This window comes from Manihot esculenta, chromosome 11, assembly GCF_001659605.2.
Source record: "Manihot esculenta cultivar AM560-2 chromosome 11, M.esculenta_v8, whole genome shotgun sequence".
NCBI lineage: Eukaryota > Viridiplantae > Streptophyta > Magnoliopsida > Malpighiales > Euphorbiaceae > Manihot > Manihot esculenta.
Genome location: NC_035171.2, coordinates 30289857 through 30434035, shown reverse-complemented (window position 1 = coordinate 30434035; position 144179 = coordinate 30289857). Strand labels below are relative to the sequence as shown.

General features: G+C 30.3%; 13 protein-coding genes across 15 annotated transcripts; 9 read left to right on the top strand and 4 right to left on the bottom strand.

The window, feature by feature from the left end:
• The first annotated feature begins 37038 nt into the window (after positions 1–37038).
• On the top strand, positions 37039–40046 carry LOC110626825 (receptor-like kinase TMK4). The gene is made up of 2 exons (XM_021772944.2): positions 37039–39544; positions 39634–40046. Exons 1-2 carry the CDS (start codon positions 37375–37377, stop codon positions 39990–39992), a joined length of 2529 nt encoding a protein of 842 aa, XP_021628636.1. The 5' UTR covers positions 37039–37374; the 3' UTR covers positions 39993–40046.
• Positions 40047–42477: 2431 nt separating this feature from the next.
• LOC110626827 (mitogen-activated protein kinase homolog NTF6) lies at positions 42478–45388 on the top strand. Its single transcript, XM_021772946.2, has 6 exons — positions 42478–42729; positions 43242–43371; positions 43479–43616; positions 44160–44492; positions 44596–44779; positions 44866–45388. Exons 1-6 carry the CDS (start codon positions 42575–42577, stop codon positions 45039–45041), a joined length of 1116 nt encoding a protein of 371 aa, XP_021628638.1. The 5' UTR covers positions 42478–42574; the 3' UTR covers positions 45042–45388.
• A 1361-nt stretch (positions 45389–46749) lies between these two features.
• Positions 46750–51731, top strand: LOC110626826 (uncharacterized protein YKR070W). Its single transcript, XM_021772945.2, has 12 exons — positions 46750–47024; positions 47127–47230; positions 47332–47367; positions 47618–47691; positions 47795–47835; positions 48597–48668; positions 48774–48975; positions 49814–49909; positions 50002–50069; positions 50353–50560; positions 50654–50737; positions 51296–51731. The coding sequence occupies exons 1-12, from the start codon at positions 46906–46908 to the stop codon at positions 51350–51352; spliced, it is 1161 nt and encodes a 386-aa protein (XP_021628637.1). The 5' UTR covers positions 46750–46905; the 3' UTR covers positions 51353–51731.
• A 169-nt stretch (positions 51732–51900) lies between these two features.
• On the bottom strand, positions 51901–56341 carry LOC110627215 (enoyl-[acyl-carrier-protein] reductase, mitochondrial). Of its 2 annotated transcripts, none has more exons than XR_006352493.1 (10): positions 55986–56341; positions 55812–55909; positions 55570–55701; positions 55068–55211; positions 54885–54987; positions 53581–53680; positions 53334–53410; positions 53160–53238; positions 52351–52513; positions 51901–52247 (listed from the first exon to the last, which is right to left on the bottom strand). XR_006352493.1 is itself a non-coding variant. In XM_021773499.2 (10 exons), the coding sequence occupies exons 1-10, from the start codon at positions 56189–56191 to the stop codon at positions 52154–52156; spliced, it is 1152 nt and encodes a 383-aa protein (XP_021629191.1). In that variant the 5' UTR covers positions 56192–56338; the 3' UTR covers positions 51901–52153. The 2 variants fall into 2 exon arrangements, 1 of the variants encoding a protein (XP_021629191.1); XM_021773499.2 differs by having other exon boundaries at positions 52351–52469; positions 55986–56338.
• An 8513-nt stretch (positions 56342–64854) lies between these two features.
• On the top strand, positions 64855–68488 carry LOC110625889 (probable serine/threonine-protein kinase PBL5). Its single transcript, XM_021771578.2, has 5 exons — positions 64855–65118; positions 65801–66054; positions 66273–66462; positions 66563–66954; positions 67989–68488. The coding sequence occupies exons 1-5, from the start codon at positions 65022–65024 to the stop codon at positions 68295–68297; spliced, it is 1242 nt and encodes a 413-aa protein (XP_021627270.1). The 5' UTR covers positions 64855–65021; the 3' UTR covers positions 68298–68488.
• A 6262-nt stretch (positions 68489–74750) lies between these two features.
• LOC110626739 (phototropin-1) lies at positions 74751–84078 on the top strand. Of its 2 annotated transcripts, XM_021772801.2 has the most exons (24): positions 74751–75222; positions 75873–76581; positions 77175–77357; positions 77976–78067; positions 78824–79100; positions 79220–79454; positions 79547–79617; positions 79785–79891; positions 80115–80164; positions 80280–80384; positions 80479–80538; positions 80620–80709; positions 80807–80883; positions 81119–81203; positions 81428–81508; positions 81629–81732; positions 81913–81962; positions 82559–82665; positions 82779–82907; positions 83078–83129; positions 83245–83357; positions 83450–83590; positions 83665–83770; positions 83859–84078. In XM_021772801.2, the coding sequence occupies exons 2-23, from the start codon at positions 75875–75877 to the stop codon at positions 83764–83766; spliced, it is 3018 nt and encodes a 1005-aa protein (XP_021628493.1). In that variant the 5' UTR covers positions 74751–75222; positions 75873–75874; the 3' UTR covers positions 83767–83770; positions 83859–84078. The 2 variants fall into 2 exon arrangements, with proteins under 2 accessions (XP_021628493.1, XP_021628494.1); XM_021772802.2 differs by lacking the exon at positions 74751–75222 and having other exon boundaries at positions 75705–76581.
• Positions 84079–86367: 2289 nt separating this feature from the next.
• On the top strand, positions 86368–89479 carry LOC110627047 (BTB/POZ domain-containing protein At5g60050). The gene is made up of 2 exons (XM_021773269.2): positions 86368–87219; positions 88288–89479. The coding sequence occupies exons 1-2, from the start codon at positions 86638–86640 to the stop codon at positions 89239–89241; spliced, it is 1536 nt and encodes a 511-aa protein (XP_021628961.1). The 5' UTR covers positions 86368–86637; the 3' UTR covers positions 89242–89479.
• Positions 89480–90816: 1337 nt separating this feature from the next.
• On the bottom strand, positions 90817–92000 carry LOC110626055 (chitinase 2). The gene has a single exon (XM_021771791.2). It carries the CDS (start codon positions 91948–91950, stop codon positions 91045–91047), a length of 906 nt encoding a protein of 301 aa, XP_021627483.1. The 5' UTR covers positions 91951–92000; the 3' UTR covers positions 90817–91044.
• A 6349-nt stretch (positions 92001–98349) lies between these two features.
• LOC110626054 (laccase-17) lies at positions 98350–101180 on the bottom strand. Its single transcript, XM_021771790.2, has 6 exons — positions 100970–101180; positions 100737–100888; positions 100413–100657; positions 100105–100233; positions 99025–99999; positions 98350–98727 (listed from the first exon to the last, which is right to left on the bottom strand). The coding sequence occupies exons 1-6, from the start codon at positions 101075–101077 to the stop codon at positions 98597–98599; spliced, it is 1740 nt and encodes a 579-aa protein (XP_021627482.1). The 5' UTR covers positions 101078–101180; the 3' UTR covers positions 98350–98596.
• Positions 101181–104836: 3656 nt separating this feature from the next.
• Positions 104837–106279, top strand: LOC110626056 (embryo-specific protein ATS3A). The gene is made up of 2 exons (XM_021771792.2): positions 104837–104967; positions 105708–106279. Exons 1-2 carry the CDS (start codon positions 104872–104874, stop codon positions 106173–106175), a joined length of 564 nt encoding a protein of 187 aa, XP_021627484.1. The 5' UTR covers positions 104837–104871; the 3' UTR covers positions 106176–106279.
• Positions 106280–111489: 5210 nt separating this feature from the next.
• On the top strand, positions 111490–112444 carry LOC110625704 (WUSCHEL-related homeobox 3-like). The gene is made up of 2 exons (XM_043961506.1): positions 111490–111843; positions 112002–112444. The coding sequence occupies exons 1-2, from the start codon at positions 111532–111534 to the stop codon at positions 112245–112247; spliced, it is 558 nt and encodes a 185-aa protein (XP_043817441.1). The 5' UTR covers positions 111490–111531; the 3' UTR covers positions 112248–112444.
• A 9209-nt stretch (positions 112445–121653) lies between these two features.
• Positions 121654–127908, top strand: LOC110625536. The gene is made up of 3 exons (XM_043962022.1): positions 121654–122226; positions 122363–126673; positions 127579–127908. Exon 2 carries the CDS (start codon positions 122462–122464, stop codon positions 126659–126661), a length of 4200 nt encoding a protein of 1399 aa, XP_043817957.1. The 5' UTR covers positions 121654–122226; positions 122363–122461; the 3' UTR covers positions 126662–126673; positions 127579–127908.
• Positions 127909–129312: 1404 nt separating this feature from the next.
• Positions 129313–138118, bottom strand: LOC110627032 (kinesin-like protein KIN-5D). Its single transcript, XM_021773253.2, has 23 exons — positions 137836–138118; positions 137136–137352; positions 136801–136930; positions 136528–136683; positions 135945–136421; positions 135677–135774; positions 135419–135575; positions 135236–135305; positions 135044–135120; positions 134909–134962; positions 134740–134820; positions 134544–134655; positions 134119–134205; positions 133853–134028; positions 133616–133777; positions 133435–133542; positions 133188–133346; positions 133020–133103; positions 132703–132908; positions 130468–130569; positions 130284–130393; positions 130054–130205; positions 129313–129840 (listed from the first exon to the last, which is right to left on the bottom strand). Exons 2-23 carry the CDS (start codon positions 137306–137308, stop codon positions 129625–129627), a joined length of 3147 nt encoding a protein of 1048 aa, XP_021628945.1. The 5' UTR covers positions 137309–137352; positions 137836–138118; the 3' UTR covers positions 129313–129624.
• Positions 138119–144179: the final 6061 nt, after the last annotated feature.

Sequence of the window (144179 nt, the reverse complement as noted above, 5' to 3'; positions counted from 1 at the left end):
ACCTCAATGAAAAAAGGGGAGAAGGGAAAGGTTAAACCATACTCTCGTTGTTTGACAAAGAAGACCAAATTGCGGTCCCTCTGAGGGTCGATTAGACCAGAGGGAGGAAGATCGGGAAGGACGATCTTCTCATTCCTATAGGGAGTCCGGATATGGAAAAGAGGGGTATCCAGATACTCCCGATAAAAGAATTTTTTTAGGGTGGACGGAGTAATACTAGACTCTTAATTAATGACATCAGAAAGTTTCGGGCTATCCATGGTGAAGTGAAAAGTGTACCTTGAAAACGATGGGGGCAGAAGGACAGAGTAAGCGGAGCGCGCAGAGAACAGAGAAGAATAAGAGTTCTGTGAAGGCTAAGAAAATTCGAATTTTGAAACAGTAAAGAGAAGAAGAGACATTTTAAGAGGGACAGTCCTCGGACCACGCGGTCATAATGAGTTCTCGATATTTACCCCTCATCATTTATGTAATAACTGATGAGAAGATAAAGGAGCAATTGATGACCGCTGGGTTTCACCACCTCGATACGAGGCCGAGTCCATGATAACAACACTAGTACAAGGTTCACGAAGTCTCTTAAATGGGCCAGCCCAGACCATTCGGCCTTGAGATCGGGCCTCCCTTAGGCCTTAGTCTCTTCACCCCCAGCTCGGTCATGAGGCTTAGCAGGAGAGGGGATAACCGACCCATCCACCTAGTAGATCTATTTACACGCGTGCCATGGAAAAAATTAAATGGCCGTTTAGCATGGAGTAGACGTCTGATACTTTTATACGTACATATTCGTATGACAGAGACAGGAGGCCTAGTAACAGTAAGGCCGATAGACGTCACTAGCAAACAAAAGAAAAGCTAAAAAAATTTGATGGATATTCATGTAAGTTCAAATTTGATGTTCATGTAAATCCTATTTTAGCTGGATCTTATAGCATCAATAGATATTCATGTAAGTTCAAATTTGATGTGGGTTTTTTATCTAAAAAATATTGTTAAATTAATTTTTTTGAAATTCATTTCAAATTATATAGGAATTTCTTTTAGTAATAACAATTTTTTTGAAATTGAATTTTATTTTTTTAAAAAAAAAAAATTAATCACGTTGTCAATGGCTTCCAGACTCGAGGACTTTGTCAAATCTTGGTGGGCAAGGAACTAGATTTATCTGTCTGAAGCTATGCTCTATATAATAGTCTCCAATCTCTTTGCTTCACTAAGCAAATCATCACCTCTCCATTTCTCACTTTCTCTTTCGTCTTCATTGTCCTATCCACCCTTTTCCGAGAAAATGGATTCAACTGCATCTAATAAATCTACCATCACGTCCCACCAGATCATTCCCCCAAAGAGAGGACAAATCAAGATCAAGATCGTCAAGGGCATCATCAGATCTGCAGCTGCAATTGCTGGAAATGGCAAAAAGCACAAAGAAAATGGAGGTTTCCACATTTCAACCCCATCAACACCAGCAACTCCAACTGGGTATCAGTCAGATGTCTCTTTCGAGTCTTGATCTTGCTTTTGCTGTTCTTGTATAGTATTTACTAATTTGAAATTTTATAAATTTTGTACCCTAAGGTAGTATGATCTTTCTCTTTTTCTTCTTTTTCAACCTTCTATTGGCTTATAGAAGATGGTTTTTTTTTTTTTTTTTCTCTTCAGAAGTTGGATCTGTATTGCTGGTAAATAAAATGTACAGCAAACAATTTTAATTTTTGTAAATTTATATATATATATATATATATTTTTCCATTGAATTTGGATTGTGCTCCTGTTTATTTGAAGAAGGCGAAGGATCCTGTAATTCTCAAATGAGTTATGTTTCATCACAAAGTGATCCCAATATTTTTTTTCCCTTTTATTTTCTTGTCTTTCCAATAGAGAGAGTGAGAAAAACAAGGGAAGTGAACCAATTAACTTTTAATAAATTCCAGTTATTTGGTACTGTGATTTTATTCCTGGAGTCCTTGAGTCGCCGGTCTGCCTCTTAAAAAATGGAGATTCCATTCGGAAAAAAAAAAATAAGAAAAGAAAAGAAAAGAAAAGAAAGAAAGAAAATTCAACCCTCAAAAGAGTCAAGTGGGCTCTAGGCTTTTACCACTTTTATAGAATGAAGCTTTTAAGTGCTCTTCTTCTTCAACAGTCATGTTTATAATGGGGGAGAGAGACAGAAATGATCTGATTTATTACAGAAGGTCAAAAAGACTTAACAGAAAATTGACCGCAAAATGTTAAATTTAGCCTTAAATTAAATATAAAATTCTAGCAGGCATACGTATGCAATGAAATCATGATATTAATATGAAATTTTCACACAAATAAATCAATTTATATATCCTGATATGTGGTAGAATTTTTTTTTAAATTATATAAATAAAAAATATCAAATTTAATTTCTTTTATCTAATAATATTCTGAATTACTTATCAAAATTCAAAAATACGAGTTATACTCTATTTAATTTATTTAATTTTATTTAAACATAATTGACCTTTTAATTATAGTTTATAAGCTTTTTTTTAGTCTATCGATTCAGAAAATAATAATTTTAGGATATTTTTTATATTTATAATCTAAATTTTTAATTTTAAATTAAAAATAATAATTTTTAAATTTATTATAATTATAATAATTTTTTAAATTAATTTTAATCAGATTTAAACTAATTGTATATTAAATATCATTATTTTTATTATGTAGGTAACTTAATTAATTATAATTAAAACTTAATTAAGACTTAATTAACTTATACAATTTAGATAATTATTAAAACTATCATATATCATCATTAATGTCAAGGTATTATATTATATGATGTAAGTGATGCAATTATTTGGTTTCGTGTAGAACTTTTCATGTGACATTTAGTCAACACAGACGTCTGGGAAGCATTTGTATTTTAAAATTATTCCGTTAATTCAATAATTCTTTTATTATTATTTTCTTTCAAAAATAGGAGTCTTTTATTTGTTGAGACATGCTTTGTGGTATTTTCATTTTTTATTTTTTATTATAAAATAAAATAAAAAATTAGAGAAATAAAATTTAATATTTTTTAAATTTATTTAAATATATTTATCATTAGATTAAATCTGTGTGAATGCTGTAGCACTTTTATCATATATTTATATATTTTAAACTAATATAATTAACAAGGCGAAAAATCTTGAACTTTTTGAGATTTAAAAAAAGGAAAGTAATTGGTATTTTGGATCTCATAAAATTTTTTTCCTAAAAAAATTTTAACCGCTGATGTAATTATTAAATTTTATTTTTAGTGCATTTCATAACGCTATTTACAATAGTACTAATGTAATTTTTTTATATTTATTTAAAAAAATTATTACTTGCCACCATTTAAAAATGCGGCCGATATATTGATGAGTAGAGATTTCTCTACCAATTAATATTTTTTATATTTTTTAAAAGAAAAATTTTATCGCTTTTTTAAAAAAGCGCCACATTTTCGTAGCCTAACGGTATTAGAAGCGGCGCCAGGCTTAACTGCCTCCCTCTCAATTTTCCTCCAACTTTACTATTTTCTAACCCTTTCTTTTTCTCTAATCCTTTCCTTTCCCCTTTCATTCTCTCTTACTCTCAATATTTCATATTAAATTTTTTTAAATATGTTTTTTAGTTGAATTATATTTATTTTTCTACTCTCATTTTTTTTCTTATTATTCTCATAAATTTTTAGTTAATTTTAATTATTTATTTAAAAATAATTAATTTTTATATTAGCACGAATACAATTTTATATTATTTATTTTATTTTTATTGATATTTTATTGTCAAAATATTAACAGATAGCAATTATTTATATCATATCAAAAATATTAGAAAGTAAGTTTAAGCAATAATTATACTCTATTTAAATTATTATCATATATATCTTTGATGTTAATAGAATATTTAAATTATATTTATATCATTATTTATGTTGAGTAATTATAAAAAATATATAAATTCGTTAATTTATTTGAATGTATTAAATAAATTTTTTAAAATCAATTATATTATATTAAAAAATTAGACAAGTTCATGAATTTTTAAATTTAATATTTTTTTAGTTTAGTTATTTAAATTTTGAAATTAATTTATATTTCATTATTTTAAAAAAAAATTAATTTATTATTCCCACAAGACTAAATAGTGAATTAGTCTTCGAAAAAAAAAAACAATGAATTAGTCAAACTAAAATGCAATTACTGGTCGTCCATCTTCTTTACAGCTGCTGCTTGCATGATCTTTTGGATAAGATCGTAAGCCTATTCCTTTCAGTGTCGGTTGGAGACAGATGGCATTACAGCTACATTAATTTACAGCCATTTTGCAAATCTTACTTTTCTAATTTAATGATGATTCCTTATCCATTAATTATTTTCCCAATCTAAATTAAATATTCTTCATAAGATAGTGCTTTACTATCTGTTATAAATAATATTTTTCATATTTTAAAAAAAAAAATTAAATTGGTATATACAAAGACTTGGGGATGGTCAACATCCAATGAAATGGAACGTTGCTTTGGAAAATAAGAGCTCAAATGTGTTCAAATCCAATTTTTCTTCCTTGTTAATTGATGAGATTTCATAGGAAGAGATCAAAGATTCGGTCGCTTCCTTCTTTTTCTTCATTTCAATTTTTTATTTTTTTTGTTTTTTCCTTGTCAAACAATTTGCAATTAATTTATAATAGTGTGATGGTAAGATAAAAACGATGTATGCTTTACTTTTATTGTTAAGCATTAAGGTATTCTTTTCACTGTTTATTATAATTATTGTGCAAACTTATACTTTGTACTTTAGTTAATGTTTGTAATGTTTGTAATTTTATAAAACTAATACAAAATCTTTTAATATTTAAGATATTGAAAATTAAGGTGTGGGAATAATAATAATAATAATAATAATAATAATAATAATAATAATAATAAAACAGATTTACTATTTAGTATTTAAATATTATCATTATTAATAAATCAGTATCTATATTTTTAAAAACTTATTAAAATATTTTTATCTTTTATCTCAGTGAACAAAATAATTATTTTATCTATTTCTGTGATTAAAAATATAGTAAAACTTGAGATTACCATTCCTTTTTCTCCTCTTCTTTCTTTTTCTTTAAATTTTCCTACTCTTCTTCTTCGTTTTTTAATTTTTTTTAATTCTTTTTATTTTCCTTTTTTAGAAAAGAAAGAGAAGAAAGCGATTTTTCTTCTTTTTCGTTTTCATCATTTTTCTCTCCTTCTTTTTTTTCTTTTTTTTCATCATTATTTTTTTTCTTTTTCTTCTGTTTTGATGATGATGAAGAGAATAAAAAATTATTTCGTTGATGAGAAAAAATGATAAAAATATTTTAATATATCTGAAAAAATATAAAAATATTTTAATAGATCTAAAAAAAATAAAGATATTTTAATAAATTTCTAAAAATGTAAAAACTGAATTGTTAATAATGACAGTATCTAAAAACTAAATAAAAGATTTTATTTGAGAGCAAAATTGAGTTTTAAATTTTTTTTTTCATTCATCATCTATTTTTAACAGAAAAAATGAATGAATGACTATTTCATTGATGGGAAGAAAAAATAAAAATATTTTAATAAATTTTTAAAAATATAAAAATTAATTTATTAATAATTATAATATTCAGTAACTAAATATTACATCTCCATAATAATAATAATAATAATAATAATAATAATAATAATAATAATAATAATAATAATAATAATAGTAATAACGTCATCATCAAGTCAGTGTAAGATTAATAAATTTTGACAATTAGTTGACAAAATTAATTGTAAGCTTGCATGAAGTTTATATTTTTTTAAATTAAATCTTCACATTGTAGTTAGAAATTTCGAAATTTCGAATAACATAATGGAAAGGTTAAAATAACATTAAAATATAGCAGATGATAAAGATATAAAATATACATATTTTTAAAAAATATTTTGAGAGTCAAATATTGGTATCTTGCTATTTGTTTTGTTTTATTTAAATTTAGTAAAGAGGGCTTTTGAGTAAATTACACGTGTACTATGACAGAGAAAGAGAAGTTACAAGGATAGAAAAAGATTGGCCTTTTGCTTTTCGGCAGTCAAGTGGCAAAGGCTTGTATTTCTTTTTAACACGTGGCAGGCCTCCATTAACGGGTTCTACAATACAGCTTACTTGGACAGTATAGCTTATAAAAAGTTCATAATTTTTATTTTTACCTTTTGGGTTTGTATATGATTTATATCGAATTTAATTTATTAACTGAATTATAAATTAAATTAAAATGTTAAGTTAAAAAAGTTAAAAATAATTAAATTAAATTTTTTTATTAAAATTATAATACAAATATGCTTCATTAAAATAAAATTCAAATCGAATTCAATTTTGATATATTAATGTATTTATTTTTAAAATTTAAGTTAAGGTCTAGATTTTACCTATTCAAAATTCGATTGAGAATTCGATTCAATCGTACTGTTAGACCCTAATGCATGGAACACATCCCTCTAACCCCACACGGCCACCGCCAAACACCATCTAATTATGGTGCAATAACTCATCAGTTGACAAATGAGCACAAAATACTTTTTTTTTTTTTTAAATTAGGGCTATAAATATTTAAAAAACTAGAAGTGAAAGTATATAGCATATGAACTAAATTTTTTTTTTTTAATCAAAGCATGAACTGCTCTGTTGTTTGATCTCCTCACAACTCTAAAAGAAATCGAATCAAAAGTTATTATTAGTTGAAGAGGGTCCAAGAGTACTACAGCCGCTGGGGATGAGAATGGGCGGTGCTTGTAAGAGTTGTCAATTCTACCTTACCCATATGTTTCCTTAATTGACCCATTGATCTTTTAGTCATACATCAATACTATTCTATGCAGTTGGTATCCATTAATTAACATTAAAAAATAAATAAAAATGCTTCATTTTAACAATTTTCCATTTGAAAATATAAAAAAGTGCTTCACACATCATCCAATTTCAGCCAATCCACACCATTTACCTTAACTGTAATCCGCAAGTTGCCTTAAATTTAATTATAATTTTTTTAAAAAAAAAAAGCCGAAAAAAAACCCTCTATAAATGTGTGGTATTCACCTTCATTTTGTTACCATCCAAGTCCCAAACCCACCCCTTTGGGGGATAATTTTCCTTCATTTTCCTTCCTGTTTGCGAGATTCTCTTCAATTTTCCCTCTTTTACATATTCTCAATTTGTTTTAATTGTTTACTTTTCTGTTTGTTTCACAGCAGAGACTCTGCTTATGTACAGAGTAACCAAGCTCAATCCCCTGTTTCTTTTTTTTTTTTTTTAATACTTCACTCTCTCTCTCTTTCTCACTTGCACAATTTCTAATTTAATATTTTTTTTCTGTAATGATTCAATCAATTGGTTCCCTCTTTCTGTCAGTTTTCTTGTTTGATGCTCTGTTTTTATTTTTCAGATCATCCAGTTTGAGATGATATCGCCTGATTCTTCCACCTCGCAGAAGGAAAAGAAAAGAAATCTTCCTCCAAAGAGAGGACAGATCAAAGCTCAGATTTTTCAAAGCTTGACCAAATCTGTAATCTCTATGGTCTCCAAAGCAGGGGAAGCTCTGAAAATATACAGAGGAAATGGTGGAGATGGAGGAATTTCTTCTTCTACTGCTTCAACTCCATCACTCAGCATCAACAATTCTGATGCATAAATAATTCCTTATTACCATCACTCTTCAATTCTTCATCTCAGAAGCTAGGGATTCATTGTTTTTAACTCGGATCACAGCTTCTTTCTGTTTTATATCTCTCTGTTTTCCTGTGAATAGAAAGTTTTAATGGGAAATTCTTACGTAGATCCAGTCCACCCTGAATCCAAAAAACGTAAATGTGGATTTTTCTACATTTATATATTTTGAATTTATGTGGGCCGAGTCCAAGTAAGTTTTTTTTGGCTGGTGCTGCATAACTCTTATTTAGGCGAGTCATGGCAGCAGAATAAGCCTTGTATTTATGTTTGTTTATAGGGCAGTGTCTTTAGATAAGGGTTGTCTCTGTTCTTTTGTTGGGGGCAGCTTGAAAAAAAACAAAAAGATCATCTTCCATTATTGTCATTTTCCACAGTTTTTGGAGAGGAAATGATAAAATTGGTAGAGGGTAGTTGTAATATTGTGGCAGGTTTGGCTTTTGTATTTCTAGCTCTATCATGTCTAGTTGTCATGCTTATGTAAAATATAGTTTATCTTGATGCTGTGGATTCTGCCTCTTTGTTCTCTTGTGAATTGGACTATGCAAAATCCACTTATGTAATGAAAAATAAAGAGATGTTATTTTATTTCCCCTTTAGGAGTTGTTTGGCTAATGCATAATTAAAGCAAAAGTGGACGTTCCCTATCTTATGGCTCTTGACACCTTTTGAGGTGATGCATGCATGAATCCAATACTATTTTAAGAAAATTCGATTTCTTTTTACTATGTAGATGATATTTAAAATTTATTTAAGAGTAACGAAAATAAAGATAGAACTTAAAATCTTAAATTTGAATTAAATGTCTATTAATCGAGCGGACCAAGTATTTTAAGCAAGAAAAACCCAATTGTTGATGAAGCATTAGTTGAATTTTTATTGTGAATTGGGATCTACAATAGTGAAAACCAATTCAGTCTGAATTGAGGATGGGAGGATTTGATATTTGCCTTTTTGGCACTTTTTCCAAGAACAGGAGTGGGTCAGCAGTATTCGGTTCAAATCGAAAAAATCAATCGAATCGAACTGATTTAAAAATTTGGTTCGGTTTTTTATACATTTTAGTTCGGTTCGGTTTTTAATTTCAAAAATTTCGGTTATTTTAGTTCGATTCGATTTTGATCAGAAAAAACCAAACCGAACCGATTAATGATAATAATATGCTTTTTTAATAATATAGAGAAATTAAATCATATTAAAATTAAAATATTTTAATTAAATTTTAAAATATTAAAAATAAAGTGTAAAAAATAAAAAAATATTAAAAATCAAAATCGATCAAACCGAATCGAACCGAATCAGATCGGTTCGGTTCGATTCGATTTCTGATCAAAATCAGTTCAGTTCGATTTTTATAAACACTAAAATTTCAGTTTTTGATTTATTCGGTTTAGTTTGATTTTGAATCGAACCGACCGAATGTTGACCCGGAGAGACTTGGGTGCACTTTTCCCGAGTATCATGAGTTGATGTGTTGTTTTTTCTTTTAAAAAAAATTAATTTCAATATTACTATCACTTTTATTAATTTTGAATAAGACTTAATCGTATTTAAAAGATAGTTTAAAAAATATTTTTTATGTTTAAAATTATATCAAAATGTAGTATATTTATAAAAACTCAATATTTATAAAACACTTTTGATATTATATTAAATTTAAATTAGAATTAATTTATTAAAAAATTAATTTAAAAAATAAAAATATTTAAAATCTTATAAAAGATATATCATTCATATTTTAAATTGATATGAAACTTAACAATTTTAATACTGATATGAAATTTAAGGATTTTAATTATTTTTATTGTAATATAGGAAAACGGTTATTTTGTTGAATTTCCCACAAGTTGTTTGAGGTTTAAACTTGCTTATGGGCAACCTTAGAAGAAGATAGAAATCAATAAATTTATATTGGAAAAAAATTATAATAATATGTCTGCAGATTTAGTAAAACCTACAATTTAATACCAATAAAGTTAGATAATTTAACTTATTACTTTTTATTATATTTATGTAAAAATTAATTCATCCATCTGTATTTCTATTCAAATTATAATTAATTTAACAAAAAAAATTGAAATGCCTTTTTAAATATAAAATATATTTACTTTTTAAATATAACATTTAAATTAATAAAATATTTATTAATAAAAAAATTTTAAGTAATGAATTTTTTATTTTTTAAAATTAATGATATTTTGAATTTAAAAAAGAATAAGGACGAATTTATATAAATAATAAAAAGTAAAGGATTAAATTATTTAATTTTTAAATATATAAAAATTAAATAGTGATGTGATCGGAAAATAGAATTATACTGTAATTAGTTAGATCTATAAAAAAGAATGAGATGTGTGGCATACTATCCGACGTTTAAGTTAATATATTAGAAAATAGGGCAAATATTGTAAATTGTTATAAAAAAATAATATATTTTTGTATCTGTAATCATTTTTTTATATTGTAAAAAAATAAAAATAAAAATAATATTTTTTAATAATCCAATGATGATGTCATCGATTATTTGATAAGAGATATCGCCAACTAATAGATACGATTTAGGCATAATGAAATATACAGAACTGTGTCGGATAATAGTAATTTTGTGTCGAGACTCGTTTTATTCAAGGGAGAGCGAGTCCTGCTAATAAATTGAGTATTAATGTAACGACCCGGAAATCCGGACCGCGACCGGCGCTAGGATCCAGATCGGCTTAAGGCCGCCGGGACCCGTAGCAAGCCTAACATACATCCTGTACATCTGGTATAATCCCAAACATGAATAAACATTTCCATAAAACATTTAAAACTTTACCTTTAACCAGCTTGACCTGTGTATGCACTATGACTGAACTCATAGAACCCCTAGGGTCAGCATACTCTATGTCAAACTCGGTCCAATACATACATCAACATAAAAATAAAAACTCATGTACAAAGGGATTATCCAACTCGGGCCAAGCACCATACTACAACTCTGAACAAATCACATAATATCATCTTAGAAAAACAACTCTTTTACATCATTACATAAACTTACATTACATCATGTCCACTACTAATCTATTACATGAATCTGACCATAGACATAACCTGCTGATCTTCTGACTATCTCTGACCCTGCAAACCTGGGGTTAGGGGAGAGGGGTGAGCTATAAAGCCCAGTGAGCTGAAACCACACTAACAGAACAGTTCATTTACAAGTATGCCATCATGGAATGCATCACATCACAAACATATCACATCAAGGATGAACTTGTCACCATTAGCCCTCTACATATCAAAATATGTCCAACTATACCAGGGGCGATGAGGCCACACCTAGTATTCGCTTACATAACTCATATCATAATATGTCCAACTATGCCAGGGGCGATTAGGCCACACCTGGTCTTTCCTTACATATACATGATGCTAGGGGCGATTAGGCCACACCTGGGCTTTCTATATCATACCATGTCATCTCATATCATATTATCTCATCTCATACTGAGGGCTAAGGATCATCCAATATCCATCCACATCAACAACATATTATGCAATGCATCATATTCGTGGATTCTAATGCAAAACAACCTAATACATATCATGGCATTTTATGATGCATGGATCATGCTCTAAAATCATTTAATTTCTTAAATTTAAGCATTTGGTTTAGTTCCACTCACCTTTGACTAGCTCTGGACCGACTCTGAGACGGCTGACACTGCTAAACACCTCGGTTCCTCGGGTCTGATCCTACACAGGTGGACTCTAGTGAGGTGCCAAACACACCCTAAACAACTCATAAGCAACTCCCCAAAAACCCCTTAAAGCATCAAGGAAACATGCATACAGAACACTCATGGAAAGGCTGGACAGGGCACTTTCGGCGGCACTTTCGGCGGCCGAAGGTCCCTTCCAGAGACGAAAGTCATGCAAGTTCGGGGGCGCCTTCGGCGGCCGAACCCTTTCTCCAGAGACGAAAGTCATGCACTTTCGGCGGCCGAACATCACCTTCGGCGGCCGAAAGTCTGCTTTAGCTCTGAAACACAACTTTCGGGGGCAAGGTTTGGCGGCCAAACTATGCATCCATAGGCATGTTCGGCGGCCGAAACCACCTTCGGCGGCCGAACCTGAGTTCTTCCAGAACTCAGCCCTTATGCATACAAGCCTCCCAAACCCCCAAAACAAACATCCAACCTTTTAAAACATGCATAAACTTCTCAAAACCATACATAAACCCTTAGTTATGCATAAAGGAGCTTAACAACTAGATTTAAACTCCAAAAACAACATCCAAAGCATGCATAGATAGTTTATGATCCACATAGGCCAAAATCATCAAAACACCCCATAATCTCACTTGCTCTTTCCCAAACATGCATACACTCTCCCACATGCATAAACTAGCTCAAATCTTCCACATAACATCACATAAACACACATTGGGCACAAAACCCACATAAACCCTAACATGATATCTACCCATACCCAACAATCAAATATCATTAAACTAACTTAAAACTTCATTAAAACACTAGGAAGGCAAAGATCTACACTTACCTCTTGAAGATCGAGAGGTGGTGTGATCCCTAACTCGGAGGTGTGGAGGATCCAAGCTCCAAAAGCCTCCAAGCTCCAAAACTTCTATTTAAGCTTCAAAACTTCAAAACAAGGATAGATCTCCTGAAAAACTTGAGGGATGGGTAGAGAAAACAAGAAAACGACCAAAGGAGGACAAAGACTCACCTGAGCTCGAGAATGAGGAGAAAACTTGCCCATTTTCGATCTGAGGGCTCTTTATAGGTGGCCCGTTGAACCACCTTCGGCAGCCTAACGTGCCCCCTAAACTCATGCATGTTCGGCGGCCAAACTTGAGGTTCGGCGGCCGAACCTGGTTCATTCAAACAAGGCTTTCAGAGGCCAAAGGCACTCCCGAAACCTTTCCATGTTCGGCGGCCGAACTTGACTTTCGGCGGCCGAACCTGGCAAATGCCTCCTCGGTCTTTTCTTTTCAAAACTCAAATCTTTTTCATTTAAAATCATGAAATCAATAAAAATATTTTAGAAACACATTTTACCCCTCAAGAAGACTCTGGCATCATCAAAATCCCAAATTCCAACGGAGATTCCGCCGGGAGGTAGGGATTCCGATGCCGGAATCTAGCCGGGTATTACAATTAAGGTGTGCATTTTTTTTTTCTCATCATATGGACTAGTTTTGTATTCAGGTATCATAACTTCTTTTAGGAGACTCTTGTTCAACATAAAATCAAATAGTAGATTTTTCTAAAATAAAAGAACTATATTATAAGTTATATATTCACTTTGCAAATTCATTAGCCTTTGAAAATGTTCATTTTTATTATACAAAGATTTTTAAAATTTAGTTATAATCATGACTACAACTAAATATTTAGTCTTTTATGTGCAGTATGATTTCATTGATTTCAAATGGAGGGTAAATATTTTATTATTTAATTTTTATAGTATAAAAAATTTTATTGTTAAACTCTATTTGTTTGAAAAAATAATTTATATTTAAAAATATTTTTATAAAAAATATTTTTCATCAAAAATATCATCAAAAATATTTTCATAGAATATAACTTATTTTTCATTATTTAACTTTAATTTACAAAATAAAATATATTAACAAATTTATATATACAAGTTTTAATAAGATTTTTAATACGTGAAAAAATGACTTTTTATGTTAAAAAAATATTTTTCTTAAAATTGCTTGATGTTTCCTTTTAACTAAGAAAATATTTTTCATTAATGAAGAAAATGTTTTCCATTAACTAATTTTTTTTAGTGCTCCAAACATTAGAAAATGTGAAAAATATTTTGCTAAAAAATTTTTTCGTGAAATAAATAGAGTTTTAGTCTCTCAATTTTATAAAAATATAAACTAATTAGTTTCACCGATTAATAACATATAAATAACAGAATCTGTTAAAATCACACGACACGTATATACTGAATTCAGAAGGGTTCCACGAACCTCATCGTCAGTCCAACCGCGCAGTAAAAAACCCAATCTATGAGTTATAAATATCATAATAACACCCCTGACTCTATCAAAACTTGGAATGGATGGACAAACTTCTTCAAGGCTCAGTATTAGATGCAAACTCGACCAATTATAAGTGACAAAGGGGACCCATCTCAATAAAGATAGAGTGAACCGAGCACGATCTGATAAGATTAAGGTAGGATGTCAACCTCCTACGCACTGTTCGTCTCCTCAATATATCGTTAGAGTCATAAAATACGTGTGTGGCAAATAGACTGATATGACACACACGATAAATAGAGTATAGACTAGCCGACTCCACATTTATTATTTAACTGTCCATCATTAATAAGCCGCTTGACACACTTGCAAGAGGACATCTGTATCCAATCCGATGAGAAATGACACAAGGGGTATCAAAACGATCAAGGATATATATACCATTGATCTAACAAAAAAGAGGGACTCTCTCTCTCACACACGATCACACCTACTCTCAAACACATTCTCTTTCTTCTTTCTTTTTTCTTCAGAGCTTCCTTCCTCTCTTTATCTTCTCTATTTTTACTTATCTTTACATCTTTTTATGTTAAGACATCACTCTAAAAGTTTTATATTGACTCGAACATCGGAGGGTCTCCACCAGGAATCCCCAATAGATCCCTAACCATTTTTTTTCATATTTTGCATGCCCCTCCTTCAAGATCGAGCATAGAGGGGACCCGTATGAAATCACAAAGGTCATCATCAAACTAATCACAGTTCATTGATTCAGCCATCGAATCAAATCACAATTCAAGTATCTGGTTACTCCACTGTCTTAGTTTATCAACGATAAAGAATATTTTAAATTTTTTTTAATATTTAACGGCTACAATTAAAAAAAAAACTAATTAATAGAATTTTTAAAATTTAAAGATATTTTAAAATATTTTTTTAAAATTAAAAAATCAATGAATAAATTTTTCAAAATTACTAAATTGGCCAAATATATATTCAAATATCTTAATTTTATAAAAAAATTTGATGTAAACACTAAATTTTTAAAACGTCCTATTAGACACCTCAAATTCTCTAAAATACACCTAAACTACACCTAAAACATTCCATTAGACACTTGAATTTTATTAAAAAAATTTATATGCACTTAAACTCTTAAAACCTATGTCATTTTTTAATATTAATATTAATGCTGACTAGAATAATAAGTTTCACTTGATACCATTTTGAAAAAAAATAATATTATTCTAGACCCCTGACTAGAATAATAATAAGGCGGGAATCCATCAGGCCATTCGGGTGTTAGCCCCAATAAAAAGTCACAAGACCATTCAAGTGTCGATCCCACATAACAAGGTATCTCATACCAGGTCACAAGGTGTAAATTTGCTAGGCTATCCAGGCGTTAATCCCAATAAAGGGCTACAAGGCCATCCGGACGTTGTTCCCACATAGTACGACATCTCATGTCAGGCCATAAGGTAACTTTAGGCAGGCCAAAAATATAAACAAAGAAAGGCCATAAGGCAATCGTCAGGCATCGGGGCATTGGTCCCACTAAAATAAGACCATAAGTCGGGAATCCATAAGGCCAGAAGACCAGGTGTTAATTCCACTAAAATAAAATCATAAGTCGGGAATCTGTCAAGCTAGAAAATTCGGTATTGGACCCACTAATCAAAGCATCTCATGCCAGGCCATAAGGTAAGTTTTGCTAGGCCGACCAGCCGGATGTTAGCCTCCTTCATAAGAAGATTCTAAAACATTTCATGTTAGGCCTCAAGACAAGAATATGCCAGGCCAATCGACCAGATGTTAGCTATGCGTCACAAAATGTTTATAAGGCATTTGATGCCAGACCACAAGTCAGAAAAAAATGCTAGGCCGACCGACTGGGTCTTATCCCCGTTTCACAAGATGTTTCTTAGACATTTGATGCCAAGCACAAGGTTACGCCAGGCCGACCAACTAGATGTTAGTCCCAAAAAGTCTCTAAGGCATTTGACACTACTCTTATAATTACTCCCGAAAATCGAAAACTTTTTAAAGGAAGAAGGTCCATTGTAGGCGGGCAAGACTTTTTGATGAATGACGGGACAGATTTATTGTCCCTTGAAGCAACCCAAGAGGGGGGTGAATTGGGTTTATAAAAAAAATTTAAAAGTAAAAAACACAAATTAGAAAGGAATAAGAAAGGAAAAGAATAATCAACGCAAAAATTTATAGAGATTCAGCTATCTCAAGCCTACGTCCTCTCCTAAAGACTCTCATTGAGAGTTCAACTCCACTATCAAATTTTCTTTGGGTGAAGATTAAAACCCCTTAAAAGCAAAACCCTTACTCTTTATAATTCTCTTTGCTCTAAATCACACCCAGTATAATAAAATCGCTAAACAACCTTCACTCAATTTTAAATTTCAAACCAATTACAACTCAAGGTAAATTTTCAAGAAATTAATGCTATGGCTCAAGGTTTTGAGAGAGAGTGTGTGTGAAAAAAGCTTTAATCTTAATAATTGTATGCTTATATGGTTGTTGTAATATTTTCATATCAAAGACACATTATATTTATAGTTCTGTCATAAATATAGCCGTTGGGGATGCATCAAATGCAAATAGAGCTGTTTGTGTATAGTAATAACCGTTATGTCGTGCTCAGAAAAACTCAGGTTTAGCGGCCTAAGGTTAAAGTCCGACGGCCGAACCATTAAAGGTGAAGAATAATTTTCTTAAAAATAGACTTTCGGCGGCCGAATATTTTGGACTTTTGCCTCTGTCTCTTCTCCTTTGGAGGTTGAAAGTTTAATTTTAGGGGGTATATTGAAAACAGACTTTTTGCGGCCTAAAGTCCATGTTCGGCGGTCGAACATTTAGGACTTTTGTCTCTGTCCTTCACTTTCGGAAGCCGAACATTTGACTTTATGGGGCACGAAAATATTTCTTTAAATCTTTAAAAAATCATAACTTAGGTTATGAAATTCCATTTTTCAATCCGTTTGAATTTTTGCAACCTATATTTTTAGATATTTTATTTTTATAAAAAATAATTTCAAAATCACTCCTTTTGAAAAAATTTATTTTGGTCCCTCAAAGTCAATTACTTAAAACTTTGCCATGTTTATAAACTTTTAGGATTAAAAGAAAACTCGAGCCATCACAATTAATTAATTGAAATTGACAATCATAAAGAAAAAAAATTGCATTCTGATCCATTTCTTGTGGTATGCTTTCAAATTTGGCACTTTTCATTCTTGAAACTGAAGCGATTTCATTTATTTTAATAAGGGACCTACAAACTTAACACAAATACTTTTGAAGGTAATTAGTAGCACACCAATTATTTATTAGTCATCAAAACAAGGATTAGAACACTTAGATCCAACAGGACTGTTAAGCGAGCGAGTGAAGTCCGCAAGATAGTAAATGCCCAGAAACTCATTAGGGCTGGAAAAGGCCAAAGAGCTCGCAAGGGTTGGAAGATGTCCAGATGATCCCTAGGACTAGTTGGTGTTAGAGAAAGCTTGAAAACACATCAAGACATTACTATATCACTCAGATCAATTTTTGCCAAATAAGATATTGGACCTGACTGGTTGGCGGGGCAAGTAAGATGAAAGCAAGGACATTGCTGTAACGACCCGAAAATCGGACCGCTACCGGCGCTAGGATCCAAATCGGCTTAAGGCCGTCGGGACCCGTAGCAAGCCTAACATACATCCTGTGAACCTGTTTAATCCCATACATGATCAACAACATACATAAAAATTGAACTTTTCTTTTTCATTCATGAACCAAACTCAACCTGTGCATGCATTAACATAGACATTAACATTAACCCCACCTTGGAGTCCTCATCAATGCTCCAATGGGGTGACATAATCATGCATTAAGTTTGGTTAAACATAATCATCCATAAACATTTAAGATCATGTATCTAAAAAGGGATTTACAACATACTATGGTCAAGCACACTTCTAAACCTCAATATCATCATTACATTACATAACTCAACATTATATTACAATATCCATCATGTCCACTACGAGCTATTACATGACTAAGACTTTACTCTATCCGACCTCCTGCTCTATCCTGTACCTGCAAACCTGGGGGTTAAGGGAGAGGGGTGAGCTAACAAGCCCAGTGAGTAGAACCATAAAAACATGTTAACAAACATGCTCATATGAAATGCATCATAACTCAGACAATTCACATCAAGGGTTGGGTGAACTTGTCACCAAATAGTCCCAGCATCATTTCGTGCCAGGCTACGGCATGGGGTCCTGGTCTTCCTGTCATATCATACATTACTTACCATTGCCCCAGGGCCTCCTCTGGGCACCTGGTCTTCGAGTCCCATATCCGTGCCAGGCCGTAGAATGGGGTCCTGGTCTTTCATTTCCGTGCCAGGCCGTAGAATGGGGTCCTGGTCTTTCCTCAGGGACTAATTGGGTCATCCAACATTCACCCACATCAACAACAAAAATGCGATGCAACATATTCGTGAAATCTAATCAATCATCCTATTGCATAATCATGATGCATGAAACATGATAAAAACATTTAATTTCTCAATTTAAAAGATTAAGTTTAGTTCCACTCACCTCTGGCTGACTCTGACAAACACCGAAGCAGCTGAACTCACTGCTGGGGTCCTCGGTTCCTCGGGTCCGAACCTACACAGGTGGACTCAAATGAGGGGCCTAACATACATAAACATAACTCTAAAAACATCCCCCAAAAACCCCCTAAAACACCTTAAAATAATCAAGGAATTCATGCAAAGGAGGGCTGAACAGGGCACTTTCGGCGGCCGAAAGTCCCTCTAGAGCCGAAAGTCATGCACCTTCGGCGGTACTTTCGGCGGCCGAAGGTTCCCTCCATAGACGAAACTCATGCATGTTCGGCGGCACCTTCGGGACCGAAAGTCCCCTCCAGAGACGAAAGTCTACTTTCGGGGGCAGGCTTCGGCAGCCGAGAGTTGCCTCCACAGGCAGGTTCGGCGGCCGAAAGTCTCTTCGGCTGCCGAACCTGGTTTCTCCCAAAGGGCAGAAACCCGGCTCCAACATGCATAAATGCCTCCCAACTCACTCAATCATGCATTTTCCTATTCTACAACATGCATACTCAAGCATACAAGCTCCTAGGGGTTTCAAACTATCCTAAACCCCAACTACAACACATCAAACAACCCACATTGTTCATAAACATACATAAACCCATAAACATAACAATAACCTAATATGCATTTCTACCCCATAGATCTTCATAAAACTTGTTTAAAACATGCAAGAAAGGTTGGATCTAAGCTTACCTCTTGAAAATCGAGAGGAAAGACGATCCTAGCTTGGAGGTAGGGAGAAATCCACTCTTTGGTCTCCAAGCTTCCAAACTTGCTCTTTTGCTCAAAGATCTTCAAACCAAGTGAAAACTCATAAGAAAATCATGAAGATTCGAAGGAAGAAGCTCAAAATCGATGAGGGACGGCGGAGAACTCACCTTAGCCGAAAATGGGGAGAAAGCTCGCCCATTCGGATAAGGAGACCCTTTTATAGGTGGCTGACCAGGCCACTTTCGGGGGCCTAACGTGCCTCCGCATGCATGCCATGTTCGGCGGCCGAACATAAGGTTCGGCGGCCGAACCTGGACTTCCCTCACTTATGCTTTCGGGGGCCTAAAGCACTCCCAAAACGCATGCACGTTCAGCGGCCGAACTTGGGATTCGACGGCCGAACCTGGGTCTTCCTCCAAGGCTATTTTCATTTAAAAACTCAACTTCCTTTTTACTTAAAATCATAAAATACATCAAAACATTTTATAAAAACATGATTTTACCCTTCTAGAGGTTTCCAACATCCGAGATTCCAATTGCGCACTCAATCCGGACAAACAAGCCACATACTCCAGATCATGAAGATAATTGTCACATTCGAATCTAAAGAATGGAAGGCCAGCGAGGGACCTCTGATGTTACACAATAATCATCCAAAGTAGGTAATAAGCTGTCACCATAAGACAGGATTACATGACAAAAATTTGATAAACCAATACGGTGTCCCACCTATAGAAAGGAATGCCCGGACAACCATGGTACTCAGAACCGAGAGAAAATAAAATCTGAGTGCTTCAGGACTGGTCAGTCTCAAGTTGGTTCAGTTCGTTAGGGCTCGCCCTCTCAAGTGCAGAACAAGACTCCATAAGGAAATTACTGTTAACAGCTACAATACAACAGATCCCCTTTACACCTACGATTATGGGATTTCTAAGTAATAAGTTAATCAAGATCCCTTACCAATGAGTCAGTTACATCATTACAAGATTATCAATAAATGTTGTATTTATCCTCACATTCTCACAGTATAAAAAGAGAACGATCACAGAGGCAAATGTATGTTATTCTCGATTATCAATAAATGTTGTATTTATCCTCACATTCTCACAGTATAAAAAGAGAACGATCACAGAGGCAAATGTATGTTATTCTCTTACACTACTTAAGTTCTAAGAAATTCATTATATTTGTCATATTCTCCAGTATACTAACTTGAGGATTAGAGTGGCTGCCAATGGCACCCACCACCTCACGTTCTCTTTCTTGCAGGTCTAACCAATTACAGTACAACTTTATTTTTCGGCCGCATCAATCAATTTATTAAACTAAAACTAAATCATGTTCACATAAAATTGATCCATTAAAAGATAAAGTGTTTCTAAAGAGTATTTATTTCATTCATAAAAATTCAACTTTCAAATTTACTTAAGATAAAAAGGTAATAAATACTGCTAATTTCAACACTCATAGTGCAAATAGGGTAAGCAGTATTCAGTTTAAAATGAAATAATCAACTAAATCGAATTAATTTAAAATTTTTATTTGATTTTATATTCATTTCGGTTCAATTGATTTTAGTTTTTAAAAATTTCAGTTATTTCGGTTCGATTCGATTTTAATAAGAAAAAATTTGATAATTAGCAATACTACATCATTTTGATAATATAGGGATATAGGATCCTAATCAAAATTGAAATACTTTAATTGAATCTTATAACACTAAAAAATAAAGTGTAAAAAAAATAAAAAGTGTATTAAAAATCTGTAACGACCCGAAAATCGGACCGCTACCGGCGCTAGGATCCAGGTCGGCTTAAGGCCGCCGGAACCAGTAGCAAGCCTGACATAAAACCTGTAAACCTGTTTAATCCCATACATGATCGAGAATATACATAAAAATTAAAACTTTTATTTCATACACTAAACTCAACCTGTGCATGCACTGAACATAGTCATAATCATAGGCATTGACCCCTCTGTGGGATCTCAAACAGTGCCCCAATGGGCGATATAACATATGTTGAGTTGGTTTACATAAACATCATAAAACATCTAAGATCATGTGTAAAAAGGGATACCTTACACATTGGGTCAAGCACAATCTCTAATTCTCAATATCATTACATACATTACTATTCACAACTTTACATCATTTTACAATTTATCATGTCCACACTATCTATTACATAGACAAGACTTCAATACTCTTGCTGACCTCCTGGTCTACCCTGTACCTGCAAACCTGGGGGATTAGGGAGAGAGGTGAGCTACTAGAGCCCAGTGAGCAGAATAATAAAACATTTAAAACATATGATAACATGGAATGCATCACATCACAGCTAATCATATCAAGGATGAAGTTGTCACCAATAGTCCTCTACATAGTCCAACTGTGCCAGAACGTAGAATGGGTCCTGGTCTTTCTCTTACATGGCATAACATAACAGTCCAACTGTGCCAGAACGTAGAATGGGTCCTGGTCTTTCTCTTACATAGTGCCAGCGAACGTAGAATGGGTCCCACTGGTCTTACATTCCGTACCGTACATATCACATCGTCACATCATAGATCGAGGGCTACGGATCATCCAACATTCATCCACAACAACAACAGTAGAGTATGCAATGCAACATATTCGTGAATTCTAATGCAACAACCTAATATATCTCATGGTATTAATGATGCGTGAATCATGCTAAAATGTCCATTTATTTGCTTTAAAAACGTAATGAGTTATTCCACTCACCTCTGGATAGCTCTGACCAGACACTGGAGCAGCTGACTCACTGCTGGGGTCCTCGGTTCCTCGGGTCCGAACCTACACAGGTGGACTCAAATGAGGGACCAAACATACATGAACATAACTCTAAACTACTCCCCAAAAACCCCTTAAAACATCATGAAACAATCACAGAAAAACATGCAAAGGAAGGCTGGACAGGGCACTTTCGGCGGCAGGTTCGGCGGCCGAAAGTCCCTCCAGAGCCGAAAGTCAGGCGGGTTCGGCGGCACCTTCGGCGGCCGAAACTCCCAGACAGAGACGAAACTCATGCATGTTTGGCGGCACTTTCGGCGGCCGAAACTGCCCTCGAGAGACGAAAGTCCTCTTTCGGGGGCAGGCTTCGGCAGCCGAAAGGCTGGCCTCCCAGGTAGGTTCGGCGGCCGAAAGTCCTTCGGCTGCCGAACCTGGTTTCTGCCAAAGGGCAGAAACTTGGTTCCTCATGCACATTTGCCTCCCAAAACCATCCAAACATGCATTTCTCCTAATCTACAACATACATACTCAAACATACAAGTTCCTAGGGGCATCAAACTATCTTAAACCCCATCTACAACACATCAAACATCCACATTGTCCAAAAACATAACATAAACCCATAAACCTAACCATGAGCTAAACATGCATTCTACCCCATAGATCTACTTAAAACTTACTTAAAACATGCCATAAGCTCAAAATCGGCCCTTACCTCTTGAAGATCGAAAGGAGAACGACCCTAGCTCGGAAAATGGGAGAGAGAGAGTTTCTTGAACCTCCAAGCTCCAAAACTTGCTCAAATACTCAAAATCTTCAAAACAAGGGTAAAACTAATGAAAATCGAGAAAGATTTGAAGGAAAGAACTCAAAACCGGCGAGGGATGGCGGAGAGCTCACCTTGGCCGAAAATGGGGAGAAAAGCTCGCCCGTTTTCGGTTAAGGGACCCCTTTATAGGTGGCTGGCCAGGACACGTTCGGGAGCCGAAAGTGCCTCCGCATGCATGCCATGTTCGGCGGCCGAACCTGGTTTCCCTCACTTATACTTTCGGGGGCCTAAGGCACACCCGGAACGCATGCATGTTCGGCGGCCGAACCTGAGTTTTCCTCCAAGGTTGTTTTCATGCAAAAACTCATTTCCTTTTTACTTAAAACCATGAAATACATTAAAACATTTTATGAAAACATGTTTCTACCCTACTAGAGGCTTTCGACATCCGAGATTCCACCGGACGGTAGGAATTCCGATACCGGAGTCTAGCCAGATATTACAAAATCTAACTAATTGAATCAAATCAAACCAATTTGATTCAGATTGATTTTTTTTTAATTCAATCGATTTTTATAAATATTTAATTTTTAAATTTTAATTTATTTAATTCGGTATAATTTTAATTTGAACGGATAAAACCATAACGCTAGGTGCTAGAGTGGATATTTGGTTTAATGGAAAATGTGGATTAAAAGATTTTCATTAGTGAGGAGAAAGTCAATCCACGTGGTAGACCAATAGGAAGATTTAAAGAGTCGTGAAATTGTTTCTAATGTTCTTTGCAAACAACACCATCCCAATAAATGACTCTACCTTAACCAATTTGCGATCTAAGTTTCTATTGCATGCATCAATTACTTGAGCTTTAATAACTCTATGATGACCATTACCACAAATATTAATTCAATTTTTTTTTTATTGTACGAAATGTAAAATCAACCACATTCATGCATATACGAACACCTTTGAATTTGATGTGAACATAAATTTTCATACATATTTTTATTACAAGTAATTTATATATACAAGGCTTTCCTTTTCATTCTGCGCATGCTGAGTTGAAGTTACCTTTGATGTGAGTCATTGAATGATGTTATCTCCCTACGCGTTTAACAATTATGCTATTTTGGTTCCGTAATTAATTAAATTATGTAATTAATAAAATAAATATTATATTATATTATAAATAACTTAAAATAATTAATATTAATATTAATATAATTTTTATAATTATATTTATATAAATTTAATATATAATTAAATAAATTAAATTAATAAAATATAATATAATAATTAATTAAATAAAAATTAAATTTTAAACTTTCAATGCATTACCGCACTTTCATTTCAGCACTTAAAATTAGGAGTGAGTATTCAGTCGGTTCGGTACGATTCGATTCGATTCGGTTTGATCGGTTACGATTTTTAATAATTTTTTTATTTTTTATATTTTATTTTTAATATTTTAAAATTTAATTAAAATATTTTAATTTTAGTATGATTTAATTTCTCTATATTATTAAAAAAATATATTATTATCACTAATTGATTTGGTTTTTTCGGTTTTTTCTGGTCAAAATCGAATCGAACCAAAATAACTGAAATTTCTGAAATTAAAAACCAAACTGAACCGAAATGTATAAAAAACTGAACTAAATTTTCAAATCGATTCGATTCGATCAATTTTTCGATTTGAACCGAATACTGCTCACCCCTACTTGAAATGTGCCGTAATGTAATTTTTTAAAATGTGATAGACTCTATTTTCCTTTTAAAGTGCGCTCGAATAATTTTTACTCTAATTTCAGAAATAATTTTTTTTGGATCAGAGTTTTTTTTTTTTTTTAACATAAAAAATACAAAAAGCTATTGTATTTGGTAGAAAAATTTGAAATATAAGTTTTGAATTTTTGATAAACCATATGTTTTGTTTATTTGTTAAGAGTTTTAAATACTAATTAATTAAATGTTATTGGTGTAAATTTCAAAAATAATTTATTTTATTATAGATTCAAACAATTATTTAGCATAGTCTGCATTCATTTCAATCAAGTAATAAAATATGATTTTTTTTTATATTATTCTTAATTATTTTTAAACTGAATTAATTCATCACCTTGGACTATTGGCTTCGGCAATTGCATTTCTTCCGATTGGATTCCTTGATTTTTGTATGATTTTGATTCTATCTTAACTTGAGGTTCTCTGCTATTTTGAACCATTCAACTTTTCTATAAATTATTTATGGACCTCCACTGCAATCTCCACAAGGCATTTGAGTCTTCTTATAATAGGCTTCCATCTTTCTTTATTGTTTAGTTTATATAATATGAAAAATCTTATTAATTAATTTTTTAATTTTAAAAAAATATTAAAATATTTTTTAAATATTAAAAAATTTACTAATTAGTCATTCATTAATTCCTCATTTAATTATTTAGTATGAATGATTTTGTAAGAAAAAATTTGAATAAATTTTTTAAAAATTATTTATGATTTTATTTTTATATGTGATTGAAAATTTTTTAAATTAAAAAATTTAAAATTATTTTATTTCAAACAAAAATTTTATAATAAAAGAATTCAATTTAATTGAATTTTTATAAAATTCTTGATTTCAATTATTTTGATAAATATTTTATTATTTAATTTCTATTATATAAAAAAAATTCATTGTTAGATTCTATTTATTTAAAAATATAATTTATATTTAAAAATATTTTTATGAAAAACATTTTTTATTTTTCATAAAAATATTTTCATGAAACATAACTTATTTTTCATTATTTAACTTTAATTTATAAAATAAAATATATTAATAAATTTATATATACAAGACTTAATAGGATTTTTAATACGTGAAAAAAAATGACTTTTTATTTAAAAAATTATTTATTTTTAAAAAATTGCTTGATGTTTTTTTAACTACGAAAATATTTTACATTAATTAAAAAAATATTTTTCATTAACTAAATTTTTTTAGCGTACCAAACATCAAAAAATATAAAAAATATTTTTTTATAAAATAAATGAAACTTTAATCTCTTAATTTTATAAAAATATAAACTAAGTAATTTTACCGATTAATAAAATATAAATAATAAAATTCGTTATAAGATATGTGTATATTGAATTCAAAAGGGTTCCATGAACCTTAATGGCAGTTTGACTGCACAGCAAAAAACTCAATATCAGATGCAAATTTGACCAATCACAAGTGACAAGAAGTATAAAGAAACTCATATGAAATTTCAAAGATCTTCATCAAACTAATCACAGTTCATTGATTCGGCCATCAAATTAAACCATAGTTTACGTATCCGTATCTAATGGCTCCACTAGATTTCAATTCATCACCAATAAAGAATATTTTCACTTTTTTTTAATATTTAACTGTTTGATAAAAAAATTAATTAATAAAATTTTTAAAATTTAAAAAATATTTTAATATAATTTTTAAAATTAAAAAATCTATGAATAAATTTTTTAAAATTACTAAATTGGCCAAATACATATTCAAATATCTTAATTTTATAAAAAAGATGGTGTACACTCTAAATTTTTAAAACGTTTTATTAGACACCTCAAATTTTATAAAATACACCTAAACTACACCTAAAAGTTCTATCAGATACTTGATTTTATTGAAAAAATTTATATACATCTAAACTCTTAAGACCTAGATCATTCTTAATATTAATATTAATGCAGACTAAAATGATCAGTTCAACCTAATAACACTTTGAAAAAGTTTAGATATTTGATGGAATATTTTAAAAGTTCAGGACGAAATTAATTTTTTTTATAAAATTTAGATATTAAAATATGTATTAAGTCGTACTAAATTACTTTCTCCTCTGTCTAATGAATATTAATTTTCAAAAGAAATTAAAAAAAAAAAAAAAAAAAAAAAAAAAAACCTAAAAATTTACTTCGTCAAGTTGCAGACATCGCCTTCAAAAACAAAACAAAGTGAGACATTTGAGACTTGGTAGTCAGACTCAGGCACTCAGCGGCGTCATTATACCAACTGATTTCACTAGCCTCGGTTCCAGGCTCGGCATCTACAGTACCCAAACTTAGCCACCAAGCAACTCCTCTTTATATCTGAGCCTCACTCTTCCTCAAAAAGCACTCTTCTCTTCCTTTCTCCTCACAATTCGGCTCTCTCGACTCACCCTCTCACTCCTCTTGCTTGCTCCAGAGAGACTATTCTCTCTGTTTTGTGCTTCTGTTTCTTCTCTCCTTGTTTTCTGCTTCTGTTTATTCTCTCTCTGTTCTGCTTTCCTTTGTTTCTTCAACATTCTGATCACTAACATCTCCAAGAAAATGGAGCTTTCACCTCCCAAGTCCACCCCACATCACCGCCGCCGCAATTCACAGTCTCTCCCTCCCAGGAGAGGCCAGATAAAGGAGAAAATCTTCAAGGGTTTCATAAAATACTTAGCTTCTCTTGGTAAAAGACGTAGGCACGACAATGGAGGAGGAGCAGGTTTTACTACGTCTTGCTCTTCCACTCCGGCGGTGATTTCTAGTGGGTATAACTCAGATGTTCCGCCGGAGTGTTGATCTCTCCGTACTTCAATTGAATTGGGTATTGCTGGTGTATGATGTATAGCATATAGCTTTTATTATTTATTTATTTATTTTTCTTCTTTTTCTTCCAAATTTAGCCTAGTGCTTCAATTTGGATTCAGAAATAATTCTTTCATTAGATTTTCTCCCCTTTTCTGATCGATTATAGTAGATGGGATTGTATAGAAAATGGGTTAGCTAAACCCATTATATGAATTGAATATTGCTAATTGAGATTTGATTACTTGTAGTATAATAAATGAACTGCCAGTGCTTTTTTTCTTTTTCTGGGTATTTTCTCAGGAGTTCCTATACTTTCCAATTCTGTCTTAGAATTTATTAACGGCAATTGTTCATTTGCGGCAAATGGGTATGCTGTTTTGTGTTTAGATTTAACAGTTTCCCAACTTCTGTGGGTGTCGTTTGGTAAATGACATTTTCCATCTTCTTTAATTTGATTCTTTCAGTTTCCTCTACTTCTGATTCTGCAGATAATGATCCTTCAAACCAATTATTGCCTCCAGAAATCATGTGCCAGAGAGAGAGAGAGAGAGAGAGCGCAGAAAAGCAACAAAGAAAAACTTTTGATTTTTGAGAAATTAAATTGGACAAAACGAATATTTCAATTCTTCACGTTTTGGGTTGGGTCTAAGCTTTAAAGTGGCGTCCTGAGGCCAAAATTCTACGGGATTTTTTGGCGTCGGAGATGGCCCTCCAACGCTGCGCCAAATTCTACGGGATTTTGGCGTTCGCTACAGTGTCACGCCAAATATGGCGTGACACTGTAGCAGCGCTATTTTTTGTTTTTTTTTTTTTTTTTTTTTAATTTATAATATAATTTAAAATTTGTTTTTTTTTATTTTTTTAAATTATAATATAATTAAATTAATGTTTAATTAATGTATGTTTATAATTAATGTTTAAGTAATGTTTTTTTATAATTATTATTTAATTAATATATTTTTATAATTAATATTTTTATTTATTTATTTATTTATAAAATAATTAAATATTTAAATATTGGATGGAAATATAAAATATATAAATACTTAGAGTGAATATATAGAATTATATAAATTTTTTGAGTGATATATATAAATAAAATTAAAATAAAATAAATAATATAATATTAAAGAAAGAAGAATATAAATAAAATATTCTTTTTGGTGTTAAAATTGGTGCAAAAGGTTAGAGATAATATTACACCATTTTAGTGCTGTGCAAAAACATTTTGCACAGCATTTTAGCATAATTACAGAAAGACAGCCACAAGGCAATACAGAATTTTATTTTTATACAGAAAAGCCCCAAATCCCAACATGGTCTTATAGCTTTTTTTTATTTTTTTATTTTTTATTTTTTATTTATGTATTATAACGAAAATAATTATAAAATCACGCTAAATTTAAAAATATTTTTAACACCGAACAAAGCGCAGTTGGGTGTCAATATGTTGGATCCTTGACATGTTCGAGCGCTGAACATGTCCAAGCATGCATTGAGTGCATGCATGTCACCTATGCATTCCAAGCATGCATTGAGTGCATTCATCTCATCCATGCATGCAAGATGGATGAAATATTTTAGGATTTTAAATTATTATATTTTTTAAAAAAATATTAAATTTCATCTGTCTTATTAATTTTTTTAATTATTTTAAAATTATTAATTATTTTATTTTTAATATTATAATATTATATAAATTGATTAGTATTAATTTAATTTAATATTTTACTCTTATTAAATATTTTATAATATTTAACATGTTTAAAAGAAATATAATTAAAAAATTAATAAAATTTAATATTTTTTAAAAAATATAATAATTTAAAATCTTAAATTATTTTAATGATATGTAAGTATTGCATTCATGGATCACTTAATATATTCAGCATTCAAAGTGCTGAATATATCTAATTTTTGAGAGCACGTAGCAGTTTGATATTCAATTTGATATCCACACTATCGAACACACTTGTTCGGTAGTTATATTGCGAAAACACATTTGTTGGACAGTTCTATTGCGAAATAGATTTATTTAATTCATAAAATTTAAAAATATTTTTAAATTTTATATAATTTAATAATTATTTTAATTATAATGATCGAAAAAAAACTCCTTATAGTCCACAAAGCTCGTGCCGTTTCCCTTTTGTCAGAGCTTTTGTTTCTCCTCTTGCTAAAATATTACATTATCTATGATTTTTTTTTTTTAAAAATGTGTTTTGTTTTTTAAATAAAAAAATGTGTTTGTTGGCTGTGATTTAGTCAATTTTTTTGGTCAATTTATTCAGAGTGACCTTCCTTCTTTAAAATATACTAAAAATTCAAAATTTTTGAGGTGCAGCAGATGTAATCATTATGTGTCGTGCACAATCTTCTGAAGTGCCAGTATGCAAACTAGACTCCGTCAAATTTAATAATAATATTAATAATACCGTTTAATCTTTATATTATAAAAAATTAATTAATTAATTTTTTATTTTGAAAAATATATTAAAATATTTTTAATATTTTTAAAAAAATATATTAATTAATTTTTTCATTAATTTTATTTTTATATATTCTAAAAAATTTTAAAATATTTATAATATGAAAAAATTAATTAATTAAGTTTTTAAAATATTAAAGATATTTTATTTTTTTTAAACTGTAAAATAAAATAATAAATTTTTTATATTATAAAAATTAAATAATAATTTTAATTTTTTTATCAAATAATAATAATAATAATAAATTGCTTTAGTAGATTCTTTCTTGTCTTCTTCTATAATAATTATTTTCTGGACTTCCTAATTATTATTATTATTATTTTTTGCATCAGCCCTATGATATTCAGTTATCATACTAGTCTTGATTAATTTAGAGTTGAATAACTGACAAAGTCAAATGGCAAAACAGTCTCTGCAGGTTTTTTCTATCCATAAAATCCAAATTCAATAACTTACTTAAAAAATATTTAGCTCTTTTCACCACATTTTTGCTGAATATATCGATAAAAAAATTTATTTTTTTTAAATCAATTATTAAAATTTTAATATATCTTTTACGTTTATGTCCCTGTCTTTATTTTAGAAGTTTATTATTATATTAGATTTTAATAATTTATTGAAAAAATTAATCTCATTTAAATAATTTTTTTTAATAGTGATGATTTGTGATTCTGATTCCTCATTTTTCACATGTATTAATTTATTTATTATAAATGTGTGACCAAAATTGATAGTTATATGCTATTCCTTCTTTAGTATATATTCCATTGCTTATCATAACTTTTATGATCAAGCCCCTAATAGAAATAAAAAATTAATTATATGATTACATGGGAAATTATATTGTCCAAATGATAATATATTATACTTAAAAGAAGTGGTATATATATATTTTTTAAATATTCTATTTATCTCATAAATATAGCTCATTATCTTTGGGATCATCTATGATTTAGTTTGTATAGATTAGTAACCTATACATTAGTCCATATATTTTAGAAAATTAATTAATATTATTATTCATATAATTCAATATTTGCTCAAAGTGTATAGCGCACGTAGTAAAACTCTTATAAATTATAAATTTAATTTTTTAGTGTATAAATACGATCCATCGAATAAAAAATATATAAATTAATAAAAATTCATTTCAAAGAACTGGTTAAAACTTTCAAAACATTTTATTATCGTTGAAGAATATTATAAAATAAATTTATACTATATTTATTTTAAAATCTGTTAGTATTAGTGGAATTTTTTAAAAAAATTTTAATTAATTTTATTTTATTATAGTATAAAAACAAAATAAATATAAAATTTAAGATTTGCATTCTAATACTTACCGAGTACCGCTCAATTTATCTTTTCCTTTTGCATTAAATATATTAAGAAATATTGCTCTTAACGTACAATAATTTTTATTAAATATAAGTGAAAATGAAATTTAAAAATCATTTAAACCATAAAATAAAAAATATTTAATTAAAATAAAGAACTCGCAGAAATAAGATTTAGCTTTAGACTAAATGGTAACCAAAAGTGTGAAAGCAAGTTGTAGCTGCACAGACTTCATATAACGTCAACGACATCGGTCTCTGTCGTCTTCTTTCTTTTATTTTTTTTTTTTTAAAGATCCTATTCTGTGTTTAAATTCAATGCTTGGGTTTTAATCCTTCTAGAAAACAAATTCTCACTTTTTAAGTCTTTATTTTTTTGGGTAGACTTTTAAGTCTTTGTTTAATCATATATTAATTATGCCTTTGTCTTGCGTCCCACAAAATGGTATTAGTCCTAGCCGGAGGCTGGTTTGGGTCTGATTTTGTGTTGAAATTAGCGATTCCTAAGCATTCTGGTTCAAAATGGTTTCAGCTCAAATTGGTTTTAATTTGAAATGATTACTGTTCAAGTCAGTTTTGATTTGATTTTAATATTGATTCAATGTCGGTTTTTTTATTAAACTATAATAATATTAATATTTTATATATTAAAATATATAAATTATAAAATTTATAATATTTTATTTTTTCTATATTAAAAAAATAAAGAAATTAAATCTACCAACATAAATAAAAAAAATAAAAATTTTAAATTAAACCGATTTCAATTTTGATTCAACTAGTGAGAACCAAAATCAACCCCCTAATATCTTGTTCCGATTCAGTTTGGAAATCAAAACCAATTATAATCACAATCAATAATTAATTTTCCACGTGCACTTCAATCGGATTCTAGAAACTTGAATCATTCTACATTTTGATTATTTTTCTTTATCTGCAATATTTCCCAACTAACCGAAATTCATGCAGTCAGTATTTTTCTTTATCTGCAATAAAGACGATAGTGGTCTTGAGTTCCAAATTTAATCAGAATAAAAAACATTTATAGTGGAATATTATCAGATTATATTTATTAAATCGAATTAAAATAAAATTTTAATATAATATTAATTTATAATTGCGCAACATAAGTCTGTAGACACTTAAAAAATTCTCTATTTGAAAATGAAGAGATATTATGATTAGGATAATTCTTACTTATATAGATACTTTTATACAAAAATTAAATAAAATCCATATATTGTGAAGGGAGTTCAGATAAATTTGTTTATGGGCATTATATTCTTTAGATGTTTCCTTGGTTGGTGATGGGCCAAGAAATCTTTTGAAAACAATGGTGAAATCAAATTATTATGTGCATCTCGCCATCAAAGCCCAATTCTCTAATATAAGGTCTTCTGAAATCTCAGGGTTAGTTTGAAAATGGGCTTTTCTTGCTGTGGCTTTGATGTTTTTCGTGTCAAAGGCTTTGATTAGTTTGGATTGATTGGGCGGATTCATATAAAACTCTTTTATACGACCAAATTTAGCTTATATTTGTTTTTAACTAAAAAAATTAAAATCATGCATAATTTATAAAAATTCATTTAAATTCTTTTTTATAAATAAAATATTAATTTTCATTTTATATTTTTACACCCCAGTTAATGCCTAATATTCCCAGATATTGTTGATTTTATTATGAGTGTCTGCTTTGGATATAGTGAATAGCTAATAAATTGTCAAATAACTAAGTGATTAGTTTAGTAAACTCTAAAAAAAAAGGTATTAGTTATATAAGTAGCATATCAACAGTATTTTCTATCAGTTGATTGTAGAGTTTCTCATCTCCCTTTCAGTAACATTGGGTTTATCGGCTAGGTTCTTCCTAACTGTTTTTCTTCCCTGCATGTGCTACGGTGGGAGAGAGATTTAGATGGCTTGCATGGTTGAGATTAGAGATGAATCTCTTCCCTTTTCTCATTGGTATTTTTCTTCTGGAGGAAGTTCATGCGACCATAATGGTGGCAACAAAAGCCGATTGGAATTCCCTTTCCTTTTTGGTTGGTGTCATGTTTCCCTACCATTTTTATCTTGATTCAATTTCATGTTTGCCTCTTGCCTTAATCATCGTTTCTCCACCGGTTATAGATCTTCGGCCTTCATCGTGGTTGTTACATGCTTTTTGTTATTGTTCTGTGTTCTTCAGTATGTTAGGAAAGGCTACTAGCCATCGTTGAGGGAGCTAAGACCATATTTTAATGGATCATGGCAGAGGCGGCCAATCCACTAGGATGTGAAGAGCGGCGTTATTGGTCTTTAGGGTTTATGTGGGCCATTTTATTTTTCTCTTAAACCTCCTAATTTTTATTCCTTAGTCCAGTTATTAGTAGTCCTTGGCCCTTTATGGTTATAATTGCTTTTCATCTAATAAAACTTCTTATTTTCGGATTAAAAGAAAATTTGAATTTTGTTAAAACTATAGTTTATTTAGTAAACTTATAGTTTTTTTTTTAAAAAAAAAAATTATATATGATGTATAATAAATAGTTGTTTTTTGTGTTTTAAATAAAAACATAATTTAAAAAGTTTAACTTGAATAAGCTTGTAATTTTTTCCATTTATATTATAATTAATTACAGTTAGTTAATTAATAAAAATAATTGGCTCGAAAATTATGTAATACTAATGAAATAGAATTATACAATTTAAAAATTAGTTAACCTTCAATAAATGAGCTTATAATATTTAAAAATTAATTAATATTTAATACTTAATAATATTAATCATTATTTCACCTCTTTATTATCATTTCATAAGTCAATTATTATTATAAATTAAATAGTTAAAACTTTAAAATGCACATGTAAATCTATAAATAATCATCATAAACAAAGATAAATGAATTTGTTTTTTAAATTTTCCCTAGTTTTCATAAAAATCTTTTAGCCAAACAAAAACTTAAGAAAATTTCTCAGAAATATTTTAAAGAAATAAAATTTCTAAATTTACATGTAGAAAATACTATTGTAAAAAAACTCCGTATTCGGTTAAAACTGAAAAATTCTGAATAAATTAAATTAGTTTAAAAATTTGATTCAGTTTTTTATTTATTTTGATTTAATTTTTAATTTTAAAAATTTCAATTATTTCGATTCGATTTGATTTTGATAAAAAAAATTAAAAAAATTAAATCAAACCAATTAGTGATAATAATATATTATTTTTAATAATATAGAGAGATTAGATGATATTAAAGTTAAAATATTCTATTAAATTTTAAAATATTAAAACTAAAGTGTAAAACATACAAAATTTATTAAAAATTTAAATCGATCAAACCGAATCGAATCAGATCGGTTCGATTTGATTTTTATAAATACTAAAATTTTAATTTTTAATTTATTTAGTTTGATTTAATTTTGAATCGAACCGATCGAATGTTCACCCCTACGTTTTTTGCGAAAAAATTTTAAGAATATTTTTAGAGAAAAATATATTAATAGTAATCCTAAAAATGATTGTCATTAAATTTAGATTAACTGGCTGAATTGATAGATGAAATTTCAGATATTAAGATTTGTGATCTTATTTTAAGTAATATGATATGATTCAATTGATATAATTTTTTCAATCAACAAAAATTAAATTGTTTTATGAAAAAATGGAAAATTTATTATATTTTTAAAGAAAATAATTATGAAAATTACTGTCAGTTTATAAATAAGAATAAAATAATATATTTTTAATTTACCGTCACAAATTATTAATTAAATTAATTACAAAATTTAAATACAATTAGTATGATAACGATAATTTTATTACTTAAATTTAAATTAATTAAAAAATAAAATTTAAATTATAATGAAACTTTATTAACATTACAGTGTAGAGCGCAGAGATTTTGCATAGTGTCTATTATATATATATATATTAACTAGTCAGAAACCTGCACATTGGGTCAACTTTAATTATATAGTTATTAATTTTATTGATATAAAATAAAAAATAAAATTTTTTATTGAAAAGTATATATCACCTCTAATTTTTTCACAATGATAAAATTATAGTAAAAATAAAAAAATCTAAATTTTTCGGTCAAAGTATTTCACAAAATTATTAAACTTTTTAATGTATTATATTTTAAATTTTTGTATTTTTTAAAAATAAATTTAAAAATATAAAGGATATTTTTATATATTTTTATTTATATATTTCATTTTATCAAATTACACATATTTTTATAAAAAAGTTTAAAAATAAAAAAATACATATATATTCATCATAAAAATTAAAAAATAACAAAATTTAGAAAAAAAACAAAACAACATTTAATTTAAAAATTATTTTAAAATAATAAATATAAAATCTAACGATTTCAAAGATTTACATTTACTTAAAAAATCTAATTCAATGCAGAAATTTTTATTTTTTTTATAAATATATATGTTAGAAATTTTACATATTTGAATCTAAATATATTGAAAGATTTAAAAATAATAATTAAAAGATAGTATTCTTTCACAATATATAATTATTTTAATAGAGAAATTCAAAAGAATAGAGTATGATTAATACATACATAAATAGAAGAAGAAAATTTAGAAAAAATATTTCCAAAAATTTAAATAAAATAATAAAAATATAATAATAGTTATTATGAAAATAATACAAATAATAAAATTTGTATTATTTTATCATTTTATTTAATAAAATAATTTTGAATGTAATTTTTTTAATTTTTTTAACATTTATTTCAAATAATAATACAAATAAATTTCATTGTTAATCAAATCATCGCAATTCATATTGTATCTTTAATTTCTTACATCGTGCTACTTTATAAAAATCGTGCCTATTCATTAAAAATAATTTATAAAATAATTATTTTTCTATTTCAAAAAAAAACATAATTATATTTATAACTATATAATATCAAATTTTAATTAAAAAATATTTTATATATTAATTATTCATATAATTAAAAAATATTTTTAAATTTTAGTATTTTTAATTTAGTGTTGTCTTTGCTATACTGGTAATTTGAATGTTTTGTTTTATTTTCTTTCTTATAAATAAATGAACTTTTATTTTGATGAAAAAATATAGCACTTAAAAACTATATCAACCTAATATATATATATATATATATATGTTAAAATAAAATTAATAAATTAATATAAATCAATTTTATAAAAAATTCAAAAAATAAATTAAATAAATTTAAATTGTGTAAAAAAAATTAAAAGACAAATTAAACAAACATGAATTATATAAAAAAATTTAAAAAATAAATTAAATGAATTTAGACCGTGAAAACCTAAATTATATAAAAAAATTTAAAAGATAAATTAAAAAAATATAAATTGTATAAAAAATTTAAAAGCCAAATTAAATTAATTTAAATTGTAAAAAAATAAATTGTATAAAAATTTAAAAAATAAATTAAATAAATTTAAATTATGAAAATAATCACTTATCAATAACAAATACAAAATATAAAGGTGAATCAATAAAAATTAAAAATATTAAAATAATTTAAAAAATCAGAAAAAATATTATTTTATTATTCTCTCATTTTTCTCCAAAAACCTGTCTTATATATATATATATATAAGCAAAGCAAACAAAATATCTTCATAGATTTAAGAGTCATATCAATTTATTACATTAACTGAATTTTTTTTTTTTAAATTCAAAATTTTTTAATTAGAGAGATAATTTTAATATCTATAAATTGAAGTTTATTATTAATTTTTAAATATATTAATAGATTTAAAAAATAAAATAACAGTTACAGAGCTTATTAATAAAAAAGAAAGTGAGAGATTAATACTTTTTAACTTTTTCGACAATGATAATGAGCATCTTATTCCGCGTGTTTGACCCATAAACACCCACGTATAATTTTTTTTACTTATTTATTTATCATATTTTACCAATTTAACGTAACACGCCCGTTAAATCGCGTATCGTAACGAACACGTAAATATTAAAAATAAAAATTGACGAAATTATTATGTCTATACACAACAAAAGGAAAAAAGGGTTTGCATTGTCCAACATAAACATTATTTTGATAAGAATATGAAGGATTAATTATTTTTTAATTTTATTATTATATCTATACACAGCAAATATTTGTAAATCATCCTCGAGAAAATCGACCTTAAAAAAGCTGTAATTTTTTCAAAGCTCGGAGAGTCGTTGTCAAGAACAGCGCGTATGAAGATGCTTGTGCTGACGCAGAGACAGAGACAATAGCTCAAATCATATGTTCCCTGTCACTATCTCAAACCAAATTTCACCTGAATTATCGTAATGATGTACAGAGGATGTTTTCTCCAAAATTCATCTTCTATGCTTATTGAGTCTAGCCTCGAACAGCTGACATGCAGTTTATATACATGCTGTCCAATCTTCTATTGCCACAAGATACAATGGCCTGTAAAATCCTTCCTGCAACTGCAAGCATAAATATCTTCCTTTCATTCTTCCTCCTCCTCAATTCCGCCGCCGCAGCTGATGACTCTGCGACCATGCTAAAACTCGCTAAGGCCTTCCATCCAACTCCCTCGGACTGGTCAACCAAGAATTCCACCGGCTACTGCCGTTGGAGTGGCGTCCAATGCAACAACAACCGTGTCATCGCCATCTACCTTGATGAGAAAAATCTCTCCGGCAACCTTCCTTCCGAAATCTCCACTCTTACAAAACTGGAACACCTCTCTCTTCAGCGTAACAATCTCTCAGGCTCCCTCCCTTCTCTTGCCAATCTTACTTGGCTGAGAGTACTACTGATTAGAGATAACAAATTCACAAGTATCCCTCATGATTTCTTTGAAGGACTCATCAGATTGCAGACCTTTATAATGAGTTTCAATGCTAATCTTGCTCCTTGGTCTTTGTCGACTGCTCTATCTCAATGTGGACGGCTAGTATACTTCGACGCAAGATTCTGTAACATCATGGGCACTATACCAGATATATTTGCGTCTCTTCCAAGCTTGCAGAACCTTTTCTTGTCAGACAACAATTTGACGGGGAATCTACCTGAATCTTTAGCAAATTCAGGAATCCAGTTCTTGCGACTTGAAAATCAGGAAATGGGATTATCAGGTACAATCCATCTGTTATCTTCCATGACAAGAATCACGAAGGTGTGGCTTCAGAAGAATCAATTTACAGGACCTATTCCAGATCTCTCAAGATGCCAGAGTTTGGTTGAATTGCGTCTATCCAATAATCTTTTTACAGGGATAGTACCAGCTTCGTTGATTTTCCACACAAAACTAAGAGTAGTTTTGTTATCACAGAACAAATTGCAGGGTCCGGTCCCGGAGTTTCGAAGTGATCTGCGGGCTAATTATACTGGCAATAATTTTTGTGTGGAAGATGCTCAGGTTGATTGCGATCAACAGGTGACCACAATGCTGGAGATTGCAAGTTCTCTGGGATATCCATTGACATTTTCTGATTCCTGGAAAGGAAATAATGCTTGCAAGAATTGGTCATATATTACCTGCAATGATCTTGGCAGGATTGTTGAAGTGAATCTCGGAAAGCAGAATTTCACAGGAACAATATCTTCTTCCTTGGGAAATCTACCTGGATTAAAGAACTTGTACCTGAATGTTAACAATTTGATGGGTTCTATTCCAGAAAGCTTGACAAAGTTGACTCAACTTCAGATTCTTGATGTCTCTGGCAACAATTTAACTGGAAAAATCCCAGATTTTGCTGCTTCTGTGAAGTTGATCACTAGACCAGGCAATCCTCTGCTTGAAAGTAATGAAAACAAGGTGCCACCATCTTTGATTGCCGGTATTCTTATTAGCATCATCATTTTTATTGCTCTTGTGTTGTTTTTTATGTTTAAATTTAGAGTTACTTTTAGAAGACTCATAAGGTTTAGAAGGGCAAAAGTTCATGCCAAGTGGACAGTTCACAATGAGGCTGGCTATCTCACAAGTAACATAGGAAACGTTGTGATTCCAATTGAAGTTCTTCAACAGGTGACAGATAATTTCAATGAGAAAAATATATTGGGGATTGGAGGTTTTGGCATGGTTTATAAAGGGGAATTCCATGATGGGACCAAGATTGCTGTGAAGAGAATGGAAGCTACAGCAATGGTGACAAAGGGAATGAATGGGTTTCAAGCAGAAGTTGCTGTGCTTACTAAAGTAAGGCACAGGCATCTTGTTTCTCTTCTGGGTTACTGCATAAATGGCAACGAGGGATTTTTGGTATACGAGTACATGCCACAGGGGACTTTAGCCGAACATCTGTTCGACTGGCGTGCTCGAGGATACCCTTCTCTTACTTGGAAGCAGAGGGCTAACGTTGCACTCAATGTAGCACAAGGAGTTGAATATCTGCACAATTTAGCTCAACAGAGTTTTATTCATAGAGATCTGAAGCCTTCAAACATACTTCTTGGGGATGACATGAGAGCTAAGGTAGGAGACTTTGGTTTGGTTAGAAATGTGCCTGTTGGGAAATATTCCTTGGAGACAAGAGTGGCAGGAACATTTGGCTACCTTGCACCTGAGTATGCAGGTAAGCAAGGAATTCTATGGTTTTTTAATTTTCTTTTGTTAAATTACACTTTAATTTTCTTGCTTTTTGAATTCTGGCTGAACCTACAGCAACCGGAAGAGTGACAACAAAGGTGGACGTATATGCATTTGGAGTGATTTTGATGGAGATGATCACAGGGAGAAAAGCTTTAGACGACACAATGGAAGACAAAGGATGGATGTTTATGCATTTAGCAACACGGTTCCGGGAGGACCTCACCTGCAGGAAGAAAATCTTGAAAGCCATTGATGAAACTCTGAATCCTGACAAAGATACCTTGGCAAGCATTTACAAGGTGGCTGAACTTGCCGTGCAATGCACTTGTCCTGAACCAAGTCAAAGACCTGATATGGGTATTGTAGTCAACATCTTAGCACCTCTTGTACAAGAGTGGAAACATGTGGCTGCTACAGGCCAAAAAGATTAAAATAATGAATTAAATGATTAATTCTCAAAACCCTACAAAGTATAGCATTTACTTTGACAATTCCAATTCTTGTTAAATACAACTTGGAGAAGGATTCAAAAATTTGACGGTACCATTTGTTGGGATCCTTCGCTACTATTAATTATTTTAATAATAAATAATTATTTTGATAGTAATTAATAAAAATTAAAAAATAAAGAATTAATTTTTTATAATTTATTTTTTTATATTTTTTAAATATTATAAAAATATTAAATATTATTTTAAAAATTATTACCACAGCGGTGATATTATCCATTATCTTACCTATATAACCACAAAAAAAAAAACGGGAGATATATAATTTTTCAAAATTATATATTTGAGATTTTTTTATTTTATAAATTAACTTATAAACTCGATTGAATTTCTTAAGATGAAATATTGGAAACGAATTTCTTTATTAACGTGTCATATGCTTGAAATTTTTTAATTTTTTTTAACTTTGTTTAACCGGGAAAAACCAATAATTTTATTGGTGGGATGAATTATAATATATTAATTAATAAAATTAATAATTTTCTATTATATCCATTTAATTGCAATCAATTAATTTTTAATTTCAAATCATTATAAATATTTTATAAATCATTTTGAGTTAAAAATTTTTGAGGGGCTAATTAATTGAAAATTGAGATTTAATATATATATATTAAAAAAATTCAAAATACTTGGACAAGGCAATAAAAGCTTGAAAGAAAGCTAATAAAAAATTAAATTTAGTTACACCAATTAAAAAATTTCATAAATATATAACATTTCCATTTCAAAAAAATATATATATATATTTATAATATTTTTTAAATTTATTATGTCCTATCTTAAATACTCATCTTTAATTAATTTTTAGGTTAGTGAGGTCTAATTTAAATTTAAAATAATATAAGAATTTACTATTAATATTGAGCTTTCTGAAAATATGTCACACTCGAATACAGTATTAAATGTGAAAAAAATTTAAAATAATAATAATGTGTTGTTATAAGATTTTAGATGATTTTTTTGATTTAACTTTTAAAATAAATTAGTGAGTTAGATTGAATTTAAATTCAACTATTAGTTTTAATAATAATAATATTCAAATAATTTTTAAAATTATGAATAATTTGAGTTTGAATTTCAATTATATATATAAAAAAACATTTATTTCCACCACGAAATTCTAATATCACAAATTCCCAATTGCTTGGAACCGAATCCCAACAACCCCTCATTGTTACACAATTTCCAGGAGTTGAAACTTTCTTGTTGACCAATGGACAAATTTTCCGTTGAACAAGAATACCATGTTTGGTTGGGATGAAAAAAGGATACCATACTGTGGAGAAAGACAAAGTTGGATTTTTGAATATATATATATATTTTACGAGTTAAAATTACAATTCGATTCGAAATAATATTTTGAGAGGTTTATATTATAGAAAGTTGCTTTTACCTTTTAGATAATTCTATCATTCCTCCTTATTTTATATATTATATGTAATAATTTTTTTTTTTGAAATGGATATTATATATAATAATTATATAGACTATAAAGAGCTAATCTTATAGAACATAAAAATAAAATTTTTTGTTGAAAGTAAAATTAATTTAAAAATTAAAAGTTAAAATAATAATTTGAGAATAATATAAAAAATAAAAATTTTATATATGTATTTTTTTTGCAAATATATTAATAAATTAAATTAGTTTCAATCAATTAGACTTATTAATTCAATGAACCAATTTCTATGTAATTTTAACTAAAACCTAATTAGTTTCAATTAATTAAAATTATTATTTTTATCAAATCTAATTCCTATAGAGTTCCAATTCAATAAATACTTAATAATTTAACTAATTAAAATTATTAATTCAATAAATTAAACTTGTCTATAATTTCAACTCTATAAATCTTAACTATATAGATTAAATATTAATTTAATTTTTATCAAAACATTAATTTTTATTCTTTAAAATTAAGTTGAATATATAGATATAGCTTAAAGAAAACTCTTCACCTATAAATTAACCTGTATATTTATTTAGCCAATATTTTTAATTAATTGAATTTTTTTTTACAATATTAATTGGGAATTTGTAAAACAAGTATATTGTTGGATTTTTAAAAAAGAAAATCATAAGTAAAGAAAAAGAAATAGCTTTTTTTACCCATTTTAAATATTTTTTAATTATTATTTTGTCTGCACTTTCCTTCCAATCTTATTTCCTCTTTCTCCTCAATTTCGTACTTCAAAATTTTCCTTCAGATCAAACATGGTGCAAAGAATTTTCAGTCGGCACATTTTGGCTCTGCTTCCCACTGCCATTCAAATTTGAAAGTTTAAAAGAGAAAAATAATAATAATAAAATTCAAAAATAATCCAAAAGCAAGGATGGTGGATTCAACCAAGTGTGGCCCACATTTCCTTTCCTCGTAAAAGCATCAGTGTGTAATAAAAAAACCGCTCTTTGCTCTGTTTTTCTAACTTGCTGAGAATATACACACCTCCTTTTACGTCTTCTTCCCTGTTTCTTCAAACACAGAAAAAAGAGACAGAGCGATGGAGAATGAATCAATGGTGATTGAAGACAAAGGAATCACATCCTACGGTGGGAGATACTTGCAGTATAACATACTTGGTAGTCTTTTCGAGGTCTCCTCTAAGTATGTTCCTCCCATTCAACCAGTGGGTCGTGGTGCATACGGCATCGTTTGGTAATAAACCCTCTGCTTTAAACCTCATAAACCTGTTTTGGCAATCTGTTTAGAACTGGGTTTCCTGCATTTTATTTAATTTTTTTGAATTTGAAATGTTGATTCTTGCTATTTTGAAGCAAGTAAATCTTTTGTTTCTAGCAATTGTAATCTAAGATCGAAGCTTTGTAGGTAAGAGGAAGGGACCTCTAATTTGGCTGTAATACATTGGGTCTTTTATTTCCTGCCTTGCTTTTCTTTTTCTATGCTAATTGATAAACATTTCACTTTGATTCTTAAATGGGAAAATTAATTAGAGAAAAACTCATTGATTAGGGTCTTAGTTTTGAAAATATTGAGTGCTTGTGTAGTAGGTAGGAGTTTTGATGAGAGATGTGATATTTTGTTTATTTCCCCTGAATTTCTTGAAATTAAGATTTTCTGATGAATGGGATTATAATTTTTTTCTTTTTTGTGGATTTAATGTGTGATTGACTTGATGCTTATAAATCATTCACATTTCTGTAATGTAGCTGTGCCAGAAATGCTGAGACAAAAGAGGAGGTTGCTATTAAGAAGATTGGAAATGCATTTGACAACAGGATAGATGCTAAGAGAACACTTAGAGAGATCAAACTCCTTTGCCACATGGATCATGAGAATGTATTCTCTAACATTTTTAATCTTATGATTCCAAATATATAATCTTCTGAGCTCGTAATGTTGTGCATGATGAAGTACTGATGATTTGCTGCAATGGTATTCTCTAGATTATCAAAATCAAGGATATAATACCGCCTCCGGAAAGGGAGACGTTCAATGATGTGTATATTGTATATGAATTAATGGATACTGATCTTCATCAGATAATACGCTCTAGCCAAACTCTGACTGATGATCACTGTCAGGTATGGACAATTGAATCCATTTTCCTTCATGTATACTTGTTGTTTGATACTCTACCTAACTGAGCCTTATGACTGACTTTGTAGGTTTAAGAGTTTTAGAGATTGTATCACACATTTTTATCGTAATGGAACTTTATTTGTGTATTTCCCATGGACGTAGACCTTATTGTCGAACCACCTTAAATTTTCTGTATCTTTTCTCTTTCTTCTTTCTCTAATATTGCGAATTTTAAGTGCTTGTGTACTAGTATTGTGTGTTTGTTTCAATAATTTGCTTATTATGATTATGTGTATGTGTACTCATCAAAGACACTGTCATCAGAGCTGATAATTTCACTTGAAATGTGAAGTTGTAGACATATATGAATGCCATTGGCCATCAGGCAGCTCAGGGCAGATTTTGTATTTTAGCAAATGTTTCTGATTTGAAATGTAAAATTTAAAATGTGAAACTAAACAGATGCTGTGAAGTTTAGTTGATAGTAAGCTACAGGCTGCAAGTTAACAATGTTTAAAGCAGCATGTTTTCATGGCTTTTTGCAGTATTTCTTGTATCAATTGTTGAGGGGATTGAAGTACATACACTCTGCAAATGTTTTACACCGAGATTTGAAACCCAGCAATCTTCTTCTGAATGCAAATTGTGATCTTAAGATTTGTGACTTTGGGCTTGCAAGAACCACCTCGGAGACAGATTTCATGACTGAATATGTAGTAACTCGATGGTATCGAGCCCCAGAATTGCTGCTCAACTGTTCAGAATACACTGCAGCTATTGATATCTGGTCAGTTGGCTGCATTTTCATGGAAATTATTAGAAGGGAACCTCTTTTCCCTGGCAAAGACTATGTTCAGCAATTGGGACTCATAACCGAGGTACTAATTAATAAGTTCAACATTTTCTCTTGCTGGTTAAAATCAATGTAATATATGGGGAAAGGAACCTGATTGACAAGCTGCAAATTTACTTGACCTATAGTTGTTAGGTTCACCAGACGATTCGGATCTTGGATTCCTTCGAAGTGATAATGCTCGGAGATATGTCAAGCAGCTTCCACACTTCCCCAAGCAACCTTTTGCACAAAAGTTTCCAGATTTGTCAGCTGTAGCACTTGATCTTGCTGAGAAAATGCTAGTGTTCGATCCGTGCAAACGCATAACTGGTATGCTCTAACTCGACAAATAACTGTTTCATTTTTCTCATCCATTTTGCTGATGAGATGCATCACATTTTTGATGTTACATGAAGTTGAGGAAGCATTGAACCATCCATATTTATCAAGTCTTCATGAGATCAACGAGGAGCCCACTTGTCCGTCTCCTTTTATCTTCGATTTTGAGCAAATTTCGTTGAACGAAGACGACATAAAGGAGCTTATATTTGCAGAATCTTTGAACTTCAACCCAGATGTCATGCTTGAGTAATATATACATAAGCAGCATTTATTTATTCTTTTGAAAAGCTTGATTTCTTTTTGGAAAACTATCACTTTGTAGTATATGTGTGATGAAGTTCTCTGTAAGCATAGAAGCTAGGGAGATGGGTTCTTCCTTGCCATGTATGTGAGGGTGGAATTAGAGTTTGTTCATGGTTTTATTGAGGATTCTTGGATTCGGTGTATTTGAGAATCCAGCACCCAATAAGGTTGCTGTGCATCAACAAAGGCTACATATCTCCTAGCCTCTATATGTTTTTGGCTGTGGTTTGTATATTGAATATTAAATGAGATCAAACACTGAAGAAATATGAAAAGAAAGGAACTGTTCTTGAAGTTTTTTGGTTGATTAATTTCCTTGGTTTGATTGGATTCCAGAAGAAAAGCCAGAGTTGCTTGTTTCCCATTTGGAACTTTTGTTTAATGTTTGTGGGAAATAATAGCTAGTAAGCTACCCTATTTTCTTCCTATTGGAATTAAAAATTTTATGAGAATTTAATTGAATAATTTTTTTTATCATTTTTTATTTAAAAGGATAGAATTTAATATTTTTTTATTTTTTATTTTTTTTTAATTCTCTTGAAATTGAAAATTTCGCAAGAAATTTAATTCAATTTTTTTTTCTAATAATTTTTTTTTTGAAATGAAAGGATTTTTTTTTTACTTAAAAAATTTTCATTATAAAAAAAAATTTACATAATTTTATAAAAATTTATTATTTTATAAAATAAATCATGCTAAAATATTCACTTTAATTGATTTCTTTTCTAATATTCTTTTTGTCTCATAATTTTAGTTTATGTTATTTTACATATATTTAAAAAAATAATTTTTTCATTAACTTTTTAATTATATTTATTTTAAAAATATTAAATTTTATTAAATATCAAAAGATATTTTAAAAAATTTTTTAAAAATAAGATAAAATTAAATAGAATAATAATATTCAATAAATATATATTATATAATCTAAAAAATAAAAACAAACAATAATTTTGAAATAATAAAAAATAAAATATATAAAAAAATTATGAGAGAGTAATTTTTTATTTAGAAGGAAAGAAGTTTAAAAATATATATTTAAAAAAAAAGCAGAGATCTTACATGATTTTATGATAATTTATTTAAATTTTTTAATATTAAAAGTAAAATAAAAAAAAATAGAAATCATGAATTTATTTAAATTTTTTCTTATAAAATAAATGGTCGCAAATGAAGCCGAAACATTTGTTTTTGTAAAACAGCGAAATGCTAGTAGTGCAGACAATACCTAATTGCTAATAGGTATTTACAATCTCCATTATTTAGCATTAATTTATTAATCACTTAAATTGAAATTATTTTATACTAATTTATATAATAATTATAATAATTAAATATAAATTAATCATATCATTACAACTTATTAAAAAAATTAAATGTGATTTCACTTATTACTAATTATACTTTAAATTTCATTAATTGTGCTTAAATGACAAAATTACCTTTAATAAGATTCATAACTTTATAGTTGTATAAAAATTTAGAATATTATTGCAATCATTTTTAAATTTATTGTGTTTTATAAATTAGATATTAACTTTGCCTATTGTTTATTATTTTCTTTAATTTTAAAATTATACAAGTGTCACTTAATATCTTTACATTCGATATTTTTATTTATCCCATATAAGGATCGAATCTTCTATCACCCCCTTTATATAGACTGCCCATTGAAAAGAAAAAAAGAAAAAGAAAACTCATGCACACAATTGCAGCCGCAACAAAACATCCCCAAAAGCTTGCTGATACTCAAAGGCAGTGGCCACTGGTGGTGGTGGAGGAGATCAGCTAAGGAGGCCGGAGATCGGAGAATGAGATTCCCAGTCATAGCGAAGGCTTTGCTGAGCCGAAACAGAAATCAACTTTCACCACCGCTGCTGTTTTCCGTTCTTTCACGCTCCTTCTCGCACTTTCTCTCACAATCTCAGCTGTTCGTTTCTACCTCACATTTCCTCACTCTCTGTCTCTCTACGCTTACAATTCGGGGATTCGATCCTTTTTTTCTTTTCCTTTCTTTTCTTTTATGAAGCAGACCGTCGTTTGGCATTGCGTTTGATATAGATGGCGTCCTTCTTCGAGGCGAATCTCCCATCGGCGGCTCTCCTCAAGCTCTCAAACGATTATACGATCCCTCCGGTATGCTATCTTATGCATATCAATCTCTACAATTCTTGTCAGTTTTGCCATGTTAGTGGTTATTTTCATGTTTTTATGGTTCTCGTCAATTCTGTGAACAGGTGCTTTGAGGATTCCTTACATTTTCTTGACCAACGGTGAGCTTTCTGTTTTAGCTTGAATCGTCCTTTGTGGTCTCTCTTGTTATTCGAATTCAATGATGCTTTTGATTCGTTTATGACGTTTATTTAGTTTCTGTGGAGAATAAACCAATAGAGAGATTATAGATGTGAATACACATGCAAGCTTTAGAGGTCATATCAAAATTTGGATCTCTGAATCATGCATAGTCAATGTGTTGTTCAGTGAGCAACAATTAGGATCGGTTCTTAACTTCAATTTCAACAGGAGGTGGTTTTCCTGAATCTAAAAGAGCATTGGAGTTGAGCAAACTTCTCGGTGTGAATATTTCGCCATTGCAGGTGCTTCTATGAAGATGTTGTTTTCAGGTGTACCATTGTCCTTCCTTTCTTAGGCTTTGTAGGTGATGATGGAATACTACTTTTACTGTGACTTTTTTTATAGGTTGTACAGGGCCACACTCCTTTTAAGCAGCTGGTGCATAGGTAGGTATCTAAACTTATTAAAGTCACCTAGATATTGTGTCATCGAAGACTATAAATTTATTGTGATAAAGATTCTAAAAGTTTCAAGTGGAGTTATTAGTGTAATCAAGTTAATTAACATCACCAAATAAATGAATCGCATGAATTATGAATATCCAAATAATTTTTTCTTCATAAAAGGATATTTTCTACTTGTTGCTGTTTGCATTAGAGAAGAATTCTGGATTCTTTCTGGGACTAGCCATATGCCCCCAGGTTCATTGAATCTATGACTATGAATTACCTCCCCTTGGCCAAAACCTTGTATGCCTTTGTTTTAACTTGACCTGCACATCTAGGCCAATGTATTTGCTATTATGTTGTGCTTTTATGGCCACAATTGGGAAGTCAAATAAATTCCTACAGTTCACTCCTATTGAATAACCAAATTCTAGAAATCCTTTCTAATGCTAATAAATAATGTAGGTAAAGTGGGTTTTAGTCAGGAAATCAATGTGCATAATAAATGGCATGAGGAAAAGTTTATGCATTAGCCTGCTTGTGCCACAAGCATTGCATGGGAATATGTTCAAATGCTGTAATACATTCATGTGGATGGTAGTTACAATTACTGTGAAATGCTTTACATGCCAAACAAAGATGTAGAAGTTATAATCACTTGAATTCAAACGAGGGAAAAAACCCCTAAGAAGATTTATGTTTTAATTAGTTATATTTTCATTACTTTATCTCTTTGATTACATCAATTTGGCTTTATGTAGATTTGAGAATGAATTTGTTGTTGCTGTTGGAAAAGGAGAACCAGCTGCTGTGATGACAGAATATGGATTTAAGTATGCTTTTGGGCTCTCTGATTTTATTTTCATTGAAATCCATCACAAGTTGTTAAAAATTCTCCAATATGTCTGGATGCGTGTGCTTATTGATTTTCCATGCAGAAATGTTCTCTCAATTGATGAGTATGCATCTTATTTTGATGGCATTGACCCGCTTGTCCAATATAAGACATGGACAACTAAGCAAGCTGCTAAACAGAGTAGTACTTTAGAGCAGATGAGTACAAGAGACAGTATCCACTCACAGAGAGTAAAGGCAGCATTTATTGTCAGCGATTCTGTTGACTGGAGCAGAGACATTCAGGTTGCATTGAATCTGTGTCTTATCTGCTTGTTTCTGAATTTCCTTCAGGAAGATATAGGGAAGGTCCTTTTTTTTGGGATTGATGTTTGGTCAATGTATACAAGGTGCACTGATTTGTTTCATTCTGAACACTCTTTGTTTGACCGTTCCATCAGATGCCTGAATCAGATTTTTATTATAGACCACCATATTTATCAGCCTGTCATTTCACATGTATATTGGTCAATATTGGCCTATGTGGTGGATAAGGTTTTGTTGCATCAATCTTCTTGTTGAGTCATTCTGCTGAAAGTTTCAATGAAAATTTCACAACTATGAAAGCCATTACCACTATGTTTTGGCTGCAACATCTATGTCATGACACCTCAATGCTGCGAGCTCCCATAATTTAAAACCATGGCCTGAGTAAATCAATACCATTGCTTTGAGCTTATATAACTAGGTGCTCTAGAGACAAAGGGTCCAATGCTGGCTTATTTTCAGAAGAGAGTGAAGAAATTGTGTTGTTCTTGCTTGTCTATGTTCTAAAGATACAAAATTAGGGCCTACTTGTCTGGTTCTGTTGTGCTACTTCAGTGGCAAAGGTATCTTGAGTCCATTTTTCATTGGGCTGCTGTCATTTTCTATTACTGGAATTACCATGTGAAAGGCCTGATGTTGCTATTTCTCTATCATTTTCCACTAGCAATTTGAGCTATAATCATGTTAGAGTTACTGAAGTTGTATGCCATCTGCAGCTTGCTTTCTGGTTCTGTTAGAATGTCATAACATGATAGTCCCATTGTTGAATGGTTAAAGATGTAATGCTAAATTTATTGACTTTGGAAATTGGCATTAGGTTATGTGTGATATTTTAAGAACTGGAGGGCTTCCTGGAAGAGAGCTAGGACACCAACCAGACCTGTATTTTGCAAATGATGACCTTGCATACCAGGTTATTTGCCATTTTTTTTATCCATTTTATACCTCCTGTAGTTAAGTTTCTTTGGAATTGCTAGTATACTGATGAGGTGCCACTAAAGGTAGGCTACTTTTCCTTCAGAACGTCTTGGCATGGGAGCTTTCAGAATTGCATTAGGATCTGTCTTCAATAGGTAAGTCAAGATAAGATCTGTTTTGGAATTAAACAATTTCAGAAAGTCATTGCGCATGTAAACATTTCCAGGAAAACAAAAGTATGTTTGTCATGGCTGCCCTTTCAGCCTTTGTTTAATTGAGTCATGAATGAGAGCCGATCCCCACTGAATTTACTGCAGGCTATTTGACAGAGAAGCCTTATGTGTGGACAGGATGAATTGACATAGTATTTCAGTTTATATTGTACTATGTCTGAACTTTAGTATCAAGTGTCCTGATGACAACATTTTAAATATGCAGCATTCACCCTAATGCTCTGAAGTATACATCTTTTGGAAAGCCAAACCCACTTGTGTTCAAGAATGCTGAAACTGTGCTAAAGCAACTTGTTCCATCACTTCATCGGGGCACTAATCCTGTGGATCACTTGAATGATGGAACTCATCATTTCAATAAATTATATATGATAGGGGATAATCCTTCAGTTGATATTCGAGGTGCACAACAGGTTTGTCTCTATGAGACTGAGAATTTGATTCCAATTCTTCAACTTAGGTGATACTGATTGTAGTTTGCATACCTACTCCTTGTTGCGTCTCAGGCTGGACATCCCTGGTTTTCTATTTTGACAAGGACAGGAGTTTTCAAGGGAATAGAAAATCATACCGAGTTTCCAGCAGATCTGGTAGGCAATTGAGGAATTGATAAAATGAGTCCATGTCAAATTTAGTTCATTTCTACTTAAATGACACCTTGCAGAGATCTCTTAATTTTTATATTTGGTGTGAAGAGGGAGAGGGTTAGAGTTCTTTCCTTATTTTCTCCTTTTTTTTCATTTTTGTTTGAATTCCTCCTTCAAGGGATGGAGAGCAGGGATTTCAATTGAAACCCCAATTGTTTGCATTACAAGTTAGGCGCTAGGCCATTTTTAAGCAAGTAGCCAATTGCCAGCCTATGTTGGCTGTAGTTCCACTTGCATAACCATGCAGCTTCCAACCTCTCCAGTCGTAGGCTGGTGGGGAAATCAATCATTTTGAGTAGTTTTATTCTTTTACGGACTCGATTCACAAATAATAATGGTTAACACATGATCTGTTTTGGAAGTTAAGAGATTTAACTGTAAATCCTCAGCAGTGCTTGTGTCAGGCCGTGAAGCATAGACTGAAAAATGCACAAGAACATTTCAGATCATATATCTTTGTACCAAGTTTACTGAGTTATGGGCTGTTTGCTCCTTTTGCAGGTTGTTAACACCGTGGAAGACGCTGTGGAGTATATTCTGAGCAAGGAGTGTGCCTAAATTCATGGGCTTTCACATTCTTCTTTTACATGATGAACATGGCCATTCGTTTCCAAAGGAAAGGGTGATATTGGAGGGTAGAGAATATCGTAATGTCACCTGTTTGGAAAGAAGATGGTCCTTTCTTGCTAGGTTCAAGTTCAATTCATTGTTTACCTCATGCATCTATATTGATTTTTTATTGTCATTTATATGCGAATTGTATGCTGTATTTGCTAGTTGTCAGTGAAGCTAAACTCTAGCTCATTAGAATCCAGATGAAGTGAATGACTGCATGTGCTTCATTCTTTGGCTTTTTGCTTACATGAAAAACTGTTGCAGTGTATGAAACAAATTAGCGTTGTTATAATATTGAATGGTAAATACTTGCTTTCCCTAACTATTTGGAATTAACTTGTTGAACATTTAAACTAAACTGAAAATTTATTAAACACTTGAACTCATAATAATTATAATAATCGAGCATGAATTATAAATCTTAATCCATGACTTGTAAGAAAAAAAGTAAAGAATAATTCCATTTATTATCGGTTGTGCTATAAATTTGTTATTTATTCTTATTTTATTATTAATAATAAATTTATTAAACAGAGGAGATCGAGCTAGAGAACAAGGTTTACAGCTTTTTTTCTTTTCTTTTCTTTTTTTCCCAACTTTGAATATCTCTAGAGTAATTCTTCTTGAAAACTAAAATATTCTTAGTAATTACAACATTTTATTAGTTCCACACAGTGCAATGAAATGAATCCCCATGTATAAAGCAAAAGAGGATTCAGGCAACCTTCCTCGGCTCCTTGAGATTTAGAATTTTAAAACTTGTTTAGGTTGGCTTCCTAGTTTTCCAAGTGCCTTGTCCAAAGCTGTGTGAAAATTGTCAAAAGGAACCAGCTCCATCCTGCAAAGAGGGTCATCTCTTCTCAACAAACCAAATACCAAGATAATATATAGATATCAAACTAAACAATGCCAAGTGAATCTGCAAAACAAGGAAAACATACTCGTATTTCAAGTTCCCTTCTCGTGCTAGGGATAGAAGATAATCTATCATATTTCTGCACTCTTTTGCTTTATCTGAAGTCATCCATTTTTGCAACCAGAATCCTCTCAAGGATAGATCCTGCCAACAAACAAACGCATACGCGAAGCACAGAAGCAGTGACACTATATACAAACACCAGTGAATTTGGAAGGAATTACGATTCCAATTGGACATAATAACACTAATCTCTTCGTTATAAAACAACTAAGGCATAAAAAGCAGTCATTAACAAACCCACATAATCAATCCAACCTCTTCTGCAGGTAAAGAGAATTGATATCTTGTAATTTCAAGTGATTTCAGCTCCATGCATAACCATTCTCCAGAAATTATGCTAGTTGTAAAAGGGCATCAAGTAGAGGCCAAAATCAAGCAACGGAAAATTTCATATTCATTATGTCAGCTCCTTCTCCAATTTCTATCAAGTTTCACATTTCTCTCGTTTGAAATCAAAGATTTTACATGAATTAAATTCAATTCAATTCTTTTCTACCAAATTTCTTGTTTGGAATGAAAGAATTCATTTCTTTTCAACTTACAAAATTTGCATGATTCCATTAGAATTCATTTGAATTCATTTCTTGCGATACCAATCATACCAAACGGAGGGATTATAAATCACCAAACAAAACTCAATCTATAATTTAGTTATCGTTAACTTAACTTTTGACCACTTTATCAGGTGGTACTTATTTTGTTCGAGGGTTTGCATGGAACACAAGTATCTTAAATGGATGATGCAAGAATTTTGAGTGAGTTGATCTTTACCTTGAAAATGAATGATGATGTTGATACAGTTACAGGTTTCTTAGACATTCCACCATATGTCACCATTGTTCCACCCTGCCTGAATACAAGAACTTATTAGCATTCTGAGAGACGTTATGACTTCAGCTAAAAGAATTTTAAAATTCCTCAGATACTTATCACTGAATGCCACACCTTAAGAACTTGAGAACCAAAGAAGCAGAATTTCCACCAACACAGTTGAATCCCAAAGCAGGTTCTGGTATGCTAGTCTAGCATGCCAAAGAGATGAAAACCAGTAAACATATGGATATCAAAAAATTTAAGAACTAAAAAAAATGCTAGCAATGAATTTTAATAACACCAGGTGAAACAGAATAAACAACTCCTACTTTAGATATTAGGCATATTTCAAACATAAGGTGTCTATAGCTGATGATACCAGGAGACCTTTGACGTTCTTCACTTCCAGTTGGCTCTCAGTAAACACCTCATCAGCACCTAGTTTCTTTAGCATTTCCTTTGCTTCATCTGATCCAGGCCTAAACCAAGCATAAGGCATCAAGAGAAAGTGTCTAAAGCATGTTTTCAGAAAAAAAAAAAAAGTAATGATAATAAAGAGGTGGCTTCCATTTCTGCCAGCAGATTAAGCTCAACAAATAAGAACCTCCAGATACAGTACAAGACTGAAAAGAAAAACTTCCATGTTTTAGAAACATTCTGTATGCTTAATCATACAGAATCTCCCCATTGCAACATCTAAACATTTATGACAAATTTTAACACTTAATTATATGCTGATGCATAAATCACTCTGAAGATCTTTTCTTTTCACAATCAATTAGGAAAATTCCTTGTATCTATTAACTCTTTTAGCTGATTGTCAACGTTCCGATAGACAGTTGGAAATGTGGAAATGTGGTAAAGCGCAAGCAACTATGATCTTCCAGTTCCATCAACAACTTAACTTCCCAAAACGAAAAGAAGAAAATTTTTCTATGAGAGTCCACACTTGTGCAAGATGCGACCCTAAAAGTTAGTCTCATAACTTGTGAGGCCAATTAAGTAAACCCTACACTTAAAACATGTTTAAATTTCCAATATATATATATATATTTAATGAAATGATAAAGAGTCTTGAGGGTGATGAATAATTAGTTATATGTACAAAATTAATGTGGCAATGGCAGAGATGAGTATGCACAAGATAGAAATATGGAAATACAAGAATGGACTTGATGAGGAAAAAATGCGGTCAGGAGAAGGTGGAAGTTGATCAGCAAATGCAATAGTGCAAAAAAAATGAGCACATAAAAGTTATAGGTAGCAAGAGATCAAGGGGAAACCCTACGATGACATAAAGTAGTGCAAACTGAACTTAGTGGAATGCAACCACAGACTGATTGAACGGTGGGCTTACATCTTTCTGAAATGTAGTTCTAGACCACATGAAATAAAGAAAAACAATCCATATGGCAGACACTGATTAATTCAAAATTAAGGCCATAGGCAACTAATGCCTTTTACTACCCAAAGAATTAAAATTCACTGGGTTGATAACTCAATATGAAAACCAATACTGCTCATTTTAAGAGATCCAACTACATTTTTATTGTTCATCCCTTCAAGTAGAGAGTTTTAGGAAGACATGAATGTCGGCAAATTCTTAACCAGTGAAAGGTATTGAAATTTAAGTCAAATGCATGTTTGCTTATATATTGTTTAAATAAAAAATTCGAAAAGCACCTGTCCCTTAATATATTTATGCTATGAATGCCATGGAATTTTGCGATCTGGATTATGCACTGTCCTACAATACTTGTAGCCCCATTTTGCACAATAGAATCTCCTGCGAGGACACAGCGTTATCATAGAAATGATCAAGAAGAAGAAACACAGTCAAGTATTGGAATATAGATGTAGCAGTACCTGAACTAAGAGTAGTGAAGTCTTCAAGCATTCTTAAAGCAGTCAAAGGATTAACAGTGATTGTTGCTGCATATTCCATGGGTGACTCTTTATTGATTTTGTGCCAGACATTCTGATCTTGTACAATATAAGTCTGCCACGTTCCTACAAAACAAAAAAAGATTCACTATCATCCAATAAAATCAAGCCTAAAGAAAAAGCAAAAAAAAAAAGGAGAAGTGGGTTCTCATTCAAATTCCCGTCTGCAAATGCTGTTCAGTATTAGGTAAGAAATGTCAATAACCTGCAAAACTTAATCTTTTTGAAAGTTTGTCTGCATCAAGATAAAGACTTTGAAGCAACTTGAATTAATCATTATGAAAGTTATCCTCTAATGAGGTTAATTTCATTCAAGCACTAATGCTGTATAAAGAGAACTAACAAAAGAGCTGGGCTAACAAAAAAAACTCTAGAAACCAAAAAACATCACTGCAATAATCAAAGTAAGCAAAAGGACACGAACCAAAAGAGGGTGGAGAAGGAATGACCCAATCACCAGGCTCAAGACCCTTAACTGCAGAACCCACGGAATGCACCTCCCCTACGCCCTCATATCCTCCAACTGCAGGCACTGGAGGCCTCACAGGATACACTCCTATAACCAAAAACAACATTAACCCAATTAAATTCAAAGCAAAAGAACACAAAATCACTTCAAACCCATTACTAATTTTGCAAATTAAGCACAAGTTGAAGAAACTTGACCTTCAATTCGATTGATATCAGAAGGATTAATAGGAGCCGCCAGCATTTTAACGCACACATCGTTAGCTTTTACTTCGACTGGCGGTATCTCCACTACTCTGTACCAAAAACATTAACTTTATTGGAATACATAATAAGGGCATATGTTTGTATTCTTTCTGAGTGTGCTAGGACCTGGTGACAGAATCCGGGCAACCGTGCTGGTCATAGACTATGGCCTTGGACGGCGGCGATAAGAGAGCGGAGAATGCCCTGACGACTTGGGCTTGAGGACGAGGAACATGGACCCGCCTGAGATTGAAAAGAAGCGATGAGGACGCCCCAGGGAGAGCTGTCCTGGCTACTGACCTCATCGACGTGATCATCTTCACCGAAGTCATTTCTGTATTTGTCTCCCACGACTCTTTCCCTTTGGTAGATGCCCGTCGGACCAAAGGATGGCCTTCACTCTCGAGTCAAACGATCACTCCAAGTGACGTCGTTTTTGGAGGTATTACTATCTACTGCGGGCTTCGGACTATAACCAAAATCAATCAAATCTATGTTTGATCAAGAACAACACTTTTTACTAAGTCGGAATTCATAAAAAAACTTCTTCTGTTTTTCACGCAAATGGATTTGCATTAAAATAACCTCACCGCAATGGAGTCAAAGCCCATGTCAAGCTCAAAACTCAAGAACACAGGAGCCCAATCCTGAGAAACAACTCAACTAAAAACCACTCAGTCCAATCCAAAATGAATCAGCCCTAGCCCAAGCTGGACTGGGCCACGATTCGGTTCGGACCAAAACTACAATTATATCTAGAACCTTGAACTAGAGGGGCTAGTTATGAGCACCCTCCCTAAACTAAAATGAAAGGTTTGATTTGATTTTAATTTGAATTAAAATTTTTAAAATAAATTATTTTATTATTTAAGTTGAACAGCTTTTCGTAATTTTTCTTTTTAGATAAAATGCTATTTAATATCTTATCCTTAGTTTATTTAGAAATTAAAAAGTACTTTTATTTGAAAATTTCATGAATAAAAATATTATTCAAAGAAAAATCTTAGAAATTAAGCATATAATAGTTTAATGATATTATTGTAAAATTAAAAAATTAAATTGCAATTTTATGTTTAAAAAAAACAAAAATAAAAACAAAAAAAGCTTGATTCTGAATTTTAATTAAAAATTAGGGGCTTAAAATTAGAGAGATCGTAACTTCTTAAAATTTTAAAATAGCTTTTTTTTTTTTAAAAAAAAAAAAAGAAAACTTCATAAGGGCCATGGCCCTCTTGCATCTGCTATGGCTCCGCGGCTGAATAAGCAGCATCATAGGGCCACACGAATATTGTAATTTGTAAAAGCTAAAGAATTACTTGCCCTAAAGTATTAGGGACAAGAAGCAACCTTTTAGTCCGTTTGGTCATTTGACCTGGTGAGAGCTCGAAAACACATGCTTTGACGAATTCTAACATGATTGCAATATCCAAATTCGTCAAACATAATTGCAAAATAATATTCCATATATATATTTTTTATTAATAGCCGTTTTAAAAGTGTTCTTTTTTAATTTATAAATAAATGTGATTTATAATTTTAATTCTTCATTTCCTCGTCTACCCATTTAATAAATGGAGTATTAATAATATTAGAGTTGTCTTAAAGTTTGAAATTTAAATTTTAAAATGTTTCACTTCTCTCTATTTGATATGATTAATTTTATAATAAAAAAATTTAAAAAAATTCTTAAAATTTATGCATGATTTTTTATTTTTTTTAAAAAATAAAAATTTTACAAATTAAAAGAAAAATTCAATTATAAATTATTTATTTATTATTATTATTCTTTTTTTTTCCTCTTTCTACCCACTGATTTAAGTGCCAAATTGGAAAGGCTCTTTAGTTTCTTATTGTGTTGAATTCATCAACTCTCACAAAATCAGAGTCCTCACCTACCAAAAATCCATTTAAACTTAGCAAGTAGTCTTCCAAGCAAGCTTAATCGTCTAGTCTACGTAAACGTTATTCAAGGGTTCACCCATTGTTACGTTTGACTACAATTTGTTAATCTACTCATAGATCGATCTTTTAATCACAATATAATTAAATAAACATATAATTCGAAATCTAAACTAAATAAATTTTTCAATAAAAATTCAGACGAATCATATATATATATATGCATATATACATAAAATTTTTTGTATAATTCAAATAATAACAAACTTTAAAATATAAATTATAATTAAATACAATTCTTTATGATAATAATTCGCATTAAAAATACATTGTATTGAACTAAAATTTATATAAACTAAATAATAAATTAAAGTCAAATGTAACCAGAATCAAGAATAGAATTAAATTTGGTCTACTTTACTTCTTGCCAAGAACCGAACTGACCCATACGGTGAATAGTCGCCAATCACATGGTAGTCACCAATCACATTTAATTTCCCAATTGGCCTTGAATTTCACATACGTTGGTTTGGTAGTTTTCCTTTCAAAGGTCAGTAGAAGGTGCTTTGCTTGAGAACATCAACATAAAGGTCCAAAAGGTCAAAAAATGTACCCTTTTTGCTTTAAATTGTGGACTCTAGCTCCTGTTTTATCCAAAAACATAGCCCACCTTTGCTTAAAATTCAAAAAAAAAAAAAAAAAAAAAAAAAATCCTAACTTAGACTTAGTCCAGACTAAAATCATATTGTTCATTTAATAAATGCACATTCAATTCTTCATTCTTAATCTCTTTACAAAAAATTGAAAAAACAGGAGTGTAATTGCAATACACCACATGAAATAAGAATGTGATTAATAAACTTTAACTATTCTAATAAGAGAAATTTTTCAATACTATTGTTGTATGGATGTCAATTTTATTTTAGGCACCGATTCTTGTGAGTATTGCATATGTTCCACCATGATAATAGCATTATTTATATATTAAATAATTTTTCATTTGTTATACTGATAAAAGTCTAATTAGATTTCGTCAAAAATTTTAATAAATATTATTTAATTAAAATGATTTTAAAAAAATATAGGTTGAAAGATGAGTAGTCTTACTTAAATTTTTTAAAGATTAAAAAGTAAGTTCCTAATAGTTAAGATAAACTATTTATAATAAAAATAAAATTTTAATATGCAAAATTATAAAAATATCTAAAATATTCAAAAATAATAATTAAAATGTAAAATTGATCCCTTAAACGATGAAATTTTTATTAAACTTTGTGAGAGGCCTACAACGCTCGTCACACTTTTGAAAATCGTGCGTTTCGAACAATAAAAATTAAAATCGATCCAAAATTTACCATAAAATTTAAAATTAATTGCTCTATATCATAAACGATCTAATTTGACTCGGTCTCAACTCCGCTTTAGCCTTAGCATCATCAACATTTGGGTTACAATGATTTTAGGCAAAAGTATAAATTAAAAGACATTAAATAATGAACTTTGGACGTTTAGATATACAATATAAAATTTAACCACAACTTAGAAATTTAACCATAATATAAAATTGACGGATCCACAGGAGGGCCATGGTCTCTAAAATTTTTTAAGTTTAAGTAATTTTTCTTCAACTTTAAATAAATGATAGAAAAATTATTATTAAATCTCTAATTCTTTAAAAAATTTATTAATTTATTCTTATTTAAAAATTATGCCATTAATCTATATTAAATATTTATATTTTTAACTATACATATTATTTATTACCTATAAATTTAAATATCTATACTATTTTTTTATTAAAGTTTAAATAAATTCACTAATAATTTTTTAATAAATTAATAAATAATTTAATTTTATAAAATATAAAAATATTTCTATTCGTGTAATTTTAATATAAAGAAGAACTAAAAATTCAGAAACAACTTGATAGTTATTCTTTTATAGATAAAATCGCAAGGCTAAATATTATTTTTATAGCAATAAATTAGTTCATTTAATTCAAAAAAAAAACTATGAATTATGTTAGATTATTTAATATTTTTATAATCATTTAGATATATAAAAAAAATAAATCTAGAAAAAAATAAATTCAATAAGTTATGGGTTAGATTAACTTTTTTTTAAGAATAAATTATAAATATAGATAAAATTAAATAGTATTTATCAGATAATAGGTTAAACTATTAAAACTTAAAAAAAATTAAATGGGCAAATTCATTTAATTTGCAAAGTTTTTATCTATTTAATTTAACTCTCAACTTGAAAATTTTATTTTTAATATCTATATTAACAAAAGAAATTTTATTTTTAATGCCATGTTTTGGATGCAGACCTTCATGACGCAAAGAGCAGAAAAAAGTTTTATTATTTTTTATCTCTAAAATATGAAAAATTTAAAAAAAAATGTGTTTCTTCTTTTTTTAATCAGTAATTTGAAATAAAATATTTTTAAAATTTAAAAAGAGTGATTTGTTCTCTTTAATAAAATTATTTTATGGGAATTTATATTAATTAGTCTAATAAACTCACGCAAAATGAATTCAAATTAATTAGAAAAACAGACTTTTCAATGGGAATCCAAATTAAATGAATTAATTAGACAAATAGACTTTTCCAATTGGAATCCAAATTAAAGTTAAACCGTGAAAATTTCAACTGCCAACTCAAAGTCTCAAATAGTTGGATGTATTTGTAATGATCACCCAACTGAATAATTAATTTCCTAACCATTCATTGCTCCACTTTCACTATCATTTCCTACTAGCTTTCAAACACGTAGTGAACGTTAGGTTAGTTCCAATCAAATAGAATAAATTTAAAATTTAAATTTAAATATTTATGGTAATAAAAATGAGTTAAGTGAAAAATTAATTTAATTTGATTTAATTTCATCAGTTAAATTTTTTAATAAATTTCTTTTATATTTTATTTTAAGTATTATATAATTTAATTAAAGTATTTTAATTTTATTTAAAATATAATCTCTATATATTATAAAAATATATAGTATTAGTAAATAATCAATTCGATTCGATTTTTTTTTCTTTATCAAAACTAAACCGATTTGAAACAACTAATTCTTTTGATTAATTTATAAAATTATATCAAAATTTTAAATTAATTCAATTTAATTAATTATTTTAATTTAAACTAAATACTATTCACTCCTAATTTTATTCCATCCACCATTTAAAAATGTAAATAATAATAATACAATCAAAATTTAGCCTTCTTCCTATTTTGCCTTTTTAATTAATTTTGTGGTGGAAATTGATGTATGTATTTCAATAAATATATATATAAAAAAAATTACTTAGCATATAATTAATAAATATTTCTTTCTGTTTTTAAAATTAAATATTTTAATATTTAAAGTTTTTTTATCGTTTAAATTAAAAGTTATTACATTAAAATTATTGAGTAAAATATAAAATAACTATAAAGTACTTAAATAATTTTAAAAATTCTTAAAATACCATCGCCATTTCTTTTTAAATAGAAATTAGAGATTAGAGAGTAAAATTTGAGAACTCTAATATTTATTCAGATATATTTATTATCAGATTAAACCTGTGAATACACACCGTTATAATTATTTGCAAGATCATTTTTTTAAAAAAAATCATATTTTACTTTTTGATTATATTTAAACATATTATTTTATCAGGGATTAAAATGTTAAATTTTAAAATTAAATGATAAATTTATTACATATGTTAAAATAAGAGTAGATGCGTTGTTAATTTTCATTTTAACAATATATATATTTTTTAAATGATAGTTTGAATTTCAATTGAATTTTAATTGAAAAATAAACGTGTGATGCTTTTATTTACCTAATTGTCGTGTATACTTTTTCAAAATGAATATACTTTTTCAAAATGAATAAACATTTCTTGATAATGGATTCTTATGTAAAGAAATAAAATAAAATAAATGGGTCCAAATATTTAATAATATCATTGATAATTAATTAATTAATTAATTAATTTGTAGCCTTAGATTATTAGCCTTTTTGATTTTTTCCTAATGAATTCAAGCAAATGAGATCATTAGCCATTTTTCAACTGTGGCACAATCCAAAAGTCTACTACTAAAATCTCACATGATAAACACTAATTAAGTGTATCTTTCAATCATGACCTTGCTTAATTTCCAACACTAATCCAAGATTAATTAAGATTTAGGGCACCCACTTAGGACACGTGTCCTTTGATGTATCGATGCTTAATAGGCCTAAAAATCTTTGCTTATTAGCTTAATCTCATACGTGGGTTAGCAACTAACCATTCCTTTATCTAATATATCTTATACTTTTCAAGTCCTTTTGATAGTGATATTAATATCATTAATCTAATTTTTAATCCATAAATTATATCAAAATTAATAAATTTCCCCATAAAAAGCAAAAGATTCCCTCTGTTTATATTTAAAAATAATATATTATCACTCAACATTTTAAGTTTTATATAATAATATTATATTTAATTATTAATGCAACAGTTTAACAATCGTGTAAAATTTTTATAAAAAAATAATTTTTTACTGTGTATATAATATATTTTAATAAATAATTTATTTTATATTTAAAAAATTATAATTTCAACCGCTAATAAGTGAATCTGTCTTATAATGAAGGCAAATTCAATAAATTTTAAACAAGTATTATTGATTTATGAACGTAGTTTAAATATACATATTTTAAATTATACAAAATTTATATTATATTATTTAAATGGAGTCTTAATTTTTTTATCATTAAAAAAAGTATTGAAATAGCTCAAAAAATAAATTTCAACAACATTGGGATTAACCCAACAATAACAGATCTAACTCAAAGCTCAAAGATCCAAGGAGTCCAAATTCTGGAAAAAAAAAAAAAAAAGCAAAAACGGACCGCAGCAAACTAAGCCAATGATCACTCCATCCATCCTCCATTTCTGCCAGTGGTGAAGCCAGGAATTTTTTTTGGTAGAGCATCGGCTGCGCCGCTGCGGCACCATCGGCTGCGCCGCTGTGACACCTTTATTCCCTTCAAAATATTTTTCGGTCGCCGGTACGGCACGTGCCTCTTGTCGTATCTTCCCTCCGCCCCTGATTTCTGTGATCCCAATTTGAGCAGTAGCTATGCAATTAAAACTCTAAAAAATTTATTTATACAGCTATTAGACTATTATTTTTAATTTAATATAATGATAGAATTATTTTTTCATTACTTGAATATCGATTTTTCACCAATACGAACACCAACACCTCTAACGGTTTGAACACTAATAAAATTCTCAACACGACATAGCTCAATACGACAAGTACAAACAATTCAGACATTAACAGTAATGATAATAGAAAATGCTACAAACCACTCACCAACACAAACAATTAAGTCAAAAAGTAAAAACAAAAAAGTTTACACAAAAGTCATGACCAAACACCTCACCCAAAGGCCAAGAGCCTGAAGCTGTAAAAAGACCAAGCTCCAGTGTTGTGTTGTCGCTTCAACACAGAGCCTTACATCTAATGCAAAGATTAGTGAATTTAGCAACTGAATTTCCTTAGCAATTAATAATAAATTGAAAACCCATTGGTAAAATAAAAGAAAAATGGTTACAATTCCTCAGCAGTTTAGAATTGAATAATTAAAAATAAAAATATAAATAGATAGAATAATCATAAAAATTAAACTATTTCAACTCAAATTTAATTTATATCAGTAATACTCGCACCGTCTCAAATTCAACTATTAAAATTTAAATCTATTTAATTTCATATATTTTAATTAATAATTATTTTTTATTAATATTTTAATTTAAAAAATTTAATTTTATCATATTATAATTCACTCAAATCGAATATTTAAAAATATTTGACTAATAGCCATTTTTAATTAAAATTAATTCAAACTTAATATGATATTAAAATTTTATATTAATATTAATATTAATATTAAATCTCTTATAAATATTTTATATTTGGATGTTTATTTAGCATTTCACTTTATTTTATTACTAAATAAAAAAATACTATCAATTTTTTTTAATTTTAAATTTATTTTGTTATTTTTATTTTTAAAATTATTATTTCAAATTATTTATTATAAATACTCTTTCATTTTATTATTAATTATCAAAAAGAGAAACTACTTAAAAAACTTATGGAGAAGTTGATCGGTGAAATTTATGAAACTTATTTATCTAAAGTTGATATATTGAAATTTTATTTATTAAAATTTGATGTTTTTTTGCTAACGGAAAATCATGTCTAATTATTTTTTTAAATAGAGTAAATTAAAATGTAAATCAATCTATTATTTTGATAATATATGTTTTATTAAATTATATGGAAAAAATAAACATAAATTTATAAAATAATAATAATTATTATTATGTTTAACTGAAAATTTTACCCCTCCTAGCCCTTGGTGTGATTCTATTTACCAACACTATAAAAATAAAACCATAAACTACAATTGTAGAACACCGATTGAGGATAAAACGGTAAAATCGCTAATCCAATCGGTGATCAGCTGCATCGCGTCCCATGAAAACTTCGAAGCACTTGATTGCAGGAAGTGTAGATGATCAAGTTGATCACAGCATTCTATATGCCAATATGGGTCCCATATTGGCGGTGAGGTGAGCGAATCGAGGGTGGGTCCTTTTCCCTCCGCATACTTGTAGCTTTTTAAAAAAAAAAAAATTTAAAAAGCATTTGACTTTTCACTTGCTTTGAAAAACAGACGGTGATTAATGCGGCTGTCAGGTTCGTGTCTCACGGCCATGTAATTCTAAATGAAAATTTTCTATGTTTTATATAATTATTTTTGCTTCTAATAAAATGACAAAGATCTGTTGGTACACCGAATCACTCTCATACTACTAACCATGTGCCACGTCATCACTTCTTTACACAAATGGACAAAACAATGAGAACAACGTGAACTTATTTGACCAAACAATTTCTAATTATTACGTGTCAAATCAATATTCGTCCACGTAAATAGATGATATAACAATATTGCACTTCTTAACACTGGAACAAAGCCCAAAAAGGAATATAAAAATTAAAATACATATAAAACCCCTAAGGAAGCTAGTTCTTGCAGCTCTCTCTGTTTTCCACATTCTGTGCTTCTCCTCTCTCTGTGTCTGTAGATAGTCGAGAAAGAAAGGAAACAAAAGAAGAAAAGAGAGAGAATTTATGTTTGATTTTTGGGTTTTTGTTTGAAATTGATAAAAATAATCAAAATATAATAATAACAAGAAGATGGGGTGTTTTCGCTGCTCTGGACGATCAAGCAAACGATCAGAGAGAAGCAACAATAATAGCATTAAACGCAACGATCAAACACGAACCACTTCAGGTATCTATATAATATTTTATGATCATTATTTTCTTTAATGTTTTGTTTTTGAACTTTTGAAACGTAACCCCAGTTTTATGGGTTTTTTTTTTTTTTTTTGAATTCTGGTTTCTTCTTTCTTTTTCAGTGTGGGGCCCTTTTTCTTCATCTTTGATAGTGATCAAAGGGGACTGTTTAGGATGATTTCTTCTTCTTTTTTTTCCCCTGTTAATTTCAAGTGTTTTTGTATATCAATAGGAGATTGACAGCTGAATGATTAGGGAATGCTAAATTTTGACTCATGCTGAAATTGTTGAAATGATCAATGGCTTTCTCAATATTGTGTCTCTCATGAAGAGGCATTTCTCCTTCTGGTTTCTTCGTTTGGGGTTTATGTTGGCGGTGATGTTATTTTCATGGTCCTTTTATTATTATTATTATTATTATTATTTAAAATGTTTGGGAAAGTAAGTCCAACTCATAGTCCAAAACCCTCATTTGGGTGTTCAATATTTTGTCCTTAGCCTGTTCTTTGTTTGCTTTCAAATTTGATGGCCTTGGCTTTTTATAGCACCCTTATATATAAATCTCTATTTTTAAAAAAAAAAAAAATTGGCTTTTTCTCTCTATTTGCCTTGCATTGTGATTTTTTTTTGCATTTTTAACCATTTTTTTTCTGTTTGTGCTTTTCTTTGTTCTACAGGGTCATTGAAAGTAAAGCCATTTGCAAATGTAAAGGAAGAGGGTACTTCTAATGATGATCAATTATCTTTAGATGTAAAGAATTTAAATTTGGTAGATGAGGTTTCTAAGAATGTGAGAAATAATGGGAAACTCGCCCAGACCTTTACTTTTGAGGAACTTGCAGCCGCAACAGGCAATTTCCAGTCAGATTGTTTCTTGGGTGAAGGAGGTTTTGGCAAAGTTTACAAGGGGCATTTGGATAAAATCAATCAGGTCAGTGAAAGCAGCCCATTGATACCAAAAAATAAAAGGCCCTTGCTGTATGCCATGGGCAATAATCAACTCAATAGAGTAAATATGATACACTTTTGCGTGCCCTTTTATTCTACTCGTAACATATTTGCTGTAAAGTTCCTTTTACAGTGTCCACATTCATGATTTGCTTTTAATTTGTTGGTGAGACTTGAATTATGTTGTTTTATTCTATACAGGTTGTTGCTATTAAGCAACTTGATCGAAATGGCGTTCAAGGGACTAGGGAGTTTGTAATTGAAGTATTGACATTAAGTCTAGCAGATCATCCCAATCTTGTCAAGTTGATTGGATATTGTGCCGAGGGTGATCAGAGGCTATTGGTGTATGAGTACATGCCATTAGGATCCCTAGAAAACCATTTGCATGGTATGTAAGTCATTGTAACATCTCATCCTTGTGTTGATTGCTCATTTTCTTAACTTACCATTTTCTAATTTATTGTTGTTTAATAATTTTCCTTTTGCAGATCTTCCGCGTAATAGGCAACCACTTGATTGGAACACAAGAATGAAAATAGCTGCTGTTGCTGCTAAGGGTTTAGAGTACTTGCACGAAAAAATGAAGCCACCAGTTATATATCGTGATCTGAAATGCTCGAACATTTTGCTTGGTGAGGGCTATCATCCAAAGCTATCTGATTTTGGCCTGGCCAAAGTGGGACCCAGTGGGGATAAGACCCATGTTTCTACAAGGGTTATGGGCACATATGGATATTGTGCACCAGACTATGCAATGACAGGTCAATTGACGTTTAAATCAGATATTTATAGCTTTGGGGTGGTTCTTTTGGAGCTCATCACAGGCAGGAAAGCAATTGATCAAAAAAGGGATCATGGAGAGCAGAATCTGGTTGCTTGGGTAAGAGAAGTTCTGGCTCATTATTTATATTAGTCTATGGTTTTTGTTGTACTAGGTGAATTGTTTTCTGTGATTAACAGCATCAAACTAATACGGATTGGATTGTAGCCTACTGCATTCATTTTTATTATAGATGTTTTCTAATCAGTTATAACAGTCACAAAGATCAACCCTACAAGGATCTATGTTCGAGTCCATATGGATGTCCTGCCAGTAATGTGATAATATTTATGTGTGGTTGGTGGATTCAAAGTGGCCTTTTCTGATGACCACCAACTGTGTAGAAAGTAGCTGACTGGTTTTTATTGTTTTTCATTTTTGGTTGTTGTTCTGCGTTATATGAGTGATATCTTTTTCGAATTCAATTATTAACTTCTGAACCTGATCATTCTACAAGTAGATAATGCTGAGAACATCTTTAACATGTGCAAAAAAAAAAAGGATTTTTTACTTTGTATTAGTTTTGGATGAAATGTTTGTCTTGGGATGATACTTGAATTGTAAAGGGCATTCCTTTGCACTTGTTTTACTTCTATATTTTCTTCTCAAGGAAATAATTAATAGGTGAAAAGTCAGCTGAAATGAATGCCAGATTTCAAGATTTTCCTCCTTTTCTTGCTTTGACTTGCAGCAAAATTTTTAGCTGTTGCTGTTATTGCTCCTAACAAATTTGTCCGTTGAATCCTGCTTGCCATAATTGACATCAATGACATTTGTTTTGTTTCGGTAATCGGTTGCTTTAGCTTCATTTTTTCATGTTTATTCATTAATCTATAGTTTGACATGGAAAATAATATATTTTTTATTGAAAGCTTTGAAAAAGGTTATGGGCCAAAGTTAAACCAAGTGTAGATTTTCATGGAATTTGAGAAGATTGTTAATTCTCTTTTCCTGATAAATTATATCTTGTAACTGATATAGTCTCTGTTCTGCAAATATCTGATAAAGAACTGAAGTAGACAAGGAAAGAAATTATAATAATCTGAGAGTAGCATGATTGATGAGGCATATGAAATCAATTGGATTCTTTGCAGGCACGACCTATGTTCAAAGACCGGAGAAACTTTTCACGCATGGTCGACCCTTTACTTAAAGGTCAATATCCTGTGAGAGGATTGTACCAAGCTCTTGCGATTGCTGCAATGTGTGTTCAGGAGCAGCCTAATATGCGGCCGAATGTATCGGATGTGGTCATGGCTCTAAATTATCTGGCTAGCCAAAAATATGATCCCCAAATCGATCCAGTGCAAGGCTCTCATAAGACTCCATCTCGACACGGACCAAAGAAAGATAATGACAGAAGTGCAGGCAACGTTTCTCCAGAGTCAAATGGTGACAGCTAAAAATGAATGGTTGATAGCTCTTTGTAGTGTTTATATATAGCAGGTTGGGGTATCAGATTATCAAGGAGATACCTCTCATACAGGAAATTTCTGCCCCTTTTTTTTTCCCTTTTGGTGTAAATGTGAGCTGGGATTCTTGTATCTCTGTAGGATCCATTTCGTAATTTAATAGACTAGCCTTGAATTTTTTTTCCCCCTCTTTCTCAGAAGGCAGAGATTGTATGGTAATCTCATTGCAGAAGGCCATCGCTAATAAAACTAGCATTGCCAAGAGCTTTGTTTATTCGCCAGATAATGTGCAGCTTGATTACAGATTCGCGTAACAGGCGCAAGCGTATTGTCGTCGAAAGACAATGTTGTGAATGTCAGTTGGCACAAATTGATAGCAAAAAATTTTCCATCTTTTTGCCTGCTGTGTTCAACATTTTCCTTTGTTATTCACCATATTTAGCACAAACACCTTTCTAAATGGGAAGATTTTTTTACCAATTTTAGCATGAAAATGCATGCTCTTTAACATTCCATGTGATTGTGGTTATAGCCATTCATGGTCTGTTTTGGAATTGGACCAAAATTAGATTGGTTCAATTCAGAAAATCAAATTAAAATTGGTTTTTAATCGAACCAATATTGGATCAGAATTAGCAATTCAGTCTAATCTGATTACAAATCACAACTGGGTTCTTTCTTTCTTTTGAAAAAAGATTTGGCCATTAATAAATAAAATTGGAATCAAGTTGAAATTTAAGGGTTGATACAAACTTTGAACTGAAAACGGTTTTGGGCCCAGAATTGCCACAAACTCTTGTGAACAATTTTGGTTAATGATTATCTAAAAACTGAGTGATGATTGATGATGGAAAAGAAAAAGGAAACGAAAAACAATAATTTCTGAATTCTTCTAACAAACTAAAGCAATTATTCAAAAAAAAAAATCCTAAAATTGAAATTCATGTAATTTTTTAGAAAAGTTAAAATAAAAATATGTTAGAAAAAAATTGAATATTTTGATAATTTCTCCAATAATAATATATAAGAAAAGGGTATAATTGGCATATTGTTTGGTGTAGTCGAAATCAAAATGGGTAGAGATGTAGTTGGAGCGATTCAAGTTCTTTTTGGTATGTTGTTAATTTGTGGATTCAAGAACATGATGCTCCAATCACTATACCTTACCACAAAGGCTTCTTCTTTGTGTTTTGTCCCTATCAACTTTTTAAGCATTATCTATAACACGTAGATATCAAAATAAATAAATAATTTAAAGTTTTGACAATAAAAACTTAGCTTCTCCCAATCAAGTGGTAACCTAATTGAAAAAGTGAAGAAAATGAGTGAGTTTTCCATTATAATTTTGCTATCTATTCCTAAAAATCCATTAAATTATTTATAAATTTTTAGTTTCATTAGACATTTTAATCGATTTAATATTTATTTGTTAATAATTAGACACTATTTATTTATAAAAAATAACTTATAAATAAAAAATATTTTCTAATTAAATAATTTATTTTTTATTATTTAATTTTAACTAAAAAATAAAAAAATATTTATAAATTTATTATATAGTAGTATCAATAAAAGTTTAAAAAATGACTAGGGAGAACTCATTTTCCTTAAAAAATATTTAATTTTATCAGTGATCCGAAAAATATTTTTTATTGATAATTTTTTTGAATATACTAAACATTAAAAAATATAAAGAATATTTTTTTAAAAATAAATGTGATATAGAACAATTAGTCTTGATTTTAAGCAAATTTAAATTGGAACTAAATTTTACTGTCAACATCCGATAGAAATCTATAATAATTTTTCAAAATAAAATTTCGAAACGCACCAATTTTAAAAATATAATGAGTATTAGAGTTTTTTTTATTATAAATAACATTTTTTTAATTATTTGAGATATTTTTTAATTTTTTAAAAATTTTCTCAACATTTTAATCTATTTCTCAAAAATTTGATAGACAAATTAAGGGTTAATAATGCCATAATTTATGGATCATATAATTATTTATTTGAAACTTAATTGAGGGATATTATATTTACAACATAATTAAAATTTATAGATATATTTGGTAACTGAGGATCTAGAGAGAGGGTCTGAGATTAGAATACATGGTGTCTATGAAGTAATGAGGTGGCTTTGGAATGCTTGAAAGTGAGAGTTTGGGAGTTTTTAGACTTGTGAGTAAATGATATAAGGATGATGTGGTTAAGGTGGTTCTATGATGGTGGAGTTTTGAGATTGAAGGCAAAGTGAAAGTTGAGGTATATTAGACTGTATCTGCTCATATATTTCTTCCTCGTCGTACAAAGCACAATGATCATGTTACTATGTAATGTCATATCATTGTTCTTTAAGAATGTCCATGTTTGGCTTGGTTAATACTCAATTGATTGGTCGTCTGTCAAGGCCCTTCTATCCTATTGTCACACAATATAGATGATAACGAGGCATACACATTTAAGAATATGGTATAATATGATTCCAATTTGTTGATATGGAACAATCAGCCTAAAACTGTATAACAAATTTGAAACGGATTTAATTTTTATCGTTCATGTCCGATAAAAGACTTTTCAAAAAAAAAATTCAAAACGCATAACTTTCAAAGGTGTGACTAGAGTTGTAAACCTTATTACGAAATTTAATATGAAAATTTAATCGTTTAGGAGGTCAATTTTATATTTTAATTATTTTTTAATTACGCACGATTTTCAAAAATATTTTTATCACAAAATTCGATATAGAAATTTCATGGTTTAGGAGATTAATTTTATATTTTAATTATTTTTTTAAATATTTTAAATATTTCCATAATTTTATTTATTAAGATTTTATAATCTTTTTCAACTATTAAAATTTGCTTTTTTATTTTTAAAAAATTTTAATAAAACATTCAGTTTTTAATATATTTTTTTCTTATTTCAAATTAACCAAATAATAATGATTAAAATTCTAGATGCAGCTTAAATAATTCTTTATCATTTATTTGTGCGATCGGGTATTCTGGCTTCGGATCATAATAGCCCGATCCTACTGTACCCATATTCATTTACAAGAGGTCATTTTTAAATCTTAAGATATGTTCTATTTTATATATTATCAATATTGATGAGTTTTTAAAAAGTTAAATTACTTTCTTATTTTAATATAAAAAAATAAATTACTTTTTCTAATTCAATTAAATTATTTTTGAAAAATTTATTTCACATAAAATAACCTAAAAAAACGACGAGGAAAGGCCTCTTCTGATTGATGAATGACAGCCAGGTGAGGTCCAGCAAGAGGAGAGGAAGAGGGAGAGAGAAGGACCACCATGAGTAAGTAAAAGAGAAAGAGAGGAGAGGGGGTCTACCATGCAAATAAGACTCCGAGATGTGACCCATCATCAGCCCTATCTGATAAGATTATTTCCCTAAAAAGGCCTTTTCACGTGCCCTCTGGGACCTACCTTTCTATATCTTACCCCTTAATTATCTTTTTAGAGAAGAATTATTATTTAATTTTTATAATTTATTATAATTAACTATTTAGTTCTTATTTTTTTTAAAAATATAATAATATCGTTAACTATTTAATCTCTTCCTTTATTTATAAGAACTAAATAATTATTTATTTTGATATTACATAAATCAAATAGTTTGAAATTAAATAAACTAAATAATTATTTATTTTAATATTTATTTTGATACTCAGGTGCACATAAGAATTTTCTTATTAAGGAAGCACCTCTGATTTTAAGGTAATTTAATATTTTGTTTAAGTATAAATATAGAAATTAATTTTTTTATTTTTTTATAAAAATTGAAATGTAGTTTCATCCAATTAATTTTAAAACATTTTATTTTACACTTGAACTTCAATAATTTAATAAATTTAACAACATGGAATTAATAAATAAATTAACTCCTAACTTTTATTTAAAAAAAAATCTAATTTCACTTTCAAATTTTGTGATGTTCAATTAGTTCTATTTTTTATAACTTAATCCCCTAGAATAATAAAATTTTATAAGAATTTAATTTCCATTTATTTCTCTATAATCAATTCTTTTATTTGAAATTAAATTTATTTTTTTAATTAAAAAAATTAAATTATACATGATTTTTTATGAATTTATTTTTTAAAATGTGAAATAAAACATTTTATTTAAGATAAATTGAGATTAGACTTGAGAGGATAATACAAGAACCAAAGTATAGTTTCCTTCTTTGCCCTTTGAAATCTTCCACTTTTTAGAAGCAGGAAGCATTTATGAATCCGACCGAGAACTTTTTCTAATTCTATCCAAATAAATGAAAATTTTTCTTTTGGTATAATTAATTTAATTGAGTTTGAATTTGAGGTCTCCATATAATTCTCTCCAAATAAATGAAAAGTTTTTTTTTATATAATAAATTTTAATTCAATTTGCACTTAAGATTAGCATAGAAACCTAAGTTTTACCCTCTATGATTGTAATAATAATAATAATTTTTTTTTCTAATTAAAAAATTACTATAAAAATTAACCGATTAGTTTTACGATTTTGAAAATATATTAAAACATTTCTGACATTTTAAAAAATTTACTAATTAATTTTTTTAGTAATTTTGTCGTTAAGTATTTTATTATTTAGTTTCTATAGTTTTAAAAAACTTATTAATTGATCTCTTAAATTAAGAGATCTACTAATTAATTTTTTCGTATGCATTTTAGATTTTTTTATAATATTTAACGGTTAAAATTAATAGAGAGACTAATTATTATATTTTTTAAAATGTTAAAGATATTTTAATATATTATTTAAAATTAATAGATCAATTGATATATTTTTTTATATTATAGAGACTAAATAATAATTTTTCATAAATAAAAAATTTAGTTGAATATAATAAATTTTAGTTCAGATTAGAATTAAGATTAGGACATAAATCTAAAGCTTTTCCTTTATAATAGTGATAACAAACTTCTTCTAATTCTCTCCAAATAAATGAAACGTTTCTTAATTTTTATATAATAAATTTTAATTCGGTTAACTTGGAATCTAAATAGAAACCTAAAACTTTTCTCTTTGTAGTTTTAATAATAAACTTTTCCTAATTCTCTCCAAACAAATGAAACGTTTCTTCTAAAATAATGAATTTTAATTCGATTTGAAAATGGGATCTAGACAGAAATCTAAAGCTTCCCCCTTTGAAATTTTAATAATAAACTTTTTCTAATTCTCTTAAAATAAATGAAATTTAATTCCCCTTTATAGTTAATAATAATAAACAAACAGTTCATGAGTTCATGTCATGATGATAATAATAATTGGGCAACTCCCAATCCAGGACCACTCTCCCTGGCCACGTGTCCACTCCTAATTTGTATGTTTGTTTAAGAACGTATCCATTTAGGTTGCAATTTTTTTTATGTTGTAATGGAAAAAAAGTGGATAATTTCTCTCACTAGATTTTTAGAGGAAATATTTTTTTTAAGAAATTCATCTATTTTTCTTAAGCAATAACTTCTTCTAGCTGTAGTGGCAATGCTCATTATCTCTCTTAGCAAGTTAGGGTTACGCTACGAGTTTTGTGTTGTTTTTCTTATAGACGGTAGACTAATTTTCAAAATTGAAAATTTTTCCTTATTTGTTGTGGTTTGGGCTTTAAAGTTTTATCCAATGGATCTTGCCTTTAAAAAAAAAATTTGCATAAATAAATATAATATTTGAAAGGGCAAGTTATTTATAGTTAGTTAATTACGTAATTTTTCTTTTTTGTCTCTGAATTTTTTTTTTCTCTTAGTCTTGTTAAGCTGCTTTTAATCGACTTAAAGCAGGAAAAGGGCTTTAGAATTGTTTAGTTAAATGGTTACCATTTGGCATTTTCGGTTGGTGTTCACCGAGCAGTTAACTGTTATAATGAGCTACTAATGATTAAACGGTCAATTTCAAAAAAAAAAAGAAATGATTAAACGGTCAAAAAGACTGATATTCGAAATTCTTCTTTTAATTATAATTTTGGAATGCAAATCATTAACTTTAGAAAGCTTTATTTAAAAATTGTATTTACCACATATTCTACGTCAGCAATTAGGAGTCTAAAACATGAAATAGGTCCCCGACCACTCAAACTTTATGCAGTCTAAAAAAACTATATAGTTATTTCAAAAATTCATATAATTACTTCAACCTTTTATAATTAAAGTATTAAATTTTTTAAATATTTTATTATTAAAAAATAATATTATATTATATTAGGATTTATTTGATAATTAATAAAAATATGAAAGCTTAATTGGTGTAAAATTATAAATTGAACTTATTTAATCATTAAATAAGAATACAGTGAACTAATTAAACTTATATAAAAAAATTCTCCTAATATAAATAGGTTGGAAGTATAATGCTACGGCAAGGGATATGAAAAATAATGATGCTTGATGGGGAAAGATATGGTCCTTTCTATTAGTGTTTGTTTTATATGGGATCATCTCCCAGACTTTATGCCACTAGTGGAGACATAGAAACAGAAGCGGCATTGTCTGCCCAGACCACGGTCGGTAGAACCTGAAACCCTCAACGTGCAACTCATCACCTCTCCAATATCTGCTTTGCTTCTCACAATTCTGCTTCTATTTTTGTTGCCAACCCATCTCCAGAGCCCAGAGCTTCATCATGTCATCGAGACACAAGATTCTGCCATGTGAAGTTTACGTGTAGAGGCATGGAAGTTGGCTAAACTTATTTCCACAATCATTCTTCTTTTCTTCTGCTAGTCTTTCTTGCAATCAAAAGTACTTCTTGTTCCATATCTTCCTCGTCTCTTTCTGCTCTCTCTCTCTCTCTCCCAACTTCAAGCTTTGCATATAATATCTAGCCTTCAGGTTCAGCTTTTTGTCAGACAGTTTCCATATAAGCTTCCTGTTTCAGACCAGAAGATAACTGAGGTATGTATCTAAGTTTCTTGATTCTGATTAGCTTCCCTTCATTGAATTTTGTTTCTTTTTCTTCTTTTAATTAGATTCAACTCGGATTTGAACTCGTATTTTTCATAATCCAGTACTATTGATGTTAATCATGAAGTTTCATCTTTTTGAAATGTTTCTTAGAATTATTTGTTTATACTTTAATTTTTCTTTTCTAAATGTAATTTTTGTGGTTTTGAGTTTCCATGTTCTTGCAGAAATTGAAGCTTCTGTTTCTGTCATATTATGTTGTGTATTGTTATCACTCACTCTCATGGTCATGAGTCGGAAAGAGTTGTGTGTACAACTTTAATTAATTAGTGACCTACCTAACCATTTCAAATTCTTTTTTTTTTTTTATTTTTATATTTTTTTCATTTAAACTTTCACATGGACCAAACTACCCCTGAAATGATACATCAATTGACTTCTCTATGTTTCTTCCTCACCACATACTCAATATTCCAAAATATCATCCCCATTGTGTCCCAGTCCAGTTCATATCACTGCCCCATTGTTGTCCAAACTTATATGTTTTCTTCTGTCTAGCTAATCTGTTTATGTGGGTGTCTTCATATTCCATCGTTGAATTTATGCGCATTAAAGTGAAATCGGTACTACGGTGGTTGCAGATATGGAACCGACTAACAACTCATCCAACAAGCAGTCATCGCTGATACCTCCCTTGCCTAAAGACCCTCGTGGATCACTTGAAGTATTCAATCCCTCCTCTACCTATTCGAACCGACCCATTAACCCCGCATTTCGCTCCAACCCCACTTGGCAAAGTTGGGTTGAGCAGCAACCACATGACAACTCAAAATCTGATCAAACCAATTTATCTTCCAAGTCAGATCGAACCGAAGAAATCACCTCGTGGATGGCTCTCAAGGATTATACCCCACAAACTTCACTACCATTATTGTCGTCGCCATCAGAATCAACAACTACAACCACAAAGTTGTCTGGGGAAACGGGTCTGGCAGCCAAAAGGGCGGCTGAGTGGGGTTTAGTGTTGAAAACCGACACTGAAACGGGCAAACCACAAGGGGTTGGGGTTAGAACTTCCGGTGGAGATGAACCGACTAGTAACAAACCGGGTACATCTCGGAGAAATTCAAATAATTCAGTTAGAAGCTCAGGAGAGTTATCAGATGATGGAGGGAGAGATTCAAAAGGAATCCCTAGGATGTCTGAAGATATAAAAGATGCATTATCATCTTTCCAACAAACATTTGTGGTATCAGATGCTACAAAACCCGACTTGCCAATCATGTATGCAAGTGCTGGCTTCTTTAAAATGACTGGTTATACCTCCAAGGAAGTCGTTGGCAGGAACTGGTAATATTTTATAATAATTTAGTTCTTAAACTTAAATTTCAACACAAATATATTTAAGAAAATTTATTATTTAATTCTTATTTAAAATTTATTAATTAATTTTTCAATTTTAAAAAATTTTTAAAATTTTAAAAGTTTACTGATTAATTATTTTATTAAATTTAACGATTAAATATTTTTAATTCTTTAGTTATAAAAAATTTATTAATTAATCTCTTAATTTTATAAAAATTTATTAGTTGATTTCTCAATTTTATAAAAATATCTATTAATTAATCCATCTGTAGAGAATATTTCAGATTTTTCTGTATCATTTAACGATAAAATTAATGAAGGGACTAATTAGTAAATTTTTTAAAATTTTATAGATATTTTAATATATTTTTCAAAATTAAGAGACAAATTAATAAATTTCTCTGTATTACATATATTAAATTGCAATTTTTCTCATATTTTAATAAGATAGATGTAATAAATTATTATTTTTATTTGATCCAAAAAATAAAATGCAAATTACCCAATTTATGTGTATGTTTGTGTTATTACCATGATTCTTAACCATGGTAAAAATGATATCTATTTTGTGGTTGCAGTCGGTTTTTACAGGGAGCTGGGACAGACCCAGAAGATGTAGCCAAAATAAGGGAGACTTTACAGGAAGGGAAGAGTTACTGTGGGAGATTGCTGAATTATAAGAAAGATGGGACACCATTTTGGAATTTGCTTACTATTGCTCCTATCAAGGACGAATCTGGGAAAGTCCTCAAATATATTGGGTTAGTTTCTAATTTACTCAAAATATTATACCCTTGCACAAAATAAATTTATATGCAAGGACATGAAAGCATATACAAATACAAGATTACAACAATAAAATACTCATGAATCATGGTTAAGGCCATGTTCGCCAATACTAGCTGTTGTTAATAGAAGTTTGCTGATTTAGCAGTGAAAGCTGTTTAGACAGAATTAGTTTTTTATAATCTACTTCCTCAATTATTAAATACTATTAAATTGACTCTGTCAAAATGCTAAATACTATTTTCAGATTTGTTGCCGAACAAAGCCTAAGAATCTAATAATCTATGTGTTAGTGATCAGATGTATGTGTCCTAAAACAGACCACTTGAAAAAGCTGAAAACACAAAGAGATGCCCCATTGTCCTATATCAAACAAATAGTTCAACTTTTTTGCCAACTGGGTAACCCACATCCTTGTCACTTGCTAAACATTCAATGCCTTGATACTGATGGTCTGTGGACCTTCACTCCTTAACTTTTGCTATGAACAGGAGAAATTTTTACAATTAATTGTTGTTTGGAATTAGGATTATGTCACAGTAAGAATTCAATTTTTATCATTTGATTTATTTATTTGTCTGCTGATTTGGCAGAATGCAAGTAGAGGTTAGCAAGCACACTGAGGGGTCCAAGGATAAGACACTGCGTCCTAATGGATTGCCTGAATCTTTGATCCGATATGATGGTACTATGCATATCATACTTGTTTCTTTTTGATAATTATTGATGACCTGTGACTGTTTATTTCTCGTACTCATGTGCGACTTACAGTTAGATTGGTCTCAGTTAGCTTGGAGAGAAAACATTCCAAGATGTTCCATAGGTTGCATGAATATTCCTATTCAGTTTTCAGTAAGAAAAAGGTTTAAATCTGAGATCTCACAAAGTTAAAACCAATTCAGTATCATTGAGCTAAAGCGCATTAGTAAGAAGTTATCTTTCGTGCAGGCAGCTAAGAGTGCTGATATAATTTATGCATGATTGATAAATAATAATAGATTTAAACATATTTTGATCCAGAAAAGGTGGCACTGCCACTACAACAAATTGAGCTTTTTGGGCAAAATTTTGTCGGAAAAAAAAAATCGTCACCAGAATTTTGTCATTAAATATAAAAAATTACCACTAAAGTTTTTAGGTGGCAGTTTTTGTGGCAATCTCGTAGCGAATTTAAATTGTCATTAGTGATGAATTTTACAGCGGTTTTATCCCCACAAATGGATTAATTTCTTGTAGTGGCATCTATATTGATTTTAAGCTAGACTGAATTATCTGAACCAATCAACCAAACATGAATGGTACTCTCCCACAGTAGTTGATTTTGGGAATCTGTTTGATGGGGGAGAAGAAGTAAACAGTTTCAGAACATGATGATTATGTTAACATTTGTTAATGTTTCTTGGTTGTTGATCATACACCACGTTGTCTGTTGCTTGTGCAGCACGTCAAAAGGACATGGCTACAAGTTCTGTAACTGAACTTGTTCAAGCAATGAAGAGACCTCGTTCACTTAGTGAATCTACTAACCGTCCCTTGATGAGAAAATCTGAAGGTGCTGGAGAAGAGGAAAGAAAAGGAGCATTGGCAAGGCGAAACTCAGAGAATGTACCTCCTTCAATTAGACGGACTTCACTTGGGGGAACTCGAAGCTCTATGCAGCGTATCACTGAGTTGCCAGAGAAGAAACAAAGAAAATCTATCCGCCTCTCTTTCATGGGGTATAGCTTCTTCTTTTAACTATCTTCCATGTATATACAAGCTTGCATGCATTTTATATTCAATCATTGTACTTAAAATGTTTGTATAGGGCATGTATTAAAATGTCTTTGCTGTTTAGGCTCATGAGGAAGAGCACACAATCCAAAGATGAGAGCTTTGATGATGCAGTTCTTTTCGATGATGATGATGAGGAGGAGGAGGAGGAGATGAGTGATGATGATACAAGGCCTGATAGTGTTGATGACAAAGTAAGGAAGAAGGAAATGAGAAAGGGTATTGATCTAGCTACAACACTTGAACGTATAGAGAAAAACTTCGTCATTACTGATCCGAGGCTGCCTGATAATCCCATTGTAAGAACTCTAAACAGTCATCTAATCTTATTTGAAATTTATACATTGGAGGAATGACAATATATGACGTTTCTTATTATTTAAATATTCAGATATTTGCCTCTGATAGCTTCTTGGAGCTGACAGAGTACAGTCGCGAAGAAATCTTGGGAAGAAATTGCAGGTAATCTGCAGAGTTCATGCAACTATGATGGCTTTATTTATGCTCTCTAGTTGAAAAAAAAAGGTTCAGAAAATCTGGCATCAATATCCCTGCAAATGTTTAACACTCTTTAAATATCATTAAGATTTGGGGATGCAATTTGAAATATTTTTGATGATTGGATGTAGATTTTTGCAAGGGCCTGAAACTGATCCAGCTACTGTGAGGAAAATAAGAGAAGCAATTGATAACCAGACAGATGTTACTGTGCAGCTTATTAACTATACCAAGAGTGGTATGCTTGTCTATTGCTTATTCTGAATTTTCTATGGAATTTCATAGACATCCTAGTCAAATTTTAATAGACCATTAGATATACATCTCAGTTGCTCCTAACAGTTTGTAACTGTGTTCATTCTGAGCCTAATTCATGGGAGAATAACATTAAAAAAAAATTAATGGTATTTCTGGAAAATGGAAACTTATTCAGTTATCATCTCCTTTTGCACTTAATCCAGGCAAGAAATTCTGGAACCTGTTCCACCTGCAGCCTATGCGTGATCAAAAGGTACAATGCCTATTCAAATATCTCAGTTTGGTTATGTGACTCTGTCGTAGGCAGATGCTTATATTTTTCCATGAAAAGGAAAATTTTCTTATTGATTTTAGCATTTTGTGAACAGGGAGAAGTACAGTATTTTATTGGAGTACAACTAGATGGCAGCGAGCACGTTGAGCCTCGTACCAACCGTATTGCAGAGGACACAGCACAAGAGAGTGAAATACTGGTTAGCTTTTTTTGAAACTGAACTCCTCAATTATGGTTTAGATATAACATTCTAAGTAGTTTTGCTGAAGTGTTAAGTTGATGTCCACTATCAGGTGAAACAAACTGCAGAAAATGTTGATGATGCAGTGAGAGAACTTCCAGATGCCAATTTAGTAAGTGATGTCTGAATACAGTTAAATAGTTTGAGAAGGCTTTTTGTGATATCGTTCTAACAACTGTATTTCTATCTACAGAAACCAGAAGATTTGTGGGCAAATCATTCAAAGGTTGTTTTTCCAAAGCCTCATAGGAGGGATACCCCCTCTTGGAAAGCAATTCAAAAGGTATTAATCTTTCAGATGCTTCTTATGCTGAAAAGTTTGTTCTCCAATGGATATTTTGCTTGTTTCATCTGATGGGTTTATACATATAACCTTGCAGATCCTAGACAATGGAGAACAAGTAGGACTGAAACATTTTAGGCCAATAAAACCCTTGGGATCTGGTGACACTGGCAGGTTTGTCTTCCTTCTTTTTCCTGTATCCCTTTCCAATTTTGTGCATTTGAAAAAATCACAATCGAGGAATTTTTTAGATTTTTCTGTAGATACCATTCCGAATTTACGGAAAACATAAAATTGGTTTTTCTGAAATAGTGAACAATATAAAATAATTCTGAAAAGTTTTCAATAACCCTCCATTTCTTATTTTTACTGTCTCTTAGATATTCTTACTTTTGAATTGGCATGGCAGTGTGCATTTGGTAGAATTGAGTGGAAGTGGTCAGTTTTTCGCCATGAAAGCTATGGATAAGAATGTTATGCTCAACCGCAATAAGGTATAAGAATTAAGTTATCATAATTATTTAGAAACTGGTCTAAATAACTTTTGGATATATTTTCCACTCGACTCAAAATAATTAAACCAAATTATTTAATAGTTTTTGAGCTAAGATATATAAACCCTCAATTCTATTTTCCGACCGAATTCCGACAGTAAGGATGAGATACTTTCTGGATAATCCAAGTATAGAATTCACTTGATTTCTTTTCTTTGATGCAGGTGCATAGAGCTTGTGCAGAGAGAGAGATTCTTGACATGTTGGACCACCCTTTCCTTCCTGCATTATATGCTTCATTTCAGGTTAGTTAATGGGCATCAGCTTGGCTGATTAATCAAGAACCTGTAGTCTTTGCAATGTGAAGACAAGTTAGATGCTTTGCAATCCTGAAGTTACTCTCATGGACTTGAAATGTTTTTCAGACCAAAACACATATTTGCCTGATAACTGATTACTGCCCTGGTGGAGAGCTCTTCATGCTTCTGGAGAGACAGCCAACAAAAGTACTGAAGGAAGACGCTGTGAGGTAAAGCAAGTATATAATAACAAAATGTTATTAGTAGTTTCATTCTTTGGATTATGATACTGTTAAAGGATAAGTTATTTTCAAAAATATTTTTGGTCTCTATATGAGTGGTTTAGTTTCTCCTTTGACTCGTATGTCATAACCTTTCTACATCCCTGACATATATGTTGGATGATCCAGATTTTATGCTGCAGAGGTAGTTGTTGCATTGGAGTACCTTCACTGTCAAGGTAGAAATTGAGTTTACATTATCAATCTGTTCTTTGAGTAACTCCTGACTTATGTATTTCATTCTCTGACACCACTTAATGATTCAAATCCATACTCTTAACATCAACAGTCTAGTCAAGGAAATCTTTGCCATTTAATGCTTGATAGAATCCTCGATACTCCAACTGTTCATTTTGCCATGCCATACCTATATGATACTTCATAAGATATGTCATGAAATATGTGTCTGACATATATTTGTGCACTTGAACACCTTGAGTCTCTCAAGACGAAGAGCATTCTTTTCTCTCAAGACGAAGAGCATTCTTTTCTCTTAAGACGAAGAGCATGTATTTAGATAAAAATAATTATTTAGTTGTATTTTATCATCTATTTAAACTATAATTATTATTATATAACTTTATATTTTTCTTATTTTAATTTATTTTATATAACATAACATATCCAATCAAGGTCTAAATTTAGATTCATATCCTAATTTTTATTTAGAAAGTTGGTAAGTCAGACATAGAGATATGCATCTATTTCTAACACCTGTATCTGAGTCCAAGCAATTTATAAACACTAAGAGTTATTTCTGTTGTTTTTCTTGCAGGGATAATTTACAGGGATTTAAAACCTGAAAATGTTTTACTCCAGAGTAATGGTCATGTGTCCTTGACAGATTTTGATCTGTCATGCTTGACATCATGCAAACCTCAGGTATTGCATCTTTTCTTACCTCCATTTTCCTGTTGGAAACTTCTTTCCTCAACTTGGTTTTTGTATTAAGTCAATAATGATTCAAATGCAACAAATTTGTTCTGTACTTGCAGCTTTTGATTCCAACTATAAACGAAAAGAAAAAGCGCCATAAACGTCAACAGCATCAGCATCCAGTATTTATGGCTGAACCCATGAGAGCTTCAAATTCTTTTGTTGGCACTGAAGAGTATATAGCTCCGGTTCGTTTAACTTCAACCTGTCTATTCTTCAAAGAATCCTAAGTTCACATGTGTAGTGTTTTTTGAAAATATTCATATGTCAATCTTACCATTTTTCTATAGTCAAACGATGTGGGTTGCTTCATTAACTTTCATTCTGTGATGCTAAATTTACATTCTGTTCTTGTCAGGAAATTATAACTGGGGCAGGCCATACAAGTGCAGTGGACTGGTGGGCTCTTGGTAATCGCTTTTATCTTCTGATCTCTTCTGATATTGGCTTAGCGTCATTATGCATCAAACAAATCAATGTGAAGTTGGCAAAATTGCCTATGAGTTCTTATTCTTTTTCCTTCAGGTATCCTTCTATATGAGATGCTTTATGGATATACACCATTTAGGGGAAAGACAAGGCAAAAAACATTTGCTAATATTCTTCACAAAGATCTTAAATTCCCAGGAAACAAACATGTGAGATTCTCTCTTTCAATCTCCATTCACTCATGTTCATCAATAACTCAAAGTTAAAGTAATAAGCTAATGCATTATTTTGTCTGATGCAGGTTAGTCTCAATGCAAAACAGTTGATGTACAGGTTGTTGCACAGAGATCCCAAGAACAGATTAGGTTCGAACGAAGGAGCGAATGAGATTAAGAGGCATCCATTCTTCAAGGGTGTCAACTGGGCTTTAGTTCGCTGCCTGGTGAGAATGATACCATTTCTGCTTGTTTCCTTTGAATTTGCCTAGTTTCTGAAATTTGTTTATCATTGCAACAGAATCCTCCTGAGCTTGATGCTCCCTTTTTCGATACTGAAACGGAGAAGGAAGCTAAAGTTGTTGATCCTGACCTCCTTGATCTACAAACCAATGTTTTCTGAAGAGGTAAGGTTCTTTTGTTATTTTTACATGACAAAACTTCAATGTTTGGATTATGTTCTTAAATGTATAGGTTTCATGTTCTGTGATGCAGAATTTTTAAAATTTTAAGGATGTTAGATGCATTGCAATTGTGAGAAGACACTGATAGGCTCTGAGGATCATCAAAATTTTCTTATAAATGATGATTTGGTTGAGTTTCAGCATTGGAATGGAGGCAGGAAACTCAGATAATTTGCTTGTTTGTTGTAATGTTCTGTAATATGTGTTGGAACTTTTGGTATTGAATTAATTTATTAAATGTCTTTCATCTCTCTTTTTTTTTTTACTCTCACGTACATAATTCACCGTTTAAAATCAATAATTTTACAAGAATTCAATTTGATCGATTTTTTTTCCATCAATTCTCTTATTTAAAATGAGAAAATTCATTTTTTTTAAAAAAAATTACTAATTGATCTTTGTAATATAGAAAAACTTACTAGTTAATTTCTTAATTTGAAAATATAGTATACAAAAACTTATTAGTTAGTTTCTTAATTTAAAAATTACATTGAAATATCACTGAGATTTTAAAATATCTATTAATTATTACATCCATTAATTTTAACCTTTAAGTGTTAGAAGAAAAATCTAAAATACATTCAATGTAAAAAGACTAATTAGTAGACATATTTTATTAAATTAGAGGACCAACTAATAAGTTTTTTTATACTACGATGAATTAAATAGTAAAATATTTAAAGTTAAGACTAATAAAAGGACTCATTAGTAGAAATTTTAAAACTTTAAAGATATGTTAATATATTATTCAAAACCAAAAAATTAATTAACGAGTTTTTCTATACTATAAAGACTAAATAATAAATTTTTAACTTAAAAATTGTGCAAAATGAATAGGTACAAATGGTAAGCATATTGTTAATACTTTTGATGAAATTAAGACAGCAAACTATTAAATTTAAATTTTTAGTTGGAGTCAGTTGCAAAATAAATAAGTAAATAAGGACCATTAGAATAATTACTGCAATTCTATTGCATTTAATGCCATACCAAATTCTATTACTTACCCTGGCAGCAAGAAAAATATTTAAGAAAATGTACCAGAAACCTAATAAACTAGTCAAAATAACCCAAAGAGTGTTACAATATACCTACAAGAATTAATTCTGTGGCCCCAGAAGTTGCCCACATTATAATTAAAGTTTGCAGTTCTTGTGGGCAATTTCTGTGACTTAAATGCAAATTAATAGAAACTTGGGCATCTTATGGAAATGTAATAATAAGATAAAGGCTGGATCCTAATGATCCCTTTTTCTAGTGATCAATCCATTAAATATGCAAAACATATGCCAATATTAGGTCTAGCACACAACTTTGAGCAGCTGTGAGGAGGTCTTCTCCTCTCCAACTTGGATGAATGGCCGGTTTTAAGGTGAGTATTCGGTCGATTCGGTTTAAAATCGAAATGAATCGAATAAATTAAAAATTGAAATTTTGATATTTATAAAAATCGAACTGAATTGATCTTAATCAGAAATTAAATTAAATCGAATCGGTTTGATTCGATTCGAATTGAATTTTTAATAATTTTTTTTTTATTTTTTACACTTTATTTTTAGTATTTTAAAATTTAATTAAAATATTTTAATCTTAATATGATATAATCTCTCAATATTATTAAAAATAATATACTATTATCACTAATAGGTTCGATTTAATTTTTTTTAATTTTTTTATGATCAAAATCAAACTGAACCGAAATAAGTAAAATTTTTAAAATTAAAAATCAAACCGAACTGAAATGAATAAAATATCGAACTGAATTTTTAAATTAATTCGATTCGGTCAATTTTTTCAATTTAAACCGAATACTACTCACCCCTAAATCGACTCTTCTTAGGTTATGATTTGGTTCGATATTAGGCAACAATCTTTATTTTTTTCCTTTTTGAATTTGGCAGAGGCGGTGGCCTTATCCTCCAACGGTCCATAATCAAGTATACTAGTGTATTTTTTCTGATTCATATATGTAACACAGTGAGACAAAATAAAATAACCCACAAGAAAAAAGCTAGGGATAGTTCATTTATTTATTTATAATGAGAAAGAAGATAGATCCTTAGTGTTGGTTGGAGCAGCAGAAGCAAACATTGGGTGAGTCATATCCAAGGCAATTTGATGAGAATGGCACTCACTCACTTCCCATTCCCATCAGCTTCCCAATATGCCAATTCTGTCTAATCACTTGTTTCATTCATGCCCAACAAAATAATTCCCACACCAGCAGCCTCTATAGAATCTTGATGGGAGTATTAATTATTAGGGCAGATGTTGAGGAATATTATTTTTACAGTAAAGGAATTCAATTTCTTTATAAATGTTCTAATTTCAAAACAAAATTGTAGATATAAAATTAGTTTTACATTTGATTTTGAGGGATATTTGTTGGAGACAAAAATACAACAAATCAAAGATTAATAATTTATTTAGGGTTTGTTGGATCTGCTAATTTCCATTGATCATTAACAATATTCAATGGCTGAGAGTCACGTGACTGCACGTGCAATCTGGTGATAATAATGAACCGTTTTTTTAGGTTCATAAAGAAACACCATGATTGTCATCATTTGGCAGCACGCTGGTGCGCTATTATTCAACTACGGATCCAAAGTCCCTACCTTTCTGCTTTCTTTCTTGGGTTCTGCCGCTTCTTTTACCCAAAACATTTTCCCGGAAAACTCAACTTGCTCATTTTCCTGGGAAAAGCTTCTAGATAGTATAGAGTCCCTGAACTTGAAACCCATTTCACTAGGGTCTCTCTTTCTATACTCTTAAGGCCCCTGAATTAAATTGGATTGAATTGAATTGAAATGACAGCATCAAAAGAAGTTTCAGCCATGATAAAACAAGGGTTTATCTCAGACCCAACTCTTTCTTTTTCACCTTCAAGAACTTCCTCAACTGCAACATTTTCTAGGGTTTTAAACTCTCCTAACTCGAAAACCGTGCTCTCTCCACCCCACTTCAACTCCACTGAGTCCTCTAACCCGCCAACTCGCTCGGGTCACCACCCAACCCTCTTTCAAATGATGTCTGAGGAGCAAACCCTTGAACAGAACCGCCAAAGATCGCAATCAAAAATATCAAAAATAGTAAAAGAATTTGAAGATTTGAATAATTGTGGGTTGGGGTTGGGTGATGTGAGGCTTACCGTGATTGGCAGAGATGGGTATAGAGTTTCAGTTAATGCGCATAAAAGGGTTTTGATAGAGAAGAGTGGATTCTTCAGGGAGAAGTTAAGAGACAGAGAGAAGGGAGTCATGCATTCTGTGGAGATAAGCGAGTGTGATGATGTAGAGGTGTACCTTGAGACTCTGTTGTTGATGTATTTTGATGATCTGAAGAAGAGATTGATGGGTGAGGAGGTCTATAAGGTCTTGGCACTGCTTCAGGTATGGTAAATTACATGTCATCTATGTTTATGTACGGGTAGATGGTGATTTTTGGTTGCCATGTGTTGCTTTTGATCTCTAGAATTGGCTTTTTTATGCGTACCGTAAGGTATTGTTGCTTGCGCTAAAATGTTCTGTGTTCTTAGTTATAGTGGAAGGAAAATGAAGTTGGAATTTGATGATTTATGTTTTCTTGTTCTATAGGTTGTCCTTATGATGATTATACTGAGTTGTATTTATTGTTTTTATGTGTTGGGTTTAATGCATCATTATGTCCTTCATTTCCTCTGTACCTGTTTTTGGTTGCCAAGAATGTTGAGGAAAATAGGATAAAAGCCAGTTATTAAAAAAAAAAAAACTAACTATTTTCGCTGGAAGAGTGAAACAGTAAAACTAACTATTTCGGCTAGAAGAGTAAAAACAGTCTGCATTGAGTGATGAGAGAGAAACTGATTTGGGGACAGAGAGTTTTGTCTTTGGTTTCAGTGGTGGATAGAACTTGGATTTGATCACATTACTTAACATGAAGGACAGAAATCAAATAAAGCAAAAAATGTGTTTGATTTCTGTGGTTGTTGTTTCATGAAAAATTTGTTTTCTGGGTGCTACACTTCAGTGGTGGCAGACAGTGTGATTTTGTTGTCATGAGGAAATGTAAGTGGGTTTAGCTGCTAGAAGAATGTAGTTAAAGTGGACCTAAAATTTCAAAGCTTCTTGTTCAATTTCTTGTTTCGGACAACAAAAAATCCCAACTCAAAGACCCTGGTACTTTTGTTTGGTGGAGGACTGATAATGCTTTTTGGCTCATGAGCACAGAATCTGTCATTATTGGCAACTGAAGCAACATAAGAGGTGCAAATAATAATAACATTTTGTTTTATCTGGGATCTTTCTAAAAGCCAAGACAAAAGTAGTGGTGAAAATAAGATAAAATGTCATCTCTTCATTTTATCTTGGTCTTTCAAATGCTCTTATCATTTAAATATGAAACGATTGATTTTTCTTCTTTGTTTTTCATGCTAGTTTCTGCTGTTGTGAAGTTTTCATAATATCAGTGATTGGCTGTAGGTATCTGCAGCTATCATGTTTGATGCAGGGATTATGTCATGCTTAAAATATTTGGAAGCTGTTCCATGGTCCGAGGATGAAGAGGAAAAGGTCATCTTTCATCTCAGCCAACTTCAGCTTCATGACTCAGCAACTGAAGTACTCCAAAGAGTGTCATCTGAACTATCAACTTCTACTAGAGCTGATGACATCGTCCTGAAACTGCTGAATGGTGTTCTACAAGCCAAAGATGATAAGGCTCGTCGAGAGATGAAAACTGTAATTTCTAGGTTATTTAGAGAAGATCCATCAGATCATAATAATAGGCTTGATGTTTCTAAAGATACACTGTATTCTCTCTGTCATGGATGTCTTAGTTCGCTTGTCCTATGCTTATCTGAGGCTGCATGCATGGATGATACGCAGCATGATCGAGGAGGTTTAATGAGTGATATAGCTCGAGAAGCTGAAAATTTGCAGTGGATTGTTGATATTTTAATTGATAAAAAATCTGCAGATGAGTTTGTGAAGTTATGGGCAGAGCAAAAGGAGCTTGCAGTTCTCCATTCAAAGATTCCTACCATTTACCGACATGAAATCAGCAAGATTACTGCACAGTTGTGCATTGCCATTGGGAGAGGACAAATCTTGGTACCGAAAGAAACTCGGTTTTCTTTGTTGTCTACCTGGTTGGACGCTCTTTATGAAGACTTTGGATGGATAAGGAGGGCTTGCAAATCTGTTGATAGGAAACTAGTTGAAGATGGACTAGGGCGGACAATTCTTACCCTTCCATTACTACAACAACAGGCCATTTTGCTAAATTGGTTTGATAGATTCCTCAACAAGGGGGACGACTGCCCCAATATTCAGAGAGCATTTGAGGTTTGGTGGAGAAGAGCTTTCATCAGACAATACGCGGGTGAGCAGGATAGTTCCCAGTTACAAATAACAGTTTGTGATTATCCAAACTGAAGGTACTCAAAGTTATCTGAAGTCCACACCACTTGTACATATTTAGTAATATTCTTCTTCATTCAACTTATATCGAATACTTTCAGTCATCCCCATGACTATGATTTAATTCTTTGCAAATTTTTTGTCTTAGGTGTTGGAAGCATTGTAATGGGAAGGATCTAGGTATAGAAACATTGAGAAATAAAAGAATTTGTATGACGTCTATGCATGAATACTAGTGAATGTTGTCTCTGAATTCTTTGGATGTACAATAAGTCTTGCATTACTAATCTAACAAAAATTATATCATAGGAGCAGTTCTCTAGTCTGTCCAGTCCTTTTATAATGACATGGATTCTGCATAGAAACATAGGTATTATCAAGGTTGACTGGATGTTTAAATGTAAGAAAAGCTATATGTAAGCACAGTGATGAATGCTACATGATTTAGATTTTGCTAAAGGAGAAGGCCAGGAATGGGTCTGAGCCATTGATGATTAGTATCATGTTAAATACCATCTTGATCATGATTTTTTCAAATGCCAGCCTTTAACACACAAGAATCTTACTACCATGACTATGCCATTAACAAGAATAGGGGAACACAATTTTCATTTGATGGTAACCCTCGATTAGTGAAAACTGATGATTCATTTTGATTCATTTTTACGAAGTTAAAACCTCGCCAAATATTCAGGAGTTTCTTTATTTTTGGATATTTCATTTGTATACATCTTCTCTTTGTTTCTCGCTATAAACGGAGTTTGAAAACATCAAATTTGTTATGATTGATGATTGAGTTGTGAAAACTTTCCACAATCAATCCCAGATCCATCTATTTGAGGGAGGTCAAATTCCGCGCTCTTCCAATTGCTTAGAACGGCTCATTGAAGCCCTATTAGCTCTATATATTCAAGAACAAGGCTACCAAATGGTCAACTGCGAAACCCATCAGTGTCCAAAAATCGTATACTTGAACGATGGTGGCGATAATTACGGACTACTTTTTCAATGTTTGTCAAATGAAGAAGCTTAATAACCCTTGCAAGAAGTATATGCTTTACTAATAGGCGCATAGTTATAGTGGTTTGTTGGATTGATTTTACTCTCTACCTTCTCACGAGGGGATGGAAACAAGAGAGGTCAATTGGAGTGGAAGCCAAATAATGGAGCCAAAAATATGTGATTGATTCAAATAACGTTCATTTGTGCATTTTTGAGAGTTCCTTTTTTGGGGGGTTGAGTTGGGGAAGGGTAGCAAAAACCACCTCTGATCAGTTGTTAGTTAAGCTTTCTTTCACTTGTAATCTCTGAAATTTGAGTTAAAATCCCTGCTCCATACATCATGGAGAATTGCATGCCTTTGCTGTGCACACAGAATCCAATATGATATAGATGAAGAGGAACAAAACATAATTGAATACAAAGCAGATTATATAAATTTATACAGGGATTCATCAGATAAAGAAATGGCACCAACGTTCTGAGTGGACCTACGTTCGGCATTCTTTCTGTCAGGCTGCTTTGTGTGGGCTACCACTGTAATTTGCAATTTTGCAATTTTTAGTTTTTCATAAAAATTTATAGAATTAGACATCTTTTTTCTCATACATAGTATTGGATGTCAGGCATAATTGCTGTGCTATAACTAAGTACATTGTGTAAATAACTTTGAATTTTGCTTGATAGGTGTATTTTCCAAACTTCTCATAATGAAAATTTATTATGAATAAGAAAAATTCTATTCAACTATTAGCTCAATAGTTGAATTCCTTTTGTCAATACAAGAGCTCATGATTCAAATGTATTAAGAAACAAAGATCATTTTGAGTCGGCTAAAAAGCTCTGTGCCTGCAGTTCATAAGTAAACCCATCCTTCTTGGAGTCATCTGCAGACCATATAAAAATTCCATTAAGCTTGTTCATTCTTCTAAGATTACTGCAAGCTTCAAAGAATCCATTCTTAGGTGACAGACCTCCACTTTTATCTGTTCCAAAGCTCACCAACACTTTCCCACCTTCATAATTAGAGTTCTGAGTCTCAAAATATTTCAAGAACTGAGAAACATTTGTTCCCTTGGGATATGCATAGAACTGAAAGTTTACATAGTCTATCAAGTGTCCATATTTCTTCCACAAGGCCAAGTAATAAGGTTGAACAGAATCATCTTCATATGGTGCTATTGATGCAAATGATACTATTCTTTGTTGTTTCAGGTAGAAGAGAAGCTTCCCAATGCATTCTGCAAATGTATCAGGATCTGTCCTGAAGTGTTCGTAGTCGATATCAATACCATCCAAGTTATACTTGCTTGCTATATCTGATATTGAATGAATAGCATTGCTAACCCAGGAATTGATAGATTTTGGATCGAAGTAAACGTGCTGTTTGTTTATGGTGTCGCCTCCGAGACTCATAGCCACCTTGACATTTCCATGATGAGCTTTGAAGGAGGAAACAGCTGAAGGGGTAAGGTTTTCTGTGTCCCAATACACATTGAAGTATCCATTGGTTGGGGAAGGTTTGGAAGAAGAAGTGTAGTCAATGGCAAAAGACAGGATGTAGTGAACTTCGATATTCTGATTAACAGGTACATCTGAAAACGTGACACCCGTGTCCTCGGCTCCGATGTATTCCCTGAAGAGCCTGGAATTTGTTGGGGATGCTTGGAATGATGAAAATGAGATGAAAAGAACTATGAGGAGGACAGAAAATATTGCAGCCATGGTTGTGCAGAAATTGAGCAGAAAGCACCATTCCTGGAAAGGAATTTATAGAATGGATGAATATTACTTTGATGATTGATGTGTTTGCTTACCTAGTTGTTTGTATTTTTTAGAGGTATTTGATTCTTTGTTTTTGCAGTCCATTACAATATTTTATGCAGGTTTGATATTCTTGTTTCTAAAGAGCAGGTGGAGTGAAAGATATATTGCAACAAGTGTTTGCCAGTATGGATATTAAAATATTTTATATTACTATTATATAAAAAAAATTTAAAGTTTTTTTTATAAAATAATATATAAGGAGTAAAATATTTTCTTTTTCATATTTGGATTTTGAATTTAGAATTATTGGTTGATGAAAAATAGATCATAATATTTTATTTTATTTTTAAAAATTTAAAATAATATAAAAAACTATTGATTAGATATGTAATTTATTTCCATAAAACAAAGAAATAATTGTAGAATAATATCAATATTTGAATAACTTTGTTCAACTTCTACTCATGCAAGAGAGTTGAGTAGATCCCTGAGAGTTGAGCACAGCTATACATCTCATACTAAATGGTAAGAAAATAATAAAAAAAAAATTAAAATACTAGTTGATAATCTGAGATTCAGAAAATGAGATTTTACAATGGTTGAGTAAGTTTGGTCTGAGAGAAATGTGCTCCTCCCTTTTATTCTTTTTTTTGATCTGTCAGTAACGTATATCAACCTTCTCGTCATTGGGCCACCTGTCTCTGCTATGCTGATCCGTATGTACGGAAGAATCAGGTTTCTGCGCCATACTAAATACCCATTTAATTCTTCCTTTTAGCACACGTGTGAACCGAGTAGTTCGGGGCTGGGCCAGTGATCCTTATTTTGCTAAGCCTCCGGGCCGGTTTCGGAAAGAGAAGGCTCGGTCTTGAGCAAAGCTCGACCTCAAGGATGAATGAGCTGGACCTTCTCACTCGTGGGACTCCGCGGGTCCTGAGCCGACTCTGTCATTATGAGTTTGGCCTTTTGTCAGGGTAATGGAACCCAGCGGTCATCACGAGTCGTTTGAATATGAAGGAGATAGAATTATGTGAAAAATCATATGAAATTAAAATTATGCTAATGGGTTTTATATATAATAAATATATCAAGTTCACATATGTGAAAAGAAAAAGATTAAAATTATTACAAAGTGCGAATAAGTTTTATATATAGTTGGAATATGAAGGTTATATTTGTGTAGAAAGTGAAAGTTTATAATTACTATAATCATTAATATAACATATTATAATAATTTAAATTTAATAACTTGGTTGTTTAAAATTTATAACACTTGATTTAGAATATTAGAAATATTATTTTATTTTTTATTATACTTTAATTACTTATATATATATTTTTATAAATTATTTAAATGAAATAAAATTTTAATTTGATAATATTTTATACAATTAATTTTATTAATTCTTTACTTTTTTATACTTTTATTACAATTAATATTTTTATATTAATTTTAATTAATTATATATATTTATATTACATAATTATTCACATTAGAAAAATAAAAACATATAATATTTGTTATTTAGATTATATTATATATGATTTCAAAAAATTATCAAATTAATAAACAAATACTATTATGAGATAGTAAAAAAATTTTACATAATATTTTGTTTCAACTTTTATATATATATTGATGATGATTTATTTTATTATTTAAATATTTTTTATAGGATAATTACTTCATTTTTATAAATATATTTTCAATATTTTATTTATTATTAAAATAAAAAATATAAAAAAAATTTTAATAATAAAATTTTTATTATAATATTAATAATATATTATATTAAAAAGTAATAAGAAATCAAAATTTATTAAATATTGATTGTACTTATTATATCAAAAAGCCATACAATAAAAATAACAAATTATATTTAATATATAAATTAATTATTATTTTATATAAAAATAAAATTAAAAAATATAAAATAAAGAAATAATTATAGAAAAAAATCATTTGAATCAAATAATGCCAACATTTGAATGATTTTGTCCAACTTCTACATATTTATATAAGAGAATTGAGTTGATTCCTGAGATTTGCGCAGGTCTTGAGAGTTGCACAATTATATATCTCGTATTAAATGCTAAAAAAATAATAAAAAAATTCAAAATAAAAACCGTTAGAAAATAGAGGAAGTATAATAATTAATATAATAAATTACAATAGTTTAAATTTAATAATTTGATTATTCAAAATTTATAACATTAAAATTACTATTTCGCCTTTTATTATATTTTAATTATTTATGTTTATTTATTTTTTTATAAATTATTTAAATAGAATAAAATTTTAATTTGATAATATTTTATGTAATTAATTTTATTAATTATTTTATACTTTTATTACAATTAATATTTTTTTATCATAATTTTAATGAATTATATATATTTATATTATATAATTATTCACATTAAAAAAATAAAAAATATATAATATTTGTTATTTAGATTATATGATATATGATTTTAAAAAATTATCAAATTAATAAACAAACACTATTATGAGATAGTAACAATTTTTTTACATAATAAAACATATATATATATATATATATATATATATATATATATATATATATATATATATATATATATTGATGATGATTTTTTATATAAAAATATTTTTAATAATAAAATTTTTATTATAATATTAATAATATATTATATTAAAAAATAGTAAGAAATCAAAAGTTATTAACAATCAATATAATAAAGTGTATTTATTATATCAAAAAGTCCTACATAATTTTTATATTTAATATATAAATTAATTATTATTTTATATAAAAATAAAATTAAAAAATATAAAAAAATTTTAAATTTATACATGACATAATTATCTAAAATTAATTGTGCACTTAGCAATCTCACATATATATGATATATAAATAATAATAATAATAAAAATAATAAATTACATTTATTATGGATATATTAATTAATAATATAATTTAAAATATAAAAATAAAACATATTAAGTATCCACTTGATATAAATATATAAATTTAAAAGTCCACTTAACATATATATATATAATATAGACAATATTTTATTTTATTATTTAAAGATTTTTTATATGATAATTATCCAATATTTATAAATATAATTTTAACATTCTATTTATTATTAAAATAACAAATACAATAAATATTTTTAATAATAAAATATAATAAATTTTTTATTACAATATTAATAATATATTATATTAAAAAATATAGAAAATCAAAAAATAGTAATAATCAATATAATAAATTATACATTATATCAAAAAAGTTGAAAATTAAAACTCATACATTAATAGTGATAAAAATAATAAATTATATTTAATATAAATATTAATTATTATTTTATATAAAAATAAATTAAAAAATATAAAAAAATTTTAAATTTATATCGCGTGACATAATTATGTAAAGTTAATTTTACACTCGACAATCTATCATATATTTGTTATTATTCATATAAAATATAAAAAATATAGTATTAATTAATTAATAAAATAGAACATATATGTTAACTTTTTATTTTATTATAATTACTATATTATATTAAAGGGCATAAACAGTTTATTTATTATTAAAAATAAAAATATATATATATATATATATATATATATTAAAATTTTTATTTTTTAATTAATATATTATATTTAAAAAATGATAAGAAATTAAAAATTCACATACTAATAATAATAAAAAATTAAAAAAATTATATATAAATTATAATAATAAAATAATAAATTATATTTATTATAAATATATTAATTAGTAATATTTTTAAATATAAAAATAAAACATACAAATAAATGAATTTAAGAGTATCATTTAACATAACTACATAAATTTAAGTATATTACTTATTAAATTTTTTATAATTTATTTTAGACTCAATTATATATATATTTAATTAATGTAAACAAAGAATCTTTTCCTATGCATCCCTTTGTATTTTGGCTCCTAGCATACTCACCTACTTTGCAAATTTTTTATTCTGATCTTTTTATTTATTTTTAAAAAATTTACTATTTAATTCATGCATTAGAAATAAAATTATTAATTAATTTTTTTAATTTTAAAAATATATTAAATATTTTTGAGTATTTAAAAAATATATTTATTAATTTTTCTATCAATTTTAATTATTTAATATTTTACTAGTTAATTTTATAATATAAAAAAATTATTAATTAATGTATTAATTTTGTAAAAATATCTATTATTTACTTAAAATTTTAGATTTATTGACTTAAAAATTAATAATATTTAACAATTAAAAATTAAGAAGTAAAATAATTAATAAATTTTTTAAAATATTAAAATTATCTTAATGTATTTTTTTTTTAAATTAAGGGACCGAGGATTATGAGAGTAGAATATGAAATCTCTCAAATTTACTTAAATGTATTTTATCATTCTTTATTATTAATCTGAGTATATTTTAATATGTTTTTAAAATTAAATAATTAACTAATGAATTTTTTTTTTTTGTAAACTCTTGTATTTCTTTGGCTTTTCTTTTGCATACCAAGACTTGTATTTAACCGTTGAACCCTTTAGCATTTTCCAATGAACCAAACATAAAGATCCACCGTGACTTTAAAATCTATATTCCTGGAACGACGAGGGATAGTAAATATTGTCTGATGGATTTGACTTGATAGATTCCAAGTGGTTTGAATAATGCCAAGGAATAAAGACATAGTGGCCGGAGGAATATAAGAGGTACATAAAATCCAATCTCAATTGCGTCTGCAATAATTTGTACTTCCAAGTTTGAACAACATCATAAACTATATTGAATTCATCCTCAGCCTGCATTGCATCTTACAAGAGAAGTTCACATTGTAAGACAAAGAGACAAAAACACATGTAAGATGAAACCAAATACTGACACGTCAACCAGATCAACGAGTGTTTGTCTAATTTAGTAATTTACATATATATAAATGAAAAAAAAAAGATTTTCGATAATGTCTTCAAATCTTTAAATTATTTAAAGACTCAAGAGTATTATAAAAAAAATTTATTATTAATTAATTTATAAATTAATTATTTTAATTATTTAAGTAGTTGATAATTTTATTATTTAAAATTTAATTTTTAAAATAAATAATAATTATATTTTAAAAATTAATTTTAGTTAGTTAAGGAAATCTTAAAAGATATATAAAAATGTAATAAACTTATATTTTTTTAATTAAGGATATATATTAGATTATAATTTAATTATTTTAAATTAATTTAGAGTTTATTAAGAAAATCTAAAGTAAAAATCTAAATTAATTTGAATACTACTAAATTAATTTTAAAATAAAAATTATTAAAACAACATTTTTAAATATTAGATAAATATTAAAAATATTATTCAAATAATAAATTTATATTTTTAAGTATAAATTAAAATTAAAATTTTAATTTAATTAATGGATATTAAAAATATTAATGAAATAAAAAAATTAAAATAATAAGTGCATAAAATCACTAATTTTTTTAGTGAATTAATAATTTAAAAATGTTTTCACTTAATTATTTCTAATTCTTTTAATTTTTATAATTTATTTATTCTATACATTGGTTGGAGGAATTTTTTTTATTTGTTAAATTAATTTTAGAAATTAATAAATAAAATAATAAGATATATAAATTCATTAATATTTTAAAACTTTTAATTAAATAGATTATTCTTATTTGAATTTAATCATAAAAACAAATTTTTACAATTGAAATTTTATCTGATAAATTTTATAATTACTTCTATTATGATTGATAAAAAAATAAATTTACTATTATTTAATATTTTAATATAATATATTTTTTTATTTAAATGTAATTATAAATTATGATAAAATTTATCAATTATAATTTTTGTAAATTAATTTTGAAATTTGCTAAAAATGTAAAAGAAATACTTAAATTAATAAAAATATAACTAGATTAATTTTAAAATTAAGATTATTAAAATACCATGTCAAAATATTAGATAATTATTAAAATAATAAATTTATATTTTTAAGTAGAATTTAAAATAAGAAGTTAAATGTAATTAGTGAAAATTAATAATATTATGACTAAATTAAAAATAAATTTACTATTATTTAATATTTTAATTTAATTGAATTCTTATATAAATCTAATTGTAAAATATAATTAGATTTATTAATTGTAATTTTAAATCTAGATTAATCATAATTTTAGATTAAATTAACTAATATCAATTCTATCATTATCCTTATATATATTAATTTTTATTTTATTGTATATAAATATCCATAGAATTTGAGGAAACCTGGGTCATGATTTGATGAACTATTCATCTTTAAAAAAAAAAAAAGAAAAGAAAAAGAAAAAGGAAAAGAACAATCTAATATATTATTCAGATGTCTCACAATACATATTATGTTACAAAAATTGTCCATTTCTTTCGTCAACTCCACATGGGTAAATGGTAATGAAAATAGTTATTGAACAATAATTTGCTTCAAGGTAAAACAATGACAAAAGTGCCAAAGAATATAAAAACTGGGTTAAAAAAATAAAAACAGAAGGGGAAAATATCATGAGCAGTTAGAAGATAAAATTCATGGGTAGCTCAAATGTCAACACTTGGGAAGATCAGCTGGTGGAGGATGCAACTTCTGATTGGGAAGCTTTCCATCCAAAACAACCCAAGCCATTTTCAATCCCCAGCTTGTATGCACTTCCAGATGGCAATGCATGAACCATACTCCTGTTAACATCATTACTATCATTATCAACTTTGAACAAACAAATAAAAATCAGTTCAAATTTTGAGTTAGAACTTGTTTGGCAGGCCAGAAAGAAAAGCACCATTTTACATGCCGTTAGAAAAAAATAGTTGAGAAAAACTATTTTATTATTTTGGTGTCATTATAATTAAATTATGTCAAAAATAATTTAAAATTATTTTTTAATATTTTCTAAATAGTATTTCTTAAAGAAAGTGTTTGTCTGAACGGCGGTTCTAACAGCAATACCAAATAGGGGCTTAGTCATTTCTACCAACCTGGGTTATCAGCAAGGAACCTTATTGCAACCCACCCACCAGAGGGGACACCTACAGTGTTCCTCTCAACAGGATCAACAAGATTGAACTTTGCAGGGTCTTTATTCGGATCAAAATTCCCAAAACCTTGACCGACAACGAAGAAATTGAATCCATGCAAGTGAAGAGGGTGACTCTCAGCACCAAGAATGCTAGTGTCCTGCATGATTAGCTCCACACTAGTGTTAAAAGGAAGAACTACTAGCTTGGTGCCATTGCTGACCATGGTATTATTTGGTGGGTTACCAGTATAGTTAAAGGGTATTATTGGATTAACTGGAAAATCAGGAGTGTAAACACCTTTTGATTGGCCAAAAAAGTGTGATTGGAGTAAAGCTGTGGTTGGCATTGTAAAGGACATATTGTTAACTGTAGCAGAAAACATGGTTCCATTTGGACCCTGGCAGGTTTGGTTAGCTGGGCAAGGATTGGTTCCTAGGCCTACTGTGAAAAAAAATTGCCTGTCAACTTTTTGAGGCACATTGGCTGGGAATTGTGCACTTGCCAAGCTACGGAGTTTATTTGTGAAGTTGGTGGCATAGGCAGTGTCATTGAGAGGAGGCAGAGCTGGCTTATAGAGTGGAAGCTTTTTAATAGAAAGGCTTGAATGGATTGTTCTTGATGATGATGGTTCATATTCTAAAATGGCTGCCACAGTAGAATTGTCAAAAGTGCCTAGCCCAGTCACATAAGGTCTAGCAGTCATAAAAAATGTGGCATTAGGGAAATTGGGTTTGGTTTTAAGAAGAACATTAGTGGTTTGTCCTGGTGCAATCAGCAAAATCTCAGTTTCAAAAGGTTTAACATAAACAGCATCAACATCAACGACTATGAGTGTGTGGTTTGCTATACTGAAGAAGAGCTCGTCGTTGAGCGCAGCGTTGATCATTCGGAGCATGTATGTCTTGCCAGGCTTCACTTTTAGCTTAAATGTATCTGCAAATATTCAAGAGTAAACACATGAAAATAAACGTCGGGTCTAGACAAATATTTTCTAGGAAAAAAATATACATAGTCAAATGCGAAGAAAATGAAACATACCATTGGCAGAGCAATTGTATAATGGGCCTGGAAGCCCATTGATTGTGTAGGCCTCAGAAACATTTGGGCCTCCACCTGTTTGTAAGGCCTGCTTAATGATTGCTTCAGTGTCTGCATTAAACCACTCTCCTGCAAAAGCAAAGCAATTATTAATTTGCTCTATAAAATAATTTTTTTCCAATTGCTTTTTTCAATTATATTTAAAATAGTATTTTTTTTTTTTCTAAAAACCATTTTTCTGGCCTTCAAATTCAATACCAAACAGACTCTAAATTGAATTTGCAGTAGATTGATTGATTGATTGCTACCAAAAATGATGGGGACTTCCTTGTAAGGCTTAGCAAATGGGTAAGGGACACCAAGCTTTGGTAGAATTATAATAGGACCATAGACTGTAGATCTTAGCCAAGAAATATGAGCATGCCACCAAAGCGTGCCTCTTTGCCCAATTATTGTATAATTGTAAACATAGCTCTGCCCAGTTTGAATAGGGCATTGAGTTATATATGCTGGTCCATCAGCCCACCCACTTTGAAGCTGCCTAATTCCATGCCTGTTTCAATCAAACCATGCATAAAAAAACTTGCGAACTTGATAAAAATGGTTCATTTTAATAAAATCTAAGTGTTTACCAATGAAGAGAGATGTTGTTTTGGACATGGTTCACCACTTTTATGAGAAGTTGGTCACCTTCTCTAGCTACAATTCGAGGTCCAGGAAACTTCCCATTTACAGTTACCATTGTCTTGCTGTGGCACAAGCGAGTTACATTTTGCAACTTGATCTGCAAAAGATTTGAAGAATGAATTGAATATGGAGAAAAATATCAAGTTTGTCATTTTCTAATGAATAATTTAACACATACATCAAACTTGTAGTGCCTGGTAATGCAAAAGGCAGGCTGGAAAATGAGACAGAAAGTGATGAATGAGAAGAGAAAAGCTGGCTTTTTTGGAAGAAGAGAAGCACCCATTTTCTTTGTTTTTCAGAGAAAAGGATGCAGAGAGCAAGTGGGTGGTGGAAGAAAATGCTTGTTTGTGAGAGTGTATTGATCAATGGTCGTAATCTTTGTGTATATATAGAAGAGAGGGAAGGCGATTGGATTGTGAAAATTGGTGTGATTAGTTCAAACTGAAGAGCAAAGTAGCTTCATGGGAATTGGCCTTTTGGGATAATTTTTTAAATGGAAACTAGCAGTTGTTGGAACAACTCAAGAGTGAAGTCAAAGACAATTTCCTTTGACCTTCTTTCTTTCCAAGTCAAACTTTCATCTTCCTGGCCTACACAATTACTGTACATATATCCCTATTATTAAAAGGAAATCAGAATTTTTCACTATTTTACTATTTAATTTAAATTTTATAAAATTTATTAATTATTTAAATTTATAAATTTTGTTACAGTCATAACTAATTTTAAAATTTAAATAGAAAAAATATAATTTATTGATGTAACAAGATTATATGATTTATTTTATTATTTTTATTTATTTAGTATAACACCTCTTTATATAAAAAAAAATTAAAATTTTTTTACTCTTTTGTGAGTTAATTAAAAATTTTAAAAATTAATACAATTCAATTCAAAATTTTTAAATTTATCGATATTTACTTGAAATCTGAATAATGAAAATAAGATAGATGAAGTTGTGATGCAAACCCATTAACGTCAAAACTTGCAAAGATAGGCAGCTGAAAATTTTGTAAAATGGGAAGAGAAAGAGCTCAATGCAAGCATACATAGTCGGTAGAACTACATTCTCAGAATGGACAGTGTATGTATATTCAAAAATTCTAAATACAACAGCTTTAATTTCTTTATAAATAAGCCATATTTACAGCATGTATTTGCTTGGAAGAAAATTGCTTCAATTGGGGTTCCCTTACTGTTCATCCATATGTCCTTGTTTCTTCATCAGTAAAACTAAAAACAGTAAAATCACACATCTAACTCTAAAACGACTTCTTGATTGAAACCCTTTAGTACATTTATATTTTTGCTTTATCACCAAGCATTACAGTTATAAGAATTGCTGCTTAATTTTTTATTTTTTATTTAATACGAGCAATTCAATACTTATTTGGTATCTGGTACTCATTGGTTTAACTAATCCAAATTTACACCGAGTAAATTCACTAAAAAATAATAAAATATTTCCTTCTAAATTTTAAAAATATTTCATACGTAAATTCAAAAATAATTTTTATAATCTCATACGATCGATTGATTTAATTAGTACTTTTAAATCTTAGTTATAAGACAGCCATATGAGAGGGTGAAACCTCACTTTCACTATCATAGTACAAATATTTACTAACTTTTATTGATATCTTTGTGTGAATTATGAAGAATGCCTTTTTTATTTATTATTGGCCAATTTTTTGCTTAGCGTATTGTTTCAATCAAGAAAACTACCTAGCTAGATATGATACACAAATCCAAAAAAAAAAAAAAAGAAAAGAAAATACTCTCTCCTTATAACAATGATTTGAGCTCAAGATGAATTAGGATTTTGATCAATATTTGCCTAAATTAGTAATTTAGGTTTATAGCTTTTGATTTCCCTTCTACATATATATATATCTTTTTATTAATATCAATTCCCGACTGCAGAATATTTCCATTATCAAATTTTAAGTTTTTTCACAATCTCTTTTGGAGCTCCATAACAATAAATCATATATTCTGTTAAAGACAATTCCTGTTAAAAACAATTAGTCACATAAATCAATCATTTATCCTTTTGATTAATAAAAAATTATTATATTAAAATTTAAGTGAATTTGACTTTAATTTTAAATTGATCCACCATAAAATTGATTGATTGTTTATATATTTTGGATATAAATATTATATTTATTGAAAAAATAATTAATATTTATTCACTTAATTAAATTCATATAGATGGGTTCAAATTCATGAGTATTTTTAGATGTATAATTTTAAATTTAAAATATGCATGAGTTTAGGTATGATACAAGTCATCTAGTCCTAAAGTCATAATAAAATTTACCACATCTATGTAATACCAATAACTTTGCTAAGATTAACTATGGTTTAATTAATTAGTAATTAATATTTATTTTTTAAATTTGAAATTAGAGCCTTTAATGCGTATGAAGTTTTAAATTTTTCCAGCAATAAATTGTCATGGATAAAATAAATATTTATTATAAATATTTTATTTTTTAATAAATAATTTTATTTCAGTTTAATAAATTAAAATACCTGTTATTATTATTTTTTTAATTGATTTGCGTTTTGGGAAAGGCTGCATCTCGACAACAGTAGGCTATTAGCTACTTGTGAAAATTGCTTGCTACCCGAAAGCCTGCTCTTCAATTATATACGCTAATTACATTAGCCTTTGTTTAATTTTTCATGTGTAATTTATTTGAAGATTTATAATTTAATTTTATATCAAATTACTACCTTAATATATGAGTTTTGTTAACATGAAATCTAATTATTGTTATTATTTATAAATTATACGATATCATAAAAAACTATTTAAATATAAAATTATATCATATTTTGAATTCAATCACATATTTTAAAATAAAAAATTCATAAAAATATAAGATATTTTTTTTAAAATATATTTAGTATAAATTTGATATAATATAATAATGAATAATATGTAAAATTTAATTAAATATAAAAATAATTATAAAAGTGGACGCAAACAAACATATATATACAATAGTTTATTATGAGAATTTTAAAAAAATATTTTTAAAGTATAAAAAATAATATTTATTCAAAGAGACTAATAGTAGCAAAAAATATATAAATTAATAATGTAGTTATATGAGGAAGAGATATATAGAATAACAAAATATATATTTATATAGTTTATTATTATTTAATATTTTAAGAGTTTAAAATAAAAAAATGTAAATAAATATAAAAATTAAAAAAAAAATTATAATAATATCACTTATACTATCATTGATATAATATTTATAATTTGTTTCTATCAAAGAATATTTATATTATTACTTATTTCTTTTCAAAATTATTACTATTTATTGTAAAGTATTTATTATTTTATATTAAAAACATGTTTATATTTAATATACTAGATTTATTCCCATATATGCATCATTAACTTCTTTATTTCAAATTTAGAATTAAATTATAAATTATTATAATTTATAAAATATATTTTTTGTAATTATTGTACTATAATTTTAAATAGTAAATTATTTATAGAAAAGAATTAATATAATTATACATTTATAAAATATAACATTAATATAAATATTTTAATGATTTATAAATAAGTATATTATTAAATTTTTTTTTTATGAAACGGGAATCGGGAGAATAGAATTTGAGATCTCTCAGATTTATTCAGATATAATTACTACCAGACTAAATCTTGTTTATTAAATTTATTTATAAATTTTATAAATAAGTTAATAATATGTTGCTCATGAAGAATAATCATATATGTATATGTATGAAGATGGGTAATTCTCATAAAACAAAGATGAAATTATAAGATTTAATTGTAAAGATATGCTTTACCCAAACAATGAGAAGATCATCCTAAATAAAGCTATAAGAATGAGTAAAAGTTAAGGAATTCCTCACTAAAAAGTTGATATTCACACATATGAATGGGATCAAATGTACAAAACTTATTAAAGAATATATCCTTTTCAGCATGACAAAGGAAGGAATGACACATCTCCAGGGTTATAAATTCCATAGAGGAAACACTCATAGATACTTGAGCTGCTTCCATCTGTGTTTTGAGCTATGGGAATGGAGAGTTGCAGAGCTTTGTTCTTCACCTGTTGCATCTTTTTGCTTGCTTTACTACCAGGATGTGAAAGTCTCATTCCACAGAAGAAGGTAACGAACTTTTCCTTCTCTTTTTTTTTTTTTTTTTTTTTTGAAATTTTTTATAAGTAAATAATTAATATAATAAATTATATTTTAGTTCTTAAATTTTAACATAATTAATAAATTGATTATTATATTTTTAAAATCGAATATTTAAATAATTCTATAATCAGTTCATACAAATTCTAGTCATTCTCTCTGTTTCTTATTTTTCAGTTCTATCTTCTGCATCATTTTCCATCTATTAAAATTTACACTTTAATACTTTATTTTTCATTTGAAAGAAGACTTGAGTACTTTGTAATTTTTGTCCAAATTATTATATTCAATTAATTTTTAACACTCTAATCCTTTAATTTTTATTTATTAAAATATTTCAGTACTCCATAATTTTAAAACTTTCAAAAATGACTTTTTTATTTAATTTTTAAAAAAGACTTACAATTTCAGTGTTTTTTAAGTATTACCAAATAAACTTAAGTAAAGTTATAGAATTTTACAAATGGTATTTTAGAAAGAAAATGGTATTTTGAATTAACGTTTATCAAGGATGAAAAGACTGATTTTGAATGAAATGAATATAAAAATATTTAAGTATTTCGTTTTAAAAATATAAGAATCGATTATTAAATTACGTTAAAAGTTAGAGACTAAAATGTAATTTATTCTAATTAATAAATTAGATTTTTTATATATTCTATATTTGAAAATTAGTAATATTAAATATAGTTATGATCTTTGCAATGCAGGGAAATTGCAGCTATGCAATTACAATAGAAACAACATGTACAAAAGGTGCAGAAACCTCAAATCATGTTAGATTGAGATTTGGCGACACAAAATCTAATGATATTGTAGTGCATCACTTAAATAACAAGCACCTAAGAAAGTTGGATCCATTGGAGCCTGAGGTGCTCGACGATATGCCAAGAAGGCCATTCCAAGCTTGCATGGTAGACCAATTTCAAGTGACTGGGGAATGTGTGGACTCACCCATTTGCTACCTTTATCTAAAATTGGCTGGCACAGATGATTGGCGACCAGGTTTTGCTCAAGTTAGGGTTTTAGAGAAGCCTCATCTTAGCTCAGATTATTTCTATTTTCGTCGGTATTTGCCGAGGCATGTGTGGCATGGTTCTGATGTGTGTGACAAAGAGGTCACTCCTTTTGGGATCAAACATAAAAGGAAGGTCTTTGTTGATAAGCCAGCTAATTAATTAAATAAGTACATGGGTTTTTAAATAAAATTTCAAAAAATTATGTGGGTTTAATTAGTTTCAATTTGTTACTTGGTTTATTATGAGGAGTTTGTTTTTCACAATATGTGGGAATTATTTTGTAAATAGTGATTGCTTGTGTATTAATGAAATTTGGTAAAAATGAGATTAGTAGGGTAGAGTGATGATTATTTGGTTTAAATCGAAAAAATTAATTAAATTAAATTAATTTAGAAATTTTGTTTAATTTTTTATATATTATTTTTAATTTTATTTTATTTTTATTTTTTAAATTTTTTATTATTTCCATTCAATTCGATTTTGATGAAAAAAAAATGATAAATTCGAACCGAATTAATTTGTAAGTAGTGTTATATTATTTTTTATAATATAGGAAGATTAGATCTAACCAATGTTGAATACTTTAATTAAATTTTATAAAATTAAAAATAAGGTGTAAAAAATAAAAAATTTAAAAAAAATCTAATTGATCGAATCAAATCAAATCAAATATAATTAAATCAAACTGATTCAATTTAAATCAACTTCAAATTAAAATCGATTTAGTTTAACTTTTATATATATTAAAATATCACTTTATTCAGCTTAATTTAATTTTAAATCGAATTGATTCAATACATATCCTAATAAGACCCTCATCAGCTAATACTCGGTAAACTATTTAGTATTTCTATTAAATTAATCAATAATACTTTTTATGTTATTTAATTCGTATAATTTTAATTATATATTATTTTATTATTATTTTTTAATTTTAATTATTTAACAGAAAAATTAAATAGTTTAATTTTATATACTAATTTATTAAATATGCTATATATGTTATCTGCCCTCGTTTATATGTACTTATAATTTTTTTATATATTATATGAGAATTGAATATTAACATTAATAATTTAAATAAAATAAAATTAGTCACTTAATTGTTAGAAAAAAAATTTTCTATTAAAATTTTATAATTTTTTCGTTCCACATATATATGTTCTATATATATTATGGATAAATTATACTTTTATTACATTAAAACACTTAATAATTTAATAATTATATAAAAATCATATTATAATTGCTAATATACATAATATATTATAAATATAATTTAAAATGATAATTTTTTTATGAATTAAAAATTTTATATCTAAATAATATTTAAGTAATATATTTATAAATATTAATTTAAAATACATTTTTAATACGTAAAATTTAAACACCACGTTTCTAAGTTATTGCTTTATTAATATAATTAACAAAATTCCTCTTTCTAAGTCGTAAGTTTTTTTAATTTAATTATATTAAAGTTTTTACTTTTAATTTTTTAAGAAAAATATGAATATCTACTAATTATCTCAATAAAATTTTATAAAAAAAACTTAATAATTGATTTTAAGAATGATGAATTTCCAATTTTTTTTGGGTATCTTTCATAGATTTTACTTTTAATTATAATATAAGTTAAATTCAAGTAGGATTAAGTATTTTAAAACTTTGCAAACTCTAAAATAATTTAAATCATAAAAAATAATATAATATAAATAATAAAAATAGTGAATAGTATTTTATCAAATTTATTATTTTCGCTAAAATATATCTATATTTTTTAATTAATTTCAATAAATATCCACAGAAAGTCAGACTTGACTCTAACGACAGCTCAAAATATTGATTTGTTTTTGAGAGGTTAGTCCAAGACTCGTACTAACAGGCTTGACTGAATAGAACTTGAGCTTAATAAAAAAAGACCCAGTCAATCGATCAGCTAAATTTATTAAACAACATATTTCACATATTCGAAATCATACTAAAAATAGATGTCGAAATGAATTAAATAATCACCTGACAGTTAGAGAAAAAAACTTACGTTCTGTATGTATGATCATGCATAATAACAGTGCGAGCTACTATAGTGGTAATTACACTTGCATAAAACAACAAAAAAAAAAAAATACATAGAAAAAATAAAAATTAAACTTACACTATAATCTAATTTTATCCTCTTTTGAATATCAAATCATTAGTAAAAAAATATAAATTTATTGATTATTTTATATAATTTTAACATATTATTAATAAATTATTTTTCAATAAAATTTAAACAAAATATTCTCATTTTTATATACAAATTAAACTAATCCTACGTAATATTTTACTTTCACATCTTTAAAAAGTAGTAAAAAATCAATAATAATATTACCAAATCCAATTATAATGTTAAGAAATAGTAATCAGTTGATAATTAATTACACTACATTTTCTGTCGAATAATTTGTAAATTTAAGAAAAATGGTTATGTCTATTAATAATTAAAAAAATTAATAAATGGAATTAATTTTAAAAAAATAAAAAAAATTGGATAGAGAAATATTATTTGTAAAAAAGTAGAATTTGTAATTGTACGGCGGAAATAAATACCTTACTTGTAACGAGCTAAAATGGTACACAGCAGAAATGTGTTACTTTGGGAGACAGAAAGGCTTTTTGCATTATTGACGACAGCAAATAAAAAAAAAAAAATATTTTTATTTATTTATTTATCCATCTTGCTAATAATTAAAGTTCGATTTGTTCCATCACATTGAATTCTTTGAATTATCTTTTACAGTTGATTATAACTTTTCTTTTCTGAGATTATAAAAATCTTTTACTATTTACAGCCATACCCTTTTTTTAGGCCAACAAAATAATTAATTTACTATTAATTATTTTTTTTATTTTCATAAAAATAAAACTCAAATTTAAGATTTATCTATTTCCTTAGTCCCTATAGTTAGCTTATATTAAAATGTAGTAATTTCTTTTTATTATTTACTTATTAAAAAGAATTAAGCATTTATCTCAATTATTAATAAATAAATAAATAAAGCATATTAAAACGTGAAACTCCGATATTGAAGAGAGGCAGGTGGCTACAGAAATCTAAAGAAATAGGGATGGAGCATAGCATATAGCATATACAAAGATAGATGCTACAAAATCAGAATCGTACGAACAACGTTACACTTCGAGTAGTCAGCAATCATGTCCTTTTTTAATTTAATTTATTTTAATTTCTTTTATTCATATTTTAATTTAATAATAATATTTTTAGACGTGGACAGTAGTCAAGTCATTTCCACAAACAGTCTATAGCGTGCTCCCATTCTCTATTTCCTACCTCTGCGTACGTTGACTAGAGTCGCTCTTCACTCTTCATTTTCTATTTAATCCCTATACTTTATTATAATTAACAATTACGTCCGTATAATTTTAAAATTCAATGTTTTTTTTTTAATTCAGTATTTTTACTATTAAAAACTAGGCTACAATATTATGAGTGGTTTTTTATGTGGAGCAATGAGTTCTTAATTATATACCATTAATTAAGGGGAGGATTTTTTTTTCCGTGTAAAACCTGAAAATTATGGAAAATTTATTATTTAGTTTTTATATTATCAAAAAATTTATTAATTTTAAAAAATATATTAAAATATTTTTTAAAAAATTATTATTTAGTTTTTTTATTAAATAAAAAATGATGAACAGTATATATAGCTAATTGAGATTAAATTGATGAATCTATGAAAAATTGCAAATAAATAAATTGATCAAGTGTAGGAGTGCTGCAGGAAGTACCAAGGGAGGTGTCTACTCAAAATCCCAGGTACCCACCAATGATTCATGGATGACGAAAGCATATAAATATGGTTATAAAAAAGTATCAACTTTGATTAAGAAAATTGATTAATGTCTTTCTGCAGCAACTTTGATTTTACAAGAAAATTGTCTGTAATTTGGTACTGAAATGTGACTACACAGAGACAGTTATAGCTTAGGGAGTTTTTAAGAATGGTCCTTTGAGAGGAATCAATGAGTTGTAGTTGATTGTTACCATAACTATTTAAAAAAATTAATGAAATTATCTTTATATTCAAGAGATTTTTAATTTGAATTCTAATAAAAATTCTATTATTTGTAGTGTCTTCTTTAAATTTTAGAGATTTGGAGATAAAACTTCAATTAAAATTCTTTTAAAAAAATGTTTAAAAAAAAAGACACTGGCTAGTCTCTCTCTCGCCCTCTGTGTTTCTGTATGCATGGGACCTTTCATTCCAGGCCTCTGCACTGCACATGTAGATATAAATATAAAAACTTTCATCTTCATTAATTTCATCCTGTTTATTCATAGAGTTTCTCGAGATTACCAACTCCCACCAGCTAAATTGCTCTCTATTATTATCAGTTGACACTCCCTTAACTACAGTTTTATAAAACTTTTTTTTAAAGTCATTTAAGATATTATGGGTAAATGGATAAGGATGTAAAAATTAGTTACCCAATTCCACAAAGAGAGTTGGGGGGTGAATAGAGGAAATGCAGAAACAGGGGGATGGAACAATATGAATATTTTAGGAAGAGGATGGAGAGTGAAGGGGGGAGGAGTAAAGGGGGGAATGTTGACAAAACGGATGGCGAAGACTGGGCATTGCAGTGCATGCATTAATGGGGGCATGCAATTGCAAGTCTTTTGTGTACAGAGCCTCACGTTTTCCCCCAGAATCTTTAAATATTGGAAAATCTCAGACAGACAAGATAGAGATCTACCTATCTGAGTTGCCAAACCCTAGCTCCATCTACTTGCATAATTAATCATTCATGGCCGGAGATGAAACAGTTTTAGCTCTACTCTTTAACACTGATAATTCATGCAATTTCAAAATTAATTTTTTTAAAATTTAAATTCATTGCAAATTTAAACAGTTGTCCACTGCTATAACAGTTAAGTTAGTATTATAGAACAGGACCTTAATAATAAATATATTTAATTAAATTTTAAAATATCTTAACTTCAATACCTCAATTCTCTTAATTTTTTTAATAAAATCTGCATGAAGAATATATGTATATATATGTTTAAATTGTAAATAATGAGGTGATGATGAGATAATGATTCTAAGTACCCTTCAACCACCACCCCACTAGGCCACTACTATCACCATGCTCTTTCAGAACTCAGTTTCACCTCATTCACTAGCCTTTCATTCTATAGATTCTCTCTCTCTCTCTTTCTCTGCATGGACAGAAATCTACACTTGAATGCCTCTCTCAGGGAAACATCAGCATGACAAGCCTGCATGCACTGCACTTGCACTTTTTTCCTTATAATTAATTTTTAACCTTTCTTTTTTCCTCTCTCTATCTCTATCCCTTTTGTCCCTCGTTCTCTTCACTCTCAATATCTCTCTATTAAATTTCCAACTGTATCTTTCTCTCTGCCCCTCTATTATTTATTCTTCCTTTTTCAACTCTTCTATATATAAAACCAAGAGAGTTTGCAAGTGTGTTTGTGTAATAATATACAATGTCTCCTGCTGCTTCCTCAAGGTGGTGTCCAACACCAGAGCAGCTGATGATCTTGGAAGAGTTATATAGGAGTGGGATTAGAACTCCTAATGCTTCTCAAATTCAAAGAATCACTTCCCATCTCTCTTTATATGGCAAGATTGAAGGCAAGAATGTTTTCTACTGGTTTCAAAACCACAAAGCAAGAGATAGACAGAAACTTAGAAGAAAACTCCTTAAGCAGCTGCAACACAACCAGATTTATCTGCAGAATCAATCACCACCTTTTCATCCTCTTCCTTATCATCACTCTCCTGCTCTTCTTCCTCAGGTGAGGTTCTTCATCATTACTCGAATGTTTCTAGCCAGTGATGGACCTAAGGGGCTGGGGCTGGGGCTGGGGCTGTCCCTTCCTGAAATTTTGATGTTTACATGTAAATAGGTTTATGTTGCGTTGTCCTGTATCACTTATATATGTTATTGAAGCAGGGAGGAGTAGAAGGTGCAGCAGCACAAATGGTGATGAATCAGCCATGGAAGGTGGAGATCCCACAAGATGCCATGATGAGAATGTATGGTCAAGATTGGATGATGATGATGATGGAAGTGGGTCCTCCTTCCTCATGTAGCAGCAGCAACACAAGACCACTAGAAACACTTGAACTCTTCCCAATCACAGCAACAAATCTCAAAGAAGAGTGCAATATTAACAACACATCATCATCATCTAACTAAGCCAAAAAAACAAAAGAAAATCTCTATCACCACTGTAGCTAGCTAGGCACATTTATCAAGTTCTGAAAATATGTAAGCTGTTGAATGCATGTGAGATTATGCAGAAAGATCTCAATTGTCTAGTGAGTAAAATGTTACTTCTCCTTTGTCTGCAACTATATCTATACTAGTGCTGTGGTACCCTATTTATTTATTTTGTAATCAAGATCAGAATCTGCATTGGGTTTCAAAAGAATGTGTTGTTTTGTATTTGCTTTTTCAAAATTTTCAACTTGTCTTCATGTAACCTAAAGCTGCTCAGAGTGGGACACTGCTACTGCTATCACTTTGGACTATCAGAATTTTTTTTGGTCTTGGACCTTTCAGACAAGTCAAAGCTTTATTAAAACAGCTTTTTTTTTTTTTTTTAATAAATCAACTATTATTCCATCAGAGTTCAAATATACCAAATTTTTGGCGCAGGCCATTTCTTATTTAAATCAGATTCCCATAAAATTCTAATATAAATATATAAAATTTTATTTATACCCATTAATATAAATCAATTTTAAATAAATATTTTTCATATATATATGTTGTGGGTCCAAATTCTGCTAATTTTTTAAAGTAAAAAAGCAAAATGTAAAACTTCTCAACAAAGAAAAAATAAAATATGGATTTAAAATTTGTTCCACAATGAATTTGATATGAAACGCATCTTTTCCTGAGACCACAATAATAACAATAATAATAATAATGTATTATGAAAATGTTTTAAGTTAAAAAAATTCTTCTGTTCCAAATTAGAGAATTGCAAGGAGAGAAATCAATTCGGTTGAATTATTGGAAAATTTTTAATTGCAAATTTTATGGCAATAGGAAAATGCAGGAGATTGCTCCATTAATTGAGTTTTGGACAAAACTTCCCTAAACCCGGTTTATTACATATCCAACTCAAGTATAAACATGTGAATTTTATGTATTTTTTTATGGAAGGATCCACATGTTTATGTCTTAAGTTCATGATGGACTAAATTAAGCAAGATTAACCCTTCACCTTAAATATGATAATGGCTAAAGTATTTTGGGGATGCCCTACATTCATTAGATCCATTAAACCTAAAGCAATAAATCCCTAAGCCAAGGACAGTTAAATATCCTTCCTGTAAGATAAAGAAAGCCTAACAAAACAGTGCATTGAAACTTTAAATGAAATGGTGTATTGCAAGAATACGGTGTGCATCAGCTATAAATATGCAGCTCTCGTGTTTCCCCAAGAAGCAATTGAAAACAGTCATTGCAAAGGAAAATAACAAGAAGTTGAAGGCAGTTGCATTTGGTGGGAAGTTGTTAGCCTAGTTAGCAAAAAAAAATTAGTTAGTGAGCCTACGAGAAAAAAATTAAATAATTTGAATTAATCATTTTGGGTCAAATGGACCAGATTATTATATATAATCCTATTAAAGGCCAAGCCCTTCTGATCACACACATACATTATCAACAGACTATCCACACCTATTCTGTCATGGAAATCACCTTATGAAGTATTACATGGCCAACCACCTGATTTTATCAATCTCAGAACCTTTGAATGTTTAGCATATGCCACCAACGTAAGCCCTCATAAGACCAAATTAGATGCAAGGGCTTTCAATTGCATTTTCCTAGGCTTTGCTACTGGATTCAAGGCCTTTAAACTCTACAACCTGGATAACCATTCAATATGTATCTCAAGGGATGTCAAGTTCTATGAGGAAATCTTCCCTTGCAGACTTAGCACCTGCAAGGCAATCAATTATACGTACCACTGCCGATTTCTATGGATGATCCCTCAATCTCAAACACCTCACCCATACTGCCATTACGTAATTCATCCAATAATAATGATAATGCAACTCCTGTTCCAAACACAGTACCATCTACACTTCTGCCTGCCCAAGCACAAACAGATGTCCATGAGCAAGGTGTTTCTGATCAAGTTCTAAGGAAAAGCACAAGAACTCAACAAAAGCCAGCATCGTTACAAGATTTTGTGGCAAATATCCAAAATGATTCTCATCCTTTCAATTCACCCACTTTCTGTTTTGATCACACACATGTCATTTGTTGCATCTTTATTATCAGTCAAAGGACCTGTTTCTTATATTGAGCCCAGAATAAATCCACAATGGGTCAAAGCTATGCAACAAGAAATTGATGCTTTGGAGCCCACTCAAACATGGGAGCTTATCCCTCTCCCAATTCACAAAAGCCCAATTGCATCCAGGTGGGTCTATAGAATTAAATGCTGGTAGGATGGTTCAACTACAAGGTTTAAAGCCATGCTTGTTGCAAAGAGATTTAAACAGTTAGAGGGAGCTGATTACACAAATAGCTTTTCTCCAGTAGCAAAATTAGTTACTGTCAGATTTTTCTTGGCTATTGCAGCTGTCAAATCTTAGCCAATACACTAACTTGATATTAACAATGCTTATATTCATGGCTATATTGATGAAGAGCTCTACATCTAGGATACACTAAAGCACAGCCATGATAGGTTTGCAGGCTCAAAAATTTTATCTACAGACTGAAACAAGGAGGCAATGGAATAAAGAATTTACAACCCAGCTCATCAAGTTTGGATTTAAGTAGTCTCCACATGACAATTGCCTGTTTTTAAAAGGGCATAGTTCCAATTTCCAAGTTTTGATAGTCTATGTTGATGATATATTATTAACATGGACATGTGAAGATGACCTGATGCTCACTAAACAATTCCTTGATAATCAATTCACTATTAAAGACTTTGGTTATGCCAAATACTTCCTTGGCTTAGAAATCTCAAGGTTAAACAGTGGTATGCTTTTGAATTGATCAGTCCAAATTCAGACCACTTTATTATGATGTTATAGATATTAATTTACACTTTTTCTGCCTAATGTTGTGGTTTTGATCTTATTTTGCAGAAAATGGTGTAAAGAGGTAATTTGGAGAAATGCCTTAAAACTGACTAAAATGGAACAAAGGAGAGCAAGCATGCCAAGTTGCAATTGAAGAGGATATAAACAAGGAAAGTAATTTGAAATTTAAATTTCAAATCTCCAAGAGCATTCAAAATTTAAGATTCAACTAAACAAGGAAAGTGCCAAATAAGAAAAGTTACAAGCAAGGAAAGTGTAGAGCAGTTTGAAATTCAAATCTTCAAGAATTTCTTTCCTTATTGAAGAAGCCAAATCTCTAGAATATGCACATTCAAATTTGAAATTCAAATTCAGTTTGTTAAGGAAGCCAAAGAAGTGTCACATGCCACTTCAAATTTTGCACATTCAAAATTAAAAATTCAAAATTAAAAATTCAAAAGAGAGGCTCCACCTCATTAATGTGCAAGGGCAACTTGGGCAGCAAGGAGATCAACTTGGGCAGCAAGAAAGACCTAGGGCAGCACCTTAACTCCATAAATATCCCTCTTAAGAAGCCGACCATCTCTTCTACACGCCGTCCACACAATCTGTAATACCCGGCTAAACTCCGGTATCGGAATTCCTACCGTCCGGTGGAATCTCGGATGTCGAAAACCTCTAGAAAGGTAAAATCATGTTTTTATAAAATATTTTCATGTATTTTATGGTTTTAAGTAAGAAAGAAATTGAGTTTTGAATGAAAAAGACCATAGAGGGAAATCCAGGTTCGACCGTCGAACCTCATGTTCAGCCGCCGAACTTGCATAAGTTTTGGATTCGCCTTCGGCTTCCGAAGGTGGCCTGGCCAGCCACCTATAAAAGGCCCCATGGCCGAAAATGGGCGAGTTTTCTCCCCTATTTTTGGCCAACGGTGAGTCCATGCCCTCCCATGGTCGGTTTTGATGATTTTTCTCAAATCTTTCAAGTTTTAACAAGTTTTAACTTGGTTTTGAAAATTTTTGAAGCTAAGATCAAGTTTTGGAGCTTGGAGACCCAAGGAGTTAGATTTCTCCCATCTCCAAGTTAGGATCGTCTCTACTCTCGATTTTAAGAGGTAAGCTTAGATCCTACCTTCCTTGTATGTTTTAAACAAGTTTTGAGAGGTTATGGGATAGAAATGCATGTTTAGGTTAATGTTGAGTTTATGGATAATGTGTGTTGTATGAGTTGCTATATGTGTTTGTGTTGGGGTTTAGGTTAGTTTGAGACCCCTATATGCTTATTTGCTTGTGTATGCATGTTGTAGAATAGCTAAATGCATGTTTGAATGGTTTGGGAGGCAAAATGTGCATGAGGAGGCTGAGTTCTGTCCTTTGGAAGAACTCAGGTTCGGCAGCCGAAGGACTTTCGGCCGCCGAACCTGCCTGTGGAGGCAAGCTTTCGGCTGCCGAACTCTGCCCCCGAAAGTTGGACTTTTGGCTCTAGAAGGGAGTTTCGGCCGCCGAAGGTGCCGCCGAACATGCATGAGTTTCGGCTCTGGAACCACATTCGGCCGCCGAAGGTGCCGCCGAAAGTGGCTGAGTTTCGGCTCTAGAGGGACTTTCGGCCGCCGAACCTGCCGCCAAAAGTGCTCTGTTCAGCCTTCCTTTGCATGATTTCAGTGATTGTTTTAAGGTGTTTTAGGGAGTTTTTGGGGAGTAATTTAGAGTCATGTTCATGTATGTTTGGTTCCTCATTTGAGTCCACCTGTGTAGATTCGGACCCGAGGAACCGAGGACTCCAGCAGTGAGTCAGCTGCTACAGAGCAGATCAGAGTCAGTCAGAGGTGAGTAGAACTAAACTATGTTTTAAATAATGAAAGTTTTTAGCATGTTTCATGCATCATGAATGCCATGTTTATAGTAGGATGTATTGCATTAGAATTCACGAAGATGATGCATTGCATTCTTTGTTGTTGATGTGGATGGATGTTGGATGACCCATTAGCCCTCAATATGATATGTATGATTAATGAAAGTCCAAGGCTGCCCATGTCCACGTGTCCTGGCATTTACTATGATATGATGATTAATGAAAGTCCAGGGTTACCTATGTCCACGCGTCTTGGCATTGTGTGATTGATAAGCGGTTGTCGAAGCCGTCAAAAATAAACCTATTAAACGATCAACAAATAAATTTGCAGATAGTGGCAATAGGGTCGAACCACATGGAATTGACACTAAAGACCTTCCTAATAATGACCAAGGTAAAGTAAATAACAAGTAAATAAAAGAGGGGGGGTTTTGAGTTGATGGATTAACACTAAATAGTAAAAGAAAGCAGTAATTTAAAGATGAATAAATCAATAAGAGAAAGGCTTCTAGTTGAAGTATGAGTCTAATTCAGTTTGTTCAGAATTGATCATTGATTATTTGAAGACTCCTTTTTGATTTCAATAAATTAGTTTTGGTTGTGGAAGACGCTTCTCACAATCCAAATTCCTCCTTAGTTCTAGTTTGATTAGGAAACGTTCGCTAATCAAACACTAATCAACAAGTTGCCAAGGAACGTCCTTGGGGCATTGTAGCATCGAACAACTGTTGATTGCATTAAGACTTAGAGAAACCCAATTCTATCCTTGCCAACCGCGTGGTCAAGTTTAGATTATGCAACCTGATTGAATGTGTATTTGAACAATCCAAGCAATTACGGACCTAAACCATTCAAACAATATTACTCAAGCAATTTAAAAGCAATGGGCCCTTATTGATTCTAAAAGCAAAGTAATACTTGTAGAAAAGATCAGATTGCATAAATATTGAAACAAATAAGAGTTCAACAATGGAGTATTAAACCTCCCAATTCATAACAAATCTGAATATTCTCAACTTCAACTAGAAAATAAGGAGTTTAGCCACTCATAGTGGACTAAATACACAAAAAGATGAAAAGAAAAAGAAAAGAAAGAACAGCTGAAGAGTTTCTGGCGAGGGAGAAGGTGCTGAGTTCCTGATCAGAAGATGATTTTCTGGTTTGGAAGTCCTCCTTTTATAGCTGAAGAATTCTCTCATCTAGGGTTTTGAAATCCCTTTTTGATTTGGTGTTGGACTCCTCTTTTGATGTTGAATTTAATTGCAATTGGATTTCCTTGGATGAGAAGCTCTTTCGTGGCTCTTGGATTTGTGTTGGAAGTGATTGGATTGGATTTGGACTTCTGAAAATTCAGATTTCTGTTTGCTGCCAATTTTCCCGCTCTGCTGCAATTTTCCCGCTCTGCTGCAATTTTCTGCTGTCAAAGTGATTTGCCCGGTGCTTTGACCAGTTTCTTCAAGTGATTGGGCAAATCACTGACCAGATCGCTTCTCTGTGAGTCAGTCCTCTGTGTCTCTGCGAGTGATTTGACCAGTGATCTTCGAGTTTCTTGGGCAAATCACTGCCCATATCACTGCTATCTGTTGCCTCCGGGTTTCTGCCTTAGCTTGATCAGAGCAGTGATTGGAGCAGATTTTTGGGCAAATCACTGGGCAGATCACCTTTTTGTAAATTTTCTGCACTTTTTCTCCAATTTTCCAATTTCTTCCTTTTCTGTAAAAACAAGATAAAAACCATAAATTAAACTAAAAAATGTGTAAATAAGCAATAATAATTATGATAAAAATGTGGCTAAATTATGCTTGATCAGTGATGATTAAGAGGAAGTCCCGCGGAGCTCCGTCAAGGGCCGGGCACATTGGAATTAGAGGGTTATTGGTGACAAGTCCATCCGTGATGTGAATTGTATGTGTTGTGATGCATTACATGAAAGCATGACTTATGATAATGTTTTATGGTTCTGCTCACTGGGCTTTTTAGCTCACCCCATTCCCTTAACCCCCAGGTGTGCAGGTACGGGATAGACCAGGATGTCAGCAAGAGTAAAGTCATGTTTATGTAATAGTTAGATGTGGACATGAAAATGTTGTAATGTAAAGTGTTGAACAGTCATGTAATGTAATGATGATATTGAGGATTATAATTGTGCTTGACCCTAGTATGTATGATTAATCCCTTTTGTATACATGATCTATGTAACGTTTTATGTAAACCAAGCTTAATGTATGATATGTTACCCCATTGGAGCATTTGATGAAGGCTCCAGTGTGGGGTTTTATGTTTATGGTTATGTGCATGCACAGGTTAAGCTTGGTAAATGAAAGAAAAGTTTAAAGTTTTTATGTATATATTTGATCATGTATGGGATTTAACAGGTGTACAGGAGGTATGTTAGGCTTGCTACGGGTCCCGGCAGCCTTAAGCCGATCTGGATCCTAGCGCCGGTAGCGGTTCAATTTTCGGGTCGTTACACAATCGCCGCCTACTCTCTCCATCACAAGGCTTCGGCCTCCTTCTCTTCTTCTTCTTTTCTTTATTTTTTGGTTTTGTTTCAGCCATGAGTGGCTGAAACCTTTATTTCTAGTTGAAGATTGGTTGAAACTTTAGTTGTTTTATGGATTGGGAGATCTGAACATACATTTTTTAACTTTGGTTTATTCAATATTTGTGCAATTTCATGCTTGATTCCATTATTGCTTTGTTATTTTGATCAATGTGGCCAATTGATTCTTGATTGCAAGGTGATATATTGTTAGCTTGAATAGTTTTAAGTCCGTAATTGCTTGGATTGTTCAAACACAAGGACACTTGGTGTAAAAACTAAGGAAATTGCATGATTTAGCGATATCTCCATGCGTTTGGGTAGTTAGAATTAGATCTCTCTATTTCTTAACGCAATTGACAGTTGTTTTGATACTTAAGATCCAAAGACGTTCCTTGGCAACTTGTTGATTAGTAATTGGTTAGAGGACGTTCCCTAATTAATTTACGATTAAGGAGAGACATGGTGGTGAGAAACGTCTTCCATCTCCATAACTAATTTATTGAATCAAACAAAAGAACCTAAGTATCAATGATCAATCCCAACAACTGAAATATGGATCCAATTCTTCAACTAGACATTTCTCATATTTGATTTTCTTTCTTTTAATTACTTGCTTTATTTTATTATTTTCTTTATTAGATTAACTGAATCAATCTCCAAACCCCCCTTGGATTCGATTCTTTCACCACTATCTGCAGTTGTAATATTGTTGATAATCAGAAAGGTTATTTTTGACCGGTCTCGACAACCGCGAGTCATGAATCAACAGAAATACATCAATGACATCATTAAAGATGTTGGTCTCACATCTGCCAAACTTGCTCATGTTCCCTTACCTAAAGGGCTCAAACTTTCTAATAATTGTAGTCATTTGCTACAAAAACCAGAAAGGTATTGAAGACCCATTAGCATACTTTTGTATCTCAATCTCTTAAGACCTAATTATCCTTTGTTGTGCAAAAATTAAGTCAGTATATAAAGGCTCCACCTGATATTCACTAGGATGTTGCTATCCATGTCCTCAAGTACCTAAAAACTTATCCATCTGAAGGCTTTTTTCCCAGCTTAGAACTCTTTTGAACTTACTGCATATGCAGTTGTAGACTAGGCATCCTGTACTGATTCCAGATGTTCCATTACAGGGTTTTATGTATTTCTTAGCAAATCCCTCATCTCTTAGAAATAAAAAAAGTAAACTATAGCAAGCAGGTCTACTGTAGAAACAGAGTACAAAAGCATGGCGTATGTTGTTTGTAAATTGAAATGGCTCTCCTATCTATTTGAATATTTCAATTCAAACTCCAATTCTGTTATTTTTTGACAACAAAGCTACAATCCACATCAGTACACTATTTTTATTTACACTATTTGTCCATATAAAATCAGTTCAAATAAAAATTGATCGGTTAGAAAAGTCTACAAAACAATAACTAAAACACACATGTGGGTTAGATTCTTTAAATAACCCACACTTATTTTTCAGGCTTGAAGGAGACTCCTTAAGTCTAGAAAAGCAAAATGAGCATATAAAAGGCATGTAAAAAATGGCAGAAAATAAATGTAATAAAAAGAGAGACATTTCTTTCTCTCAATACAAATACGATAAATATTTTTTTAACTATACTATTCTACTGGGAGATTAATATTTTAAATACTAAATTATTTTTTAATAAAAAATAGTTAAATTAAAATGAGAATTTTTTATTAATTTAAACTATACAAATCGTCCTACCTGTATAAACTAATATTAATTTTTATCTTTTGTATGTGTTTTTACTGGTTTTTAAATTATTTAATATCAATGTATAAAAAAATTAATTTAAAAGGTATTTTAAATAAATTATTATAAATTTTTAAAAGTTAATATTATTTATTAAACTTTATTAGCTTAAGTGAATAAAATTTAAATGATAGATATTGTAGAATGAAGCTAGTATTAATTGAAAGATCAAATAATTATATTTTAAGATAATAAAAAATGTTTTAATTGATTTAAAAAATTATAAATTATCTATTTAATTTCATTAAAATTCAGGTGCTATATTAATTTTTTATTTATTAATTAGTCAAATTATAAATAATGTTAGTAAAAAATATAAATAATGAAATAACTTGATTACAAAATTCCAAATAATAGTTAAAAAATAAACGACGTCATACGTTAGGAAGGAAGAGCAAAGAGAAACCAGAATCCAACGGCCGGAAAACTTTCGAAAAAGTGGCAGTCCGGAAGAATGACTGGCGACGGTCAGTCGTTCTGGAGAGTGGAGACCTTCGGCAACAAAAAAAGGAAAAAAAAAAAAAAAAAAGAAAGATCTGGAGACTCAGTGAGTCACTGAGTCAGCATGTCTCTCTCCCGAAACTCAATTCCTCTCTCTCCTTCCCTATTCTCTTCTCCTGCGCATTCCCTCTTTCTCCTTTCTCTTTCACTTGAGCCCTTTTTCGTCTTTTCCACGTCCTCTTCTTCTCCCAATCAGACGGCCTACTCTCCTCCACGTCACCATCGTCTTCTTCACCACCCCTCCTGTCATCTTCCTTCTCTCCTCTCTCTGTCTTTCTTTCCTCTTCCTTTTCTTTTATATTTATATTTATGCACAATAACCGCCCCTCTCTAACCTAGGGTTTCCCAAACGCAATCGCCTCTCTGTCTCTCTCTTTCTAATGCGTCGGCCTTTGGACTTTGCTCTCCAATATCGGCGTGAAAGATTAATTCTTCGTGAAGGAGGTAGCGAATTTAATTTTTTTTTCTGGGTATTTGGAAATTTGTTTTTTTTTTTTTTTCTTTCTTTCATTTTCTTGTGATGTTTAGCTCTTGTAGTTGCAAATTGTAAGACTCTTTAATGGTGGGTTCTTTATTTTAGGGGTTTGATTTGGTTCCGTTCAAGAAGGGATTTTTTTTTGGCTGATAATTGGAGTGGGACACAAAGTGGTGATTGGTTTCTCGTTATTGGGAAGGAGTGATGGCGATTGAGAAGAACAGCTTCAAGGGTACTAGGTTTGATCCAGAGTTTTCCCCCAATAGTAGGGAGACCATGTCCAGTGATGAGGACGAGGTTCAGCGTGGAGTCTCTGCTGCTGAATCTGACGATGAGGATGATGAATTTGATGATGCGGATTCTGGGGCGGGATCTGATGACTTTGACTTGTTAGAATTAGGGGAAACTGGGGCTGAGTTTTGTCAAATTGGGAATTTGACTTGTAGTGTTCCTTTTGAATTGTATGATCTTTTGGGTTTGGAGGATATATTGTCTGTTGAAGTGTGGAATGAAGTTTTAACTGAGGAGGAGAGATTTAGCCTCACTAAGTATCTGCCTGATTTGGATCAGGCCACCTTTATGCTAACTCTCAAAGAGCTTTTTGAGGGTCAGAATTTCCATTTTGGCAGCCCTATAAAGAAGCTGTTTCAGATGTTAAAAGGAGGCTTATGTGAGCCTAGGGTTGCTCTCTATAGAGACGGTTTGGGTTTCTTTCAGAAGCGGAAGCATTACCATCTTTTGAGGTCTCATCAGAATAATATGGTCAGTAGTTTATGTCAGATTAGGGATGCTTGGCTTAATTGCAAGGGGTATAGTGTTGAGGAGAAGCTTAGGGTTTTGAACATTATAAAGAGTGAGAAGAGTTTGATGTATGAGAAGATGGTTGAAGATTTGGAGAGTGATTCATCAGAGAAAGAGGAATTAGGTGATGGGCTATGGAGGAAAAGGGTTAAGGACAGGAAAACTGTTGTCCAACAGGGTCATAATTCCGCATATAGGGCTGGTTCGAATTTGGAATCGACTCCACAAATGCCTTCAGTGGGTTCGAAAGTGCCAAAGTATGCAAAGCAAAATCCAAAGGGTATACTGAAGTTGGCTGCGTCAAAAGCATTTTCACCAAAGGAGACAGTGGGCCGGTCCCCTTCTCTTTATCGAGACCTGGATGCAAATTCTAGGCCATATGGTCTGCCAGCACCAATTTCTCGTCAGAAGGTGATCGGATTTGACTCAAGGGCAGCACGTAAGCTAAGGAATCAGATGATAATTAATGATGATGATGACAATGATGATGATGATGCTGAAGATGCTGAAGATGCAGCATACACGAAGAGCGTCCAACGGGATCGCAATGTAGCACGCAGTGGCATGAGGGACAAAAATGGTGTTTTAAAAGCAGGAAAGAAGCATGGTCTATTGAGAAGTGAGGAATTAGGCACTGACAGTTTCACAGGCTTCCCTTCCTCTTCAAAGAATGATGTACATGCCTATGTGAGGAAAGGAGTTGCAGCTAAGCTACCTAAGATTCAAACTTCCCATGAGTTTGGCAAAAAGGCCACATATCCTGAAAATTTTCAGCAATTTGCTATTGGAGATCGCCTGAATTCACTGAAAGGCCGATCAACATATATGAAGGTTAATCAGTTTGACTTATCAGAGCATGGTGAATGGCATGGAAAGAACCAAGGACATGCCATCTCTATGGATTCCTCACTGAAAGCTGATGATCAAAATATGACAAGCAAGACGTGGAAAGCAGGGAGGGAGTTCCCAGACCTCAATTATAAAACTTATCAAGCTTCTTCTCCGCAGTTGAATGATAGAGTTCTGCTTTCGGACTTGAAAGCAAAATCATCACAGGAGAAGATCAAGGCAAATTTTTTACAGAATGGAGGGCCAGATAAAGGAGCTAAGAAATTGAACAGGATGTATGCAAAAAATGAAGAAACAGAATCAGACTCATCTGAGCAGTTTGATGATGGTGAAGATGATGATGATGATGATGATGAGGAGGAGGAGGAGGAGGAGGAGGAGGATAGCTATCCTTTGGCGAGAAGCAAGTTAACTTACCCTAGTGGTATCATGAAGGGTTCGCAAACATCCTTCTTAAGATCTAGCCTAGATGCTAAGAAGGGAAAATTTGTTAAGAAAGATATGCCAGAGAATTCAATGGCTTTTGATGGAATGACAGGTTTCTCCAAAAAGATGGAGGGCTTTAGTGAGCTTGAGCACATGCCAGGATACTCATCAAAAGCAAAACAGAAAGGTAAGATGCGAGACAGCAGTCCATTGCATAGCTCTGGAGCTAAAGTTTTGAAAAACAGCTCCCGGATTGGCTTAGGTAAAGTTACAGATGATGATGATAGGAAAAGAAGTCACAAGGTAGGCAAGAAAGGACAGGCGCGAGAATCTACTGAAAGTTTACATGTATCCTCATTGAGAGCCTACCCTCCTGACCGAAATCGGAAAGGGGAAGTTAGTCATGACTACACTATTGATGAGGAGGATGATTCTCTTGAAACACGTCTATTGGCAGATGAAAATGCACTAGTTAGATTGGGTAAAAGAGGACAAGGCAGTGAAGCATATGTTCCTGATCGACATGATAGATCTGATGCTGCAGTTAAAGGGTTCAACTTAATGACAAAGAAACGAAAAGCAAAGGAGGAATTGTCCAACATTGATAGAAGAAATGAAGATGGCAATATGCAGTCTAGCCTTCAGCAGCAAATTGATGATTCCATATCATTGAAGAAAAGAGGAAAAAGAAAAGTGGAGGCTGACACTGGCATTTCAGATATGGAAACTCCTGAGCCACCTGTCACAGAAATGGGAGAAAGAGAAATGGATCTAGATTCCAAACCACAAAAAAAGCCATATACACCAATTACACCTACAGTTCATACTGGTTTCTCATTTTCCATTATACATCTTCTTTCCTCAGTTCGCCTGGCAATGATCAGTCCTCTCTCAGAAGATCCCTTGGAAGTTGTCAAACCTAGTGAAGAGCAGAAGGGAAAGCAAGAAGGTGACACAAAAGGTGTTGTTTCTCATAAGAGTGCAGATGTAAATAAAGCAGACCATGCTCTGCAGGTGAGTGTGCCATCTCTTACTGTACAAGAAATTGTTAACCGTGTCAGATCAAATCCTGGGGATCCTTGTATTCTTGAGATGCAGGAGCCTCTTCAGGATCTGGTCAGAGGAGTTCTCAAGATATTTTCATCAAAAACAGCCCCTTTAGGAGCAAAGGGTTGGAAGGCACTAGGGGTTTATGAAAAATCTACAAAGAGTTGGTCTTGGATTGGTCCAGTTTCTCATACTTTAACTGATCATGAAACTGTTGAGGAGGTAACATCTCCTGAATACTGGGGCCTTCCTCATAAAATGCTTGTCAAGTTGGTTGATTCATTTGCTAACTGGCTGAAAAGTGGTCAAGAGACACTGCAACAAATTGGAAGTCTTCCAGCACCACCCGTGTCGTTGATGCAGTGTAACCTGGATGAGAAAGAAAGGTTCAGGGACCTTAGAGCTCAGAAGAGTCTCAACACTATTAGTCCAAGTTCTGAAGAAGTGAGGGCTTATTTCCGTAAGGAAGAAGTTCTGAGGTATTCCATTCCTGACAGAGCCTTCTCATACACAGCTGCTGATAGTAAAAAATCCATTGTTGCTCCCTTGAGAAGGTGTGGTGGCAAGCCAACTGCAAAAGCCCGAGACCATTTCATGCTAAAGCGTGATCGTCCTCCTCATGTTACAATTCTTTGTCTTGTTAGAGATGCAGCTGCCAGATTGCCTGGAAGTATTGGCACCAGAGCAGATGTCTGCACCTTGATAAGAGACTCTCAGTATATTGTTGAAGATGTGTCCGATGCTCAAGTGAATCAGGTAGTCAGCGGGGCCCTGGACCGTTTACATTATGAACGTGATCCTTGTGTACAATTTGATGGGGAGAGGAAATTGTGGGTGTACTTACACAGAGATAGAGAAGAAGAAGATTTTGAAGATGATGGTACTTCATCTACAAAGAAATGGAAGAGACAGAAAAAGGATCCAGCTGACCAACCTGACCAAGGAGCTGTAACTGTGGCTTTTCATGGAAATGTGGATCAGTCTGGGTTTGATTTGGGCTCTGACCTCAATGTTGTGCCACCAGGCTCTGATGATACTAAAAGAATAGATCCCGTGTGCAATGATGCGAAAAAAAGCATGGAGGATAATGCTGGGAGTAGTCATGTGTCAGAACAAGGCAACCTGGATCAGGGTCATTCAATGGTTTGGGATACCCTTAGCTTAAATTCAATGCGAGAGAATAAATTATTATGTCAAGAAAATTCCACAAATGAAGATTTTGATGATGAGACTTTTGGAAGAGAGAGGCCAGTTGGACTGCTAAGTGCAAGCTTATCATGAAGAATATTTCAGGTAGTTTTCAATATATTTTTGCTTTTTAATACCTTGAAAATGTAACTATCTTTCAGTCAAGTCCCTTTATAACATGATAGTTTAGTTTGTATGTAATCTGTCATCAAGAATATTGTCCTAATGCATTAGGAGCATTTGTTTCATTCATAACTAGTTAAGAGTAATAGGGTCTGGCTCTGTTGTTTGAATATGGCGCAATACTTTGCTTGAAGTGCCATAATTGGATAATGGCTTTGTATGAAATATTGAGTTGTAATTCTTTGACAAAGATGCCTCTAGTAGAAACTTCTTGGGGATTGGCAAAGAAAATGAAAAATTATTCTCTACAGCATAGCATATTTTGTCAAGTTGAAGGCTTGCTGTCCTGGGCGTTTCTGGAAGGATCATTTTGGTCTGGTCCATTGTGAAGCCTGGGGTTTTGCTTCAAGGTGTTCTTCTAGTGGCTATGTTTAGCTTATAGCAGTCTTTCCCAAAAAGCTTGGGTTATTTAAAATGCTGAGCTTTTAAGAGGATTGATTATATACATTATAGTGACCTAGGTTTCGTAATAGCAACTCCCTGAAGAGTAGTTTTGAGAGATTGTACAGTTGAACTCCTGAACCATTATATGGTCAACATCTTGGTCTGAGTGGGAATATTGACACTATCCGCCAAATGGACGAATATTTGGATACTGTCCAAATAAAACCCATTTAGGATTAATAGAAGTGAGATCAAACAGTTGAGTGATTAGCCTTTTCTCAACAGAAAAAAGTGACTAAATTCTTTAAGCAGAAATCTCGGTTATTTTGCATCTAAATGGAGCATTATCTTATCATATAGTATGAGTACATGATCCTTTTCCTATGCTTGATTTCAAGTTGTATAGAGTTCTCTAAAGAGGAGAGCTTCACTGTGTTTTGCAGGCTTGAGCAGTCTCGGTCTATGTCAGAAATCATGGTTAGTTCACTTCAGGGCGTGTGCTATACGGTAAAGGTTAAGTGTATATTGATTCAATGCACAATGTAGAATAGCAAGAGATATTTGTTGCGGCTTAGAAATATATTCATTACAGGTGGATTCTTATATGGTTCTAATTTTCCCCACCTTAGTCTATATAATGTTTTCATTTTTGCCTAAATGATTTATAGTTCATTTGGAGGATTGTGTAGTGAGGCATTATAAAACCTTGGCTAGCTGTACATATGGTTTAGATAAATGGTAAATCAAGGAAGAGTATTAGCTTTTTTCGTTAATGCATATTGTGTTTGAACTGTTGTTCACTGGTCAGAGCTGCAAGTGTTTCTTGATTTTTTTTGCTAGGAATAATATAATTGTCCTCCAAATTAATAAGCCTTCGACTGGTTTAACGTTCTTCTCTACGTAATGAAGAGTCGTTACGTATAAAAAGCATAATAAAAAGTGATTTTTCAATTTTACATGCCAACTTTAAAATTTATATCAGTTTTGGTATGAGATGAATTTTCCACTAAATGCTTAATGTGGCAAAATCAATTAAATTGCCGATTGAACTGAACAAAACAAAATTAACGGCTCATACCAACTCACAGATTTATATAAAATTGTACTGTATAGTTGATTCTTGTATGTCCCATCGCAATCTCAACATAAAAGGCCACAGCAAGTAACCATGGATCATGGTAAAAAAAAAACAAAAAAAAAATCTGAAACTTGTGTTTGGAGGGGAGCATAATTTTTAAAGCACATTTTCCGAAGGTTTTCAAAAAACTTCAATTTCAACTCACCAATTCTCTTGAAAATCTTCAACTATCTTTAAAATTTTTTTCTTTTTTCTAAACAATTAAAAATTCTTCTCTTCTTTTTAAACAATGTTTAAAAACTATGAAAAATTTTATACTTTAGAGAACTTTACTTTATTCTGTTCCTACCAAACAGAGTGCATCCGTTACAAAGAGACCCCAATATTAACATCCCATTTCTCACTAAGAAATCCACATAGGAAAGATCTTGCTTTCTCAAGATCGCACTATGGATAGAACTTTAACATTAGCAGTGAGAGTTAATCATGCCAGCTCTACACTTCTTAAAATCCCTAAAGATGTGGACCATACGATGCACCACCATCCATGGTTGTTAAAACATAAAAACTTTAGAAGGAAAATGAAATGAAAGAGAGCAAAAAAAACAAAAGATGGAAGAAATAGGCTCAACTATGATTAAGAAATTATTAAATAGATAGTTGTAACAGAATTAGTATAAACGGCGAGTTTTGTATTATTAAGTCTAGTCAAATATTTAATTGATTGTTTAATAATTTTATATATCTTTGGTACCATATCCGATTATTTCTCTAAGTATTTAACTGCCTATACCAAAATTGATATAAATTTTAAAGTTAGCATATAGAATTTAATAAAAAAAAAAGGAATTAGCTAGATTTGAAAAGAGTATGAAAGTTCATATTTTTTTGGTTATTAAACTTTAATATAATAAATATTTATCAACTAAATAAATACTGATTAATTAAGTAGCAAAATAAGCAGCATCAGTTGAAAAAATAATTGTAATTTGCAATCGCTTCCTTGATCAGATTGATATTTGAACTGATACGTATCCATGGAACATCTACATTTGCAGTACAACAGCCATAAAGTTCTCATAGATTTGCAGGCAGCAAGTGTATGCCATGAATTCGTATAGCTGTTCATATCTTTCTCAAATTTTTCCAATTTCCACAGAATTTTTCTAATTAATGAACAACTGTTGCCGAGAAAGCAGAGTCTCGGTGAAACAAAATAAAAAATAAAATATGAAAAAAAAAATCTACTATATATTTCTACATCCACAATGAACTTTCTTTAAGCAAACAATCAATGAATACGATAGGCAAGAGAAATCTCATACTCCAACTCCACATCCCCCCCCCCCCCCCCCATGTATTCTGTACACATCCTCTTACTACTACCTGTCGTGTTCCATCTTTTTAAACTTTAATTAATTGCAGTTAGTGGAACTCTAGAGTCCCTCAAAGCTTCATATGCTGCTGCCAAATTTTTAATATCTCCATTTGCTTGCTTTGCATACTTTGTTTCCCAGAATGATTTTAACAGTTCCTCAAAAGCTGGAGTTCGCAGTTCATCGATTGACGTGACACTTGGCAGATTGAATGACCTCTTTCTTGGCGTTGAACAAGATGGTTCGTCCACCTACGAAGTTGAAACGTTAATAACATTAGCTAGCTCACAAAGTACAGCAACTGTCTAGTGTCTATGTTCTCAGTTTATCAACATTTGGCAGTTTTTTTCAAGATGTTGCAGAAGGAACAAAACATGTGGAATCACCACAGCCACAACAGTATTTGATGAACTCGAAAATGACAATGAGTAAAATTTGTGTTCACGCGATGGAACTATTCTTACCGTGTATTCATCCTGAAGATATTTCCCAGCATTATCTGTAATTTCTACAATCTTTTGGTGATGATCACCTTTCAATTCCCTCATATCTTCACAACAAGGGAAAATCAAGGAATTGAGATTTCTACAAGCATCATGGTCAAGTTTTAGTGAATCTGCAAGCATTTTGTTCATCAGTGGACAGAAGCAGCATAAGATAAACTTTAATCCCTAAATATGAAATGGATACTGACAATCGATTGATGAGAGCAAATTATTGTTTGCAACATCTACATCTTCAAGTGCAGCTGATACGGCAGATGAAAATCGCGTGCATAGAACTTGATTGGCCTCCATCCCTCCACTAAAGTGACACAAGGAATTAAGTTAATGATCTAGAATGAAAAGCCAAAATGACACTCATAGGAAGTGACGTACCCAATAATGGAATTCACAGAAGCAACATTGCCCTTTTCTAGGTCGAGCAAGGAATGTTGAGCGTCCTTCCACTGTTGTGCACCCATTCTCGCCTTGTTCAAACTGCACAGATTTGCAAGCAATAAATTCAGAAAAGAAACTAGACAGCCATTACTAATCTGGACCAAAAAGCGGAGTTATTTGATGAAAAAGTAGCCCATAAAGGTGTTATTGTAACGAGTAGAGCAAAACTTATATGTGAGAGCTCGAGCTCAATTCTTGAAGAGCTCATTTATCCCATTAACAAGCTCAAGCTCGAGCTCATTTATCACAGCAAGATCGCTCCTCGAGCTCTACTAGTCGACATATCCAAAAAACTCGAGTTTGAGCTTGATCAAATTGTAAACAAGCCAAGCTCGAATTCGAGCTCGTTTAAATTATAAACAAGTCAAACTCGAGCTCGACTTTTTAAAAATAAATATTAAAGTAAGAGATCATTAAAGAGACTTTAAAAATGTTAACTTAATTAAAGTATCTAAAATCCAAAATTTTGATTTCAAACCATGTGAAAAAGTAGGAAAGGGGATTGTCTTTTTATGAAGAAGCTAAATTTCCAATGTGGGATTGGTTGGAAATGGGTTTAGCACTTAAAATTTGCCTATATTTATTGGGACGTGGAAAGGATACCAAATTATTCTTTGTGGCCTAGAGGTGCATTAAAATTAAGGTGTTTTGCTTTGCTTGAGTTCAATTCCAGTCCAAGTAAACGTAATATTCTTTTAGGCTCCGGTTGTTTCACGGAAAGAAAATATTTTCCATATTTTTTAAAGTTTGGGACATTCAGAAAATTTAATCAATGAAAAATATTTTCTTGATTAAAGAAAAAAATAAGTCATTTTAAGAAAAATGACTTGCTCTTTTAAAAAGAAAAAAACATTTTCCACACATTGATATACTTATTAAGACATTTATATATAAATTTATTAATAAATTGCATTTTTTTAAGTAAAATTAAATAATGGAAAATAAATTATCTCGGGAAAATATTTTCGTACAAAGTATTTTCTGCAAACAGACAGAGCCTTAATTTATTTTCTTTTTGATTTTCTATTCTTTTCTATATATAAATATTTAATTTCTTTCTTCTTTAGATTCGTTGTTTTAATATGAGTGCATAAATTACTCTATTGAAATTATATATAAAAAGTTAATTTAAAAGGTAACTATATGATAATATATTAATTATTTAAATGTTTTAAGGTTTCAACATCTATTATTATTATTATTATTATTATTATTATTATTTGCAAATTTAAATATTAGCGGTTATTAACTCAAATGCTAATTAGAACCTTTAATTGATTGTATAAAATATATCTAATATAAGTTCAACATCATATAATAATGAGTTGAATTAACTATATAAAAGTATATCGATTTAGAGTGAAAAAATAATTTTCAAACTTGATATTAGATTCAAAGTTCAAAGAGAGGAATATATAGTTTAATATTATATAGTTATATAGTTTAATATTATTTAATTTCTTAAAAGTCTAAAAATTAAGAGAGAAATAATACAAATATATATTACAATTTGAGAGAGTATTTAAGATAATATTACTTATGCCATAATTGAGAGAGTATTTAATAACTTCCTTATTAAAGAATATTTATAACATTACATAATTATTATCTATTTATTAGCTTATATGAAGAACATATTTATTATCTAATATGCTAATTACTAAACTTATTACTCGTATAGTCATAGCATTAACTTGATTTTTATTACGATTTAAAATTAAATTATAAATAATTATATTTATAAATATATATTTTTATAATAATTATAATATAATTTTAAGCAGTATATTATATTTAGAAAAATCAATATTAAAATAAATATAACTAAAAATTTATAAAATACAAAACTAATATGAGAATTTGTGTGAATCACAAATGATCTAATTCGTGAGCCTACTTAACGAGTTTATAAATGAGTCTATTATTGAACCTATGCAAGTCTCATAGACATGCTTGCTCACTTGCCAACTCATAAACTACACTAACGAACCTGCTCAACGAGCTTGTTCGCAAGTCTGTTCAACAAGCCAAATACTGTTGAACTCAAACTTAGTTCGTTTGTTAGACGAGTCTAAAATTTGAGCTCAAGCTCAGCTTTGTTCGAGTTTTTATTGAGTCGAGTCTCAAATAGCTCTTAAATAACTTATTTTACAACCTTAGTCTAGCCCATACCAGTTATGAAGAACATCTTCCATGTCCCTCTTTCCACTCTCCACTGCAGAAGTGTCCTCAAGATAGTTGGTTTCTGTTTTATCCATGTGGACTGTCCATTCAGCCATAACAGAAGATGTTGAATCCTGCATGGTTGACATTTCTTTCTGTAGTTCGTTGGTTCTACTGTTTGCACTCTGCCGGAGATCATGCACTGCTGTTTGTACCTAAAGAATATGCACTAAAGTTACCACTTCAAAGTTGAACGATCTCAGGGGGGAACCCAATGAGATCTACAACATAAAACTAGTCATTCAACACTAGAAAGTGACTCATACCAGTTTTTTCTTTCTTGAATTTGAATTTGCAAGAAGCTCTGCCACCTTTTCCAACAATTGCCTTTCCTCATTAGCAGCACACTCCTATGGGTACAAATCAGTATTAACAAGCAAAAGAAAAATCCCTTACAAAATGGTCCACGTATTTTTAGAAAACAGTGTAGCTACCTCAAACTTCCTTTCTAGTTCTGACAATTTTTTATCATTGACTGTTTGTGCTTCTTCCACAATGTGGGTCAGGTTGGATGCATGCATGTCTAGAGTCTTGAAGAAGTTCACAGTTATTTTAGAAACTGATCGTGCAGTTTCCACTGCTCTGGAATGTGCCTACACCACAAAAGGGATCATTCACTTGGATTTGACAAAAATCTAAACAGTTCCTAAAAAGAGGAACATGCACTTGGAATTTACAAACCTGACATTGCTGTTTTGCGAACATAGTTAGCTTCTCTTCTTGAATATGGAGACTACTTTGGAGATCATTTAGCAGTGCATCAGCTTCTGAAGCAATTCCTTGGAAAAGCTGAATCAAGTATAATTCAGGTCAGAGAGTGAACTTCTGAAGTTTACTAAAAGTGAAGCTATTAGGAACTTACACCCTCAAGAGCATGCGAGTGCTTGGAAACTTCAGAATTTAGATTAACAAAAGTGGACCTAGAATTTCCCTCAAGCTCCTTAGCCATTTCATCCAATGCTTGGATACCAGATCCATACATGGTTTTCAGTTTTCCGACCTTTCCTTGAAGTCCTTCAGTAGCCTTTACGCTTACAAAAATTAAACTTATAAGACGTTCTACTACAAAGATGCAAGTTAATATCTTGTCTGATTTTACCTCAGCCTTTGTTGACACAAAAGACTGCATGTCTTCCTCCATATCTTTCAGTTGCTGCTCTTGTTGTGTCACTGAAGTTGCGACAGTCCTATGCAAGATCTCAAGCTGCTGGGTCAATTGGGACTGAAATTTCTGGATGAGTACTCTGTTTCCATCTTCGATTTTATCTTTTCGCTCTGAAACCAACCATTATCAGATATAAATAGCCAGTACTTTTATGAAAAATGGCACCACAAAACAAAGTCAACTTTCAAACTAAAACACACCAATTTTGGCAAATAAATTGGATATATCTGATGCAGCATTTTCTAGTTCTGCTCGAAGCTCAAATGCACGTTCAACGAGGGCCTTCTCTGAAAGATGACAGAGGTCATTATTGTTAAGCTGGCCAATTGTACAACATCCAAAGGACTTGTATTCGAATTTCAAAGTGTATACAACAACAACAAAAGCAACTAAAGTCTAATCCCAAACTTATTGAAAACTGTATAAACAAAAAAAAAATCATTTCAAGGAAATTAAGTTCTCAGTTCCAATGGGTAAATAATATCAAACTGCAAGCAGGACAATGTAGAACCTAAAAAATGAAAAGAAGGCACAATGAAAAGCAAGAAAGACTTCTGCTGAAAGGACAGGCAGAAAGAACGCAGGAAATGAAAAACAAGATTAAGCACAAGACATCTCAGCTTACCTGATTTGAGGAGATTAGATATCAGAAACTCCTTCTCTTTTATTGTTGCATTTGCCTGTCTGTGTTTTTCTTCGAGATCAAACAATGAATTTTCAGTTTCCCCAAGCTTGTTCTGGATTTACAATTAAGGCAGTAACTTCAAATCTTGTACATGATGAGCAGGAAAGGCTGTCAGCTGAAAACATAATATAGTTACCTCAGTTTTTTCAAGTTTCTCACTTAATTCTGCTGTCAATAGTAGCTGAGAATTGTAGAGTTCCTGAAGCTCCATTATTTGCTGATCAAAAGTGAATGCAAAATAATTAGTCAGGTTTTTCACATTCAACTTGAAAAGAGCTGGAGAATGCAACCTTGATGGAATATACCTTGTCCTTGGATTCTGATTCAAGTTCCATGCGCTCTATTTTTTCAGCCATTGCCTGGAAGAAGACGGATAAAAAAATTATTTCATAGAACTCAGTTACAGGGACATCATCTAATTAATATGGTAAGAACTGAACCTTCTTTTCAGCTTCATCTTGGAGATAGCGATCTCGTGGTATATAAATTCCATTTTTTTCTCTTGCAGCATATACCTCTAAACAAATAAGAAAGATAAATTGATACATTTATACTGGTTATTTTTCAAGGTCAACCATCTGAAAATATCTTAGCTGCATTGGTGAAAAATTTTGCAGGAAGCAGTAAACTACCTTGCTTCAGCCGGTCAATTTCAGAGTACAGATCCTTTATCATTGCAGACTTCATCATCTTCTGATTGATCTGAGATAATAACCAACAGTGAAGCATGTTGTAAAATAAGATAACTTCATAAAATTAGCATTGTTACACACGAATAAGCAAGTAACACAAACAGTGCGTTTAGTAACACAGACCTCTGGTCTGTTCTTGATATTCTTGGCACGATGTGCATAATCTAGAGTGCTAAGCGTTTCATCCAGACTATGAATAGAGGGTGATATAGTGGCAATTATGCATGTCTTTGTTTTCCCTCCCAATGAATCCCTCAACAGCCTTGTTAGTTTGCTATCCCTGGAATTCCATGCCAATATTTCCATTTTTATCACTTTTGGGTTTGCAAACACCAAAATGATGCTATTGAGAATTACCATCCTTTTTATAAATAATAATACCTGTATGGTACATGACCAGAATGATCAACAAGAGCATTGATCACACGACCAAGTGTAAGCAAGCTCTTATTAATCTCCCCTGCTTCCCTTGCTCTGCCCTGCAAGAGCCATGTTCATCAGAAGCATGCATTGCAACATCAAGGATAAAATCGAAAGCAAAATTTTGCAGAAATTTCAACTCGACTTGTGCATATAAAACTCATGGAATGCATATGGATCTCATCCTGATTACATCAATGTGTACAGAGAGCAGAGTTGGCTGTAATACCTCCCGTGCACCAGAACGTGAAATATTTTCTGAACCAGCAAGGTCAACAAGATTCAGTTTCCCACATTTGATCATCTCTTCACCCTCAGGAGTACATTCTTTAATGTGGATGGTGATGGAAAATATCGAGTGAGAACGACTACTTTGCTTGTTAAGTAAAGTTTCTGCTGTGCGCCTTTTTGCTGAACCCTTCTCCAATATTTTGTAAATTTCATTTGCAGTACAAACAATCTCTTCTTCCAAGCCTCTTACAAAAACACCCCCTTTTCCATCTTCCATAAGAGCTATAGGTTTCTTAGATTTGTCATCTATAAATTTTGAAGTTTCCTCCAGGGTCAAAAGATCAGTTATTTCCTCATTGTACAGCTCTAAAAATGTAACTTTCATGCTATACTCAGCATTCTGAGCTTCTAATATGTCAAAAATTTGTTTAACTGCTCTAGGGATGACACCGGCATCACTTGGAAATTCCCCATTCTGCGAAAGAATGAATAGAATTGGAAATAATTAGAGAGAGAAAACAAGGAATAATATATATATATACATTTATATGTATACCCCAACATGTTCTGCAAAATCAAACCTTTTTCCTTGCTCCTCCTTCCATTGTGTATGTCTTCCCTGTCCCTGTCTGACCATAAGCAAAGATGGTGCAGTTATAACCTTCAAGAACTTCATACACGATTGGAGACACTGCCAAGTCATACAAGTCTTTTTGTTGGGATGTTGGGCCAAAAACCTAAACGAATTATTTGATGTTATAACCATTGTTACAGGGATATCAAGTCTGCAATCCCCTAACTTTCTAAAGGACCAAATAGCACACATTAAGGAACAGAAACAAAAAGGGCCACACCTTGTCAAATAGAAAGGTTCTGTCGATATGCTTGTTAGCAATATTCTGAACAGCTGAAACTTCCCTTTTACCCTCATTACAAGAGACAACTACTGGAGTATGTACTCTCATCTCATCTTCACTCAACGGCCTGCAAAAGGAAAAATACCAATTACTTAACATACTCCACATTAATCAACTTCGCATTTAATGCAACCTAAAAAGATGACGTAATGTCAGAGTAAACTGTCAATTTATAACTCATTAGCGAAATGCCATTCATTAGCTACATCCAAATAAGAGTTCAATACTCCAATTACAATACGAAATTACTAAATTCTAACGGTTCAACTGACCTGCAACGCACAATGACTTGCACATTGACGCCCTTTTCTTTATCATGTTTGCTACTGGAATTAGATTCCCCTGATCGCGGATCTCGAGCCGTTTTATCACTGGAACGTGGAGTCTGTGATGGCGATAGCAAAATCAGACCCCCTCTTCTATGTTGTGACTGCAAAGAATCCATCTGATTCTGGCTTTGAATGCTACTCCAATCTCAGAAATTTTTCCCTAAATCAGTACATACAACAACACAACTCACCGAGTCAACTAAACCAATAATTAAAAAAAAAAAGAAAAAGAAAAAAAAAGCTAATACAATACCAGCTAAAATCCTCAATAAAAATGATTTTTCTTTATCCTTTTTACTGGCATAAAATTTTATAATACTCTTGCTGAAGAAAAAAAATCCAAAAAAGATAAAATTGTTCAAAGAATCTCATTCATTAATCATTAACAAAACTCAATGCCTTCAATATTAAACACTAAAAAATTATCAGAGTACAATGTGAAGCTCTTAGCTATAAAAAAAATACCAGCAAAAAGTTCCGAATACACTAAAAATTTTATGAAGAGAATTTATTTTTTTGTTGAAATTTACATATACATTGACGAATCAGAGGTGGATCCAAAGAATTGAGCTCAACAATGACCAAAATCTGAAGAGAGAAAAATCTGAAAAATTTTCAGATAAACACCGATGAAGTAACTTACTTTAAAGCTATAGATTATTCAAAAGCCGGCCTTCTGGAAGGGGAAAAAAATTGAAAAGCCTCTTAAGAGCAAGAGATTCTCTGCAACAATGGCGACAATTTCTAGAGAGAGTGAAAATGGATTTTTTTAAGAAAAAATTTAATTTATTTATATGAGAATGATAAGAGGCTAAAAAAGGAGTGAGAAAGAGAAGAGACTGTGGATATGTTATATTGTGCGTTTAAATAGATTTGAAAGCTATAAATTGAAAGTGTGACGGCGTTACGGTTGAATAAGTGAGGAGGACGGCCTTTTTTACGGTTGGAGTCTAAACGCCGCTGTTCAGATCCCGTATCCGACCGTTATATAATAGCAAAAACTTTTTATATATATTTTTTAAAAAGTTTGAATCATAATTTTAGATTTGGAAACACCCTCTCACTTCCTCCATATTACAAAATTACCCTCCTCACATTTTTTAGGTTTATTGTTTAAAACATTTATTTTACGAAATTATTATGTTGTCACATTTTTTCTTACTATGAAAAGTATAATGAGTTTTATACATATATATAGTCATGAAACATGCTTTACTTAGAAATTAAGAAAGCAGGTTAAAGATTTTTGTAATGTATATATACAAAAATTGTTTCATAATTAGAGTTAAATAAATTAATATTTAAAATAATGAGTAGGATACTTATTACATGGAGAAACATTTGAATTTGGCCAATTACTAATTTTTTTTCTACTTTGGAGCATTAAGCGATGGAGCTTATTTGAATCGGTGAAAAAAATAAATAAATAAATCCTAATTGCACAGGAGTATATATAGGATTTATACTTATTTAAAATTTAAATGTCAGAAAAGTTAGTGACCTAATAATAAGAGAGTCAACCACGAAATTTTAGTGAATAGTAATTTTTTTTAATCAAAGTGAATAGTTACTTTAGCTTTAGTAGTATGAATGTAAATGAATGGATAATAGAAAGTTTCGGTCAAAGAGTGATAACTGGATTATTCTCTTAAACACATGATTATACTATATTTAGTTGGGGAAGTCAAGTTTTTACATAATTTTAAAGGAAATAATTTGAATTATAAAGGTAAATCAATTTCTTTCAAAGCTAACTAGGCTTGCATTGGGCGAGAGAGAAAAAGTGTGAAATCTAAATATACCATTATAAATCTTAGTAAAAAAAAAGATTCAAACATGCCATGGCGCAGATCAGACGCAACTTAAGCTAGTCAAACCCAGAGTTAAAGAAGTCCAGACCATAACCAATCATCTTAACCAAATTTAGAATTAAAGTATGACTATTTTACCCCTTATATCATTATAAATCTTAGTAAAAAAAAATTCAAATATGCCATGACGCAAATCAGTCGCAACTTAAGCTAGCCAAACCTAGAGTTAAAGAAGCCCAGGCTCATAACCAATCATCTTAGACAAATTTAGAATTAAAGTATGACTATTTTACCTCTTATATCATTATAAATCTTAGTAAAAAAAAATTCAAACATGTCATGGCGCAAATTAGACGCAACTTAAGCTAGCCAAACCCAGAGTTAAAAAAGCCCAGGCCCATAACCAATCATCTTAGCCAAATTTAGAATTAAAGTATTACTATTTTATCCCTTAAAATTTAGATAGTTTATAAGTCATGCGCGCGTATAGAGGTTAAATAGTTACACTTTTATAAAAATTAGGTATTAAAAGTTAACAATAAAAAGATTAAATTCCCAAATGACTTTTCAGGTAAAGTTCAAAAGTCAAATTATATTTTTCGATAATAATACATATTCACACATAAATAGTTTTTGAGAGAATAAACTCTTCTAAAATAATATTAATCATCAAATTTTAAAAAATTAATATATAGTCCTGAATTATTTATCAAACTTAAAATAATACTCTAAAACGAACTTAGCCTTCTTCGTGTCATGAATCATTAAAGACATGCCTAGAGTGCCTTCTTGTCTATGCTTTCTCCATGGAACATGTTTAGCATGTTTGGCCCTATTAGAACATGACAAGATGTGCTCTTCTTAATTTCGCCAAAAGACTAGGTTTTTATATATCCTTGTTTCATATGATTAAAAGTGTTACATTTGTGATTGATAATTCTAGGAACACTAAGATTTAAAGAGATTTTTTTAAAATTAAAGTTGAAGAAATATTTCTTCACGATTATTTTATTTTCAATAAAAAAAATGGATGATTATTTTCTAGATAGAATAGTTTCCTATTTAGCTTTGCTATTGTAGAAAGGGATTTGCCTAATGAAGAGGCTTATTATAGAAAGCTTTTGCCTAAGGTGAAGAAGTAATAAATTCAAGTACAATGAATCATTGTCCGTTGATAAGAGGGTTACTGCCCATGAGGAGGATCTTGAGGCGGAGAAAAGTGAAGTTCAAGTGGAGCTCTTGATGTTTATCAAGAAATCGATGATGCAAGGGTTTTGAAGAAATAAGGAAATTATACCGAAATAAAAATTGAAAAATTAAAGATTTGAAGGGTTGAATTTCAAATATAAAGATTTAATAATTAAAAATATTAAAAAAATTTACATATAAAAATTTTAAAAAAATTGGTATGTTCTAAATATAGAACTATGTTAAGATAATGAATCGTTTTATATTTAATATGATGGAAATGTATAAATAAATTTGAGAGATTTCAGATTCTATTATCTTAATTTTCATTATTTATGACTCGTGATGGCGACAAATAGATTTATATATTTGTTTATTTTTTTATTATAATAATGATTAATTTAGTTCAATCATATTATATAAAAGTCTAAATTTTCATCAAAATCGGAACAAAAATATAATTACAATTATAATTAAATCTTGACTCTTTCCCTCTTCTCTTTATTTCTTTTCCCTAGTTATGGTCCCTAGCTAGCTTACACATTGACAAACAAACCCTCTTTTGATTTAGGTATGAGATTGGGTGTCTTTCAATGTCTTAAATTGATTTGATTTTTAAGATTCGATCATGGATTTGTTATTATTTACTCTCCATCACCTTATAATTAAGTAATTAGTTCAAAATTTTGTCTTCATTCTGCAAAATTAGAGAATTTTTGTATAAATTATATAAATAATATTTTAAATTTAATGGTATTAAAATTATATTTTTGAGCTGGTAAAAAAATTGATTAAAACCATAAGATTTTAAATCTACATTTAGAAATAAACATGATAAATAATGAAGGAAATGATTTGTTTATATTAAATAATGTCAAAGGCAGGTAATTAATTATTAGGAAAATTAATAAAATAAGATATGTAGACTTTGAAAACTCCCCAATATTGTAGGCTCTCATTGTGTTGTGTTGGCCGGCCTATTGGGACCCATGATTTTGGATCTTAGGATTTGATTTTCACTTTTTTTTTTAAATTTTCCTTCGCAATTTACTTGATTGATTGATGTAATCAATATTAAAATATATTAAATTTAAATTTTAATAATTTAAATAATATTAATTATTTAAATATTTTATAATTTCAAATAAAAAATAAAATTTTAATAACAATACAACATTATTCATACTAAAATATTATTTTTATATAATAAAATTTTATATTTTATTTTATTTAAAATTTTATATCCTATTTTCATAATTTAAATCTCAATCAATATAATCGAATAATCTTCACTTGAAATAATTAATTAAAAAATAAATTTTTACAAAAATATGTGTCACTTCAATTTTTTAATAAAATGACTAACAAAAAAATTAATTAAATTAATTTTTTTTATTTTAAATAGAAAATTATGATGAATATAGCTGTTAGAGACCTTATTAAATTGTGGTAATTGATAATATAGTTTTTGACAAAATTTGGAGGATTTAAATTTTTTAATAGTAAATAATTTAATTTTTAAAATTTTATTTCATTAACAAATTAATTTTTTTGTTAAATTTATCTAATTAAAGAATTTAATTCAAATTAAATGTACTACATCCTTACAAATATTTAAATTATAAGTATTAAATAATTATATTTATTAAAATTAAAGAGATTCAATTACTATAAATAGTAAAATTTAAAAAATTAAATTATTATAATCTAAAAAGATTATTTTGTTAACACAATAATATTTTAATACCAAATTATTTTTTAATAAATTAATAGGGACTAAAATGCGAGTTCAATTAAATTTTATAGGTTATATTATAAATTGTCTTTTAAATTAATTAAAAATGTAATTAAGTTGCATTTATTAAAAGTCACAACTGAGTTAAAGTGACAATTTAAAAAAATTTTTTTTTTGGGAGGGTGTTTGGGGGAAGAGAGTGATAAATATTAAAAATTGAGATAAATTAGGTAAAAAAGGAAAAGAATGGGATTAAAAAATAAAAAAAGGGGAAAAAGATGATAAAGGAAAGGAAAACAAAGTGGGGCTAGTGTGTGGTGGCAAAGTAGGAAGCTCCATGTGACTGAGTGATGTGAAGTAGGCCACATGCCAATAGTTCCTTTTCATTTCAACAGCCTTCCTCCTTCTTCTTCTTCTATTACCTCTTAGATTCCACCTTTTCAAAGCTTCACTCAAATTAGTGGACATTTTATAAAATTAAAACAGGTATTAATTAGTAGATTTTTAAAAATTTTATAAATATTTTAATTTATTTTTTAAAATTTAAAAATTAATTAATAAATTTTTATATACCATAATAATTAAATAGTAAATTTTTTAATTTAATATTATCATAATCTATAAAAAAGAAGAAATTTGATATTGGTTTTGTGTTGTTGTTTTGAAATAAGATTTGGTAAAATCTGCTCCACCTATAAAGAGACAGAAAAAGAGATATTTGCATAAAACAAAAGGTTGATTTCTTTGAAAGATGGGTTGCCAAATGGGAAAAAGAATGCATTTCAAGTAATCTATATTATGCATGTTTGGTGAAGGGATAGCCAGTCACAATTATATTTGACTCCCTTTTTTCACATTAAATTAAAAAAAAAAAAAAAAAAAACCTCAGATTATATTTACTTTAGAGAAATTTAATTTTTTTATTTAATTTTTAAATTAAAATCATAATAATTTTAATAAAAATTCTCAGTGATATATAAATATACACACCTATAAATATACACAGCACCTATTCATAATAGATGTGGAATACAAAAACAACTTTAAAGACATGAGAGCTCCATTTGCTGCCGCCAAGAGCTGTTGGTCGGAGGAAAACATGGCAATAGTCTAATAAAGAAAGGAAGGACTAGCTGAAGCTCACAGACCACGTAACTTCGCCTAAAGAAACCCAGCATAGCAAAGGAACCTTCATAGCCCATTAGTAAAGCATCACAGCCATGGAAGACGTTGAATTAGCATAATATAAAAGATCTAGAAACAAAACTAGTTTAAGACATGGAATTAAATTGGTAATCTTGGCAGTACAGTTGGCTTAAATGAGAAAAACCCAAGTCCCAATTTACAGTGCATTCTTATTCTAAGGTATCTTTAAAGAATTTTGTAAGGTAGCATTTAAGTTTAAGCATATGGGATCTCATCTTGTAATTTGGCAGATAACCTAAGAAAATCCACAGGCTATTCATATTTTCTTCAAGAGAAAAAAGAATAAAAAAAAAGGAAATTACATTATTAGTCTGAAATTATTTTAGAGGATAATGTCATTAATAAAAGTAATTAGTTTAGGGGATAATGTGGTTCGGACTTTGTGGATTTATTCTTTAGGTCAAAAGCGTTTTACATGATATTTCATTCCTATTTAAAGTTATAAATGACTCAATTTTATGAGATATTCGACTTGTTTAGATAAAAATTTAATTTAATTCAATTCGTAATCTAAATAAATTAAAAAGTTTGAATATGAAAATATTCAACTCATTATAATTGAGAGTTTTTTTAATAAATTTATAAGTTAATTTATGAATATATTTATTTAATTAGAATTATTTATTTTATTTTTAAATTAAAATTCATTAGAATTTATATTAATTAAGTTGTTGAATAGTTATTGTAGACTTAATTTGATAAAAAACTATTCAGCAACTTAATTTGATAAAAGCTTGATTAGCCTTAATTCATTTATTAGATAAACTAAATTTGAAATTATTAATATATACTCAACTTACTTTGAAATAAATCAAATTTGAATTTGACTTGAATTTAAAGAAAAAAAAAATTTACAAATTGAAATTAAACTTTTCAAATCTTCACTTGGTTTAATTTATTTACACCCTTATTTCTATTAAATATATTTGATCTTGAATTAAGTCGACTTGTATCGCCCTTTCTTTATACAAATGCATTTGGGACTACTCGTTTTTTAATCTAAAATGGTAGATTATGAAGAAATTGTTAAATATGTTTTTTTATATA

Excerpts from the sequence above, each read along its gene's own strand:
- LOC110626825 (XM_021772944.2), top strand. The coding sequence starts at position 37,375 with ATGCAGTTTATATACATGCTGTCCAATCTTCTATTGCCACAAGATACA. Across the intron at positions 39,545-39,633 it reads CCTTGCACCTGAGTATGCAG|CAACCGGAAGAGTGACAACA; the intron begins GTAAGCAAGGAA and ends CTGAACCTACAG.
- LOC110626827 (XM_021772946.2), top strand. The coding sequence starts at position 42,575 with ATGGAGAATGAATCAATGGTGATTGAAGACAAAGGAATCACATCCTAC. Across the intron at positions 42,730-43,241 it reads GGTGCATACGGCATCGTTTG|CTGTGCCAGAAATGCTGAGA; the intron begins GTAATAAACCCT and ends TCTGTAATGTAG. Across the intron at positions 44,493-44,595 it reads AATTGGGACTCATAACCGAG|TTGTTAGGTTCACCAGACGA; the intron begins GTACTAATTAAT and ends CTTGACCTATAG.
- LOC110626826 (XM_021772945.2), top strand. The coding sequence starts at position 46,906 with ATGAGATTCCCAGTCATAGCGAAGGCTTTGCTGAGCCGAAACAGAAAT. Across the intron at positions 47,692-47,794 it reads TGAATATTTCGCCATTGCAG|GTTGTACAGGGCCACACTCC; the intron begins GTGCTTCTATGA and ends CTTTTTTTATAG. Across the intron at positions 50,561-50,653 it reads ATATTCGAGGTGCACAACAG|GCTGGACATCCCTGGTTTTC; the intron begins GTTTGTCTCTAT and ends GTTGCGTCTCAG.
- LOC110627215 (XM_021773499.2), bottom strand. The coding sequence starts at position 56,191 with ATGACTTCGGTGAAGATGATCACGTCGATGAGGTCAGTAGCCAGGACA. Across the intron at positions 55,212-55,569 it reads TCCTTCTCCACCCTCTTTTG|GAACGTGGCAGACTTATATT; the intron begins GTTCGTGTCCTT and ends TTTGTTTTGTAG. Across the intron at positions 53,411-53,580 it reads AGAACGTCAAAGGTCTCCTG|ACTAGCATACCAGAACCTGC; the intron begins GTATCATCAGCT and ends TTGGCATGCTAG.
- LOC110625889 (XM_021771578.2), top strand. The coding sequence starts at position 65,022 with ATGGGGTGTTTTCGCTGCTCTGGACGATCAAGCAAACGATCAGAGAGA. Across the intron at positions 66,463-66,562 it reads CCTAGAAAACCATTTGCATG|ATCTTCCGCGTAATAGGCAA; the intron begins GTATGTAAGTCA and ends TTCCTTTTGCAG. Across the intron at positions 66,955-67,988 it reads AGCAGAATCTGGTTGCTTGG|GCACGACCTATGTTCAAAGA; the intron begins GTAAGAGAAGTT and ends GATTCTTTGCAG.
- LOC110626739 (XM_021772801.2), top strand. The coding sequence starts at position 75,875 with ATGGAACCGACTAACAACTCATCCAACAAGCAGTCATCGCTGATACCT. Across the intron at positions 82,908-83,077 it reads CTGAAGAGTATATAGCTCCG|GAAATTATAACTGGGGCAGG; the intron begins GTTCGTTTAACT and ends TGTTCTTGTCAG. Across the intron at positions 83,591-83,664 it reads GGGCTTTAGTTCGCTGCCTG|AATCCTCCTGAGCTTGATGC; the intron begins GTGAGAATGATA and ends TCATTGCAACAG.
- LOC110627047 (XM_021773269.2), top strand. The coding sequence starts at position 86,638 with ATGACAGCATCAAAAGAAGTTTCAGCCATGATAAAACAAGGGTTTATC. Across the intron at positions 87,220-88,287 it reads AGGTCTTGGCACTGCTTCAG|GTATCTGCAGCTATCATGTT; the intron begins GTATGGTAAATT and ends GATTGGCTGTAG.
- LOC110626055 (XM_021771791.2), bottom strand. The coding sequence starts at position 91,950 with ATGGCTGCAATATTTTCTGTCCTCCTCATAGTTCTTTTCATCTCATTT.
- LOC110626054 (XM_021771790.2), bottom strand. The coding sequence starts at position 101,077 with ATGGGTGCTTCTCTTCTTCCAAAAAAGCCAGCTTTTCTCTTCTCATTC. Across the intron at positions 100,658-100,736 it reads AACAACATCTCTCTTCATTG|GCATGGAATTAGGCAGCTTC; the intron begins GTAAACACTTAG and ends TGATTGAAACAG. Across the intron at positions 98,728-99,024 it reads GTTCCTTGCTGATAACCCAG|GAGTATGGTTCATGCATTGC; the intron begins GTTGGTAGAAAT and ends TGATGTTAACAG.
- LOC110626056 (XM_021771792.2), top strand. The coding sequence starts at position 104,872 with ATGGGAATGGAGAGTTGCAGAGCTTTGTTCTTCACCTGTTGCATCTTT. Across the intron at positions 104,968-105,707 it reads GTCTCATTCCACAGAAGAAG|GGAAATTGCAGCTATGCAAT; the intron begins GTAACGAACTTT and ends TTTGCAATGCAG.
- LOC110625704 (XM_043961506.1), top strand. The coding sequence starts at position 111,532 with ATGTCTCCTGCTGCTTCCTCAAGGTGGTGTCCAACACCAGAGCAGCTG. Across the intron at positions 111,844-112,001 it reads CTCCTGCTCTTCTTCCTCAG|GGAGGAGTAGAAGGTGCAGC; the intron begins GTGAGGTTCTTC and ends TTATTGAAGCAG.
- LOC110625536 (XM_043962022.1), top strand. The coding sequence starts at position 122,462 with ATGGCGATTGAGAAGAACAGCTTCAAGGGTACTAGGTTTGATCCAGAG.
- LOC110627032 (XM_021773253.2), bottom strand. The coding sequence starts at position 137,308 with ATGGATTCTTTGCAGTCACAACATAGAAGAGGGGGTCTGATTTTGCTA. Across the intron at positions 134,656-134,739 it reads AGAAACTTGAAAAAACTGAG|AACAAGCTTGGGGAAACTGA; the intron begins GTAACTATATTA and ends TTGTAAATCCAG. Across the intron at positions 132,909-133,019 it reads ATTCAAGAAAGAAAAAACTG|GTACAAACAGCAGTGCATGA; the intron begins GTATGAGTCACT and ends CATATTCTTTAG.